The 143,695-nt window shown below is 43.6% G+C and overlaps 4 protein-coding genes, 2 long non-coding RNA genes and 1 pseudogene across 10 annotated transcripts; 5 read left to right on the forward strand and 2 right to left on the reverse strand.

Moving 5' to 3' along the window:
- The first annotated feature begins 4,319 nt into the window (after positions 1 to 4,319).
- On the forward strand, positions 4,320 to 56,835 carry BCO2 (beta-carotene oxygenase 2). Of its 2 annotated transcripts, none has more exons than XM_036324380.1 (11): positions 4,320 to 4,524; positions 16,369 to 16,580; positions 16,756 to 16,871; positions 18,132 to 18,234; positions 33,494 to 33,622; positions 34,796 to 34,956; positions 36,172 to 36,339; positions 53,024 to 53,161; positions 53,750 to 53,932; positions 54,443 to 54,553; positions 55,613 to 56,835. In XM_036324380.1, exons 1-11 carry the CDS (start codon positions 4,334 to 4,336, stop codon positions 55,724 to 55,726), a joined length of 1,626 nt encoding a protein of 541 aa, XP_036180273.1. In that variant the 5' UTR covers positions 4,320 to 4,333; the 3' UTR covers positions 55,727 to 56,835. The 2 variants fall into 2 exon arrangements, with proteins under 2 accessions (XP_036180273.1, XP_036180275.1); XM_036324382.1 differs by having other exon boundaries at positions 4,323 to 4,524; positions 16,369 to 16,613.
- LOC118664359 (60S ribosomal protein L31-like) lies at positions 23,889 to 24,349 on the forward strand. Its single transcript, XM_036324378.1, has one exon. The coding sequence runs from the start codon at positions 23,925 to 23,927 to the stop codon at positions 24,300 to 24,302; it is 378 nt and encodes a 125-aa protein (XP_036180271.1). The 5' UTR covers positions 23,889 to 23,924; the 3' UTR covers positions 24,303 to 24,349.
- A 2,971-nt stretch (positions 56,836 to 59,806) lies between the features above and the next one.
- PTS (6-pyruvoyltetrahydropterin synthase) lies at positions 59,807 to 65,833 on the forward strand. The gene is made up of 6 exons (XM_036324377.1): positions 59,807 to 59,964; positions 62,006 to 62,085; positions 63,085 to 63,107; positions 63,472 to 63,528; positions 64,462 to 64,532; positions 65,460 to 65,833. Exons 1-6 carry the CDS (start codon positions 59,882 to 59,884, stop codon positions 65,581 to 65,583), a joined length of 438 nt encoding a protein of 145 aa, XP_036180270.1. The 5' UTR covers positions 59,807 to 59,881; the 3' UTR covers positions 65,584 to 65,833.
- Positions 65,834 to 72,121: 6,288 nt separating this feature from the next.
- LOC118664363 lies at positions 72,122 to 74,012 on the reverse strand. The gene is made up of 2 exons (XR_004970304.1): positions 73,768 to 74,012; positions 72,122 to 73,028 (listed from the first exon to the last, which is right to left on the reverse strand). It is a non-coding gene; the product is annotated as an uncharacterized LOC118664363 (long non-coding RNA).
- A 545-nt stretch (positions 74,013 to 74,557) lies between these two features.
- Positions 74,558 to 86,161, reverse strand: PLET1 (placenta expressed transcript 1). Its single transcript, XM_036324383.1, has 4 exons — positions 85,945 to 86,161; positions 81,310 to 81,511; positions 77,838 to 77,899; positions 74,558 to 75,504 (listed from the first exon to the last, which is right to left on the reverse strand). Exons 1-4 carry the CDS (start codon positions 86,114 to 86,116, stop codon positions 75,269 to 75,271), a joined length of 672 nt encoding a protein of 223 aa, XP_036180276.1. The 5' UTR covers positions 86,117 to 86,161; the 3' UTR covers positions 74,558 to 75,268.
- LOC118664364 lies at positions 84,064 to 121,337 on the forward strand. 4 transcript variants are annotated; one of them, XR_004970306.1, is made up of 5 exons: positions 84,064 to 84,470; positions 94,427 to 94,699; positions 101,814 to 101,934; positions 109,562 to 109,690; positions 120,540 to 121,337. It is a non-coding gene; the product is annotated as an uncharacterized LOC118664364 (long non-coding RNA). The 4 variants fall into 4 exon arrangements; XR_004970308.1 differs by lacking the exon at positions 120,540 to 121,337 and adding an exon at positions 110,541 to 112,723; XR_004970305.1 differs by lacking the exon at positions 109,562 to 109,690.
- Positions 103,796 to 103,893, forward strand: LOC118665537 (annotated as a pseudogene).
- Positions 121,338 to 143,695: the final 22,358 nt, after the last annotated feature.

The following is a 143,695-nucleotide window of genomic DNA, read 5'->3' on the forward strand; positions in this document are numbered from 1 at the left end:
GACATCATCCAGAACAACAGGAGGGCTGGCTGAGTGTAAATTCTACAACTAGAAGGAAAGAAAAGCACACTGCGAGCGGGAGGAGCTGCGGAGGTGGAGTGCAGAGGTACGGGGGCTCTCGCGCGGAAAGGGTCTGGCACCTGAGGACGCGGCTGTCTTTTTGAATCCGGAGGGAGACACAAGCTCCCGACGGCTCTGAAATCCGGTTCCGGGAAGTCTCTGGGGACCCAGGACTCATACGGGGAGATACTGGACTGTCTGGCAGCGGGCGAGCTTGAGAGCGGCTTTCCCTCAGAGGTGCTTGCAGCCATTGCCGGGACACTGGGACTCGCGACTCCTTAGGGCAGGGCTGAGGCTCCGCCATAGCTGCTTTCTCCGCCCTTTGATTTCTTGAGACCCCGCCCCGCCCAGGCTGCGGCAGAGGCTTTTGCATATGAATGCCCCGGCCATTTGCAACCTGTAATTACCTAACCACAGCCGGGCCAGATAGACCCAGAGCTTCCAAGAGCGGCTTGCATTGCTACACAGCTGAGCATCATCAGGGCACTTCCAATCTCCAAAAAAAGGAAGGGGAATCTGCAGTTCTCTTCCTAGTTCCTGCTGTGTACCCTCAGGCAGAGGCTAAATTAGCACCTCCTTAGATCCAAGAGCCACTGTACCCAGTGGTCAGAGGGGAACCATCCAGATTACAACTCCTCAGATCCATAAGGGACACACTCAGGGTGCAGTCTCAGTGAGCACCAAAGCCCCACTGAAGCAAGTCTTGCCCCAGAAGGGTGTCTCCAGCACAGAAGTTCTCCCACTGCAGACACAGCTGATTCTCGCTGCCAATTGCCCTGGAGGTCAATTCCTTCCAGTGATCCTACAACAACCAAGGCATAGCTACAACAAGACTGTGCACAAAGCCCACGAGGGGGTGCACCAAGAGTGTCCACCTCAGGTAACTGGGGAGGCTGAGCCACTGGGCCCTAGCACACAAAGCCACTCTATCAACACAGGGAAGCAGCCAAAATGCGGAGTCAAAGAAACAGGTCACAAATGGCAGAAATGGAGGAAAGCAAACGACTGGATATAGAGTTCAAGGCCACGTTTATAAGGTTTTTCAAGAATTTTATGGAAACCGCCGATAAATTTAATGAGTCCCTCGATAAGTATAGTGAGACCATGGAGGACATGAAAAAGGACCAACTAGAAATTCAGCATACACTGACTGAAATAAAGAATAATCTACGGAGATCCAACAGCAGACAAGAGGATCCCAAAAATCAAGTCAAAGATTTGAAATACAAAGAAACAAAAAATACCCAACTGAAAAAGAAAAAAGAAAAGAGATTCCAAAAATATGAAGATAGTGTAAGGAGCCTCTGGGACAACTTCAAGCGTACCAACATCAGAATTATAGGGGTACCAGAAGAAGAGAGAGGGCAAGATATTGAAAACCTATTTGAAGAAATAATGACAGAAAACTTCCCCCACCTGGTGAAAGAAATAGACTTCCAAGTCCAGGAAGCGCAGAGAACCCCAAACAAAAGGAATCCAAAGAGGACCACACCAAGACACATCATAATTAAAATGCCAAGAGCAAAAGACAAAGAGAGAATCTTAAAAGCAGCAAGAGAAAGACAGTCAGTTACCTACAAGGGAGTACCCACACGACTGTCAGCTGATTTCTCAACAGAAACCATGCAGGCCAGAAGGGAGTGGCAAGAAATATTCAAAGTGATGAATAGCATGAACCTGCAACCAAGATTACTTTATCCAGCAAAGCTATCATTCAGAATAGAAGGTCAGATAAAGAGCTTCACGGATAAGAAAAAGCTAAAGGAGTTCATCACCACCAAACCAGCATTATATGAAATGCTGAAAGGTATTCTTTAAGAAGAGGAAGAAGAAAAAGGAACTCTTACCATTTGCCACAGCATGGATGGAACTGGAGAGCGGATAAATACCACATGATCTCACTCATTTGTGGAATATAATGAACAACATAAACTGATGAACAAGGACTGATCCAGAGACGGAGAGGCATTGATTGGACTGTCGGGCTTTGGAGGGAGGGTAGGGCAGGGTGGGGGTAAGGGGGAAAGATCAACCAAAGGACTTACATGCAGGCATATAGGCCTAACCAATGGACACGGACAACGGGGGGGGGGGTGTGTGAGGGCATGAGCGGGGGCGGGGGGTAGAGGGTAACTTGGGGACAAGGACACATATGTAATATCTTAATCAATAAAAATATATTTTTTTTAAAAAAGTTACATGAATAGTCCTGGTCAGGTTGGCTTAGTTGGTTGGAACATTGTCCTGTACACGAAAGATTGTGGGTTTGATTCCCAGTCAGGGCACATACCTGGTTTGTGGGTTCCATCCCTGGTCAGGGCAACTGATGTTTCTCTCTCTCCCTCCCTTCCTTCCTCTCTCTCTAAAAATCAATGAAACATATCTTGGGGTAAGGCTTTAAAAAAGCTACATGAATAATAGCTAACTTTTTTTTTTAATATTTACAATTTCTAAAACTTTACATAACCTAATTCATTTATTATTTGTATCCTTAGGAGCAATAAGAATTATTATTATTCCCATCTTAGAAAGGAGGGAATAGCACAAAGAGGTTAATTATCTAGCTCAGGCTATTTGTTTGGAAAATGATAGGCTAAGATTTGAACCCAAGCATTCTGGAGCCAGGCAGAGACTGGTTCCACACTCAAGTATTACAATATGCTGCCTTTTTTTCCCTTCAAAGTGGTATTTAAAAATAGGCTTTGAGCAATAGATGAAATTTCCTTAGGGATAGATTATCGGGAAGGGCATTCAGGGTAAAAGTAAATTTTATTTTGGAAGTCAGGAACCAGTCGGGTTTAACTGAATTGTTACATATGGTGAAGCAGGTTTCATGTGCTTTAAACTAATTTTTAAAAATTCTTTATTGATTAAAGTATTACATATGCCTCCTTTTCCCCCCACTGACCTTTCCCCAGCCACTCCCACCCCCCCAGCACATGTCCTCACCCCCTAGTGTCTGTGTCCATTGGTTATACTTATATGCATGCATACAAATCCTTTGGCTGATCTCTTACCCACTCCCCTCAGCTTCCCCTGCCTTCCCTCTGAGGTTTGGTGGTCTGTTTGATGCTTCTCTGTCTCTGGATCTATTTTTGTTCATCAGTTTATGTTGAACAAAACTCACATATTCCACAAATGAGCGAGATCATGTGATATTTATCTTTCTTCTACTGGCTTATTTCGCTTAGCATAGTGCTCTCCAGGTCCATCCATGCTGATGCAAATGGTAAGAGCTCCTTCTTTTTTTATAGCAGTGTAGTATTCCATTGTGTAGATGTACCACTGTTTTTAATCCACTCATCTGCTGATGGGCACTTAGGTTGTTTCCAAATCTTAGCTAGTGTAAATTGTGCTGCTATGAACATAGGGGTACATATATCCTTTCTGATAGGTGTTTCTGTAAACTAAATTTTTGAACGATTTGAAAGAAATGGGATAATAGATATACTACTGCAAAAGAATTTGCTAAAAGAATGCAAATCTCACTTCAGAGGAATAGTGTCTCTATGTATATTCTAGTTTAGATTTTTATATCACTATTTCAGTTTCATGAAATAAAATAAAGGACTGTGTTTTAAAGTACATAGTTATATATTTGGCCACCCCTCTGTGTGAAGCAATGCTGCCTTGTGAACACTAAGTAAATATGAAATAATAGGAACAATTTTCAGCTCTTTGTTATATATTAATGATTTTTTCTTGTGGTTTATGAACTTTAGGTAATTTTAGACCAGATATCACTGCATAGTTTGTTTTATGACACCCTTCTCCTAGAAAATGCCATGTACATTTATGTGTATGTTAAAATAGAAGAAATTAAATTGTAGATCCTACTAAATGCTCCATAAATCCCTATGAATTTTTTGGCATCGCATTCTGATGTATATAAAGTACTGAGGTCAATGTAATTATGATAATATTGAATAGTGGTCATTTTTATCATTATAATGAGGTTGCTATTAGTCCATCTTGGGTTAGATTCCACCTTGTGAAAAGATGATCATTGTTCAACTATGACAAATGATAATAATTAAAGCCCTGAGTTAATTCTCAAGCAGATTTGTACTGCAAGAATACAAAAAGGATTGTCAAAAAATGGTGAATCAAAGAATTGAACTGAGAATGAGGAAGGAGAGGGAGGGATTTGGAGACTATATTTGGTGTTGGTTTTACATTTCCCTGACCAGGAGGGAGAAATAGGCATGTTTATAGAAGATTGGTAAATATTTGTTGTGCTTTTGATGTTCTCTTCACAGTTTTAAAGAAGGACATGGACAACAGTCATCAGACAAAAGCTGTTTCCTGTAAGCAGGAGGGTCTTCCCTGTATTGCGCCCCTAATAGCCACAGTGGAGGAGACTCCACAGACCGTCTCTGCCCAAGTCCGAGGACATTTCCCCAAGTGGCTCAATGGCTCTCTACTTCGAATTGGACCTGGGAAGTTTGAGTTTGGGAAGGACAAGTAAGCCTTGATTTTTGGAAGAGTTTGGATTTCTTAGCATGACCTTGTTCTATGGAATATGCATTAATATCTGCTTCCTCTCTGAGGCTAACATTGCCATGCAATCTCTTTGGCTCCAGAAGAGGAAACTAGCCTATAGGGAAAGAAATGGAGACTTACTTCTGTTTAAAATACTGACATTTTTACTCAGTAGGTATAACGAATTTGAAGTTCTCTGAAGGTTTATGCCAAAAGAGAAGTGTCAGAACTGTCTGTGCTGAGCTCTACTTCACCACAAGTTCCTGAAGGAAGGGGCAGTGTCTTCACTTCAGAAGTGCCCTCACCAATGCCTCCCAGACACGTTGGCTCTTTCAGTTCCTCAAATCGGGCATGTCTATTTTCGCTCAGGGTCTTTGCTTTGGCTAGGCCATCTCTCTTCCAAAGTCTGATTCTTTTTTTTTTTTTTTGGTCAGGAAATTTTATTTTAACATTCTAAAGCAGTAATGCTTTAGATGTTACTTAAGTGCCCCAGACAAGATTAACAAAATTAAAGGTTTCTAAATTACAAATTTAGTTCGTGTAGGAGTCTCAGAAAAGAAACAGAAGAAAACAATCCCCCCCTTCCCAAAAGAAGACACACACACATTTTGAAGAAACCCCAATGTTTCATGCAATGGTAGGCAAGATGTAAAAAGCTACCCAAATTCACACATTTCTACACCAATCAGCATCAGAAAAAAGTACTCCGTAATCAATCTGTACAACCAAATGCATTTGGGAATCTACACCTACATTACATTATTTAATGTTATATACATTTATTACCCACCCCCCTTGTTTTTAATAATTTCTTATGCAAAACCTTCATTCAAACCCAAAAAAGATGTAAGACTAACTTGGGGGGTGAGAGGGGGGAGAAAAGATAATCACTTAGGACATTTAGTTAAAATGTAGTTTATCTAAATCTCAAAATGTTTAATAAAACAAATATGTTCTCCATTTAACACTTTGCTTTCTAACTGTACAGTAAATTGCATTGTAGAGAGTACACCTCTATCTTCAGACTGTATCTTCTTTGGATGGAATTAAGATGTAACTGGATGGTTTTGAGATAAATATATGGGAAGCTGGTTCAACTAAGATCCAAAGTCTGATTCTTATCATTCAGATATCAGCTCAGATTTCATGTCCTTTGAGCCTTCCCTGATTTCCCAATCTAAAAAGGCTGTTTTTTATTATATAACCTATAACATAACAGGTATTTTAATTTTTTGCTTAGCACTACCAATGTTGTTTTTGTTTGTTTATTATTGTTTGTTTCTCCACTAGAAAGTAAGTTCCATGAGGGCAGAGACTTTTTCTTGTTCACCCCATATGCCCAATATCTAGGATAGTGCCCTGAACTTAAATAGCTCTCAGTAAATATCCTATATAATAAAGAAGTAATATGCAAATTAACCTTCACGCCCTCACAAGATGGCTGCCTATGACCAGGCTGGCAGGGGGTTAGTGAGGGACAACCAAATGACTGAACAAGCAGGCTGTGTGGGGCGACCAGGCCAGCAGGGGGGTTAGTGAGGGGTGACCAGGCCAGCAGGAGGGGCAGTTGGGGGCAACCAGCTGGCATGGGGGCAGTAAAGGGTGACCAGGCTGGTGGTGGTGGGGCAGTTGGGGGCAACCTGGCTGGCAGCAGGGTGTAGTTAGGGGCGACCAGGCTAGCAGGGGGGCAGTTAGGGGTGATCAGGCCAGCACGCAGAGGCAGTGAGAGGCAATCAGGCCAGAAGGGGCAATCAGGGGCAGTTAGGGTCAACCAGGCAGGCAAACAGGTGAGCAATTAGGAGCCAGTGGTCCAGGATTGTGAGAGGGATCCCGGATTGGAGAGGGTGCAGGCTGGGCTGAGGGGACAGGCCTCTAGTATATATATATATGAGATTATATATATATACACACACATATATATATATAATATATATATCTCCTACATAATAAAGAGGTAATATGCAAATAGACCAAACGGCAGAACAACTGAACAACCAATCAAAGTGTAATATGCTAATGATATGCTAAGGCTGTTCAACTGCTCACTATGACATGCACTGATAACCAGGGGGCAGACAGTCACCTGGTTGACCAGTTGCTATGATGTGCACTGACCACCAGGGGACAGATGCTCCAACCGGTAGGTTAGCTTGCTTGGAATGACTTCAAGATCCAGGATGAAGATAGTCAAGTCCAGTTCCTTGACCATCCCCACAGCAATGATTGTCCCCCTCTGTGACGCTACAACAATGCCACATAGTGAGGCTGTATCCTGGAACTTACTGCACAGAATTGCCCTGCCCTTGAAATCTTGAACTCTGAACATTTACTCTCTGCTTAACACCCCAATCTCCACACACCTCCATTCCCATTAAACTTATGTTGAGGAGCATCAAGTTCTCTACTCTTCTCTGTCCTCTCAGTTTATCAGCTCTCCTTAATTTCTTCTATCTGGTGCAGATTCCACAATCAGTCACTTCAAATGTATTCTCACACCATCCTCACTTCCTGGTGATCACTGTATTTCCTCTGACCAATTCCAGTCCTAAGTTAGCCCATATTGGTTTCCTCCACTCACCCCCGAGGTCTGCTGAGACCGTCTAGAGCAGCGGTTCTCAACCTGTGGGTTGCGACCCCTTTCGGGGTCGAACGACCATTTCACAGGGGTTGCCTAAGACTATCAGAAAACACATATATAATTACATACTGTTTTTGTGATTAATCACTTTGCTTTAATTATGTTCAATTTGTTCAATGAAAATACATCCTGCATATCAGATATTTACATTACAATTCATAACAGTAGTAAAATTACAGTTATGAAGTATCAACAAAAATAACTTTATGGTTGGGGGTAACCACAACATGAGGAACTGTATTAAAGGGTCGTGGCATTAGGAAGGTTGAGAACCACTGTTCTAGAGGAAATCACATAGCCTTGCTGATTGACTCAGTGGCACAATTATGATTTCCAGCCCTATTGAGTCCTTGGTGCCATCATTGTTCTTTCCAGTCTCCCACAGGGTTCCTTTCTAGAAGCCTCCTCCTGTTCCTTTCACTCTCAGCAGATAAACTGCGTACTTCATAATGAATGAAGGGGCATTTATTTAGATTTTGGGCTCCTTCAACTTCCTTCTCCCCCCCCTCCACATTCCCCAGGTCTGTACCTATTTGTAGGTATGTACTCCTGCCTCCTCACAATCAGAGCAGGAAGTGGCCTCTTCCTCTCCCCTGGAACCTTGCTGCATTGTTCACACCCCTCCCTTTGTATCTGTTCCTCCTTACTAACCCCACACCCCAGCCAACAAGTTTCCTGTCATCCTAAAACACCCTCATTCTCTATTCATCTTCCTCTCTAGCTACCTTTTCTCCTCCCCTCACTGCTGGTTATATGCTCTCTGAGGTCTTCTTAGTTCATTGACATCTGACTTTTAACCCCACCATGCTACAGCATCTGTTCTCAAAGGTTATCAAAACCTGTTAATTATTAAATGAAATGGGCTTCTTAGTCCTCAGCTGGACTGTTTACAGCATTTGACCTGACCACCTGTCTTAAAATTCTCTCATCCCTGGATTCCCATATTTCCTCTACCCACTGGTTACCTGTCCTAGAATCATTTTTTTTGTTGCTCAATTCACTTCACTTGTTTCTTTACTGTTGCTATATCCCATCCTCTGCACTGAATATTCACTTCTTTTCTCTCATTGTATGCTTTCTTTGGTATTGTAGAAATACTAAATTATTTGGAGTATGGTGCAGTGGGTTCAAATCCCATTTCACCAGTTATCAGTGCTATGACCTTGAGTAAGGTTTCCCATATGGAAAATGGGGATTAATATCAATTTTAATGGCTGGGTATGAAGAGTAAAGGAGACAGGCATGTATAAAGTCTCTTTTAGTAGCTGACAAAAATTGCCACTTAGTACATTGTTAATCTCTTCTTTCCTTTCCATCTCCTCACTCCCTTTCCTGCCAAATAACTTCTCATAGTTCACTTGTAAGCCCAGGATTTGGAGTCAACATTGAGTTCAGATTCTTGTCCTGACAGTTAGCAGCCTTGTGACTGGGGTTTTTGTTGTTCTGAACCTTGGTTTCCATGTGTGTGACATGAGAAAGATAGTTTCTCACAGGATTAATGTGTGTGTGTGTGTGTGTGTGTGTGTGTGTGTGTGTGTGTGTGTGTGAGAGAGAGAGAGAGAGAGAGAGAGAGAGAGAGAGAGAGAGAGAGAGAGAGAGAGAAAGAGAGAGAGGAGAGAGAGAGAAGTTCTGGTGTGTAGTCAGTGCTCAGTAGATGGTAGTTATTATATCTCACACTTATGGCTATACCTACCACACATACATACTCTCAAACATGTACCTCCCACCTCGCTCCCATCTCTTGTGCTCTAGACATGGATTTTGCCTTTTTTTATGTTTTACAAAGAGCTCAGACTCTTATTCAAAACCAAACTATTTCTTTTTCCCAGTACTTGCTCTTCACATATTCCCTTTCTCAGTTAATGTAGTGTCATCAGCCAGTCATTCAGGCATGACTTTTTGGAGCCTCTCTTTTTGTCATTGCCCACATCCTATCATTCCCCTCTGATTTGTTTCTGGAATTTGTGCTTTTCTAACTATGCTGCTTCAATTCAGGCTCCCATCTTCTCTCACGGGAATTGTTGCCTCGTCTCCTCATTGGTTTCTGCAGATCTGGATGCTCCTCTTTCTACCCCATGTTCTCCTCTGTGTCTGGAGTGACTTTTCTAAGGTGCGAGTCTCACAGTTTCACTCTCCTGTTTCAAAGCTCCAGGCTTTCCTGCTGAAGATCTTAAGCCCTAAGTCTAAGTGCTGGTAGGTCTTGTGCTGACCTATTTCTCTACCCTCATTGCCTGCCACTGATGGCTCTGCCCACACACTAATTTATTAACTGGCTATTCCTCCAAGATACCGCATGCCTTCACAGCTCTTTCCTTCCTTCCTTCCTTCCTTCCTTCCTTCCTTCCTTCCTTCCTTCCTTCCTTCCTTCCTTCCTTCCTTCCTTCCCTCCTTCCTTCTTTCCTTCCTTCCTTCCTTTCTTCCTATCTCCCTCCCTCCCTCCCTCCCTCCCTCCCTCCCTCCCTCCCTCCCTCCCTCCCTCCCTCCTCCCGCTCTCACTCTCGCTCTTGCTCTCGCTCTCCTGTCCCTAGGATGCCCTTCTCTTCTTCATGGCGTTGCAAACATCCTTAACAAACCAACCAAATGTTTTGAGCCTTTTGATCCCTCCTGACCCTGACATCCTTCCATCCTGTTGTTCCTTCTGTGCATGAATAGCATTTTTAACATTTCCCCATTGCTGCAGCAATCACTTTGTGCCATAGTTATTTATGTGCCTGTAAGCGCTGGGTTTGGAACAGTTCCTGCCTGTATTGGTTGATTTGAATAAATGAATGCATGAAAGGACAGGGTTTGCAGGGGCTTTGGGAGATGGAATCTAAAAAGTTGAGCACTTCTAGAGGAAATCATTATTAAATGTAAATATGGACGAGGAAAACAGATTTTACAAGCACAAGGATGAAAGAGATGTGGTTTAACAGCAGAATGTTTAAAAATTACTGAGGGATTTTGGTTGACAGCTCAATGTGGGTCAAAAATATGAGATTGTAACAAAGAAAACTAAGAAGGAAAGAAAAGAATATGAAATATGTTAAATGAGAAAGCTAAGTGTCTGGTTTTATACCCAAAATATTTTGATTCTATATATTGTGGTTTTAGAGGGATTTAGACCAGAATAGCAAGAATTATTGAAACTTTTGTTTTTAATGTTTTTGAAAAATATTGCCAAAATAGAAAAATTACTAGTTCACATGATAAAGAAAAAGGGAGAAAGCACAAATGCACAAAAATAAGAAATGACAATGAGAAAGAAACCGTTGAAACATTAAAAATTACAAAAGACTTTTCAGGCCTCTTTGCAAATACATATGAAAATCTTGATGAAAGAGCTAGTTTCCCAGGGAAATACAGATGATCAAAATTGACAGAGACAGAAAATTCAAACCAGTCAATTTTTGTGGAGGAAAAAGAGAAACTCATTAAGGAACTATTTCTCAAAAAAAGCACCAGGGAAATATTTCACAGGGAAATTCTCCTAAATCTTCAAATATTAGATAATCCCAGTGCTCCAAACATTACTTTAGAGAATTGAAAATGAAGGGAAACTACCCATTTGTTTTTATGAAGTAAGGATAATTTTGATGTCTATATACTATAAAGATGATGCAAAAAAGAAAACCATTGCCTGGTTGGTGTGGCTCAGTGGTTGAGCATCGACCTATGAACCAGGAGGTTATAGTTCGATTTGCATCAGGGCACATATCCAGGTTGTGGACTCAATCCCCAGTGTGGGACGTGCAGGGGGCAGCCAATCAATGATTCTCTCTTATCCTTGATGTTTCTATCTCTCTTTCCTTCTCTGAAATCAATAAAAATACATTAAGAAAGAAAACCATTATTTATTCATATTTTTATGAATATCCTTGAAAACATACAAAATATATAGTGCTACCATAGTACTAATAAATATTTTATTAATAAACAGAATCCAACAATACATTACAAATATAATTCACTAGGTAGGATTAATTCTAAGAATGCAAGGTAGGTACATTATTATCTCTTATTATCATATCCCATATTATTAGAAATCCCTTAATATTATATGCCATATTAATAGGTTTCAGGAAAACTAATCATAGGATTAACTCCATAAATTCTGACAAAATTTTTGTCAAAATTCAACATCCATTCCTTATAACAATACTCAAGAAAATAGAACTGGATGAATACTTTAACATATATCTATACACACATATTTTCATATATACATATGTTTATATAAGTATTGTGTGTATGGATATATATATATATATAGTCATATTATAAGTATTTTTCTAAGGCAGGAACAAGGCAAGGATAGCCACTTTCTTCACTGATATTCTACCAGATGTAACCAATAAAATTAGACTAAAGAAATTGATTATAGGCACAAGGTTTAGTAAAATAAAATTATCTTTCTTTGTGGTTGATATCATGGTAAACCTGGAAAACCATAGAGAATCAATGACTAACTCAAACAATGAATGGTAAGGTAACAGGATGTAAAATTAACATACTGAAATCAATAACTTTCATATACACAAACTATAGCAAGTTAGGGGACATATTGGTAAGAAAAAAAAACCTCAAATACAATAGCAACAAAAAACATTAAATACTTAAAAGTGAACTTAATAAGAAATGTGCAAATTAAAATACTTCTGAAGGACACAATTAAATGTAAAGATATCTTCTTTCCATTTTTATTTATATTTATTTATTTTTTTAAATTAAATCTTTATTGTTCAGATTATTACAGTTGTTCCTCTTTTTTCCCACCCGGTTCCCACCCCACCCTCTGCCCTTACCCCTCCCCCCCCCCAACTGTCCTCATCCATAGGTGTACGATTTTTCTCCAGTCTCTTCCTGCACCCCCACACTCCTTTCCCCTCCAAGAATAGTCAGTCCACTCCATTTCTATGCCCCTGATTCTATTATATTCACCAGTTTATTCTGTTCATCAGATTATTTATTCACTTGATTTTTAGATTCACTTGTTGATAGATGTGTATTTGTTGTTCATAATTTGTATCTTTACCTTTTTCTTCTTCTTCCTCTTCTTAAAGGATATCTTTCAGCATTTCATATAATACTGGTTTGGTGATGATGAACTCCTTTAGCTTTTTCTTATCTATGAAGCTCTTTATCTGACCTTCAATTCTGAATGATAGCTTTGCTGGGTAAAGTAATCTTGGTTGTAGGTTCTTGCTATTCATCACTTTGAATATTTCTTGCCACTCCCTTCTGGCCTGCATAGTTTCTGTTGAGAAATCAGCTGACAGTCGTATGGGTACTCCCTTGTAGGTAACTGACTGTTTTTCTCTTGCTGCTTTTAAGATTCTCTCTTTGTCTTTTGCTCTTGGCATTTTAATTATGATGTGTCTTGGTGTGGTCCTCTTTGGATTCCTTTTGTTTGGGGTTCTCTGCGCTTCCTGGACTTGTAAGTCTATTTCTTTCACCAGGTAGGGGAAATTTTCTGTCATTATTTCTTCAATAGGTTTTCAATATCTTGCTCTCTCTCTTCTTCTGGCACCCCCATAATTCTGATGTTGGTACGCTTGAAGTTGTCCCAGAGGCTCCTTACACTATCTTCATATTTTTGGATTCTTTTTTCTTTTTGTTTTTCTGGTTGGGTGTTTTTTGCTTCTTCGTATTTCAAATCTTTGACTTGATTCTTGCGATCCTCTAGTTTGCTGTTGGGAGTCTGTATAATATTCTTTATTTTAGTCAGTGTATGCTTCATTTCTAGTTGATCTTTTTTCATAACCTTGAGGGTCTCACTAGATTTCTTGAGGGTCTCACTAAATTTATCAGCGGTTTCTAGAAAATTCTCGAAGAACCTTATAAGTGTGGTTTTGAACTCTATATCCAGTAGTTTGCTTTCCTCCATTTCTGTCATTTGTGACCTGTTTCTTTGTCTCCGCATTTTGGCTGCTTCCCTGTGTTGATAGAGTGGCTTTCTGTGCTAGGTGTCCTATAGGGCCCAGTGGCTCAGCCTCCCCAATTACCTGAGGTGAACACTCTTGGTGCACCCCTTTATGGGCTTTGTGCAAAGTCTTGTTGTAGTTAAGCCTTGATTGCTATAGGTATCACTGGGAAGAATTGACCTCCAGGCCAATTGGCTGTGAGAATCAGCTGTGTCTGCAGTGGGAGAACTTCTGTGCTGGAGACACCCTTATGGGGCAAGACTTGCTTCAGTGGGGCTTCGGTACTCACTGAGTCTGCTCCCTGAGTGTGTCCCTTATGGATATGAGGAGTTGTAATCTGGATGGTCCCATTCTGACCTCTGGGTACACTGGCTCTTGGATCTCTAAGGAGGTGCTAATTTAGCCTCTGCCTGAGACTACCCAACAGGAGCTATGGAGAGATCTGCAGATTCCTCTTCTTTGTTTGGGGTTTGGAGGTGCCCAGATGAGGCCTAGCTGTGAAGCAATGCAAGCTGCTGTGGGGCCTTGGGCCTTCTTTTGGAAGTTCTGGGTCTCTCTGACCCAGCTGCAGTTTGTTAGGTAATTTTCAGATTGCAAAGGGCCAGGCCTTTCAGATGCAAAAGACTCTGCGCACAGCTTGGGTGGGGTGGGGTCTCAGGGGATCTACAGGGTGGAGCAAGCAGCTAGTACTGCTCCTCAGTCCTACCCTAAGAGGCCCCACTTCTCAGTGTCCCGTGGTAAGTGCTGCAAGCACCTCTGAGAGAAAGCCGCCCTCGAGTTCTGCCCGCTGCCAGACAGTCCAGTTTCTCCCCGTATGAGTCTGGGTCCCCAGAGACTCACCCGGAACTGGAGTTCAGAGCAGTCAGGAGCTTGAGACTCCCTCCCGATTGAAAAAGACAACCGTGTCCTCAGTTGCCAGCCCTTTCCACGTGCGCCTCCGTACCTCTGCACTTTACTTCTGTACCTCCTCTGAGTCTCAGTGTGCTTTTCTCTTTCCTCCTAGTTGTAGAATTTCCACTCAGCCAGCCTTCCTGTGGTTCTGGATGATGTCCGTTTTGTCTTTTAGTTGTATTTTTGAAGTGGTTGGGCGAGGCAGCAATTTGCGGTGTTTACCTATGCTGCCATCTTGCTTTCTCCAGACATCTTCTGTCCTTGAATAGCATGATTCAACATCATAAAGATATCAGTTCTTCATAAATTAATTTTTAAAATTTGATATAATCTTAATAAAAATTCCAACAGTTTTTTAAGGAAGTAAACAAATTGATACTAAAGTTCATATGGAAAAATAAATATACAAGAACATCAAGAAAACACTAACAAGAGAATTTTCAGTGGTGGAATTATCTCTACCAGACATTAAAATATACTATAAAGCCTCTATAATTAAAACATTGTGATATTGGTGCATGAATAGACAAATAGTGATTTAGACCAGAAAGCCCAGACATAGATCCAAGAACTTATGGAAATCTAGTTTATGATAAATATGGCATGTGAAATCATTGGGTAAAGAGGGCTTTGCTTCCCCCCCTTTCTTTCTTATATCCTATTTTTTTTTATTGTGGTAAACAACTCATAACACAAAATTTTCCACCTTAGCATTTTTAAGTGTGCAGGTTAGTGTTAAATTTATTCACATCGTTGTGAAACCGATCTTCAGAACTTTTACATTTTGTAAAAATGGAAATTCTATACCCATTTAACAATAGCTACCCATTTCCCCCTGCCCCCAGCCCTTGCTACCCACCATTCTACTTTCTTTTTCTATGAATTTGACTACTTTAGATACCTCATATAACTCTTATCTCTCATTATTTGTCATTTTGTGAGTGTGAGTGTCTTGTTGAATTTAGCATAATGTCCTCAAGTTTCATCCATGTTGTAACATGTAAAAGAATTTCCTTCCTTTTACTTTTTTTTTATATTTTTATTTTTTGGAGAATTTCCTTCTTTTTAAAGGCTGAATAGTATTACATTGTATGTAAACATTTTGCTTATCCATTCATTCATTGATGAATACTTGGATTGCTTTCACCTTTAGGTTATTATAAATAATGATACTGTAAACACTTTGAATCTCTTTGAATCCCTGATTTCAGGACCATTGCCATTTAAGACAATGATGTTTGCCTTGCTTATCCATGCTGAAGACATTAAGAATTCAAATGGTCAAGCATATGAAAGAAAAGACTATATGATGTTAAACCTTTTTAAAAGCAAAAACACAAACTTTTCCTTAGAGTTTTTCAATGTTCCCTCTTTAAAATAGATAATTTCTAGTGTTTACTTTTGCATAATTTTGATAAATTTAAAGTACATGGACAATGTAATGCATGTAAGATAAGAAGATAAAGATTTCTAAAAGTTTAGAAACCCATTTGAATTTGAGAGATGTCAAGCATTCCATATCCTCTTATGCTCTTCTCTTGGCTATAGGGTGTAAAACAAAGAACCTCCACTGCTGAAAGCCTTTTTAAACTAAAGGATTCATTGGACCATTGCTAGTGAGAAAGACTAGGTGCTGGGGCATGAAGTCTAAACAACCAGCACAGCTAGTGGGAAAGACAAGTATACCCGCTGTCCTGGAGTTGAAGGGCTTTTTATACATCAGGTAGGGGGAAGAAAGATGTACATTGGAAAGAATTTACATTGGCTACAGACAAGGTGGGTTGGATACGGTGAAGGAGGCTCAGTTCTGGGATAGATGCAGAGTCTGTTTGCTCCTTTGGGTCGGTTGTAGAAAGTTCCTGTGTAACTTGGTGGTGCCCAGATGGGCCCTCCTCCAGTGGGCGATGCCTGGTAGTCTCTTTCAGATAGTGATGGGAATAGCCACCTGGAGGTTAATTCAAAGTTCCCACTTACACTCAGGAATGAAAGCAGTCTTTTGTTGGTTGTGCCCTGAAGTTAGCTGACTAACCCCTTCTCGTCTCTCCCTTCTACACTCTGGCCTGCTATAATTCAACTTAGAACATCTCAGAATTGTCTTCTTGTCAACGGTAAAGATCAGAATTATTTTAGGAGGCACCAGCTTAGGGTTTTTCTTCAGCCTTCTGAAGTGTGAGGTTTTTGACAGAGGGTAAGGGTCAGGAGAAGGTAAGTTGCTCTGTCCTGTTGTACTCCAGGATGTACTCAAGCTATCATCCTTTAATTTCAGGTTCTCTGACTAATCGGGCTGTGCTGGGAACCCATTCCATTTCGTTATCTCTATATTTGAAATCTCTCATTCTGACCCCATGTTTTTCTTATTAACATTTGTTTTTCTATTTTTGCTCCCATTTGAAGGTACAATCACTGGTTTGATGGGATGGCATTGCTTCACCAGTTTAGGATGGAGAAGGGCACCGTCACATATAGGAGCAAGTTTCTACAGAGTGATACATACAAGGCCAACAGTGCTCAGAATCGAATTGTGATCTCAGAATTTGGCACACTGGCTCTCCCTGATCCATGCAGGAATGTTTTTGAACGTTTCATGTCCAAGTTTGAGCTACCTGGTAAGCAGTTATTACTTGGCCCAGAATTTGCCGGTGATAATGGTGATTATTTAGATTGTTATGTGATATGACATTCTATATAGAGTTTGACATAGATTTTTCAGTGTGAGAGGATGTTTACACTGCTTTCTCCCTCCTCTTGTGGTGCTTCAATAACTCTGGGGTTTGGTTTCAGCAATAACTGACAACACCAGTGTCAACTATGTGCGGTACAAGGGTGATTACTACCTGAGCACTGAGACCAACTTTATGAATAAAGTGGACATTGAAACCCTGGAAAAAACAGAAAAGGTAAAATGTAGGTTAAAAAATGAATAAAATGGACCCCCAAATTTCTTTTCATTCAAAATACTTTTCAGCATAGTAGATATCTGAATAAGAAATTGGAACCGTAGTCAAACATAACCAAATACCCACTGTGCACTCTCTGTCCTGATTAGAACGACCTTGGGTTGGTTTTCCATACTTTTAGACTTCTTTCTTAGTCCCTGCAGACTAGGGTAAGGGAGAAACAGAATAACATTTACGCCCTAGCTGCTTTGGCTTAGTGGATAAAGTGTCAGTCTGCGGACTGAAGGGTCCCGGGTTCTATTCCAGTCAAGGGTGCTTGGGTTGCGGGCTCGATCCCCAGTAGGGGACATGCAGGAGGCAGCCTATCAGTGATTATCTCTCATCATTGCTGTTTCTCTCTCTCTCTCTCTCTCTCTCTCTCTCTCTCTCTCTCTCTCTCTCTCTCTCTCTCCCTTCCTCTCTGAAATAAAAAAAATAAAAAAATATAAAGAAAAACAAAACAAAACAAAAACGTTTACTGTGGTCAGCTCATGTTCTTCCTAGCTACAGGTAGAATTGGACTGGAGATTGTCTAGACCCATACTACTTTCACTTAACACATTAATTAAAAGTTAAATAAAAAATTGGACCAGATTTTTAATTTAACTTAATTTTTTAAATAAGAGAAAGCTTATTTAGAAAGTTACAGAGGTAGTAGAAGTGAGCCAATTGGGTGGCGTAGGCTCAGGAAACAAGTTACAGAGGCAGAAGAAGGGTCCTTGGAGCTTAGGAGAGAGAAAGGCAAAGGTAACTGCACCTGGGGGAAGACAAGGGGGAAGGGAAAGGAGTAGGTGTGTGTGAGTGTGTGTATGTGTGTGTGTGTGTGTGTGTGTGTGTGTGTGTGTGTGTGTGAGAAAGAGAGAGAGAGAGAGAGAGAGAGAGAGAGAGAGAGAGAGAGAGGCCAGAATTTTAATTTTAATTCTTACTCTTTGAGCTTTCCTGTGATCTTGGGGGGAAATTTACCCTTATTGGGTAATACTTTTTGTACATTTTTTATTTGTTAGTGGTGGGGGTTTTTCCTTTATTTTGGGGGTGTTTTTGTTTATTTTTCTGTAGGAGGGAAAATGATTTTGATTTCTCAGAGGTGAGATATTAGGACTTAGGGCTGTTGTTTTCATATCTTATTTTAAAAGTATTTGACACATCTCTACTGTTTACGCATCTAAATAGAGATCTGCCCATGTTAACATTTAAAATTTTCTGATGGTCTTCAATTTGCAGGTAGACTGGAGCAAATTCATTGCTGTGAATGGAACAACTGCACATCCTCATTATGACCCAGACGGAACTGCATACAACATGGGGAACTCCTATGGGCCACATGGTAAAGTGGGATGGAAGTCTTTTTAAAAATAATTCGAAGTTAATATCTTCCTGGGGTTCCATTGTGGTTAAGATGTAAACCTATGAAACTTCATTTGAAAAGTTCAGAAAAAATCTCCGAAATGGCATTACTGAACTTAAAGTACATAATTTATCATTGAGTACGTACTCTGTGGTCCTTTTGCACATATGCTTAGCAGCTGATTTTCTATTTGACCTTCTCAGCATCACTCACATTTTTATGTTCCATTGTGCTTTTTGGCTCACAAGCATTGTAGGGATTTTCTGTATGTATTTCTCAAACTTGAATTTTGATAAAGTACCACATTGTAAGTATATGCAATTTAGAATTCTGCAGCAAAGATGTAGACCAGATACACTGTCTATCACATAGGAAGGAATTTATTTTTATAATGGGATTAATACAGTACAAAGTAAGTTAAAGTTACAGTGCAGTTGCATTTACAACCACATACATCACACCTCTTTCCTGGTCACCCACTTCCCCAACTGCCTACCTATCTGCTCCAGAAAGTTCTCATAGCTAATAATGATAGCTAACATTTACTGAATGCTTAGTATGTGCTGGCGTTAAACATTTTTCTAGGTATTTTCTCATTTAATCCTTTAACACTTATCTGAGAAAGGTGTTATTATTTCTTTTTTAAATATGTTTTTATTGACTTTTTAGAGAGAGAGGAGTGGAGAGGTTTAGAGAGATAAAAACATCAATGAGAGAGGAATATCATCGATTGGCTGCCTCCTGCACAGCCCCCACTGGGGATCGAGCCCACAACTGAAATATGTGCCCTTGACCAGATTCGAACCTGAGTCCCTTCAGTCCACAGGCTGATGCTCTATCCACTGAGCCAAACCAGCTAGGGCTTATTACTTCTTTTTATAGATAGTGGGCCTTGACAAGGTTTAAGATACTTGCTTAGGCAAGCTTCTAAGTGTCTAAAACCAGACTTGGCACCAAGTCTGAAACACACACACTCTGTAGACCACCTTAATAATTATTCACCTCTGAGTACAGAAGGGTCTCAGGACATGCAAATTCATGTTCCTGTATCTGAGCACACATATCTGTGTTTGAATGAAACGTGTATTAGATATTTCTGACTAGCTTATCTGTCAATCAGTCTTCTATAACCTATAAAACTTTTGTATAGGTTAATGTGTAACTTTGGTAAACAATTGGCATTGTGAGTTGTTCATCTGTTCCTCTCCATATTTACACATGGGTTTATGTGAAGATGAATACTGCGGGCTTGTTTTTTACTGGCTCAAGTAGAGATGGGGTACCCAGCTCTCTCTCTTCTTTATTATCTGACTTCAGGTAGGAATGTATTCTTCACAGTTGTAATAGGAAGCAGCAAACATCCCTTTTAAGTACTGTTTAACCATTCTGAATTATATATTCTAAAACAGTCGTTAGATCAGTCATTCTCAGCCTGTAGTATGTCTAAGAATCATCTGGAATGCTTCTTAGCAATGTAGGTTACTGAGCTTCATCTTCCGAGATAGTGGTTCAGAAGATCCAAAAAGGGGCCAAGAATTTAACAGCTCCTCATCTCTTGGTGCATTTTAACAAGGTCCCCGATGATTTTGGCTCAAGCAGCCCCTAGATCTTTGAGAAACCCTTCTGGCACTTACGAGACGCTGTGCTTGTTACTTTGCCTCAGTTTGCTGTTTAAAGAGTCCTGAAGCGTTCCCAGGTTAGATGAACTGTATTGGGCAAGTCATTCCTCTGCTGGGTGTTTCCTGGGCGTCTCTGCCTCGCTTATGCATGCCATCATGACTTGCAGATAGAACAGTTCATGACTAGTTGTGTTTAAATGTAGTGAACTGAGTAATCATTAATTATCCGAATGCCGAGACAGGAAATTGTTTTATCTTCCAATCTCAACTGAAACTAAATTTACTTTTTTTTTTCTTAATTATTTGATTCAGTGAGAAGTTTAAGAACTGGCACTCAAGAGAAGGCGCGTGGGTGCGCGTCTGTGTGTGCGCGTCTGTGTGTGCCCCTCGAGCAAAGGTGGAACCAGAGCCTGTCGCTGGCCCCCACCGAGCTGTGGCCGCTTAAAACTCTCAAGGCTCCACTTAGCCCCAGGAAGGTGGCAATGTGTCGCCTCAGCCATACAGATGAAACTTGGCTCATTCAGTTTGTGGAGAGCGTTGACTGGAAGCTGATACAAAATTCTTCAACCAGGCAAGAATCATTAATGGGATCACCACACCCTCTGTCTGAGGAACAGCAGCTGTGTGTGAAGCCTCCCCCCACCAGCCAGAGGAGCCACCACAACTGTGAACCACACCCACCAGAGGAGCTGCTACCACAACTGCCTGAGGAGCAACCACAGCCCGAGGAGCCACTGCCACCCAAGGAGCAGCCACTGAATGACTCAACATCTAGATATGGCAGTACGATCAAACATGGGTAGACAAAGAAACCCCCAAAGGAAAGAAAAGGAGGACTTGCCAGAAAAGCTGCTAAGTGATACAGAGGCATGCAACATGACAGAAAAAGAATTCAGATTAAGGGTCCTAGAGTGCATAAACCAGATGGAGGAAAAAATCAACAACTTATGCAAGAAGCAAGAAGAAACAGATGAAAAAAATCAATGAATTATGTAAGAACCAAGAAGAAATGAAGAATGATATAGCTGCAATAAAAAACACCATTGAAAGTTTCAACAGTAGACTAGGAGAAGTGGAGGACCGAATTAGCGAATTAGAAGACAGGGAAACAAAACACACCCATACTGAACAGCAATTGGAGAAAAAAATTAAAAGACAGGAGGAGAGCCTAAGGGAGCTATGGGGCAACATGAAACAAAACAACATATGAATAATAGGGGTACCAGAACAACAGAAAGAGGAACAAGGGTTAGAAAACCTATTTGAAGAAATAATATCAGAAAACTTCCCAGAGGTGGGGAAGAAAAAAATCACACAAGCACAGAGAGTCCCAAACAAGGTGAACCCGAAAAGACCCACACCAAGACACATCATGATTACCATGGCAAATGTTCAGTACAAAGAGAGAATCTTAAAGGCTGCAAGAGAGAGACGGAAAGTTACATTCAAGGGATCTCCCATTAGATTATCAAATGATTTCTCAACAGAAACACATCAGGCCAGAAAACAATGGATAGAAATTTACAAAGTAATGCAAAGCAAAGGACTGAATCCAAGAATACTCTATCCAGCAAGGCTATTGTTCAAAATTGACGGGGAAATAAGAAGCTTCGCAGACAAAAAAAGGCTAAGGGAGTTTACCACCACCAAGCCAGCAATGCAAGAAATGCTAAAGGGACTGGTGTAAAAAGAAGAAATAAAAAGCTCAGAAAGAAAACGGCCACAAAAGAATAGAAATGGCTACAAACAAGTACCTTTCAATAATAACTTTAAACAGAAATGGACTAAATGCTCCAACCAAAAGACATCGAGTGGCTGAGTGGATAAAAAAACATGACCCATACATTTGCTGTCTACAAGAGACCCACCTCAGAAGAAGGGACTCACACAGACTGAAAGTGAAGGGATGGAAAAATATCTTTCAGGCAAATGGAAATGAAAAGAAAGCTGGGGTAGCAATACTTATATCGGACAAAATAGACCTCAAAGTGAAGGCCATAACAAGAGATAAGGAAGGCCACTTCATAATACTAAAGGGATCAATAAAACAAGAAGATATAACCCTGATAAACATATATGCACCCAATGCAAGAGCACCCAAATACATAAAAAAACTCCTGGAAGATATCAAAGGAGAGATCGACAACAATAAAATCATAGTAGGGGACTTTAATACACCACTGACATCACTGGATAAATCCTCTAAACAAACAATCAGCAAAGAAACAGCAATCCTAAATGACTCACTAGATCAGATGGACTTAATTGACATCTTCAGAACACTTCACCCAAAGCCATGGAATATACATTCTTCGCAAGGGCTCAAGGGACATATTCAAAAATAGACCACATATTGGGTCACAAACAAAGTCTCCCCAAATTCAAGAAGATTGAAATCATACCAAGCATCTTTTCAGACCATGATGGCATAATAGTAGAAATAAACTACAATAAAAACAACCCAAAGTACTCAAACACTTGGAAGCTGAATAGCATGTTATTAAATATTGACTGGGTTACCAATGAGATCAAAGAAGAAATTAAGAACATCCTGGAAACTAATGACAATGAAAACACAACAATCCAAAACCTATGGGACACAATGAAAGCAATCCTGAGAGGGAAGTTTATAGCTCTAAAGGCCTATCTCAAAAAACAAGACAAAATGATAGTAAATCATCTAACTCTACAACTCAAAGAATTAGAAAGAGAGCAACAAGAAAAACCCAGAGTGAGCAGAAGGAAGGAGATAATAAAGATTAGAGCAGAAATAAATGACAGAGACCAAAAAAAACAATACAGAAAATCAATGAAACCTAGAGTTGGTTCTTTGAAAGGATAAACAAGATTGATGAACCTCTAGCCAGGCTCAACAAGAAGCAAAGAGAGAGGACCAAAATAAACAAAATCAGAAATGATAGAGGCTAAATAACAACAGACCCCACAGAAATACAAATGATTGTTAAACAATACTATGGACAACTCTACTCCAACAAATTAGACAACCTGGAGGAAATGGACATATTCCTAGAGAAATACAACATTCCAAAACTCAATCAGGAAGAATCTAAAAATCTCAATAGGCCAATAACTATGGAAGAAATTGAAGCAGCCATCAAAAAGCTTCCAGCAAACAAAAGCCCAGGACCAGACGGCTTCATAGGGGAGTTTTACCAAACATTCAAGGAAGAACTAAAACCTATCCTCCTCAGACTACTACAAAAAATCCAAGAGGAAGGAACACTTCCAAGCTCATTCTATGAAGCCAGCATCACCCTAATACCAAAACCAGGTAAAGACAACACAATGAAAGAGAATTACAGGCCAATATCCCTCATGAACATAGATGCCAAAATCCTCAACAAAATCTTAGCAAATCGGATCCAGTAGTACATCAGAAAGATCATACACCATGACCAAGTAGGATTTATCCCAGGGATGCAAGGATGGTACAATATCTGAAAATCAATAAACGTGATACATCACATAAACAAATTGAAAGAAAAAAACCACATAGTCATATCAATTGATGCAGAAAAAGCATTTGACAAAATACAACACCCATTTTTGATAAAAACTCTCAGCAAAGTGGGAATAGAAGGATCATACCTCAACATAATAAAAGCCATATATGACAGGCCCACAGCCAACATCATACTCAATGGACAAAAATTAACACCATTTCCCCTAAGAACAGGAACAAGACACGGATGCCCACTCTCACCACTCCTGTTCGATATAGTACTGGAAGTATTAGCCATTGCAATTAAACAACAAGAAGAAATAAAAGGCATCCAAATTGGAAAAGAAGAAGTAAAACTGTCCTTATTTGCAGATGACATGATATTATACATAAAAAACCCTAAAGACTACATCAAAAAACTATTAGACTTAATAAATGAATTCGGCAATGTAGCAGGATACAAAATTAATGCAAAGAAATCTATGGCATTTCTATACACCAATAGTGAACTTACAGAAAGAGAGACTAAAAAAACAATCCATTTACCATCGCACCAAAAAAATTAAGCTATCGACTTGCCGGGCGCGATGGCTCCCGCCAAGAAGGGTGGCGAGAAGAAGAAGGGCCGCTCCGCCATCAACGAGGTGGTGACCAGGGAGTACACCATCAACATCCACAAGCGCATCCACGGCATGGGTTTCAAGAAGCGTGCCCCTCGGGCACTCAAGGAGATCCGGAAATTTGCCATGAAGGAGATGGGGACTCCAGACGTGCGCATTGACACCAGGCTCAACAAAGCTGTCTGGGCCAAAGGAATAAGGAATGTTCCATATCGTATCCGGGTACGTTTGTCCAGAAAACGTAATGAGGATGAAGACTCACCAAACAAGCTGTACACATTGGTCACCTACGTGCCTGTCACCACTTTCAAAAGTCTGCAGACTGTGAACGTGGACGAGAACTAATGCTGATGGTCGAATAAAGTTATACAACTGCAAAAAAAAAAAAAAAATTAAGCTATCTAGGAATAAACTTAAACTAAGGAGGTAAAAGACCTCTACTCAGAAAACTACAGGACGTTGAAAAAAGAGGTAGAGGAAGACATAAACAGATGGAAGAACATATCATGTTCTTGGATTGGTAGAATCAACATCATTAAAATGTCCATTAAAATGTCCATCATTAAACTACCCAAAGCAATCTATAAATTCAACGCACTTCCCATTAAAATACCAATGGCATACTTCACAGGCCTAGAATGAACTCTCCAAAAATTCATGGAATAAAAAAAGACCCTGAATAGCTGCAGCAATCCTGAGAAAGAACAAAGTAGGTGGGATCTCAATACCAGATATCAAGCTGTATTACAAAGCCACTGTTCTCAAAACTGCCTGGTATTGGCACAAGAACAGACATATAGATCAATGGAATAGAATAGAGAGCCCAGAAATCGGCCTGAACCAATATGCTCAATTAATATTTGACAAAGGAGGCAAGAACATACAATGGAGTCAAGATAGTCTCTTCAATAAATGGTGTTGGGAAAATTAGACGGATACATGCAAGAAAATGAAACTAGACCACCAACTTACACCATACACAAAAATAAACTCAAAATGGATAAAGGACTTAAATGTATGACGGGAAACCATAAAAATACTAGAAGAATCCAAAGGCAACAAAATCTCAGACATATGCCAATGCAATTTCTTCACTGATACAGCTCCTAGGGCATTAGAAACTAAAGAGAAAATAAACAAATGGGACTACATCAAAATAAAAAGCTTTTGCACAGCAAAAGAAACCATCAACAAAACAACAAGAAAGCCTACTGCGTGGGAAAACATATTTGCCAATGTTATATCTGATAAGGGCCTAATCTCCAAAATTTACAGGGAACTCATACAACTTAACAAAAGGAAGATAAACAGTCCAATCAAAAAATGGGCAAAGGACCTAAATAGACACCTTTCAAAAGAGGACATTCAGAAAGCCAAGAGACATATGAAAACATGCTCAAAGTCACTAATCATCTGAGAGATGCAAATCAAAACAACAATGAGGTACCATCTCACACCTGTCAGAATGGCTATCATCAACAAATCAACAAACGACAAGTGCTGGAGAGGATGTGGAGAAAAAGGAACACTTGTGCACTGCTGGTGGGAATGCAGACTGGTGCAGCCACTATGGAAGACAGTATGGAGTTTCCTCAAAAAACTAAAAATGGAACTCCCATTTGACCCTGTGATCTCACTTCTAGGAATATATCCCAAGAAACCAGAAACACCAATCAGAAAGGATATATGCACCCCTATGTTCATAGCAGCACAATTCACCATAGCTAAGATCTGGAAACAGCCTAAGTGCCCATCAGTAGATGAATGGATTAGAAAACTGTGGTACATCTACATGATGGAATACTATGCTGCTATAAAAAAGAAGGAACTCTTACCATTTGCAACAGCATCGATGGAACTGGAGAGCATTATGCTAAGTGAAATAAGCCAGTCAATGAAGGAAAAAACACCACATGATCTCACTCACTCATCCTATCTAATAAAAGAGAAACATGGTAATTAGCATACAACCGCTACCCTTCCCATTGGCTAATCAGGGCTATATGCAAATTAACTGCCAGCCAAGATGGCGGCCGGCAGCCAGGCAGCTGGAAGCTAACATGAGGCTTGCTTGCTTCAGTGATGGAGGACTCCAACGTTCCCCGCCTGCCTTGCCGGCCTCTGAGCCTGCAGTTTGAAACATTGTAACAAATATAGAAGCTAAACAAAACCCCAGAAACCTGCTTTCAGCGAGCGGGATCTCAGAGCTGGAGTTGATACAGAGTTTCGATTATAGAACCCAAACAAACCAGATACCTGCTTTCAGCAGCAGAGGTCTCAGAGCTGGAGCCAGAGCTAAAGCATGCACAGAATAAAAAAAAAAGGAAGAAAAGGAGCAGTTGGGAGCTTCAGTCACCTCTATCCTATATAGTAAAAGGGTAATATGCCTCCCAGCACCGGGATCAGCGGAGCCGCGAGGCCTCCCGGCACTGGGTTCAGCATGACAGGGGGCAGCGCCCAAACCCCCTGATCGGCCCTGCTCTGTGTGTGATGGGGTAGAGCCATAACCTCCCCATCGGCCCTACCCTGAGTGTGAGAGGGCAGCGCCCCAACCCCGGGATCGGCCCTGCTCTGTGGGTGATAGAGGGCGGTGCCCCAACTCCCCCCCCCACCCCCCGCCATGGGCCCTGCTATGTGTGTGATGGGGTAGAGCCATAACCTCCCCATCGGCCCTGCCCTGAGTGTGACAGTGGCGGCGCCCCAACCCCTTGATCGGCCCTGCTCTGTGGGTGATAGAGGGCAGTGCCCCAACTCCCTGATCCGCCCTGCTCTGTGTTTGACAGGGGGCGGTGCCCCAACTCCCCTATCGGCCCTACTCTGTGAGTGACAGCGGGGAGCTCCTCAACCCCCTGATGGGCCCTGCTCTGTGCATGACAGGGGGAGCTCCCCAACCCCCTGATGGGCCCTGCTCTGTGCATGACAGGGGGCAGCGCCCCAACCCCCTGATTGGCCCTGCTCTGTGCGTGACAGGGGGTGGTGCCACAACCTCCCCATCGACCCTGCCTTGAGTGTGACGGGGCGGTGCCCCAGCCCCCCAATCGGCCCTACCCTGAGCGTGACTGAGGGTGGCATCACAACCTCCTGATCCGCCCTGCTCTGTGCATGACAGGGGGCGGTGCCCCAACTCCCCAATCGGCCCTGCTCTGAGCCCCACCAGGGGCTGCACCTAGGGATTGGGCCTGCCCTCTGCCACCTGGGAGCAGGCCTAAGCCAGCAGGTCATTATCTCCAGAAGGGTCCCAGACTGCGAGAGGGCACAGGCCATGCTGAGGGACCCCCCTCCCTCCCGAGTGCACAAAAATTTGTGCACCGGGCATCTAGTGGATAATAAAGACCATTATAAACTTATGAACAAAAATAGATACAGAGGCAGAGCTGCCTCAAACAGACTGTCAAACTACAGTGGGAAAGCTGGGGAGGGTTGAGGGGTGGGGGGTAAGAGATCAACCGAAGGACTTGTATGCATGTATATAAGCATAACCAATGGACATAAGACACTGGGGGGTAGGGGAAGCTGGGCTTTTTAAGGGCGGGAAAAAAGGAAACATATGTAATACTCTTTGTAATACTTTAAGCAATAAAACAATAAAAAAAAAAGAACTGGCACTCTATTGTACATATGATTGCAGGGAGTTCAACAACCTAAGACAGGGGTGGGCAACATTTTTGTGAGTGCATGCCAAAACCAGAAAAATCTCTGACTCAAAATTCTTCTACGTGCCAACCCTAACTTTTTGAAAACATGTTATGCCTACTTGATATCACTTAAGGTGTACGTATGTGAAGAACCTTGAAGAAATAATAAAATTCATTCGAGCGACAAAAACACAGTATATGATGATGAAAAATACATTTATTTTTTAATGTATACATGTACACTGATAGTCTGACAGAAAACTTTATGACTCCGTTTAATATTATCAGTGGGACTTTTGCTGCTGCATCACTGATGACAGAGATTTTACATCAGGTTTATATTTCGTGACCTTCAGAGATATGCACGAGCTACTACTTTCATCCATCAGGCCACTCCTATTACGAGACTTAACAAAATTCATCACTGAGAACAAAGATTCACAAGCGTATGTGGAAGAAAACATGAAGAGTAACGCTGCTGCAAAGTTTTTTAAACAGAAAAAATTTTCTGGAATGGCATTCCAGTTCCTCAATAGTTCGTTTTCGACACTTCTCTCTGGTACTCCTATCTCTAATCGTTTTTTTTTCAATGTTTTTCAAGTCAACTCTAAGGTCAATAAATTTCTGCTTCCAAATTGAGCTACTCTGAAATTCATTCAATTGCATTTCAAAGTCAGCCATGTCTATGCATGAAAACATTTGTAAGTTTAGTTCCTGCAGTTTCATGCTGTCTGGAAACCTCATGAACTTTGCTGTCTCTTCCAGTTCTCTGAATTTTGCAAATCTTGAGAAGAACTGCTCAATAGTTGACTCGATGATGTTTAAAAACAGCTTTTGAAGGCTTTGATAGTCTGTTCTGTCATCTTTTGGGAGGTCTTTGATGTGCCTCTTGAGGTTTGGGAAATATCTAAATCTCTCACCATCCACATCCCTCTTAAAGACTTCCAGTTTCTTTTCAAAAGACTATATGTAACCAAACATAACATCAAGTGTCTTGCCAGTTCCTTGTAAGTTAAAATTTAAGTCATTCAAATGTTCACAAAAATTGTAAATGGAAGATTATAATAGAGGGTTCGCGTGCCAGCAAAAGTTACTGGCATGCCATGTTTGGCACGCATGCTAGGGGTTGCCCACCCCTGACCTAGGATGTGTTTGGGGGAAATTTAGAGATTCTTGTTATATTAAAGTGCTTGTTTAGTGATTTCTAACTCTAGTAAGTAACAGGCTTTTAACTGTTTTAGCTTTTACAGATATTTCAAAAGATGTTTTAAAAATAACAAAAGTTTTCTAAAACATTAATCAATCCAACTAGTTCTTAATAATATTGTAAAATTATATGACACTAGAGGCCCAGTGCACAAATTCGTGCACAGGTAGGGTCTGGCCGGCCCAACCCGATCAGGCCGTTAGGGCCGGGGTTGTCCAGCTGGCCCTGACCTGTGGTTGAACTCCTGGTCAAACCTGGTCGAACTCCCGGTCTAGGGGTCAATTTGCATATTAGCCTTTTATTATATAGGATTATTATTATTATTACTTTTGTGTGTGAAAACAAAATTACATATTTCTTTTGGAGAGAAGGGTTTATGTAGGATAATTTATGCATCTGAATATAAACCTGTTATTTCTACAAAATAATTTAGAATTATGATATGGTTTATTATTTGAATAGGTTTTGGCCAATAGTCAATAAAAGAGTGCTCTGTGGTTGTGAAGGGCCACAAAAACAAAGAAATAAAGACAACAACACAGAATAAAAAATAAAGTCAATGGAACTCTTGCAAAACATTAAGCAAATTTTAGTGTTCAAATAAAAAACTCTCCCTTTTTAAAAGTATCTATGATAACTGGGTAACTAATCAGGGTGCCTGGGATTAGACCTAATGCTTTGGTGAATCTAGGACAGAGACAAAGAGAGGGTATGGTGTATAATTTTTGTTATTTTGAACAAAAGAGAAAAAAGTGAACCTCTTTACTTGTGAAATTGTTCACTTTGTGTGTGAGGAAAAGCCATAACTATAATCAATCAGAGCCTTTGTCCAAGTAAAAGATTATAGAGAATTATTGTCAGATGCTGAATTTTTCCTTCCAGAGGAATAACAAACCTATATAGACCTTGAAAATTTCAAGAGCAGTCTTCCAAAACCTCTATAAAATATTAAACTAATATACTTGCAATTTTAGTACAAATCAGGAAATGCAGAAATTGCAGTACTCATAATTATTATTAGCTAAGTTCACAGGGCACACATGTAGGACTTTTTATTCCAAAGCAGCCCAGTGTGAGGAGTTAATATTTCTTTGGTGACTAAATATTTGTACTTTCCATTTTTTCTGAACTAAGATTAGAAAATAAAAATAAGAGTTTGCATACTTCACTTAAAGTATAATTTCTTAGAATTGCCAAGATGTTTGGCTGACTTTTGATTTTGTATCAATATTTAAGAGAAAGTATTAAATGAGATATCTTCTTGAGGCAAATTCAAAGACCGTGTCATGTACTAGGGCTTTTAACTTTTTTATATACTTATAATGCAGCAATTTTGTGACTAGTTTCCATAGCATGTTTCCATCAGCTAAAGAGAGAAAAATATTTAATTTCTAAGGGCAAATCTCCAGTTTTTCACTTTTTAAAAAAATTTTGTTTTATTGCTTAAAGTATTATAAAGAGTATTACATATGTCTCCTTAGGATTATTATATGTGATTACTTAGTACTCTTGGAACTATAGAGCTTATCTTAATCCTTTTATAACTCATCACTGTATAAAATCATGATGTTTTATATACAATGAGCTCTCAAAACACATCTATATCCCCAACCTAGACCTCCCCAGTATTTTATATCTAACTAGAGGCCCGGTGCACAAATTTGTGCACAGTTTGGGTCCCAAAGGGGGGGGCGGCTGGGACACGATTGGTCCTCAGGGTGGGCTGTGGGATGCCCTTGTTGGCCTGGGATCTGGATCCGTCCCGCTGACTGGTTGTTGGGAGCTACCTGGCAGCCGCTTTTATATTATTTCTTCCTTGTGGAGTGTCTAGGGAGGGGGAGCAGTCACGGTGCCCAAGGCCAACTTCCAGAAGGCCGGCAGCACTGTCAGGATTGTGCTGGCAGCACTGTTCCGTTGGTACTTGGCCTGTTCTCTGGAGATTGGACCTGTTAGGACTACTGAGGGAGTGAGTGGCTGCCACTGGGCTGGTGGGCCGCCAGGACAGGTCAGACAGCTGAGTGGTGCACCCGCTGTGGGAATGCACTGACCACCAGGGGGTAGCTTCTGCATTGAGCATCATAGTGACCAGTCATTCAGGTCATTCAGTCATTAGGTTGTTTGGTCGCTTAGGCTTTTAAATATATGTAGATTGTTTACTCACTGTTTTTACTAGATGTCTACTAGGCATTACCAAATTAACTTGTCTAAAACCAAACTCCTGATTTTTTCCCCTAAACTTTCTCTGCTTAAAATATTTCCCACCACCCTGGCTGGTATGGCTCATTTGATTGAGTGTTGTCTCATGCACCAAAAGGTTGCTGGTTCCATTCCCCATTAAGGCATATACTATATACCTAGGTTGCAGGCTTGATGCCGGGTAGAGGGCATGAAAGAGGCAGCCAGGGGATTGATACTTAGCTCTTGCATGCATGTTTCTCTCTACCTTTCCCTTCTTCTCTCTCTCTCTCTCTCTCTCTCAAAAAAAAAAAAAAAAAAAAAAGCAATAAAAAAAACTTCGCAACTCAGTTGATGGTAACTCCATCTTTCCAGTTGCTCAAGATGATAACTTTGGAATCATCCTTCACACCTGTGTCTCTCACATCAACAACCAATAGGTCAAAAATTATTTCAGCAATGCCTTCAAAATATATTCCAAACCTGCCCGGCCAGAATGGCTCAATGGTTGAGTGTCAGCCTATGAACCAGGAGGTCATGGCTTGATTCCCGGTCAGGGGCCATGCTTGGGTTGTGGGCTTGATCTCCAGTGTAGGGTGTGGAGGAGGCAGCCCATCAATGATTATCTCTCTCATCATTGATGTTTCCATTTCTGTCTCCTCCTCCCTTCCTCTCTGAAATCTATAAAAATATTTATATATCTAAAATCCAATCACCTTATATCACCTTCACTTGCACAACTCTGGTCCACTTGCGCAACTCTCTCATTTGAATTATTATAATAGTTTCTTAACTAGTCTCCTTGCTTCTGCCCTTACCCCGTTTAAGTTTATTTACTTTTTAAAAAAATTATTTTTAATCCTCACTGTAGAATATGTTTTTATTGATGTTAGAGAGTGAGGAAGGAAGAGGGAGAGAGAGAGAGAAACATTGATCAGCAGCCCTCATCTTTGAACCAACAGGGGATGGTACCCATCACCCTTTGGTGCCTGGGACAATGCTCCAACCAACTGAGCTACCTGGCCAGAGCCAGACAGTCATTTTTTTTTTTTTTTTTAACTCACTCTACCTCATCTAGACTATTCTTGCTCACGATGACAGGCCACACTAGCCTCCTTGCTATTATGTACTTGAACACTGTAAACTAACTCCTGGCTGAGATTCTTTGCATTTGTTCTTCTCTCCTCTTGGAAGGCGTTTCTCCAAGATATCACCAAACTCTCTTCCTCACCTCCTTCATAATTTTATTCAAATGCCATTTTCTTATGAAGCCTTCCCAGACCACCATATTTAAAATTGTAAATAATAGCACCCATCCTTGTACACTTACTCCAGATCCCCATTTTCTGGTTTATTTTCCATTACAGCTCTTATCATCATCTGAAGCATTATATTTTTACTTATTGTATGATTTACTAGAATTTGAGCTTTATAAAAGAAGAGTCTTTTGTCAATTTTGTACACTGGTATATACAAGTGTATAGAATAGGGTATTTATGACACGAAGAAGAGTGCCTGCAATATAATTGGCACTCAACAAGTACTTGTTGAATAAACTAATAGAGAACTGTATGGTTATCTTGTTCCAAAAAAAGTTTAGTGGTTGCAAAATACTACAAGTTACCCAAGTTCTTTAGGACCTACATTGGCAATTCTAATATTACCAGGAAGATCATTTAATATGACCTCAATATTTGTTCACTCATTGAATGATTTAACAAACATGTTGTTAGTCAATCCACTAATAGCTATTTATAGTGTACTCACTAAATGTATGTCTTTGTTTGGTACTGAGGATGCAAAGGTGGAGCGGATAAATCTGCTCTTGAAAAGCTCTAGTTGTTTGTCTGCTCCTCCTAGTAGAAGCAGACAAGCAAGTAGATAATTATAATACAGTGAGATAAGTGCTATGACTATATAAGAGATAATGAGGGCCTAGAGGAGGGGCACCAAATGACTTGGGGTGGGGAAGACTCAGGGAAGGCTTCTTGAGTGGATGGGTACCTGAGTTGATTCTTGAAGTAGTAGTAATAGTCAGATGAATGATTGCATGAATGAATGTTGATGAGACGGGATGAGATGGGGCCTAAAGCAACCCCAAGGACCCAGAGAACTGGAGGGAAGGATTTGGACATGGTTGCAACTAGAGATTATAGTTGCTGGGTTTGGGTAGTGGGGAGAGCGACGAATCGAATTTGAGGGGATTCCTGGCTGCTAAGCTTATTTTTTTCCTATGAAGTAGAAAGTGAGTTCATTTTCAGGGTGTGAGAGGATAACTATTTGAGAATATTACAATATAATAAACTTGGTGGATTACTTTGGGTGTGGTGTTTGAAAATCTTAGCTAATGACTTTCATAAAGTTCATACGTTTTTGATATCTAAGTCTGTTTGAAACATGGGTGTCATGCACATTGCATAAATCTCTTAACTGCTCTTGCCTAGTCCATAAGTGCAAGGGTTATCTTTTATTCTTAGGATATATGTAAAATTGTTAAGACAGAATTTTCCATTTTCCAGGTTCTTGCTATAATATTATTCGGATTCCTCCAGAAAAGGGGGATCTTGGGGATACAATCCATGGAGCCCAAGTGATATGTTCGATTGCTTCTGCACAGAGTTTTAAACCTTCTTATTGCCATAGTTTTGGTGAGTCCAAAGATGAAGCAAATTCCAATGGGGCCTGCTTTAGTGTCACAGTACCTGAGGCAAATACTATGTTAATACAGTTTATCAGAGTATAGTAACATTTTGGATCAAGGTTGCATTTTAATGCCACTTAAATTTATTCTGGTTAGTAATATACTTCTTTCCCTAACCAACTGACTGCTTGAAAAGATAGTTATTTTAGTACAAGCAATCACTAAAAAATTAATTGACAGCATCAAGAGTGAACCATAATGTAAACAATGATTATGAGGTGAGTTTGGGTGATTATGATGAGTCAATGTAGGTTCATTTATAATAATAAAAACATAATATGCTAATTAGACCAGTCATCCTTCTGGATGAAGCCAGGGCTTCGAGGGAAGCCCGAGTCCTGGGTGCCAGAGGGAAGCCAGTGCTGGCAGCCAGGGGATGGAAGGCCTACTCTTGCACGAATTTCGTGCATCGGGTCTCTAGTCAATTATAAGAAATGTACTACTCTGGTGGGGGATGTCGATAATGCAGAGGCTATGCATGTGTGGGGGATAAGAGGTATATGGGAAATCTCTGTACTTTTCCCTCAGTTTTATTCCAAACCTAAAACTGTTCTAAAAAGTTGAAGTCTTAATTTAAAAAAACATTTGACCATAAAAAATTAATTGACAGGATTCAAAATTTTAGATAACTTTAAAGACCACAAATAAAGGTCTTGACTATATTTTTTGGGGAAATTCATATTCTATATAGATTGCTTTAGCTTTTTCTCAGAAGATTTATCTTCTGTATTCTAAACCTTTATAGACAATCTGCTCCTGGGTCCTTACCCCTGGTATAAATAGCAAAAGGATTATGGAATAAAAGTTCAAATCATAAATCACACTTTCATATTATGCTCCTTTACTTGTTCTTAAACCACAACAATTTTTTAAAAAAGAGAAAAAGTAAAAAGGTGAATATAGTGCACTCAACCAAACTATTCTAAGCACTTCCTTTTTTAAAGTAGGAACAGGAAATCTGTGTAACAAAGCTGAGAAACAGGGAAGAATTACTTTTGGCCCGCCTTTGTCTGTGTCAGCAGTCATGTGTGCCAGCATTCAGACATGTTCCCTTAACTGTCATGTTGCATACAACTCTAGTTTACCAAATAACACTTTAATGTTTGCTGGAACCTTTTAGGAATGACGAAGAACTACATAATCTTCATTGAACAACCTCTAAAAATGAATCTGTGGAAAATAGTCACTTCTAAAATTCGGGGAAAGGCCTTCTCAGATGGAATAAGCTGGGAGCCCCAGTATAACACACGGTTTCATGTGGTGAATAAACACACTGGACAGGTGGAGTATTTTGAATATATTTATCATGAAAATGATTGGAAACAAAGGCACATTTCCACTTGCTTGATTTTTACTTCATTGGGCATTACTTGCATGACTCTTAATCAAGGATAGTACCTTCTTTCATAGGTAGGACTAGCTACTTATTAATTAACACAGTGGATTTAGCATATTAGAACATTGTAGGAAATGGCTTTATCCTTTAAATTATCTGATTTAATTAAAATGGCATCTAGAAACCCTCTTAGCATGGACTTTTCCATACCATATTTGCAAAAGAGGATATTGTTCATGCAAAGTTCCTCTGTAACTTTTGCAATGATACTTTAATTAGTTGCTTTTACAGCTTCTTGGTACACAAATATGATAGTCCTACTAAAGTCTAATATCTTTCTATTAATAGCACTATTATATCTGTTTATTTTTCCCCTCTCTAAAGAGATAGTATCCTAAATTTACTGTACTGTCATTTTATTATGAAAATTCCATGTCAATAATGAATGCATTTTTCAAAGAATTAACCACTTAAATTTATCGTGTTACTTAATAGCAGTGTTTTTTTTATTTCCATGTCTTTTAAAAAAATTCTTTATTGTTTAAAGTATTACATATAGTATTACATATGTCTCATTTTTTCCCCATTGACCTCTCCCTGGCCACTCTCACACCCCCACACATGTCCTCACCTAGCAGTGTTTTTTTAAAAAAAAGTTTTTATTGATTTTTAGAGAGAGAGGAAGGGAGAGGAAGAGAGAGAGAAACAACAATGTGAGAGCAGAACATCAATTGACTGCCTCCTGCCCGCTCCCTACCTGGGATTGAGCCTGCAACTTAGGCATGTGTCCTGACTGGGAATCAAACTGGCAACCTTTTGGTGCACGGGACGATGCCCAGACAACTGAGCCACACCAGCCAGGGCAGCAGTGTTTTCTATTTAACCATGTAGAGTTCAGGATCAAAACACTGGAGTTAGTTGTAATAGTCAATTGGTCTGTATTAAACAGCCCGAGTTTGTTGATTAATATGAGGTGAGATGGCTTAAGCAAGCAATGGTTAAATCAAAGCATATTTGCTTCTACATTGCAAATTTTACCTTTTGCACCTATATGTCCTGTCATATAACAGGGAGAAATATTAATTCGAGCTTGGTGCATCTGTTCTCTAAAGAAAAAAGAAAAGAAAAGGTCTCTTTCATTGTTTATATTTTCCCTGCAGCTTCTTCCAGGGATGTACTACAGTAAGCCTTTTGTTACTTTTCATCAAATCAATGCTTTTGAGGACCAGGACTGTGTTGTAATTGATTTGTGCTGTCAAGATAATGGAAGAAACCTAGAAGTTTACCAACTACAGAATCTTAGGAAAGCTGGGGAAGGGCTTGATCAGGTAAACATCTTTGATTTTCAGGTGTCATCAAAATAATTTTGAACTAACCAAGTCCTGGTTTTGGCTATGTAACCTTAGAAATAGCTATTTCTCTTATCTCTATGGCAAATATGGGACGAGAATGGTTTAAAGGACACAGCTTTGTCGCTTATTCATTTAATACTTGTAAATAATTTGAAGTACTTACTTAATACCTAATAGAAAGCATGTAAAAAAACCCCAAGAGATGTTTTGAAGCTGTGATTAGTTGCTGATTACACTTGACCACTAAATGTATTTAAATTTACTGGGAGGGACAGCAAAATGGACCATAACTTTAATTCTCTGATAAAGTGTATCAGTTCATCTACCCGAAGGATTTTTTTTTTTTTTTAATTAAATCTTTATTGTTCAGATTATTACATTTGTTCCTCTTTTTTTTCCCCCCATAACTCCCCTCCTCCCAGTTCCCGCCCCACCCTCCGCCCTCACTCCCCACCCACTGTCCTCATCCATAGGTGCACGATTTTTGTCCAGTCTCTTCCCGCATCTCCCACACCCCTTTCCCCCCCAGGAATAGTCAGTCCATTCCCTTTCTATGTCCCTGATTCTATTATAATCAACAGTTCATTCTGTTCATCAGATTATTTATTCACTTGATTCTTAGATTCACTTGTTGATAGATGCATATTTGTTGTTCATAATTTGTATCTTTACCTTTTTCTTCCTCTTCCCCTTCTTAAAGGATACCTTTCAGCATTTCATATAATCCTGGTTTGGTGGTGATGAACTCCTTTAGCTTTTCCTTATCTGTGAAGCTCTTTATCTGACCTTCAATTCTGAATGATAGCTTTGCTGGATAAAGTAATCTTGGTTGTAGGTTCTTGGTATTCATCACTTTGAATATTTCTTGCCACTCCCTTCTGGCCTGCAAAGTTTCTGTTGAGAAATCAGCTGACAGTCGTATGGGTATTCCCTTGTAGGTAACTGAGTTTCTTTCTCTTGCTGTTTTTAAGATTCTCTCTTTATCTTTTGCTCTTGGCATTTTAATTATGATGTGTGTTGGTGTGGTCCTCTTTGGATTCCTTTTGTTTCGGGTTCTCCGCGCTTCTTGGATCTGTAAGTCCATTTCTTTCACCAGGTGGGGGAAGTTTTCTGTCATTATTTCTTCAAATAGGTTTTCAATATCTTGCTCTCTCTCATCTTCTGGCACCCCTATAATTCTGATGTTGGTACGCTTGAAGCTGTCCCAGAGGCTCCTTACACTATCCTCGCATTTTTGGATTCTTTTTTCATTTTGCTTTTCCGGTTGGGTGTTTTTTGCTTCCTCGCATTTCAAATCATTGACTTGATTCTTGCGCTCCTCTGGTCTGCTGTCGGGAGTCTGTATAATATTCGTTATTTCAGTCCGTGTATGCTTAATTTCTAGTTGGTTCCCCAATATAAGATCGAGGGTCTTATTAGTTTTCTTGTAGATCTCATTAAGTTTATCGACGGCTTCTAAACAGTTCTTGAGAGACCTTAAAAGTGTGGTTCTGAACTCTATATCTTCCATTGACAATTTTGTCCTGTTTCTTTGTCTCCGCATTTTGTTATGCTTCCTTGGTGCACCCCCTAGTGGTCTTTGTTCACAGTCTTATAGTTAAATCTTGATTGTTGTAGCTAATTCCAGGGAGGGTTTGACCTCCAGGCCAAGTGGCTATGAGAATCAGCTGTGTCAGCAGTGAGAGAACTTCTGTCCTCTAGGGAGGTGCTAATCTAGCCTTTGCCTGAGGCTATCCGGCAAATGCCTGTGTGCAGGGCTTGGGCGGGGCGGGTCGCACAGGATCAACAGGGTGGGCCGGAGAGAGCAGTTATGGCGGCTCTCAGTCCTGTCCCCAGGGGCTCTGCCTCTCTGAGTCCCAGCACCCGCTGCAAAGCTCAGAGAGAAAGCTGCACTCGCTCTGACCGAAGCCAGATAGTCCCGCTTCTCCCGTTTGAGTCTGGGTCCCTAAAGACTCGCCCGGATCTGGAGCTCAGAGTCTGCGACTCCCTCCCGATTGAAAACGCCAACCGCGCCCTCCGCCGCCAGCCCGCTCGCGCACTCCGCACCTCAGAATTTGACTTCAGCACTGCGCCTCCTCTGAGTGTCCGTATGCGTTTCTCTTTCCTCCTAGTTGTAGGACTTCCACTCAGGCAGCGTTCCTGTGGTTCTGGGTGATGTCCCTTCCGTTTTTTGGTTTCACTTTTGAAGTAGTTGTTCAAAGCAGCAAACTCCAGTGTTAACCTATGCCGCCATCTTGGTACCCGAAGGATTTAACTTTTTTTTCTGATATTAAATCCAATGTAGGATTTTTCCTGGGGTATGTACTACAAACTATTTTTAGCTAGAGTTTTTTTTTTTTTAATTTTGTTTTATTGCTTAAAGTATTACAAAGAGTATTACATATGTCTCCTTTCCCCCACCCCCTTTGACATTCCCACGGCCTCCCCTACCCCCCAGTGTCTTATGTCCATTGGTTATGCTTATACGCATGCATACAAGCCCTTCGGTTGTTTTCTTACCCCTCCACCCCCCAACCCTCCCCAGCCTTCCCGCTGTAGTTTGACACTTGGTTCGATGCTGCTCTGCCTCTGTATCTATTTTTGTTCATTAGTTTATAATGGTCTTTATTATCCATAAATGAGTGAGATCATGTGGTATTTTTCTTTCATTGACTGGCTTATTTCACTTAGCATAATGCTCTCCAGTTCCATCCATGCCGTTGCAAATGGTAAGAATTCCTTCTTTTTTATAGCAGCATAGTATTCCATTGTGTAGATGTACCACAGTTTTCTAATCCATTCATCTACTGATGGGCACTTAGGCTGTTTCCAGATCTTCGCTATGGTAAATTGTGCTGCTATGAACATAGGGATGCATATATCCTTTCTGATTGGTGTTTCTGGTTTCTTGGGATATATTCCTAGAAGTGGGATCAATGGGTCAAATGGGAGTTCCATTTTTAGTTTTTTGAGGAAACTCCATACTGTCTTCCATAGTGGCTGCACCAGTCCGCATTCCCACCAGCAGCTCATGAGTGTTCCCTTTTCTCAGCATCCTCTCCAGCACTTATTGTTTGTTGATTTGTTGATGATAGCCAGTCTGACAGGTGTGAGATGGTACCTCATTGTTGTTTTGATTTGCATCTCTTAGATGATTAGTGACTTTGAGCATGTTTTCTTTTTTTTTATATATATATATATTTTATTGATTTTTTACAGAGAGGAAGGGAGAGAGATAGAGAGTTAGAAACATCGATGAGAGAGAAACATCGATCAGCCGCCTCCTGAACACCTCCTACTGGGGATGTGCCGGCAACCCAGGTACATGCCCTTGACCGGAATCGAACCTGAGACCTTTCAGTCCGCAGGCCGACGCTCTATCCACTGAGCCAAACCGGTTTCGGCGAGCATGTTTTCATGTGTCTCTTGGCTTTCTGAATGTCCTCTTTTGAAAGGTGTCTATTTAGGCCCTTTGCCCATTTTTTGATTGGATTATTTATCTTCCTTTTGTTAAGTTGTATGAGTTCCCTATAAATGTTGGAGATTAATAGCTAGAGTTTTATTTTGAAATCTTTTAAAAACATTGCTTTTAAAATTTACTTATACTTACTAATCTTATTTATGTTATGATAGCTGTTTGATAGGTCTTGAAAGCTGTAGTATAAGCCTGCTAACTCTTTTCTTTTTAAAAGGGTGCCTAAGTTTTCTTGGCCTTTTGCATTTCCATAAATTCAATATATCAATCTTTTACTTTATGAATAAAACATTGTGTAACCTATTTCAGACATCTTCCTATGCTAAAGTCATAAAAATATTCTTTTATATTACTTTCCAGAGGAAGTTTTAATTCTAAAAATTAAGTATCCATATAGGTATTATTGCTCTGGACTCTATATTCAGTTCCACTGGTGTCTTGTGCCAGTACGACATTGTTCTAATTACTATCCCTGTATTAAAAAATCTTGATGTTTAGTAGATCAAGTCCTCCTAATTTTTTTCTGTAGTGAGTGTTATGGTCATTCCTGGCCCTTTACAATTTTGTGTAAATTTTAGAGTCAACTTCACACACACACACACACACACACACAGACACACACACAGACACACACACACACACCACAAAAACAAAAAACTTGTCAGATTTTAATGTATTTGTTGGTTTTCTTTTTCTTGCCTATTTACTGGACTTCTAGTACAGTGTTGAATGTAAGTGGCATCTTTATCTACTTCCCAGTTTAACAGGAAAACATTTCAACATTTTACCATTAAGAATGCTGTTTGCTGTAGATTAAAAAACACCTAATAGCTCGGCTGGTTTGGCTCAGTGGCTGAGCATCGACCCATGAACCAGGAGGTCACTGCTTCGATTCCAGGTCAGGGCACATGCTTGGGTTTGGACTTGATCATCAGTCAGGGGCATGCAGGAGGCAGCCAATCAATGATGTTTCTCTATCACCAGTGTTTCTCTCTCTCTCTCTCTCTCTCTCTCTCTCTCTCTCTCTCTCTCTCTCTCTCTCTCTAGCTCTCTCTCTCTCTCTCAATAAAATCACATTAAAAACACCCCAACACTAACAGACTTTGCTTTCTAGAGAAGTTTTAGGTTTAAAGGAAAATAAAAAAGAAAATACAGCGAGTTTTCCGTATAATCCCTTCCTTTTATCTCCCCAGTTTCTCCTGTCATTAACATCTGCCTTGGTGTGGTTCGTTTGTTATAACTGATGAACTAATATTGATACTCTATTACTAAAGTCCATAGTTTACATTAGAGTCACTCTGTCTGCTGTGCATTCTATAGGTTTTGACAAATGCATATTGTCATGTATCCACCTTTATAGTATAATTTCAGCACCCTGAAATGACCGTATTCCGCCTATTCTTTTTTTTAAAATTTTAAATTCTTTATTGTTTAAAGTATTACATATAGTATTACAATGTCTCCTTTTCCCCCCATTGAGCTCTTCCCAGCCACCCCCACCCCCAGCACATGCCCTCACCCCGCTAGTGTCTGTGTCCATTGGTTATGCTTATATGCATGCATACAAGTCCTTTGGTTGATCTCTTATCCCCCCACCCCCCAGCACATGACCTCACCCCGCTAGTGTCTGTGTCCATTGGTTATGCTTATATGCATGCATACAAGTCCTTTGGTTGATCTCTTATCCCCCCACCCCCAAACCTATTCTTTTTTAAAAAATTATTATCGACAGTATTGCAGATATCCCCCATTTCCCCTCCTCCCTTTGCCCACCTCCACCCAGCCTTCCCTTTTTCCAGGTATTTAAAAATAATTTTTATTGTTATTCTACCTATTCTTACCTCCTCAGTTCCCTCAACCCTTGGCAACTACTAATCTTTTTACTGTCTCTATAGTTTTTCCTTTTCCAGAATGTCATATAGTTGGATTATACAGTATGTAGCCTTTTCAGACTGGCTTCTTTCACCTAACAGTATGCCTTTAAGGTTTCTCCATGTCTTTTAGTGGCTTCATAGCTAATTTCTTTTCATTGCTAAATAATATTCTAGTGTATGGATGTACCACACCTTGTCCATTTACCTGTGGAAAAAATATCTTGGTTGATTTCAATTTTTGGCACTTATGAATAAAATTGCTATAAACATTTATCTGCAGGTTTCAACTGTGTCTATTCTGCTCTTAAACCTAGCCACCAAGTTCTTCAACTCATTGCATTTTTCAGTTCTAGAATTTTGATTTTGTTTTCTTTGATAATTTCTAGTTCTGTGCAATAATTCTTGATATAAAAGATTTTCCTTAAACATATTTAGAATAAAGTCTGATAAACTCTATTATCTGGATTCCCTGTGATTTTGTTTCTATCATCTGTTGTTTACTCTTTTTTTTCTATCATGCTCTCTTGCTTTCTCATAGGTTGGTTAATTTTTATCATATACAGAATATTGTGTTTAAAAATTGTAGAAATATTTTGAGATCCAGGATTTTGTTATCTTCCTTTAGAGATTTTCATTTGTTTCTGGCAGATGGCTAGGGTACATTATCAATTCCAGATATTCTTATTGTTTTAATTTTATTTTTTGATTATAGTTTACATTCAACACTTTTTTGTATTAGTTTCAGGAGTACAACACAGTGGATAGACATTCATATAGGTTACAAAGTGACCCCTCTGATAATTCAAGTGCCCACCTGGCACCATAGTTATTACAATACTAGAGGCCCAGCGCACGAAATTCCTGCACTGGTACGGTCCCTCATAGCTGCCGGCTGCTGGGCAAGTACTCCCTCCCTTCCCTTGGCTGGCCCCACCCCCTGGTCGAACTTCCAGAGGAACTCCTGGTCGAGGGGACAATTTGCATACTATGCTTTTATTATATAGGATTGTTAACTATATTCCCTGTGCTTTACCTGACATCATATACCTATTTTGTGGCTACCAATTAGTACTTCTTAATCTTATCACCCTTTTTTACCCCATCCCTCAAAATGGCCTCCATTAGTTTGTTTTCTGTAACTATAAATCTGTTTCTGTTTTGTTTTTTAGATTCTACATATAAGTAATATCTTACAGTATTTGTCTCTGTCTGGCTTATTTCACTTAGCATAATACCTAGGTCCATCCATGCTATCACAAATGGTAAGATTTCATTATTTATTTATTTATAAGATTTCATTATTTTTTATGTCTGAGTAATATTTCATTATATATATATATATATATGCCATAACTTAAAAAATATTTTTATTGATTTTTAGAGAGAGAGAGGGGAAGGGAGAGAAAGAGAGAGAAAAACATTGATCGGCTGCCTCCTGCATGCCCCCTACTGGGTCATAAGGAAGTTCCATTTTCAATTTTTTGAGGAGCCGTCACACTTTTTTCCATAGTGGTTGTATCAAACTGCATTCCTATCAACAGTGCACTAGGGTTCTCTTTTCTCCACATCTTCACCAACACTTGTTGTGTGTTGATTTATGGATGATCACCATTCTGACAGGTGTGAGGTGATATCTCGTTATCATTTTAATTTGCATTTCTCTGATGATTAGTGATGTTGAGAGCAACTTTCATATGTTTATTGGCCATCTGTGTGTCCTTTTGGAAGTGTCTATTCAGGTCTTCTGCCCATTTTTTAATTGGGTTGTGTGTTTTTCTGGTTTGAGTTGTCTGAATTCTTTATATATTTTGGATACACTATTAACCCCTTATCAAATGTTTTGTTAGTGAATACCTTCTCCCATTTAGTAGGTTTTCTTTGTTTTGTTGTTAATTCTAGATATTCTTTTTTTAAAAACAGCTTCATTCGAGAATAGGAAGGGGAGAGAGAGAGAGAGAGAGAGAGAGAGAGAGAGAGAGAGAGAGAGACATCTAATGGTTGCCTCCAGTATGCATCTCAATAGGAGTTCAAACCTGAAACCTAGGTATTTGCCCTGACCAGGAATTGAACCCAGAACTTTTTGGTGAAAGGGAAGATGTGCCAACCAACCGAACCACCTGGATAGGGCCCAGACATTCTTCTTCTTTTTTTTAAATCCTCACCTGAGGATATTTTTCCATTGATTTCTAGAGAGTGGAAAGGAGGGAGGGAGAAAGGGTGGGAAGAGAGAGAGAGAGAAACATCAATGTGAGAAAGACAGATCAATTGGTTGCCTCCCGCATGCGCCTCTACTGGGGCTGGGGAACTTGCAACTGAGGTATGTTCCCTTGACGGGAATTGAACCCAGACTCTTCGGTTCACAGGCTGATGCTCTAATCACTGAGCAAACCGACCAGGGCAGGCCCAGATAGTCTTCTTTTTAAAAAATCTTTATTGATGAAAGTATTACGGATGTCCCCCTTACCCCCCCCATTTTCCCCTTCCATCCGGTGCCTGCCCCACCCCAGGCCTTTACCACCCTATTGTCTGTGTCCATAGGTAAGATCTTTGGTTAATCTCTTCCTGTATGCCTGCTCCCCTTCCCTCTGGGATTTGTCAGTCTGTCCCATGCTTCCATGCCTCTAATTCTGTTTTATTCACCAATTTATTTGTTCATTAAGTTTCTTGTTTGTTTATTCTGATTTTTAGATTCTATTGTTGATGGATATGTATTTGTTGCCATTTTATTTTTTATATTTCCCCCCTTTCCTCCTCCTCCTCCTCCTCCTCTTCCTTTTTCTTCAATAATATGCTTCAGCATTTCATGTAATACTGGTTTGGTGGGATGAACTCCTTTAGCCTTTTTGTTTTGTTTGTGAAGCTCTTTATCTGACCCTCCATTCTAAATGAGAGCTTGCTGACTAGTATAATCTTTGTTGTAGGTCCTTGATATTCATCACTTTGAGTATTTCTTCCCATTTCCTTCTGGCCTGCCAAGTTTCTGTTGAGAAATCAGCTGACAGTGATATGGGCGTTTCCTTGTATGCAACTGATTTTCTCCTGCTGCTTTTAAGATTCTCTCTGTCTTTAACCCTTGGAAATTTATTTATTTATCTGTTCGTTTATTTATTTATTTATTTATTTATTTATTATTTATATCTTTATTGATTTCAGATAGGAAGGGAGAGGGAGAGAGAGATAGAAACATCAATGATGAGAGAGAATCATTGATTGGCTGCTTCCCACATTACCCCTACTGGGGATTGAGCCACAACCTAGGCATATGCCCTTGACCAGAATCTACCTGGGACCCATCAGTTTGCAGACTGACACTCTATCCACTGAGCCAAACTGGCTAGGGCTAACTTTGGCATTTTAATTATGATGTGTCTTACTGTGGGCCTCTTTGGGTTCCTCTTGTTTGGGACTCTCTGGGCTTCCTGGACTTGTAAGTCTATTTCTTTTACTAGGTAGGGGAAGTTTTCTGTCATTATTTCTTCAAATAGGTTTTCAATAACTTGCTCTCTTTCTTCCCCTTCTGGCAACCTATAATGTGAATGTTGGTATGATTGAAGTTGTCCCAGGGGCCCCTTACGCTTTCTTCATATTTAAAAAAAGAATCCATTTTTTAAAAAATTCTTTATTGTTCAAAGTACAATACATATGTCTCCTTCACCCTCCCCCCCCCCATTCACCTCTCCCAGCCTGCTCCCACCCCTCAGTACAGGCCCCTGCCCCCACTGTCTGTGTCCATTGGTTACGCTTATATGCATGCATACAAGTCCTTTGGTTGATCTCTCACCCCTTTTGCACCCACCCCCCCCAATCCCCTGCTTTCCCTCTGTAGTTTGATAGTCTGTTCGATGCTTCTATGTCTCTGGATCTATTTTTGTTCATCAATTTATGTTGTTCATTATATTCCACAAATGAGTGAGATCATGTGATACTTATCTTTCTCCAACTGGCTTATTTCGCTTTAGCATAATGCCCTCCAGATCCATCCATGCTGTTGTAAATGGTAAGGGTTCTTTCTTTTTTACAGCAGTGTAGTCTTCCATTCTGTAGATGTACCACCGTTTTTTAATCCATTCATCTACTGATGGGCACTTAGGCTGTTTACAATAATTAAGATTTATTAGAACAAAGTAGGTGGGATCTCAATACCAGATATCAAGATGTATTACAAAGCCACTGTTCTCAAAACTGCCTGGTATTGGCACAAGAACAGGCATATAGATCAATGGAATAGAATAGAGAGCACAGAAATTGGCCCGAACCAATATGCTCAATTAATATTTGACAAAGGAGGCAAGAACATACAATGGAGCCAAGATAGTCTCTTCAATAAACGGTGTTGGGAAAATTGGACAGATATATGCAAGAAAATGAAACTAGACCACCAACTTACACCATACACAAAAATAAACTCAAAATGGATAAAGGACTTAAATGTACGACAGGAAACCATAAAAATTCTAGAAGAATCCAAAGGCAACAAAATCTCAGACATATGCCGAAGCAATTTCTTCACTGATACAGCTCCTAGGGCACTTGAAACTAAAGAGAAAATGAAAAAATGGGACTACATCAAAATAAAAAGCTTCTGCACAGCAAAAGAAACCATCAACAAAAAGACGAGAAAACCCACTGCGTGGGAAAACATATTTGCCAATGTCATATCTGATAAGGGTCTAATCTCCAAAATTTATAGGGAACTCATACAACTTAACAAAAGGAAGATAAACAGTCCAATCAAAAAATGGGCAAAGGACCTAAATAGACACCTTTCAAAAGAGGACATTCAGAAAGCCAAGAGACATATGAAAACATGCTCAAAGTCACTAATCATCTGAGAGATGCAAATCAAAACAACAATGAGGTACCATCTCACACCTGTCAGACTGGCTATCATCAACAAATCAACAAACAATAAGTGCTGGAGAGGATGTGGAGAAAAAGGAACACTTGTGCACTGCTGGTGGGAATGCAGACTGGTGCAGCCACTATGGAAGACAGTATGGAGTTTCCTCAAAAAACTAAAAATGGAACTCCCATTTGACCCAGTGATCCCACTTCTAGGAATATATCCCAAGAAACCAGAAACACCAATCAGAAAGGATATATGCACCCCTATGTTCATAGCAGCACAATTCACCATAGCTAAGATCTGGAAACAGCCTAAGTGCCCATCAGTAGATGAATGGATTAGAAAACTGTGGTACATCTACACAATGGAATACTATGCTGCTGTAAAAAAGAAGGAACTCTTACCATTTGCAACGGCATGGATGGAACTGGAGAGCATTATGCTAAGTGAAATAAGCCAGTCAATGAAGGAAAAATGCCACATGATCTCACTCATTCAGGGATAATAAAGACCATTATAAACTTATGAACAATAATTGAGACAGAGGCAGAGCTGCCTCAAACTGATTGTCAAACTGCAGCGGGAAGGCTGGTGATGGTTGGGGGGCAGGAGGGAGGGGGGTAAGAGATCAACCGAAGGACTTGTATGCATGCATATAAGTATAACCAATGGACATAAGACACTGGGGGGTAGGGGAGGCCAGTGGATTGTCAAGGGCGGGGGGAAAAAAAGGACACATATGTAATACCCTTTGTAATACTTTAAGCAATAAAAAAAAAAAAAAAAAAAAAAAAAAAAAAGATTTATTGTAAATTGTGCTGCTATGAACATAGAAGTGCACATATTCTTCCTGATTGGTGTTTCTGATTTCTTGGGATATATTCCTAGGAGTGGGATTACTGGGTCAAATTGAAGTTCAATTTTAATTTTTTGAGTAAACTCTATACTGTTTTCCACAGTGGCTGCACCAGTCTTTATTCCCACCAGCAGTCCACGAGGGTTCCTTTTTCTCCACATCCTCGCTAGCACTTTTGTTTGTTAATTTGTGATGATAGCCATTCTGACAGGTGTGAGATGATACCTCATTGTTGTTTTGATTTGCATTTCTCGGATAGTGACTTTAAGAATTTTTTCATGTGCCTCTTGGCCTCCTGTATGTCCACTTTTGAAAAGTGTCTATTTAGATCCTTTGTCCATTTTAAAATAGATTTTTATTGATTTCAAAGAGGAAGGGGGAGGGAGAGAGAGATGGGAACATCAATGATGAGAGAGAAGCATTGGTTGGCTGCCTCCTGTTCACTGCACACGGGGGATCGAGCCCATAACCTAGGCCTGTGCCCTGACCAGGAATTTAACCTCCTGGTTCCTAGGTTGATGCTCAACCACTGAGCCACGCAGGCCGGGCTCTTTTGTCCATTTTTTGATTGGATTGTTTATCTTTCTTTTGTTAAGTTGTATGATTCCCTATAAATTTTGGAGATTAAACCCTTATCGGATGTAACATTGGCAAATATGTTCTCCCATGTAGTGGGCTCTCTTGTTTAGTTGATGGTTTCTTTTGCTGTGCATAAGCTTTTTATTTTGTTGTAGTCCCATTTGTTTATTTTCTCCATAATTTCTATTATCCTAGGACCGTGGTTGGCAAACTGTGGCTCGCGAGCCACATGTGGCTCTTTGGCCCCTTGAGTGTGTCTCTTCCTAAGCCTTAGGAGTACCCTAATTAAGTTAATAACAATGTACCTACCTATATAGTTTAAGTTTAAAAAATTTGGCTCTCAAAAGAAATTTCAATCATTGTACTGTTGATATTTGGCTCTGCTGACTAATGAGTTTGCCGACCACTGTCTAGGAGAGTGATGGCGAACCTATGACACGCAAACTGATTTTTTTGGTTGATTTTTCTTTGTTAAATGACATTTAAATATATAAAACAAATATCAAAAATATAAGTCTTTGTTTTACTATGATTGAAAATATCAAAAAATTTCTATATGTGACACGGCACCAGAGTTAAGTTAGGGTTTTTCAAAATGCTGACACACCGAGCTCAAAAGGTTCACCATCACTGGTCTAGGAGATGTATCAGTAAATTGGATTCTTTTTTCTTTTTGCTCTTCTGATTGGGTGCTTTTTGCTTCCTCATATTCCAAATCATTGATTTGATCCTCAGAGTTCTTTAGTCTACAGTTGAATCCCTGTAAATTGTTCTTTATTTCAGTTAGTGTATGCTTAATTTCTCACTGGTCCTTTTTCATGTCTTTAACATTTTCACTAAGAACCTTGGAAGTCTCATCAAGATCTCATCAAGATCCTTGATGAGACTTTCAACTATGGGTTTGAACTCTGTATCCAGTAGTTTGCTTTCTTCTATTTCTTTCATTTGTGACATGTTTTTTGTCTCCCCATTTTGGCTGCTTCCCTGTGTTTGTTTCTATATACTAGGTAGAATTGCTGTGTCTCCTGGAATTGGTAGAGTGGCCTTGTGTAGTCAATGTCCTGTAGGGGCCAGTGGCTCAGCCTTGCCAGTCACCTGAGCTGGGCACTCTAGGTGCGTCCCTGTGTGGGCTGTGTGTACAGTCTTGTAGTTGAGCATTGATTGCTGTTGGTGTCTCTGGGAGGAGTTGACCTCCAGACCAATTATGTGAGGGCCAGCTGCAACTACAGAGGGAGAGCTGCTATGCAGGAGGTGAGGCCCAGCTGTGAAGCAATGCAGGCTGGTGCTAGTGGGGATCTTGGGCCTTTTATTGATAGTTTGGTGCATGCTGACACAAGCTGCAGCTTGTTTGAGAGATTTAGCAAAGTCTGAAGCCTGAGCCAAGACAGGCCAGTCATATGGAAAAGCCACTGCAAACAGCTTGGGTGGGGCTGCAAATTGGATGGAACAGGTCTCAGGGAATCCCCAGGATGGAATAAACAGTGTGGGCCAGGCTGATGGAAACTCAGATATGGCTGCCAGTCAGCCCTGTGACAGGGGACGTCTCAGCACAGGAACAATGACCCTTACTAGCACCCCTGTCTAGGAGAAAGCTGCCACCAAGTTCCTGCCCTGATGCAAGACAGCTCACTTTCTCCCTGTATGTGACTGGGTCCCTCAGAGTCACCTGGTGCTGGAGCTCAGTGGAAGTGAGTCTGAGTACGTTCATGTGTTGGTCCTTTAAAAGGAACATCTGGGTCTCCAGCAGCCTCTGTGTCTCTCAGCCACAATTCCCACTGGTTTTTACAGCCTGTAGTTAATGAGGACTTCTCTTCCCAGGTCTGGAACCCTGGTCTGGGGGTCTGGAGTGGGGCTGGGACCTCTTGTTCCTCATGGGCAGCCTCCATAGAGATGATCTCCCTCCCAATTAAAAAATGATACATGTGGGTGTTGGACCAGCCTGTTCGGCACCTCCGCCCCTCCTACTCGTCTCAGTGTGCTTTCTTCTTTACTTCTCCAGTTGTAAGACTTCCATTCAGCCAGCTTTCAGGCAGTTCTGAATGATGGTGGTTCTGTATTTCAGTTGTAATTTTGATGTGGTTGTGGGAGGTGGCAAGTACAGGCATTTACCTACGCTGCCATCTTGGTTCTCTCTGGGTCTAGATCAGCCGTGGGCAAACTATGGCCCGCGGGCCGGATCCGGCCTGTTCGGCTGTTCTATCCAGCCTGCGGAGCCGAAAGAGTGGAGGGTTCTCTTGCTCACCCCTCTGTTCCTTCACCAGCAGCAGTGTTAACATGGCAACCTCGGGAAACACGACCGCAGCTCCTTCTTCTGAGTCCAGTTTAAGAACCCATTGTGGCCCTTGAGTCAAAAAGTTTGCCCACCCCTGGTCTAGATAGTCTTAATCTTAATTTGAAGCATGATATAATCCCTGCAAGAGCCAGTGCATGGTAACTGGTGAAATCGGAATAAAGTTAGTAGATTATGTCAAAGTAAATTTCCCAGTTGTGATATTGTTCTGTAGTTATGTAAGACATTGTAATTGGTGAAAATGGATGAAGGATGCATTGTTTCTTTTTTCATGTGATAAAATATACATAACATAATATTTACTATTTTAACTATTTTAGGTGTACAATTCAGTGGTATGAAGTACTTTAACAATGTTGTGCAACCATCACCACTATCCATTTCCAGAACTGTTTCATCATTGCAAACAGAAATTCTGTACCCCTTAAATAACAGCTCTCTGTTCCCCCCTCTCCCCTTCTACTTTTTGTTTCTACAAATCTGCCTGTTTTAGTTACCTCATATAAGTGGAATCATACACGAATTATTCTTTTGTGTCTGGCTTATTTCATTTAGCATAACCTTTTCAAGGTCATCCATGTTGTAACATGTATCAGAATCTCATTCCTTTTAAAGGTTGAATAATATATATACACATACCACATTTTATTTAATCTGTTGGTGGACATTTGAGTTGTTTTTACTTTCTGGCTACTGTGAATAATACTGTTAAGAACATTGGAAAATAGTCCAGCTGGTGTGGTTCAGTGGTTGAACATCGACCTATGAACCAGAAGGTCATGGATCGATTCCAGGTCAGGGCACATGTCTGTGTTGTGGGCTTGATCCCCAGTAGGGGGCAGGTGATCAATGATTCTCTTTCATCACTGATGTTTCTCTTTCTCCCTCTCCCTTCCTCTCTGAAATCAATAAAAATATATTTTTAAAAAGGAACATTGGCATACAAGTATCTATTTTAGCCCCTGTTTTCAATTCCCTTTGGTATTTACCTAGAATTGCTGGGTCATATGATAATTCTATGTTTAACTTTTTGAGGAACTGCCAAATGGTTTTCCATAGCAGCTGCACAATTTTACATTCCCACCAGCAACGTACAAGTGTTTCAATTTCTCCACGTTCTCACCAACACTGTTAATTTTTTTTTTACATTTTTATAATAGCCATCCTAATGAGTATGAAGTGTTATCTTATTGTGGCTTTGATACACATTTTCCTAATGACCAATTCTGTTGAGCATCTTTTCATGTATTTATTGTCCATTTGTTTATCTTTGGTGAAAGATATTTCTTTCAGTCCTTTGCCCATTTTAAAACCAATTGTTTTTCTGTATTCTTACAACTGCATGTGAATCTGCAATTATCTCAAAATAAAAAGTATGATAAAGAAATTGCTTCATTTTTCTCAGCCTTTAGCTGTCTTTTCCTAAAAGCATCTTATGCCCTTTGGGGAAAAAGTACCCCCAATATCTAGTTTATCTCCTCCCAAATCTCCACCCCATTTTTCTTCACTGCTTTTTAGCTCAAGAGTGCCTTTAAGCAGCTGTTTTAAACATTTTTTGTCCAGCTTTTCTGTCTCTCCACATGACCTTATCTACCATTATTGGGAGTCTCTTTTTGTTCAGTTATGGTTTTGTAAAAGAAAAAAATATTTAAATAAATTTAAAAGTAATAAAAAAACCCCAAACTCTTCATGTAGTTTAAACATAACACTAAGTCTTTACTCAGTAAAAACATTTCTGCATGAGATGGAGATAATATGGACTAGGTATATGGGAGAAATGGCAGTTCGTTCTCCATCTTACAATATTTTATGGGAGAAAAATTACTTAAAGCATTCTTATTACCAGAAAAAATACACTTTTTTATTAGAGTCTCTTACTTACACATCACCTTTGCAGAGAGGCTATGTTGGGGGTCCCGCTTGATAATTCACTAGGAGGATTCACAGGCCCCCCAAAAATCAGCAAAAGAAAGAGGTGCCGGGGTGAAGTCTGGAGGAAACTGAATCCTTGGAGGCACGCATCTGGTTGTCCAGGGTTTTTTATTGGGGATCTTCACATAGACATATAGCCCCTCCATGGGCAATCTCAGTTACTGAAGCTCCAGACCCCACAGAGAAAGCAGGGGCTCATTATAAATCACATTTCAGCATAAACTATCTGGATAAATAAGTACAGTGTGACCCAAGGCCTCAGGTATGCAACATACTTTTATCAGACAGGTCAGTCCAAGGAAGAGCTTGGCTCCCAGGTGCCAGACAAGGGCCAGGCAGGAAAACGGGCCTTTCTTGAGAGTGTGCAGAGTCTGAGCAACCTATGCCTGCTAAATTAACCCTTTTCCGCCCAGAAGTCTATCCTGACCAAACCTGAAGAAGGAAGCAGCCCTTGTTACTCGCTAGTTCTCCACCCTGCAATATGTTTCTTAATGGCATTTATCACTGTCAGAACCTGGGCTATATAATCGTTTGTTTATTTGACACTAATTAAACAACATATATTATTTACTATCATTCTTTCTCCACTAGACAATAAGTTCCATGAGGCCAGAGGCTTTGTTTTGTTCACTGCGGCATTCCCAGTGTCTAAAACGGTACCTGTAGTAGGTACTCAACAGGTATTTGTTGTATAAATAAATGAGTAAAAATGATCATGTGTGCAATTACTTAGGAATGACAATAATGTTGCCTGGATCTAAATTTTGGGATGTGCTGTCATTGTATGAATGACAAGTTCCTCATCCATTTACTTCTCTCTCCTGAACAGGTCTACAATTCAGTAGCCACATCTTTCCCTCGAAGGTTTGTTTTGCCCTTACATGTCAGTTTGAACGCCCCTGGGGGAGAGAACCTCAGCCCGTTGTCCTACTCCTCGGCCAGTGCTGTGAAACAGGCTGATGGCAAGGTAGGCTCTGAGCAGATATTAGACGAATACATTGGATGCTAGTGTTGTTTTTACTCACTGGCCATTTCCCACAGTGTTTGATGGACAGTAGGTTTCATAACATTCAGCTGAGCAGGCTCAGGTCCAGGTACATCGCTTGCACAAGAACCGCAGAATTCGGTTTGGGAGTGACCACTGTGTTTACTGCTCTCTTCTGTGTTTTGAAACAGATATACGCAACTTTCGAATGGTTGTAAAATGTTTAAATATTTGAGGTTGGTATTGACCACCCCTGCCTTTTAGATAATTTGTGCTTATCACAGGCATCTTATTGGGTAGCTATCAATATCTTAGCTTTAGTAGAATAAAAAGCCCACTTGTACCTCCTATCAGCTTAGTCACAAAACCAGATAATCTTTTTATGCATTTTTACCCATGATGGAAAGGAGAACAATATAAAAAATTACATAGGACCTCCATTTTCAAGCCCTGTCAGAAACTCGTACAGAGTGTTATCTGCACCCCCCCTAGCCCACCCCTCCAGACCTACACGGAAGAAAATAAGTGAGGATTAAGCAATCACTTACAAATCTTTTGGAACCTTTTCAGATTTGGTGCTCTTATGAAAATCTACACCCTGAGAACTTAGAACAGGAAGGAGGTGTTGAATTTCCCCAGATCAACTATGGCCAATTCTGTGGCAAAAAATATCGTTTCTTCTATGGCTGTGGCTTTCGGCATTTGGTAGGGGATTCTCTGATCAAGGTTGATGTGGTGAACAAGACACTAAAGGTAATGAAAATCTCTTTTGTTTTCTAAACCCTGAAAGGACCTGCTCTGCCCTTGGAATGAGTTTCTGTTTAGATGAAGGTAGCTTTTGAGCTTCTCTAATATTTAAGCGGCTCAGCTACTTCCTTTTATTAAGTTTGAGAACCATGGAGTCACCTAGGTAGGGGTATGTTCCCTCCAGGGAATCTAAATGAGCCAAAGCCCAGAAATAGAATCCTGAGCTTGATGTTATTTTGAGAGAAATCATGGGGCTAAGGTTGTTGGCATAACTATATTTCAGGTTGATGGGAAATTATAATTTCACAAATTGTGTTTGATGATGATAGAATGTGCAGCTGCAAAAGCTCCCTCTCTCTCTCATATATTCAACTCAGTAAGTCTGTTTTTGTGTGTGTTTTTTGTTGTTGTTGGAATATACTGACAGCCAAATTCATGCTGGGAGGGGAAAAAAGCTATTGAAAGCTTCCAGCTCATAACTAACCTTCTATCAAATACTTTTTTGGGGAGTTACAGGTTTGGAGAGAAGATGACTTTTATCCTTCAGAACCTGTTTTTGTTCCAGTACCAGAGGCCAGTGAAGAAGATGGTGGGGTTATTCTTTCTGTAGTGATCACCCCCAACCAGGTAAATGTATTTCCCTGTCACCAATCAGAAAGAAAAGTAATTCTGGGCCTTTTGAGGGCTATATGAGGGGCTGTCGATAGTGTATTTTTATTCCAGTGTGGCACCTTCTCTTTTCTTCCCGTCCTTACCATTTATGTACCCTTTTATGATAATCCATACTTTTTATTGGTTTAAATTTCTATTTGTAGAACTATGGTAATTTATATTCGCATAGGAATGCAGTTACAAACTACTTTCAGACATATTACTTTATTTACCCATTAAAACAACTTTGTGGGATACCATTTACACATGTGGCATTTGTAACTTAAGAAAGCTGAGAGAGATTTGTATCAGATCTCATCGTAGTAAAGCCAGTATGTAACCCCAGTCTTCTGACTTCCAGTCTAATATTCATACCATCTGTGCTGCCAGTTTCAATTGAGTGACCCTAAAGTCTAGTGTGGTGAAGCCCGGATCTGGTGTCTCAATCATGTCTAACCTCTCCTCTGGGGCAATCTTGTGGCAAGCAGGCTCCCCTTGAATACCAGTTCTGATGAATCCATAGAGGCTTCCTGGGAGGTAGAACTCTAACCCTTTCAAAGGTCTTGGTGAGGAATGTTCTCTGATCAGTGAGTCAGGCCTGCTGTGGTTTAGGAGGGGTTAGTCCTAATACCATGTACTTGCCACTCCAGTATTCATACCAGGCAAGTCTCAGTCTGCCTTGCAGTGATATGTTTGGTCAGCTCCCAAGTAACACAAGATGGAGGGAGGCAATTCTAATTTGGAAGAAAGAAGTTCTGTGAAACAGGTAAAATGATCCTTAAACAATCACCTATGAAGGTGATTGATATAAACAATGTAATTTTTCCACTCTAGGTATGAGCTTCCCATTCACTCCAGTTCAGCAATTCAGCAAACATTTAGTGACTGGGCAGGCAAGGTGCTCTTCTAGGTACTGAGGGTGGCTATGAGATGAATAATACATGATCTCCCTCTTAGGAATTTTATAGCCTAGTGGAGGAGAGAGATATATTTTTAATAGAAAAAAAGGAATTTTTAATATTGTTTCTTTTCTAGAATAAAAGCAACTTTCTCCTAGTCTTGGATGCCAAGAACTTTGAAGAACTGGGCCGAGCAGAGGTGCCTGTGCAAATGCCTTATGGGTTTCATGGCACCTTTATAGCCACCTGATGGAAGAACCACGAGGTCTGGGGACCAGGTTTAAAATGAATGTGCTCTGTACAAAAGAGAGACCGAAAAGGGCACCTTACTTTCCAAACCATAGACATCTGGTTTCTAAATTTCTATTTAAAAAAAGCATTTAAGAAATAATTATGGTTTTATATTTTCTTAGGACTCTTCCTTGAAAACACTGAGCAAGTGTTGATAACACTTTTTGAAGAGTTTTACATTTGTATTTACTTGATATATCTTCCTCTCGGCAACGAAAATGCATGAAAGGAAAACTAGAAGTGGGTCATTACCACCACCAGATAGGTAGGTGACAGAGACCCTCACACTTGGCAGAAGAAATCTGAATACTCATAGGTAGTGGAATATGAATATAAATCTGAAAAGCACCGGGTTTTTCTATCACGGCCTGCCTGTTACCACTGGCCCCAGGTGCTCAAGCAGACAGGAAGCCAGCGGTGTCACCCTGATGGCTTCCTTTAGACTGGCTGCTTCTCTGCAGTCCACAGCAGATGCCACTGCAGTTGGACCACCCGTGACCACCTCCCACCCTGCTCCTAGTTTGGCCTTGCCAGGGTGTTGTTTTGAAGTGTTACAGGATTCCACGGCAGGAGGAATGGGGGAAGCTGAGAGAGGAAAATTAGGACAAGGCCAAACATTGTGAGTAATTTGCAACTGGCCTGCAAATAACAAACCGGTATTTTCCCCAGGACACTCTGGGAGCAAACAGTTAAAGACCTCCCTGCTGAGAGAATGCAGAAAGGGAGAGGGAAAGGGAAAGGAAAAAATGGCACTTTTACTCCCGAAGCAAAGCCAGCAGTCTCAGGGCTCAGCAAGAGAGACTTGCCAGGATCCTGGGAAGACCACAACAGGAAAACCTTGAGACTTAACCTATACCAAGATACTCAGCAAAAGAATCTTCTGAAACCTACAGACGGGAGGAGGGTATATTACTCCTTGAACTTGCTCCAGACACTCGCTTTTCCCGATTAGCTGGGAAAGCCCATCTGTGCTCCAAGCCGGATGAGATAGAGTTGCTTGCTTTGCTTTGCTTTTTCAATAAAGGTGCATGCTTTAATCACTTTAATAAACTGGCTTTTCACAATGCAGTCAAGATCTCTCCTATAAACTCATTTACATGAGAAGACAAGGATCGAGGTTAGGGACAGCCCTCTCCCACTAGCTCAGGGGGCTGTCCTGTCTGATAACACCTTTCTGGTGTCAGTGAGAGGTGCCTATAACAGGACATTACTAAAATCAGGCATTTATTCTAACCTCCAGGTGTCTAGTTCTTCAGAGATTAATGAAAAACCATTAGTTCTTCATTTATTTGGGCAACAGGTTGTACTAGAGACCATGTAATTTCCACATTTCTAAACCCCACCAGTTTTCACTAATAGCCCAAATTGGCCTAGGTTTGGCACTTAAGCCACACTCTTGCCAACACCCTCAAAATCCCTTTCCCTTCAGTTATACTTCTTCTCTCTGCTGAATTCCAGTCCTGGGCCAGCTCAACCTTCCATGCTCCCTCTGCCTGTTGAGCATCACTGGACTAGACCCCCAAACATGTCTTTTGGGAGCAATTGTGAATTCATGATTAGGCTCACTGCACAGTCCTGGACCAACATAGTCAGTTTCTTCTTAATTTTCTTTCTTTTTTATAAATCCTCACCCAAGGATATTGTTATTGATTTTAGAGGGAGGGGGTGGGGGGAGAGGGAGGGAAGAGATGATAGATAGATAGATAGATAGATAGATAGAGAGAGAGAGAGAGAGAGAGAGAGAGAGAGAGAGAGAGAACAATCGATGTGTGAGAGAACATTGATTGGTCGCCTTCCGAATGTGCCCTGACCAGGGATCGAACCCACAACCTTTCAGTATATGGATAATGCTCCAACCAACTGAGCCACATGGCAGGGCTGAGTTTTCTTTAAGAGTTATTGTAAACACCACAAACCCTACCTCTTTAGTTCCATACATACAGATGCCACATGTGAGAGTTTACAAAGTAAAAGTTCTAAGTTTTGTGTTTGTATTAGTGAGATACAGAACAACAGTAGCAGGCGCACAATGGCAAGAAGAAACCTAAGCAGAACAGATATATCAGATGTGGGAGCTTAGAGGCTGAGGTAACTGTAAGAACATAAATCTCCTGATACTTCTCCAGACAGGACATGGAGGTTTGATCTTCTCTGGATCTGAAGGCTGAAGGAGCCACTAGTTGACATCCAGGAAATATACAGGTGTGATCATATCTTTCCTCTGTTTATAAACCTTTACTCCGTCCTACTACACAGGGAGGGAAGTTTAAACATATAAATGTTAGTAGCGTAATCATAAGATTTTGACGCATGGACGCCTGGATTCTGGCTTGGCCCTGCCATCTATGAGGTTCTTGAAGAAGAGGACAGAAAGGGGTCAGTGATGTTTTGTAATCTACGTACACATGTCTGGTAATCCAGTGCAGAAAGTTTCGGTAAGACCGAGTGAGCATCTGACTAATGTTGAAAGCCTAGGCAGGGCCTCTTCCTCTCCCTAAGCCCAACTCATCACTGGCCAGTGTCCAGAGACTCAAGGAAAGGGCTGTGTGATCCACAAGTGAGGGGAAAAGGAAGTAGTGTCCACCCTCGTGACCTTCTCTCAACTAATCATATCTGTAAAGACCTATTTCCAAATAAAGTTATATTGTGAGGTACTGGGGATTAGGACTTCAACCCATTAATTTGGGGGATACAATAACTGGATCACTGAGGGTGAATTTTGTGAGTACCCTTATATTGAACTAGAGGCCCGATGCATGAAATTCATGCAAGGGGCTCAGCCCTTGCAGCCCTGGCTGGCCCTGGCTTGTCTGGAAGGTCATCCGGACAGTTGTTCTGCTGTTCAGTTTAATTAGCATATTAGCTCTTTATTATATAGGATTAGCTTTAATAAAAAAATTTTAGAGCAAGAATTCAAATTCAATGACATACTTTACTAAAGCAAATAGATAAAATGATTTCCCAGAAATGTCTTACCTTTTATTAGATTCTTCAAACTATTTTTGGAATAAGTGTCTGTGTTAAACACTGTCTGTTTGAGTATCACTGATACATAGTCAGTGTCTGGGAAATATTGTTTGTATTATATGTGATCTTGGTTAAGTACTTAACTATTCTGGGCCTGTGTTTTCTTACCTGTCAAGTGGGAGGACTGAACTAGATAATCTATAAAAAAAAAAAAATCTCTGAAGCTTATAATTCTTTGAAGTTTTTTTTCTTTGCAGCACAAGGGGGAGATGAGAAACATTTTTGGAAAAATGTGTGAAGAATGTTTGGTACATAGCATGTTAATAATTTAATGCAGAACCAACAATATATAGCTGGAGACCTGAGGCACTTGAGAGAAGTCACCATTGGGGCTTATATAGCAGCCACACCCATGATTTTATCTGTCTTTCCCAGGGCGGAGGGGGGGGGGGGGGGCGGGGGGGGAGGGGGGAATGCCTCCTAGTAGATATTCAATAACTATTTGAGGAAAGCATGAATGCAAGCAAGACCTGGTACGGTACTGGGCATGTAAGTTGTTTGCATGAGGAAACGAGAGGTGATGCCTTCGACATAGAATCGCTGGTGTGGGTGCTCATGGGTGCGTGTACTCGCACGGTGCCAGCCCAGGGTGACACACGGTTTCACAGTCCAAAGGTAGTCTACTCTCCGAAAGCCGCGTGGTCTTGCACGTGCCCTCGAATTCCTGCCTCCTTTACCATAGGAGACGGGCCCTGCGGTAAACCAGACACTGGAAGTTTCTATTGTAATCCAGGGCATGTAGAAGCGACTGGGAGGGGCGGCTCAAAGAAGTCCCTTCGGGGCCCGAAGTGTGCCCAGACTGACCCTGACTGCGTGGCATGGCCTCAGGCTGAGCAGACATAAAAATCGGCATTGAACCCATTCATTTGACCAGTGCTAGGCATGCCCAGCTACCTGAATTCCGGCTATCCCGAGATCCAATCAGCAAGGGACAGTGCTGCAGCCTCCAGGCCGGCAGAGGGAGCCCAGCCCCAGGGTGCAGCGCAGAAACTTCCGGGCGCAGCGCGCATGCGCAGCCCTGGCGGGAGGCTCCGCCCACCCCAGCCACCGTCACCAAGGGAGGTGCCCGGCGCGGAACTGCCAGGCGATGAGCGAGGCGGCTCCCCGTCAGCGCCGCTGGGCGCGAGTATCCCGTCTCGTCTCCTTCAGCGCCACCCACCGGCTCCACTGGTGGGTTGTGCCCCCAGCGCGGGTGGTGGGGCGGGCCCGGCGCGGGGCGCGGGGCGCGGGGCGCGGGTGTGCGCTCGGAGGTGGGGGCGGCGCGCCCGCTCCTCCCTTGGGAGTCAGGCCCTTTCGGCGACACCGTTAGGAGCCTAGTCCAGAGACCGGGCTCCGGAGGAGGCGGTGCACGTGGTGGGCAGTGGAGCCGACTGCGAGGGAGAAGGCGCTGGCTCCTGACCTCGTGATCTCGAGCGGGGCGGTAACGGCCAGAGGGGCTCACCTCGCCCGGATCACACCGTGCCCCGCGCGTAGTATACGCTCTATAGGTGTCAGCTACCGTAACTCATCTAAATACAGCGCGTGTTATCCTCTCGGCACCTAAGAGAAAATGAACCAGGATGTTCACTTTCCTAAGGCAGCTCTGAGAGCAAGCAGCACAGTTGCAATTCGATCCCACAGTTTGATGGCACTAGAGTTGGTTTTTTTAATTGATTTCAGAGAGGAAGGGAGAGGGTGAGAGAGAGAGAGAAACATCAGTGATGAGAGAGAATCATCCATCGGCTGCCTCCTGCAGGCCTCCTACTGGGGATCCAGCCCACAACCCGGGCACGTGCCCCCACCAGGCGTGGAACCAGGATCGGGCCCACAGGTTGGCGCCTAAGACTGAGCCAGGCCTGCGGGGCTAAAGTTGATTTTAAGAGTTTTGTCCCTCATGAGCAAGCCCCACTCTGAGCACCCACTCCCCCATCTGTGAAATGAGGCTAATTTCTACCTAGCAAGGTCCAAACGTCGTTTACTGGAGAGGTATCTTGCGTGCTTGTCAGGCCTTGTGCCAGGTAACGGTGCAGCCCTGAGCAGTGCGCACCCGTCCCTGCCTTCTGGGTGGAGTGTGCCATCTGGTCACTACTGTGGAAGGTACAGTGAGATAATTGTGCAAAAGCTTTGTGAACTGTAGCATTTTAAGCGTAAGAAGTGCAGGAGCAGGAGAAGGTGGGGGAACTAATAAAGAGGGTCTCAACCAGAAAGGGATGTATAATGGAAAGCTTGAACATATGAGGGTAGTAAGGACTCATTAAAGATGCAATGACTGGACAGGTATAGGCATACAACTCCATTAAGCAAGGTGCTCTCTGCCTGGAGCAACAGTTGAGTATTGTAAAGTGTCCCCTGATTTGAATGCCCCTCAATGGACTGGTGAAGTTATCAGAGGAGGCATGATAAAGCATGATTGTTATAGAAGAGACTAATAGGTCATGTAATTATTTTTCAGGATTAATGAGAATTTATTTTTTAAAAATTTTTATTGATTTCAGAGAGAGGAAGGGAGCGGGAGAGAGAGATAGAAACATCAATTATGAGAGAGAATCATTGATTGGCTGCCTCCTGAATGCCCCCACTGGGGATCGAACCCCCAACCTGGACATATGCCTTGACGGGAATCGAACCCGGGACCCTTCAGTCTGCAGGCCGACGCTCTATCCACTGAGCCAAACCACCTAGGGCAGCAATGAGAATTTAAAATATATTTTATTTATTTTTCTTTACAGAGAGGAAGGGAGAGGGATAGAGAGTTAGAAACATCAATGAAAGAGAAACATTCATCAGTTGCCTCCTGCACACCCCCTACTGGGAATGTGTCCTCAACCAAGGTACATGCCCTTGACCAGAATCGAACCTGGGACCCTTCAGTCCGCAGGCTGACACTCTATCCACTGAGCCAAACCGGTCAGGGCAAGCAATGAGAATTTAAACCACTTGACGACAGGCATCTTTTATCATTCAGCTGTGTCTAATACGTAGTAGGTACTCAGTAAATGTTGAGAAATGGAAGGGCCTTGAGCAGATCAGGTTTTGGAGTCTTGCTGTGGAACAAGGGGGTTGAATTTGCTTATGCTAATTTGTATGGTGTGATAGTCTAATTGGGGGGCATACAGTGGTTCCTGACATAAAGCTGAATAATGAAACCCAGTTGATTTATGATTCTCCATTTGATGAGCTAAAGTATTAATAAATTGTGAAGCTTATATTGACTTTTGTTTTTCCTGGTCAGCAAATCTCTGAGTAATGAAGAAAACTTGAAACTGTTTGGAAAATGCAACAATCCAAATGGTCATGGGCACAATTACAAAGGTGAGAGGAAAACTGATGAAATTTTAGCCCTTTCAATAAGAGTGGAAAAATCTTTAGCAGATACAATCTTAACGAGTAAAAAAAACTTACAGGAAGAGCAGTAGTGCTTTGAGACGTGAATGAGAAGTTAAGTGGAAGTTCAGAATGAAAAGAGCTGTTGCCTTGGTGGGATGTATTTAGCTTTTACCTTGCAGTTAATCGTCTGCTATGATAGATAGTCCAATGAATGGTTTAAATACATTTTTTTTGGCTTTAGTGCACATATTGAGATTTTTTGGGCACGTTTCATTCTAATTAGGTGTTGCTGAGGCTAATGTTAAAATTAGATTGTACATTTGAATAAGTAATGACTGACAAAAGGGGGATGTTGGTTGGGAGTATGCTATACCTCTCATTCTTAGTTTGTTCATTTATCATATAATATCACATGGTGTTTGTATGGAGCTGAAAAAAATATAAAAGTTCTTAATTTGTAAAGTATTCTATTATCATGATTTTTCAAGTGCTTCATACAAGCACTTGTTAATTTATAAAGCATTACTGCAAACTGTATACATTCATCTAAGTAAAGGGATAAGAGTTTTAGTTAGTAGTTTTGCTTGCTTAGAAAGGTACTGCCCAAAAGGTACTGGCAGGTGTGCAGCCGGACTTCTTCCTGTGCATTTCCTACTTTTACAGGTAGCGATTGGGCAGCACCTTGATCCTTTCTCGTGGAGATTTCTAACTAGTGCCATCAGCATCATCAGCAGAATTTACACCTTCTTGGCTTTGGCTGAGCTCTTCTGCTTAGCTAAAGCTCCTACTAAGCTCTTCTGTCTTGGTTGACTCTTGCTTTGGTTGATAAACAACCTTAACTAAGAGGACAGATATTTTTGGGGGAAATAGAAATATAGCTTTGTGGGGGCAGAGATCTAATAATTTATGTTGCTAACTTGTGCTTGGATGTTAATCTGTTGAAAGTCATGTTGGTCTTTTGGTATTTTTTTTTCTTTCCCGTAGTTGTGGTGACAGTACATGGAGAGGTATGTGCTGAATATATCTGTGTGGATCCTCTTTCTGCCAATGTGACAGATTCAGTGTGAAAAATTCTGTTCAAATCATTATTGCTTCACTGTTGTTCTTTGTGTCTGGTGAGCTGCTGCCATTCCAGGCCTTTCCTCTCCCTAAGTGTCACCTTTAATGTGCTGTATGTGGGCAGGTAGAAGAGCAATACAATGAAAGGATGCCGGGAGCACTTGGTGTTCCCATGCCAAGACTGATGATTGTGCTGGGGTTGAAGGCATATGTGGGCACAATTTCTGCACGTTGTACAGCCTTTAATAATTTACCAGAGGTTTAAATCTGAAGAGCATGTTATAGTAATATTCTTCTCTATTTATTCTCTAGATCGATCCTGTTACAGGCATGGTTATGAATTTGACTGACCTCAAAGGGTATATGGAGGTAATGGCATGTTTGGTGCTTATTATGTGCTGTCCCCTAAGTAACTCCCATCAGTTACTTGCGTTTCACTTTCCCAACCAAGTAACTCCAGAGTTCCATGATGGGGTGAGTGGAATTGGGTGTGGGAGTAGGGGAGTAGTTGGAAGAACTGCTTTCATGTTCTTCTAATGGTGTTCAGGTGACTTAATGGATATTAGTCACCATTGTATTACAGTGATGGAGATAAATGTAGCGTGCTCATCTTGTGTTCCTTGCTGCCATTCCTGATTTCCTACATTTAACAATTTCTACTGTTCTTTCAAGATACAGATTTCTTTTTGAAGTTTTCTTTTTTTCCTCTGAATTTTCCTTATGCCTTTGATCATATATTTTAACAATTATAATTCTTGACATTGATAAGGGAAACCATGTTAATATATAAGCATTAGGAAGAAATGCATTTATGTTTTATATTTTTTCTTCTAATGGCTCAAGATCATTTTTAAATTACTCCTTATAGCAGAAATTTAGGACTCTTAATGTAATATGAGTTTTAGTCTGCCTTGTAAAATGTAGTACTCTCTGAATCTTTCTCCTAGTGACACTGTGGGTGAGACTCTATGGAGTAGTATTTTTGGTAACTTTTTGGACAGAATGCAAGAATGTTAAACCAAATTCTGGATCACAGTGGCTGTTATGAGAAAACTCCAGTGAATCCTCTACTTATTGGTTTCTTAACCTCTTTGCACTCAGTAAGGAGGATAAACAGTCATTATGGAGAGCTTATGTTATTTCATAATTTTAAACTTTCTGAAATGGCTTTGTAAGACAGATAAAGTATACAATAAAAGTATCAAGTTAGTGGCTGAATGATAAGTTTTAGAGGAAAAGGTGGAACACTTTGGAATCTGAGTCATAAATGGAATTGATATTTTTCCTCTCTTTTGTCTGTAGGAGGCAATCATGAAACCCCTTGATCATAAGAATCTGGATTTAGATGTACCATACTTTGCAGATGTTGTAAGGTGAGTGTGATTATCTTACCTAATCCTATATAATAAAGAAGTGATATGCAAATTGACTGTCATGCCCTCGCACAAGATGGCCACCACAAGATGGTTGGCAGGGAAGGGCAGTTAGGGGCGACCAGGCTGGCAGGGGAGGGCAGTTGGGGTGACCAGGCCTGCAGGGGAGGGCAGTTAGGGGTGACTGGGCCTGCAGAGGAGGGCAGTTGGGGCGACCAGGTCTGTAGGGCATGGCAGTTAGGGGAAGCCAGGCCAGCAGGGGAGGGTAGTTAGGGGTGATCAGGCCAGCAGGGGAGGGCAGTTAAGGGGGGACCACGCCTGCAGGGGAGGGCAGTTAGGGGCAACCAGGCTGGCAGGGAAGGGAGGGCAGTTGGGGGGGACCAGTAAGGGGCGACTGGGCCGGCAGGGGAGGGCAGTTAGGGGGGACCGGGCCTGCAGGGGAGGGCATTTGGGGGAGACCGGGCCAGCAGGGGAGTAGTTAGGTGTCAATTAGGCTGGCAGGGGAGTGGTTAGGGGGCAATCAGGCTGGCAGGCAAAAGTGGTTAGGGGCAATCAGGCAGGTAGGCAGGCGAGCGGTTGGGAGCCAGCAGTCCCGGATTGTGAGAGGGATGTCCGACTGCCGGTTTAGGCCCGATCCCATAAGGATCGGGCCTAAACCGGCAGTCGGACTTCCCCTGAGGGGTCAGATTGGAGAGGGTGCAGGTTGGGCTGAGGAACAACCCTCCCCCCTAGTGCACGAATTTTGTGTACCAGGCCTCTAGTATAGAGAATAAGAAAGAAGAATGTTAACATTTTATTTGATTGCTGTGTGATTTCTAAAGTTTTTGTTTAATGACACCTTTTAAAAATAGAATTTCTGTTCTCTGTAAATATTAAACATGAAATTTTATTTATTTGTCTTTTGATCTTCTCTCCTTTTCTCTACAGCACAACAGAAAATGTAGCTGTGTATATCTGGGATAACCTCCAGAAATTTCTTCCTATGGGAATTCTTTATAAAGTGAAAGTATATGAAACTGATAATAATATTGTAGTCTATAAAGGAGAATAGCCCTCAGGGGTTAATACTATAGAAATACTCAGTTTCTATCCATATTTGAAAAATATCTTTAGCCTCTTGGACTATTAAGATGCCATCACATAATTACTGTACCTCTACATTGTTCTGGAGTGCCTGATTCATTGTAATCATTATAAGACTTGTATTAAGTTCACATCTATTTTAAAACCAAATTTGTAATGTATCATGAGTATCATTTAGAGAGCCTGTTTTGTATAGATTAAAAATCACTTCACTGCAATTGTTACTTTACTTTTTTGACTTTCACCACCCTGGATTCCTTGTGGGCAAAGTCTTTATTCTAAGCAGAGTACCTAGTGATTTTTGTTGATTAAGTCAATGGCATATTGATGGAAACTTAAAATTTATAGTGCCTTAGACATGATGAATACTTAGTGAATATTTTTAGAATTGAATAACATGAAAGTTTTGAGGCTTCAATTCTAGTCCCAGTGTTGTTACTGTTCATTTGTGCCACTTCTATCTCAGAGCCTCAGAGATGACTGTTTGGACCAGAGGCTATCGGAAGGTGCTTCTGCCTGTTCTCAGAGTTTATATCTCCATGATTTTAAATACCAAATGAGTATATATTAATTTAGAGAAGGAAGAAGATTGTTATGGGATTGTGTGGGGGCCCTGACCAGAGTACACTGGAGGTTAAAGGCCCTCTTGCCATACGCATGCGTGCAGGCACTGACACGGCAGCATTTCTATGTTAAAGGCCCCCCTACGCATGTGCCAGGGCAGTGACTCAGCAGTAGCACTATACATACTGCGCAAGCACATCCTTATATGACCTGCTCATGTTAAGGTAGCACGGACGTCACTAATTGGCACGAGGCCTCTTTTGTTTGAGCATATATCTAAGGTAAAGAACTTCCCAGACAAGAAAAAGCTAAAGGAGTCCATCATCCCCAAATCAGCATTAAATGAAATGTTAAAGGGTCTTCTTTTAGAAGAAGATAAAAAATATGAACAATAAAATATAAATACATAGCTATCAACAATTGAATCTAAATACAAGATAAATAGAAAACAACAAAACAAAACAAGATAAGCAGAACAGAAACATTCATAGATACAGAGAACATGTTGATGGTTGCTAGATGGGAGGGTGGTTAGGGAAATGGGAGAAAAGGTGAAGGGGTTAAGAAGTACAAATGGGTTGTTACAGAATAGTCATGGGGATGTAAAGTGCAGAATAGGGAATATAGTAAATAATTATGTTTGGTGTCAGGTGGGTGCAAGATTTCTTGGGATGATCACTTAAGTTATGTAATGTCTAATCACTGGCGCATACACTCAAAGCAATATTGTAGGTCAACTGTAATTGAAAATAAAAATGATAAAATGTTATAAATAAATAAGTGTAAAAAATAAAAAAAGGGCTAGTTTTGTCTGTTACTTTTCAGAGTTTTAGTTGCTCTCAGGTAGAGCAACAGATGGGCAGTGGGGTGTCGCGTGGGCATCTCAAGCTTAACATTTCCAAAGTCAAGTTCTGAATTCTCCTTTAAAATTTATTTTCCCATCAGTCTTCCCTGAAAATGATACTACCATCCATTTATTTTTTTTCAAGCCAGAAACCTGGGAATGGTCTTGATTCCTACCTCTTACTTCTGATCTATCAGTTCTGCAGGCCTTACCTTTAAAATATATAATTATCTTTACGTTTTCAATGCCACCATCCAGTCCAACCGCCATACTTTCTTGCCTGGGTTACTGACATGGCCTCTTCCCTGGTCTGCTTCACTTTGGTTCTCCTCCACACTCCTGTCACCACCTCTCCTCCCTCTATCATGTTACTCCTTGAAAGCTTCCGCTAGCCTGCTGTAATTTAATATGACATGTCGGAATTTTGCTCTTGTCATGCTCCCCTGCCTGGAATGCTGTCCCTATCCCCTGCCCCATCCTTTTCATAAAACCTATTTTTCTTCAGATCTCAGCCTAAATTTCACCCTCTTGATCACCCAGTATATGTAGACGTCCTCTGTTATTTTCTATTATAATACCTCCATACTCCCCTACCTTGCAGTCTTAAAATGTATATGTTTTCTTTGTCTTATTTATTTGCTTATTAGTTTATTGTCCCAACCCCAAGGATGTCAATGTCATGAGGGCCAGAGCCCTGTCTGCCTTATTCACTCTGGTTGCGCCAGGACCTAGACCAGTGCTTGCTACATAGCAGGTGTGAGTAATTAGTTATTGAATGAGTGACAGTGCCTGCCATCGCCAAAGAACTGGCTGAACCCGGTTTGGTAAAAATTTTGAGATTTAACACCACACATTTTAAACATACTTCAGAAAGGGTTATTCTTTATGTGTGTCAGCTTAGAGGACAGCCACCACAACATGGAGTAAATCCCCTGAGCATTTCTCCAAACCGGTGTATCTAGCTAACTTTACCTTCCTGGAAATTTTCCATTTCCATTTTTGGGTAAGATTTGGTTTAGTCCCCAACTACTAATTTAAGTAAAGATGAACTGGAATTCAGAATCAAGGATCTTTCAGTGAACTCCTGCCCCCCAAACTACACTATCATTTGTTAGCAGCCCAGACTCAGGACTCGGGCTCACTGACGGCTCACTGACAAGGTACTCCCTGTATAACAGGATAACAGTAGTTCATAATTACTATTCTGGCTTGTGGGGAGTAGATTTGACGCAGGCAGAGAGGGCTCAGCTGGTCTTGCAGAGAATGCTTTTTGTCATGCCACCTGTTTGGCCTCTGAGAACAGGGTCCACGTAGAACTGGCAGATTTGTGGCAATACTGAGGCAACATGTGTTTTTCAGCAAACAAGGGCCAAATTTGTTGCTGTACTAATCCTCAATAATTCCCAAAGCACTAGGGGGAAAGCCAAGGCTCCATTCCTGAGGGGAGAACTGTATATAGAAGAGGAAAAAAAATGCACCCTAACCAGATTGTGGGGTATAACATTCCACCCACATTTGAGACTGTGTTGATGTCTGTGCAATTAACTAACTTCTGTTTTTTCGGCATTTATTGGCTTGTGAATGAATATCATGCTAGCGACTACATGTCTGGTGTCTTAGTCACCATGTTCTTAAGGCAGGAGTTAGCTCTGGTTCACCAATCAGCAATCTGGGCTTGTATTGTTCAGAGTCACTCAGTAAGTGGAAGAGCTGGGATTTGAACCTATGTCTGTTTGGCTTAAAAAGAAAACCATGTTCACCAATTAAAATAATGATTTCAAAAATTTCCCAAGCTCTTTAAATGTGCTTTGTCTTCATATTTAGTTATTTTAGCCAATGGCTTTTTGAGTTTGTTGGATTCAAGCAGCTGGTCTAAAATTATTGTTAAATATATGTATGCATAGACAAACATGCAGATGTTTTGGCATATGTTAAATTATTTCCCGCATATCAGGTATATATATTTAACTTCATTCTACCTATTTATATGGATGTAACTTACATAAAAGCAGGGTAGGGGCAGTCCATATGTCCTAGAATCCTAGATTCACTGCTGAGCCCATTCAAAGACATACATACAGTCCAGCAATCAGAAGTAAAATAATTCTAATTTTCACTTTCCTGATTCAACTATTTTGTAGAATAATTTAAGACTTTTATCCATTATTTAGATTCTCTAGGAAAAGAGAGCATAGGAGCTGACACTAAAGGCTAGAGTACCTTCTACTTAGAAGCTTGAAGGGTAGAGGGGAAGGCAGGGCTGGAGGGAGATTGTGAAAAGCCAGACATCAGCCATTTATAACAGTTAAAATGCGTAATTTCAGTCCTTGTTATAGACACCATTTTATTTGCACATATTTATATTATTATAATACTTAGCTTTCTTGCTCGGCTGGTGTGGCTCAGTGGTTGAGCATTGATCCATGAAGCAAGAGGTCACTGGTTCGATTCCTGATCAGAACACATACCTGGGTTGCTGGCTAGATCCCCAGTGGGGGGCCATGCAGGAGGCGATGATTCATGTTTCTCTCTCATGGATGTTTCTATCTCTCTACCCCTCTCCCTTCCTCTCTAAAATCATATTTAAAAAGACACACAACTAGACTTAAAAAGATACTTGGATATAATGAAAGTGGTGCACAGCCACTTACGTTATCCCGGTGGCAGCTTGAATCCGGACCTCGGCCAGGGTTTGGAGGCCACGCAGTTCCGTGCAAAGAGGCTCACTTGGCTCTGAGTCATGGCTCACAACAAGATCCCCCCCGCGATGGTGCAACTGTGGCAGGAAGATTCTTACCTCTGAAGACAATGTTAGGACCAAGATATGATAGTCAACTTGCTGAAGAAAATCGGTTCTACCCCAGTATGCTCTCAAATTATCTAAAGAGTTTGAAGTTTCCTAGGGCTGCTGTAACAACTTACCATAAACTGGGTGGCTTATAACAATAGAACTTTAGATTAAAGACAAACAGAGAATCTTAAAAGCAGCCAGAGAAAAGCAGTTAGTTACCTAGCAGGAAGCTCCCATAAGACTGTCAGCTGATTTCTCAGCAGAAACTTTGCAGACCAGAAGGGTGTGGCATGAAATATTCAAAGTGATGAAAATTAAAAACCTACAACCAAGATTACTCTACCCAGCAAAGTTATAGGACATATAAGGAGGTTCCCAGACAAGGAAAATCTAAAAAAGTTCATTACCACCAGAAGTGCTAAAAGGGTCTTCTTTTAGAAGAAGAATAAAAAATAAAAAATATGAATAATAAAATGCCAATAAATACATATTTATCAACAATTTCTTTAAAGGCAAGTGGATTAAATGCTCCAATCAAAAGACATGGTGACTGAATGGATAACAAATTAAGACCCTTATATATGTCTACAAGAGACTCAATTCAGATAAAAAGACACACAAATTGAAAGTAAAGGGATGAAAAAAGGTATTTCATGAAAATGAAAACAAAACAAAATAAAAAGATGGGGTAGTAATACTTATACCAGACAAAACAGATTTTGAAACAAAGGCTATAACAAGAGATAAAGAAGGACCCGGCAACTCCAATTCTGGTTATTTACCCAAAGAAACTCAAAACGCTAAATTGAAAAGACATACACATCCATATATTTATTGCAACATTACTTACTATAACCAAGATATGGAAGCAATGTGAGTGGCCAACAATAAATGAGTGGATAAAGAAGTGGTGCATATATACAATGAAATACGATTCAGCCATAAAAAAGTGAAATCTTGCCAATCTGCAACAACGTGGATAGACCTAGAGCAGCAGTTCTCAACTGTGAGTCGCGACTCTTTGGGGGTCGAACGACCCTTTCATAGGGTTCACCTAAATACATCCTGCATATCAGATATTTACATTACGATTCATAACAGTAGGAAAATTACAGTTATGAAGTAGCAACGAAAATAATTTTATGGTTGGGGGTCACCGCAACATGAGGAACTGTACTTAAGGGTCGTGGCATTAGGAAGGTTGAGAACCACTGACCTAGAGGGTATTATGCTAAGTGAAATAAGTCAGAGAAAGACAAATGCCAGATGATTTCACTTATATGTGGAATCTAAAAAACAAACAAGCAAAAATAAAAATAAAATAAAAATAAAAACCAAACAAGCAGAACAAAAACAGACTCATAGATATGGAAAACATTTTGGGGGTTGGGATCAGTGAAAAAGGTTAAGGAATTGAGAAGTACAAATTGGTAGGTATAGAATAGTCATGGGGATATAAAGTACAGCATAGGAAATATAATCATCCTATATAATAAATAGGTAATATGCAAATTAACCCTCATGCCCTCACAAGATGGCTGCCTACAACCAGGCTGGCAGGGGGGTTAGTGAGGGACGACCCAATGACTGGACAAGCAGGCTGCGTGGGGCGACCTGGCCAGTGGGGGGGCCGTGAGGGGTAGGGAGACAGTTGGGGGTGACCAGGCCAGAGGGGGGGCAGTTGGGGGTGACCAGGCCAGAGGGGGGCCAGTTAGGGGTGACCAGGCTGGCAGAGGGGGGCAGTTGGGGGCAACCTGATTGGCAGGAGGGGCAGTAGGGGGCGACCAGGCCAGCAGGGGTGGTGCAGTTGGGGGCAACCAGGCTGACGGGGGGGGGGGCAGTTGGGGGTGATTAGGCTGTCGGGGGGCAGTGAGGGGCAACTAGGCCCATGGGGGGGCAGTTGAGGGCGACCAGGTCAGTGGGGGGGGGCAGTTGAGGGCAACCAGACCAGCAGGGGGGCAGTAAAGGGTGACCAGGCTGGCGGGGTGGGGGGGGGGAGCAGTTAGGAGCGACCAGGCCGGCAGAGAGGAAGCAGTTGGGGACGACCTGGCTGGCAGTGGGGGGCAGTTAGGGGTGACCAGGCAGGCAGGCAGGTGAGCGATTAGGATCCAGTGGTCCAGGATTGTGAGAGGGATGTCCGACTGCCGGTTTAGGCCAGGGATCGGGCCTAAACCGGCAGTCGGACATCCCCCGAGGGGTCCTGGATTGGAGAGGGTGCAGGCTGGGCTGAGGGGACCCAGCCCCCCTGCCGCCCATGCACAAATTTCATGCACCGGGCCTCTAGTTGATAATATAATAACTATGGTATCAGAATGGGTAGTAGATTTATTGGTGCAATCACTTCATAAGTTATATAAATGTTTAAGCACTGGGTTGTACACCTTAAACTAATATTGTATGTTAACTGCAATTGAAAAATTAAAAATTATTAAAAAAAAAGATACTTGGCTTTCTTATATATCAATGTATCATTTGTGATAGTTTTTTAGTCATTAAGTAGTTATATAGTGTTTACTTTGTGCCAGGTGTTGTTCTAAGTACTTTACATATAGCAACTGATTTAATGTCAACACAATAACATATGAGGCGCCTACTGTCTTTCTCCCTATTTTATAGACAAGGAAACCAAGGTACATGGAAGTTAAGCAACTGGTGTCAGGTCCCACAACCAGTAAGAGACAAAATCAAATGAAATTGAACCCCAGGCAGTCTAACTTGAGTTTATGCTTTAAGACAATTGCCTAACTAATGCTCTTATGAAATGATAAAGCTTTACTTCATTATTAATATTTTCAACATCTACTTTACAGAGTAAAGTGGGTGTTGGCAGACAATATACATACTGTCTAAATTTTCTGCCTCTTCTGAATGGCTGGTGTTACAGTTGGCCATTGACCAGGCTGGGACTCTTTCTGTGAAGGTCTTTGAGGTCATGGGATTCGCAAGGCATCAATTTTCTTTCCTACTTTCTCAAAGTGCGTTATGCGGGGCAGGCAGTCGCTGTTTCTATCACAGAATGAAAATGCACTGAATTTACAGAGCATGATGCTACAAGCAAGAAAAGTAGAAGAACAAGGTTGGGCAAGTGAGTGTGGGAGTGATGAACAGTCCACCTATTGTTCATCTCTTTTTACTGTGCGTGAGGTGAGCCTGTGGGTTTCCTTGCAGTTGCTTGTGTGTATTCTTTTCCCGTTGGTGCATCACAGCTTCCTATCTGGATCGGGAGGTTAATTACAAAGATGAGGATCAGGATTAGCTATTCCCGAGAGTGAGAACGTGTGGACTTCTGGAGCCCTTCCTCTTATTCCTCTATCCCAGCTGCTCAAGGAGAGACCAGGAAGGCCAGCCATCTGTTGGCTGTGCTGCTTTAATTCCTGTCTCCTGAGCCCGCGGAGGAGATCACTTGTTGAGCACAACACTCTATTTCTGAGCCTGGATTTCGCTCCAGAATCCTCCTCAACAGTGCTCCCGGCAGCCTCTGTCAGTCAGTCAGATATGGCGTAAGATCACGCCTTCTTACCGCCTCTGACTACCTTACCAACGGCGTCTGGCTATGACAGAGAAATAAAAACTGAGACCTGTACGTACCTCTCCCTACAGATAAGAAAACCAAGGTGGGAGACTGTGGTGCCACTTGTTAAAGGTTCCCTTTCTACTCGCAGCAGAAGTGGACTTTACAGGTGTCCTGCCTGCTGGGCCAGCCCCCTCGCTCAGCTCCTCTGAATTCACCCAGGTTTCTTTGAGTCTAAAAGTTTCCCAGCTTCAGAGAGTATCTTTCCTGGATATTTGTCACACCTTCCACACTGAAACTGGGATGGGGGCCAGGTTGGGCCGTGAAAGTTAAATATGAAACTTGTTCCTAGCCCGCAGGCTCAGGACTCGCTGCTGTTAATATCTAGAATTTAATTAAAAAAAAAAAAAAACCACACAAACAAACACACCAAAAAACAAACCTCACATCTTCTGGGGAATGCTTACTGAAGAAAGGCTGTCAAATTTGACACTTAAAATCCGCCAGGTCACTGACTGCTGTGACAGCAGGAGAGAGACTGGTGACCCCACGAGAAGGCAGTCTTGGCAGAAGTCGTTTGGAAAAGCCACGGAACAGATAGATGACTCAACAAGCAGCAACCATGGGGAGAAGGGAGAATCTGATTCCAGAGTCACTGCGTTATAATATTCAAAACGTCCAGTTTTCTTTTTTTTTTTTTTTTTTAAAATATATTTTATTGATTTTTTACAGAGAGGAAGGGAGAGAGATAGAGAGTTAGAAACATCGATGAGAGAGAAACATCGATCAGCCGCCTCCTGCACATCTCCCACTGGGGATGTGCCCGCAACCCAGGTACATGCCCTTGACCGGAATCGAACCTGGGACCTTTCAGTCTGCAGGCCGACGCTCTATCCACTGAGCCAAACCGGTCTTGGCCAGTTTTCAAAAATATAAAAGACCGACGAAATAGGAAAGTATGGCCTGTTCACAGGGGAAAAGGAGGAATTGAAAGGAACTGTTCTTGAGAAAGGCCGGTCACTAGATGCTGGCATTCTGGAACTCAACATAATCACTGAAAGAAAACTTTGTTGGCTGTTACTGGAAATCCCATGCTTTCTTTTGGCTTCACATTGTATTGTGAATATTATAAGTATTTTGCCCATTTCTCCTAGTGGACAGCACTGTTAGGGGAAAAATGACCAGTTTGCACTTGAGGAATATTAAAATTGAGAAAATTTTACCCGTAGATCTGGCCTTGAAAACATACATACTCCCATCACTTTATTAATTTTTTAATGCTTGCACAAATGAATAAAATTAGATAACATTTTCTGTATTTCAAGATAATCACTTATTAAAGAATTTGAATTTAACACATTGTTCTTGTTTGGAATATAGTTTTTTTGGTATGACAGAAAATAATGCCTTTATCCCATAATCTGTCCCTATTTTTGGCTGCTCAGACATGGTACATTCCTGTTTCCTTGCCCTTCTAATGCTACTGGTGTTGCCAGCAGAATGAGGGTTGTTTCTCCTTTCCCGTGGAGTCACATGAGTCAACACACTCTGTTATCTGGGTGGGTTTGGTCAGAAATCGAAGATCATCTTGAAAGTGAGGAAAGATTCTTCCCACAGAGACTTGGGGGAATCATTTGGCAATGAACAAAAGTTTAGACTGGCGATGGAGTTGGCTGTCACCATGTTAAACCTACAGCCAGAATTCCATGTTACTCCCAGACCAGCTCTAAGTAGTTACAAAAAGCCTGAAAGATTTAGTTGAACATCTGAGTGCCCCAACTCCACCAGTGAGTGAACTGGCTACTCTCAACCAAGTCTCCTCTTTGGTCCAAAGCAGTGGCAGGAGAGCTGTACATTTGAGAACGAGGCCTTCATTCACACACATGACGGAGCCCTGGCTTGGAACTGAACGCAGGAGGATGTAGCAGAGGCAGGAACAGCTTTTAGAAGAGGAGTTTGCTGGTGAGGAAGACGAGCAGGATCTGGATGGCATCTGCGATGGGGCTGAGGAAGACGCTGTTGGCGAAGCTTTTGGTTGTGGTTACAGCTGAGGTTGCGGTTTTGGCTGTGGTTGGGAATCGGTTTGTCGTTGGGCTTCGGGTTGTGGTCGACCTGGTCATGGAGGTCATGGAGGTCATAGAGGTCATGGAGGTCATGGAGGGTGATGCTGTGATCATTGCTGGGGAAAAAAAGGGCATCAGAACCTACGTTGGAAAATGAGGCTAATCTGATGCGACGCTGGAGCAGAGTTCATGAGCAGAATTCAATCAGCATGTCTCAAGGGCCAAGTGTATATAGCGGAAGGGAAAGCTATGGTGTACAGAATGCACACTATCTACCTCTAAGGTCTACGTAGTCCCCCAGGGCCGTGGTCGGCAAACTGTGGCTCGCGAGCCACATGCGGCTCTTTGGCCCCCTGAGTGTGACTCTTCCACAAAATACCGCGTGTGGGCGTGCACGTACAGTGCGATTGAAACTTCGTGGCCCATGCGCAAAAGTCGGTATTTTGTGGAAGAGCCACACTCAAGGGGCCAAAGAGCCGCATGTGGCTCGCAAGCCACGGTTTGCCGACCACTGCCCCAGGGGATGGAACTTACATAACTGCTGAATTTGTTGTGGGTAGGTTGTTGGTCCTCAAGCGTCCTTAATATTGTATTAGATACATCAGTGCAAATATGACCCAGAATGGCACAATTTTATTTTTTGTTGCTAATTTCAAAGGTTGCATGTAAAGCTTGTAAGAACTAGTTACCATCAGACCTGCGGATGGCTACTCCTGCTTTAAGTAAATGGAAAGAAGTGCTGTCCAAACCCCTGAACTTCTTTCTGTGGTTGCTGAGGCACCGGCCATTCCCTGTGCAGGGATCTGACCACACACTGGTTCTCTGAGGTTGCCTTGCTGAGAAGCAGAAAAAGCCAGGCCTGTAGCCCTGGGGGTGGGGTAGGGATAGGGATAGGGTGGGGTGAACGGGATGTCTGATCTTGGAAAAACTAGAGTTTGGCAATGATACCTGCAAAGGCCTGAGTGGACCACAGAGGGGACTATAGAGAAGAAGGGACAGCCCGACCTGTGCTGCTCAGTCGTAGAGGTCATGGTTTGATTCCTAGTCAGGGCGCATGCTTGGTTGTGGGCTTGATTCCCCAGTGAAGGGCATGCAGGAGTCAGACAATCAATGACTCTCTCTCATCATTGATGTTTCTCTCTCTCTCTCTCCCTCTCCCTTCCTCTCTGAAATCAATAAAAATACATTAAAACAATAAAGAAGAAGACGGGACATGTCCAGTGACTTGCTTAGGCCCATGCATTCTTCTGCTACCTGGAGGGGCCTGTGAGTCTGTGGCCTTGTCTTATCTCACTTAGTATTTACCCAGGGCGCATGTTTCTCTAGCATCTCACTGAGCCAGAAAGTCTGACACAACCACTTTATTTTTATTTTTTTTAACTGGGTTTTATTAGTGTGGAGGTAAGGAGTCCTGACTAGAAACACACTTTTTTCTTTCTCCTTCTTAGCATTTACACTCATACTCATCTCAAAAATGTCCTCGAGGAAGAAAATAACACCCAGTCTTCTCACAGAGGGGAAACCACCAAGGCAACAGGTCAGGCTTTCATATAGTAGTTTGTTAGGCATAATCACATCAAAATTTGTTTTGAAAATGGATATCCCTTTGACCGCATTTGCAGCATATGACGGGTGAGTAACCAGCAGGGGGATCCTGAGGAAGACTAGTTATCTGGACACTAGAGAGGCTGATGGTCCTTGTTTTTAGTTGAACCTTGTATTTAAAAGCTTCATTTAAAAAAGGGATTGTCTTTATAGTTTTGATGTAAGTCTAAGAAAAGTGTAAAAAGTAGGAGGTGGGATTTGAGCCCTGGTTTTTCCATTTACTTTCTGAACCTCAATTTCTTGAATTTATTTTAGCTCCCTAACGGGGAGTGAGAGATCGCAGGGGACAGAGAGGGGGAAGGAGGGCGAAAAGCCTCAGGATGGTTTGAGGTTGAGGATCACACCCTGTGGACGGGCAGTGGAAATTCCTGGTGGTAGTGGTGGTGGCCAAGGCCATTCTGAGAATGAATGAATGTTTGTTATTCTGATGCTGTCAACCTGTTTTTGTGCACATCTGCCCCCTCATTCCTATAAAGCCTGTAGTACTGTGAAGGTTTTATGTGAGTGGGAAGTCTTGGTGGAAACTAAGGAAGGGGCTGACTAAGCAGTGTCTACGTGATGCTGAACAGGAATGGGTCCCGAGGAAGCAGGATTCTGCAGTCACAGGTGACTCTGAGAACATAAGGCCCCTAGGAATTGGCAGAAATCTTGGGGATGGCTTTTGTTTTCTATGGGGCAGAGGAAAAAGGGTTGAGCCAATCTTATGTGGGTATCTAGGTACTAGAAGGCTCAACTGATATCTGGGTAACACACGACTAGAAGACTTTTCCAGGGCCCCACAAAGTAACTTTCATGCTGACTGTGTTCACTGCCAGATATGTAAAGGGGCTGCAAAGGAACTTACCTTGGTTTTCCAGTTTCAGAGAAGAAAGGGTGGCCACTCTGTTGACATTGATAACAAAGGCTCTGTGGAGGGCAAATCAATGAAAGATAATGGTGAGGACCTCAGCCGTGGAGTCCAAAGTTCAGCTCACATTTCTGCCTTCCCAGATGACCCCAACCTCTTAATTCCTTTTGTGCTTACTTTCCCTACAGATCATTGAATACTGGTCTGCTCTGTATTGTCTTTTTTTCTTTTAATTAAAAATTTATTGATTGATTGATTGATTTGAGAGTGATAGAAACATCGACTTCTTGCTCCACCTATCCATGCAGTCATTGGTTGCCTTCTGTATGTGGCCTGACCTTGTCCTATCCGGATGACGTTCTAACTAGCTGAGCTACTTGGCCAGGGCCTCTGTATTGTCTTAACTAAGATCCATGTTCTTGCTTCAGAGAAGATCATGTCTACCCACCCCCCCAACCCAACCAACTTCACCCCCCTAAACTCCCCATAGGCTGGTATAACCTTTAGTCTTTGTTCAAGCCAGTCCTTCTGCCTGTGATGTCCATCCAGACCATGTCTGCCCACAGATGTAGCAGCAACTCTATGAAGCTGTTTTCCCTGTTACCCTTAACCCAGACAGATCTGCATCAGAGGGACGGGCCCTCTGTGCATTGTCCTGCTGTGAGCCTCTCCCCCGACTAGAGGGCCAGCTCTTTGAGAGCAGGTTCTGTCGTCAACAATGATTGATACATAGTAGGTGCTTAATGTTCATGAAATGATCTGTAGAGCTTGGTCTGTTGTTCTTCTATTAGTGGGTCCATTATTATATCAGCCTCTTGTTCACACATTCGACAGTTAATTAACGAGAGTGTACAACATGCCAATCACTGTGCATGGTGCTGAGGGGCAGTAGTGAATCAGTTTTAGGCATGGTCTTACCCTTGTGGTGCTTAAAGTCCCTTCAGAGAGACAGATTTTAAATGAATAATCAACTAACAAATTAAGTAATTGATCACAGTGGTGACATGTGCACTGACAAAGTAGTGGAAGTTGAGAGAGTGGAAACGGCTCTGGAACTTATCCGGGAGCTTAGGGACGCTTTCTTGAGCAAGTGATGTTTAACCTCAGTAATCACTTCTGTACAGGCCTTGCCTCACCAAACCTTACTGTAAGCAAAGCTCCTGGCCAGGGACCTCTTCCCTTCGCTTCTGTGCCCTGCCCAGCACAGGGGACCCCTCACAGAGCTGTGCTGCTCCCCTCTCTTTATCCACTTTGCTGATCGAGGCCGTGTGTGTACCTTGCCAACAAGCAGCAAAGCCAGTGCATCCCAGCCGCCCGAGTCAGGAAGGTCTGGAGACCGCACTGTCGGCGGGAATGTGCTGCTTCTATTGCAGAGTGTCACTGCTTTGTCTTTTATCTGTTGTTGCGTGGAGTGCGGAGGCTTTAACAAGGAGAGATGGAGGGACCATTTTCTTAATTAGCCTGGCCTGGCCTCTAAGGGACAGCACTCAGGCAAGGCTGGATTGTCGGAGCTCCTTCAGGATTCTTCTCCTGCAAGTAGCTCTGTGGGAGCCAGCGAGGTCCAAGGGCAGGTGAGGTGAGGTGGGATGGCGGTGAGGTGGGATGGTGGCAGGTGAGGTGGGATGGCGGTGAGGTGAGGTGGTGGCAGGTGAGGTGGGATGGCGGTGAGGTGGGATGGTGGCAGGTGAGGTGGGATGGCGGTGAGGTGGGATGGCGGTGAGGTGGGATGGCGGTGAGGTGGGATGGCGGTGAGGTGAGGTGGGATGGCGGTGAGGTGAGGTGGGATGGCGGTGAGGTGGGATGGTGGCAGGTGAGGTGGGATGGTGGCACGTGAGGTGGGATGGCGGTGAGGTGAGGTGGGATGGCGGTGAGGTGAGGAGGGATGGCGGTGAGGTGAGGTGGGATGGCGGTGAGGTGAGGAGGGATGGCGGTGAGGTGAGGTGGGATGGCGGTGAGGTGAGGTGGGATGGCGGTGAGGTGAGGTGGGATGGCGGTGAGGTGAGGAGGGATGGCGGTGAGGTGGGATGGCGGTGAGGTGAGGAGGGATGGCGGTGAGGTGGGATGGCGGTGAGGTGAGGAGGGATGGCGGTGAGGTGGGATGGCGGTGAGGTGAGGAGGGATGGCGGTGAGGTGGGATGGCGGTGAGGTGAGGAGGGATGGCGGTGAGGTGGGATGGCGGTGAGGTGAGTTGGGATAGCGGTGAGGTGAGGAGGGATGGCGGTGAGGTGAGGAGGGATGGCGGTGAGGTGAGGAGGGATGGCGGTGAGGTGAGGTGGGATGGCGGTGAGGTGAGTTGGGATGGCGGTGAGGAGGGATGGCGGTGAGGTGAGGAGGGATGGCGGTGAGGTGAGGAGGGATGGCGGTGAGGTGTGGTGGGATGGCGGTGAGGTGAGATGGTGGCAGGTGAGGTGGGATGGCGTGGTAGCGTCCTCACCACCATGCCCATGGAGCCTCGGTGGCTGTTCACACTGGACAGGACCTCCTGGACAGCCTTGTCCTTTCAGCCCAGAACGTGTCCAGGACCGCAAGGACTCTCAGCACTGGGTTTCTGAGGTGAGCTTGGCAGCCATCCCTGGCTGCGAGGAAGGTTTTTGTTAACGCACCTCCGAAGGAGCCTGTGCGCATTCGGTGTGACACTAGGAGGCGAGTTATTACACAAGCAGCACACTTTCTGTTAGAGGCCATTTCTAAAATGAATCTGTGTTTTGAAAAATGACCCTCCAGTTTGAGTATAGAGAATCTGAAGCAAACAGGGTGCCAGTGACAAAGATTCTCGGCTTGCCTTCCTTCACTCAGGCTCCAGCGCCTCCTCCCGGCCCATCTCTGCACTGACTTGTAAAATCCAGCTTTATCAAGAAGGCTGCTAAGTCTGTTTAGCAAGAACCTCTTACCTGGATATCTGATAACCCTCAATGTCTGATTGAGTTCCTCATTTGCTGCCATCCCCACATGATATCTGCTCACCTGGGCTTGCCCTCAGCAACAATCCTGTTAGGCCAGTTTAGCCAGAATCCCCCTATAGGCCTTGATGTTTCCTCTCAGGAACTTTCCATCCACTGACCCCTCTCTGCTATAAATTTCCACTTGCTCATGTTGTATTCAGAATTGAGCCTGGTTCTGTACTGAGGTCTCTTTTCTCCTATTGCAGTAGTCCTGAATAAAATCTTTACTTTATTTATATATGTATTGTGTATTCATTCATTCATTCATTCATTCATTTTGCTTTAACCACTGTCCAGCTCTGGTTTTCTTTACTACCAGGTTTCCATTTATGTTGAGCACTGGCGTGTGTGTGAACTATAGATAAAAGTAGGACAAAGAACGGTAAGGCAGAAAAGGAGTGCAAGTACTGACTTCCCCACATCATCTCTGTATTGTATTTTGTGTCGTTCAAGATCAGTGTAAAACTGCATAAACCTAACATGCAACTGTAAAAGCCCAAGCAAATCATATATAGGTAGGTTCTTACTGTATCACCACTGTAATGTTCGTGAAACGAGGAGATTGCCAGTTGGCCTTGAAGAAACCTTCACGTGTGTCCAGACGCTGATAGAGGACGCTGCTGTTGCAATACCAGTCTGCTCTTTGCCAGAGGCCTATTGAGTTGTTGTTGTTTGTGTCCATCGCTCGAAGGACCACTGAGTTGGTGCTGCTGTCCACAGGCACTGATACTGAGAAGAAATGATAAGGAGACAATCAGCCATCTATGTAGTAAGACAGGGGATGAGGGTCATGAAATCAAAATTAACTGTGAAAAAAGAAAGTTACAACTAGCATGTACATGTATATTTTTGTTAAAGAAGTTGAAAAACATCTGGAAGGAAAGCCATCGAGATATTAACTGTGGTCATTTCTGGGTAGTGGGATTACAGATGATTTTATTTGTGTTTTCTAAATTTTCCATGGCCAAAAGCTAGACAAAAGGAGAGTTTTGCTACCTCCCAGGGGCGAGATTCGAGGCGGGCTCCTAACTTCTGGAGCCTGGTTCTCATCTGTCAGATGAGGGATAAAGATGCTCTGTCCTTCTTTCAGGGGAGTGGGATGTGGGCAGAGCAGGGTTGGTGCATGTGACAGGGTCACGTGGGCCCCCAGGAAGTGTTCCCGGAAAATCGGGAATGTTATTCCAAATCAGAGCAGAGCCCACTTCCTAGTCTTAGACATGCCGAAGCTCTCGGTGTCTGTGGATGAGGGTGGGGGAGGGGCCTCTGAGCCCCTGGGGCTCTAATCCAGGCACCTGTTACACGACCCTTCAGAGTCCCTAACCTCCACTCCAGTGAATCTCTTATGACCTAGCTTAGCATGCATTCACAGGAGACCCCACTGACACTGTTAATTCCAGCATTCTGATGTGTAATGGGAAGCAAATTTTAAGAGAACATTTCGGTGGGTTCATTTCCTCCTTTAGAAGGTCCCTTCTGAATGAATTCCTCAACGCTAAGGTGTTCTTCAGGGCCCTTTCAGACATCAGGAATTCCTTCAAGGACTTCTCCTTCACAAACCAAAGAAAATGGGTCAGGTAGCACAATAGGATGCGACCGTGCTGGTTCTGAATTCCAGCTCTAACAAGTCATTTCACCTCTGAGACTCAGTTCCCTTATTCTTCATTATTCACTCCATAAATAATTGTTGAATTCCAACTTTGCACAAGCCCGGTTCTAGGTCTGGAGATAATGACATTATCCTTATTATATGGAGACCATGACACTTTATTTTGAAAGGTTCCTGGGAGGAGCCCGGCTGGCGTGGCTCAGTGGTTGAGCATCAACCTATGACCAGGAGGTCATGGTTCAATTCCTGATCAGGGCACATGCCTGGGATGCAGGCTCAATTCCCAGTAGGGGGCATGCAGGAGGCAGCCAATCAATGATTCTCTCTTATCATTGATGTTTCTCTCTCTCTCTCTCTCCCTCTCTCTTCCTCTCTAAAATCAATAAAAATATATTTAAAAAAAGAGAAATATTCCTGGGAGGAGTAACAAGAACAGTGCAAAGACTTTAATACACAGTGTGTGTTAAACAATTTTTTAACACAATGCACTTCTCTGTTCTATTTCTTTGCCATTGCCAATTAAGGTGGGTGGAGCCAGACCCTATGGGCCCTTACTTGCTCAGTGAGAACCTGACATTTGTCCTAGATGTGTGCGTGATGGTGACGTGGACTGTGGCAAGCCATGGTGTGTGTCATCCAGGTGGTTGTCAAGTCTGTTGGCTCCCCCTCAGGCATGTTCTTGCCTCTGTCTTCTCTTCTGCTTTCCCTCTCTCACTCTGGCTCATATCCTCCTTTCTTCTCTCCTAGGCATCTGTATTATTTGGATTTCTGGTCTCCACTTTCTCCTCCACATTCAGCCATTTACTCAGGCAGTGGCCAGATCAGACTTCCACACACAACACTCCCATCCGGAGGCACTCTTCTCCAAAACCATCAAAGCACCCTTATTTCTAGAGCACGAAACATTCTGCTTCTGTTCTGTTGGGTACAGTGCCCAGCACGTAGCTTTCATGACCTCATAACCTAGCTCCCCCTGCTATTTGCACACCCCCTCGTGGGGCAGCCAGTCTTCCTCTGGTTCCACAGACACATGTGACTCACGCCTGCTCCTGGTCTCTGTTCATGTCTGTCCGTCTGTGTGGAATCCTTACTTCGTTTTCATCACATATTTCACTCCCATTTACTCTCCAAGATCCTGCTATGTCCCACCTCCGGGCCAATTCACCCTTCTTTCCCTCTCGCACCTGAAACACTTATTTTTTTTTTTAACTTAATTACCTTCTGGCTTAATTACATATGGTGGTTTCCTCTGTGTCAGTATCTGGCCAGCCCAGTGCTGAGCACCTGGAGGGCAGTAAATAACTTCTAACTGATTGATTTAGCAAGCTGTGCATCCCATGTTGTACAGTCAGTGCCCTTAAAGCTGAAGATGCAGGAATAAAGGCAGGCAGGTTACATCCCTCTTGCCCACAGAAGTAAAAAATGGAGGCAGATGCTGACCTGGTCCAGTCTTAACATAAATGTCACTGCTTTATGGGTTTCCTTCAATGACATGGAGACAGACCCAGGGAACTTGTTCTAAGATACTGCCTGAGCTGCCACTGTGTCTTGGAACCTGTCAAGCCATTTGTACATGACTAACCAGTGTTGACACAAACCCTGAAATTTAGAAAATTTCAAATTCAAAATAATAAGAAGTTGGCTTGTGTGGGCATTTACTCAGTCTCACCAGCTGTCTCACAGTGACACTCTACGAGGAAATCCGGAGACTGTGGTGTAACCCAGGTGTGCAATCGGGCACTTCACACCTCTTGAGGGCACAGGGTTTTGACTCAACTTAAATCATTCCTACAGTGAGTCAGTCAGCGTGTCACGGAACTACAGCACATCTGTGGTGAAATAGGTGAGGCAGGGGACGGACACTGCACGTGGTAGGCATTTAACGAACCTGAGACCCCTTTTCCTTTCCCTTTCCCCCTACTCTGCCCACTGCCGCTGTGGATGCTGGGATTTCCCTTTCAGCCAGCATGGTCCCTTCCAAGGGGCCTTTCCTTTGTAAGGCATCTTACTGATCACCTTTTGACTCTTCTTCCTCCTGTCTTCCTACTTTCAGAAGGCCCTCTGCACCCCAACCTTCACAAGGTAGGTTCCTATTTCTTCCATTTTAACAGCAAAATCCTTCACCTTGTGATGTGTTATCTCAAGTTAGTAGTCCCTCTGGCCCCCCAGGTCCTTTCCCACATACAAGGTCAGACACGTGCCCTCCTTATTTTCATCTTGGATTACAAGATGGTCCTCCCTGCCCTGTGGGACAAGATCCACTGCCTGAACGAGTAGGACGCAGTGAGCCTTATCACAACTGAGGCATTTATGGTGACAGTCCCCGTGCAAAAAACAGATAAAAGCACAAGCTGGCATGGGCGTGTGAAGGCAGGCTATAGTCCTTTTCCTGCTGACGCCCGAATCTGTGGACCGTGGTATTCTTTCAAAATGTGGTTAGAGTTCTAAGAGAGGCAGGAGAACACGGTCGATGAGGACAGGCTCTGAAGCTGGATAGCCTGGCTGCACAAAGCTGCGCTGTTATTTAGGTTCAAATATTAGCTATGTTACTAGTGATCTTGGGTAAAACTTTAACTTACCTGCCTCAGTTCTCATCTATAAAATGGGAAGATAACAGTATTGGCCCTTAGAATAGTACCCACTGCATAGCAAGAAGTATCAGTTCTTATTACTATAACTGAAAGGCGTATGTGTAGTGGTTAGGGTAGAGTCTCTGACTGCTCAGGTTCATGTCCCAACTTCACCACTCAAGTAGCTCTGTGACCTGAGCAAGTCACTAGCATTTCTACCTCTGTCTCCTCATCTACAAAACAGGAACAACAGTGGCCTCTACCTAATAGGTTATGGGGGCTACATGAACTAATACATGTAAGCCACTAAATTAAATGTTGCTATGAAAGTAATTAGACAGCACTTGCCTGACTTGTAGGTTTGGCTGATCCCAAAAGGGATATTTGTAAAATATTACTAGGCACCTCTAAGAAAAGCATTGGATTAGGAATGAAAAGAACAAGATTCAACAGCCAGTTCTGCCACTAGCAGTGAGACCCCGAGCAGGTCATTTAACTCTCAGCTTCAGGCTCCTCAGAGAGAAGGTGGGAGAGCAGTACGTTCCCTGTCTAGTGAACTGGGCTTTTCACATGTGGACTAAATGAGAACAGCGCCTCCTGGAGTTGTGCAGTACACAGTCATCCACAGGGCCACTGTTTTATCAAATGGATGTGAAAAGATAACTGTGATGCAATCTGTATCGCTTACCATAATAAACATGCCGACTTTAAGTCAGAACTTGCCATGGGTGTGCTCTTGCCGGGGCCAGTTAACCTGGGCGTTGGAACTTAATGGCTCCTTGCTGCTCAGCTTGGCACAGGGAACAGGCAGAAGCATCCCCACCCAACCCACTCTCTCCCATGTTCTCATTCTTTCTGCCCGCACTTCCCATCCTGGTCAAAAATGCATATTTTGTGTAGTTGAGAGCAGAGATGGAGAGTTATGTTCTGAAATTCTGGTAGACTGCCCTTAGAGAAAAAAGACAGAGAGAAAGGCTCTTACTTACTTGTGTAGATTCTGTTGCTTTCATAGATATTTGAATTGATCTTGATGCCTGGACCGGTGGTGGGGGAGACTGTACTGAAGGACATGCATCTGTCAGGGTAATCTGCAGAGCTGGCAGAAATGAGCAGCATGCCAAAGCACAGGGACAGCAGTGTGGAGCCCAGGACTGCCATGGTCGAGATCTGTCTGGAAACTGCTGGGCCTGGAGCTGCGTAAGATCTCACCTATTTATATGCTTCAGGGCTGGAGTTTCTGGGTGAGGTCATACATGCAAATTCCCCTCTCACCGCTCCCTAAAGTCAACTGGCTTCTAGAATTTGTCACCATGATCCTTTATCAATTCCAGTTTTGCTCAAGAAAGGGAATGTACTGACCATGAATTTACTTTGCATCTCATTCACCTCAGTAGCTTGAAGAAAGCTGCCGAGAAAGGTTTAGTGCTGGCAAAGTGAAATTAGGGATGAGTAATCATCACATATCTCACTTAGAAGTTCCACTCTTCCTCCGGTAGGAAACTCAGTCACAAAAGCCATCTTTTCTGGAATGTTGCACATCCATTTTCAATTCTCCTTAATTGGACATGTCTCCAATCCCAGCTCATTTTGTGACTAGTATACAACTAAAAACATTGTGCTCCTGGATTTATTTATTCATTTGGAAAGACACAGCATTGGCCCATGTTGCTCCTGACACTTTCATCCATAGCACCATAGAACAAGGCAACTACTAAAAAAATAAAATCAGAAAACATGTTTTTTCATATTTCTCTTCTGATGGTTAGAACTGGTTAAAAAAAAAAAGATCAGTAAACTTGAGGATATTAAAATAAATTTAACAAAGACACGCAAGACTTATACACTGAAAACTATAACAAGGGACCCAGGATAGCCAAAATGATCTTGAAAAACACACCAATAAATAAGTTGGAGGACTCACACTTACCAATTTCAAAACTTACTACAAAGCTATAGTAATCAAGACAGCGTGGTATTGGCATAAGGATAGACGTATAGATTAATGTAATAGAGTTTGAGAGCTCAGAAATAAACCCATACATTTATTTATTATTATTATTTTTTGTTTGTTTTCAGATTGGGCTATATTTCACCTAGTGAGTGTTACAATGTCTCTTTTATGTCAAGGGAAAATAATAGTAAGAAATAGTGATCCATTGATTAAAAAACCCAAGAGCCACAGCATTTACCCTGATAGTAACATTAAAAACAGATGCATTTTATTACATGCAAAGAGCAGAGATGGTGCTAAGAATTGAACTTATATCATCTTACTTAATTTTCACATCCCTCTCCCTGCCAGATGGTAGGTACTGTGGTATTATCCACATTTCAACGAGGAAGAAATGAAACTTGGGGAATTTAAATAACTTGTCAAGGTCACAGATCTAGAAAATGGACAGAGAAAGGACTTACACCCCAATTCTTCAGAATCCAGTGGTTATGCCTCCTGGTTAGACCAAATTTTTTCTTGCTTTTTAAAAAAATTCTCTATAGTTGAAAGTATTACATATGTCCCCTTTTCTCCCTACTTCCTCTCCCAGCCCACCCCCACCCCCCAACCCAGGCCTTCACACCCCTATTGTCTGTGTCCATTGGCTATGTCCATCTGCATAGAAGTTCTTCTAAACCCATACAGTTATGATCAATTGAATTTTCACAAGGGTGCCAGGACAATTTGATGGGGGAAAGAACAGTCTTTGCAACAAATGGTGGCAACTGGATATCCACATACAAAAGAATGACATTTGATCTCTACCTCACACCATATGAACTCAACATGGATCAAGGACCCAAATGTAAGAATTTAAACTATAAAGCTCTTAGAAGAAAATATAGGTATATATTTTCATGGCCTTGGATTAGGCAACAGTTTAATAGATATAATGCCTAAAGCAAAAGCACCCAAAGGAAAAAATAGATAAGTTGGATTTCATCAATACTAAAATCTTTTGTTCTTCAAAGGACACTACCAAGAAAGTGCAGACAACCCAAATAATGGGAAAAAATATTTTCAAATCATATATTTGATTAGGACCTAATATCTGGAATATATAAAGAATACTTACAACTCAACAATTAAAAGACAAATATCCCAAGAGAAACAAAGAAAAAATAAGCAAATGTGACTACTTCAAATTGAAAAGTTTTAAAAACAGGCAAATGATTTGAATACTTGTCCAGAGAAGACATATAAATAGCCAATATTACATGAAAAGATGCTCAGCATCATTAGTCATTAGGAAAGTGTAAGTCAAAATTACAGAGATCCCAACCACAGCCTCCCGGGAAGCTATGATAGAAATGACAGGATGTGTTGGCAAGGACATAGTGAAATTGGAATCCTCATGTACTGCTGGTGGGAATGTATAATAAGTAGGCCACTTTGGAAAACAGTTTGGCATTTCTTAAAAAAAATTAAATATAGAGTTACTATTATATGGCAACTCCATTCCTAGGTGTATATACTCAAGAGAATTAAAAACACATGCCCACACAAAAACTTGTACATAAATGTTTTAGGAGCATTATTCATAATAGTCAAGAAGTGGAAACAACCCAAATATCCAACTTCTGCATAGATAAAAAAGTGTGGCATTTCCATTCAATGGAAATTATTCAACTAGAGAAAGGAATGAGGTGCTGATAGCTGCTACAACATGGATGAACCTTGAAAACATGCTAAGCAAAGAAGCCAGACACAAAAGGCTACATGTTATATGATTCACTTATATAAATCTCTAGAATAGGAAAATTTGTAGACAGAAAGTGGTTGCCAGGGTAAAGGGAGAATGGGAAGTGACTGCTACTTGGTTTAAGGGTTTCTCTTTGGTGTGATGGGAATGCTCTGGAATTATTTAGTAGTGATAGTTTCATAATCTTGTGAATATACTGAAAAAACTGAATTGAATCTGATGGTTTGTGAATTATATTTCACGAAAAATGTTTCTTACATAATGTTCTATGTAGGCAAGTTGGGATAGTAGAAAGAATGCAGCAGAACTTGAGAATTACTAGTAGATCTGGCTTAGAATCCAGGCTTTGGGAGAGTTTTAACCTATCTGAACTCTAGTTTCCACTTCTGAAAGTTGGGGCATTAACAGCAATCTTACATCGTTTTATGTATATTAAGTGAGAGATATTTGTTAGCTGGTTTGGGGGTGGGGTGGGATGGACATATAGTAGGTTTATAACACATGTTAATTAATTTTTCCTTCTAGCCTTTCCTCCTTACCACCCTCCCTTCCTCCCTTTCTTAGTTTGTACCAGGTTCTAACAGAATCCCAAGGTCAATGACCACTGGTGGATCCAGGGATCCAGGTGTCAAAGGTGTGAGGGTTGCAACATGGCCTCCACGGGGACAAGTGCATGGGCTTTCGCAGGGAGAAGCCTCTGTCTGAATCCCACCCCTCATGCTGTGACCTGGACTGTGCTTAACTAGCCTGAGCCTCAGTTTTTGTATTCATCTTAAAAAAGTAATAATGCCAGCATTGCGGGATTGTGTCCAGGTTTAAGTGGTAACGCAGGTGACAGTAATTGGTGGTTCCTACCCACCAACGGTGGGACGCAGTGCAACTCCAGGAGGACGGGCCTGGAGAGTGTTCACGTTCATTCGTTTGCCCAGAGTGGATTCTTAAGTCAACATGTGTGGATTTCGGGACTGACTAGGTTGTACCCTTCAGCTCTGTAGTTCAGAGCTGAACCTTAATGTGGATCCTTATGTTTTAGAGAGTAATCTAGTGGTCAGCTTTTTAGAAAATGTGCACCGTCCTTCTCATTCCCTGAGGTCTTATACATTCTCAGAGAGATGACATGCTATTGCACGTGTAAGAGTTTTCAAGTTGAACTGGCTCTAAGAGATCATTTTAATGGAACTGAACACAGAAAGATTAAACTTGCCTAAGGCTATAGACCCACTTAGTGGCATGTGCAGAGCTAGCCCCGGCCTCCTGCCTCCTGCCTCCTGCCTCCTGCCTCCTGCCTCCTGCCTCCTGGATGGGTATGTCCTCCACTGTACAGTTCTACTATTTAGTTAATACACACCAGCTTGATGTAGCATTTTATTTTATTATTTTTTATTATTTTTTTTCAACGTAGTATTTTAGATTCAAGTGAGTCAAAGTCAAGATATGGTACATGTTAATTTTAATAGGCCATATGTATACTTCATAGTACATTTGGGACTCTTGCCCAGTCAATATGCATTTTATAGAATGTGGGGAGAAGTTTACTATCGCAATAGTTATATCTTTGCTCAGGACTTTTTGCTGATCTTGTCTGTGACTGAATTTGATCCTAAATTGTGTCAGGGGCACAGTCAGATGGCACAGTGCTCCTCCCACAGGGCCTTGTTTGTATGCAGTGGTCAGTGGGCTTGGTCTGGGGGCACTGAGTAAGCTGCTCAGGGGGCCACAGCTTTAGGGAAAAATAACCCCTGCTTTATAGGCCATTGTTACCAGACTGCAGCCTGTGAGAGTCGTCATCGACTGCTCACAGGTCTTCATGGAATGAGAACAAATGGAGAGATTTTAAAAAAGAAAGCAAACATTTATCCAGTTTAAAGGACTTCCTTTTACTCTGATAATACAGCTTTTTGAAAATTTATTTGTAACGTATCCTTTCTTTTATGAAATTATGGTCATTGTAGAGTATAGAGTATAGAGTAGATTCTTCCCAGCTGTTAATTTTTTAATGTCATCATTTGGGAAAATGAAACACTGACACCCTCTGGTTTACTTTCTATCCAAACTCCTAGAAATGCCTTGCGTGGTGTGGCAGGAAGCAGGGTTCGCTAGCGGTTAAGTAGAGCTGGAGAGCTGATGTAGGAAGCCCGTTCAAGACCCCTTCATAATTGAGTGGGAGGTTGGATCTCTTAGCTCTCCTTCCAACATTAGCAAATTGGAAATTTATTCCATTCATTTTTAGGCAGAAACAAAAGTGTTGAAGACACTTGGGGCTTTAGCAGAGAGTATTAGTAGGTGAGGAATTGAAATGAGACAAGAAGGGAAGCCAGGATTCAGAGCTTCCCAATCCCCACATAGAAGAGGAACTAAAAAAGGCACCACGAGCAGAGGGAGGAGGGAGGTTTGGACACCCTCTTCATGGGACCAGCCAGCCTGGGTTCCGCCCTGGAGAGGCAAGCGCTCCCTGCCTGAGTGGAAGTGCATTGCAGGTGCCCGAGGAGAGCCTAGCAAGCCTGGTCACTTACCTCTGCAAAGAGTGGCTCTCCTTAGTTCCTGTTAGCTGCACTCTAACATTTCTTTGGAGGACATACTATTTGATCAAGCCATTCAAATGCATTGTCTCTACCATTTAACCAGACAATTCAACAGTGAAAAAATATGGTGCAGTTTAACTAGCTGGGCATGAATGGGAACTCCTAGGATTAGAGGCTATCAGTGTGTGCTCTGACCAGAATGTGATGGAGACATTGCTCCATGGACAAAGCCAAGGAAATTGCCACTCATGGGAACTCCCTTACATCCAATTCTTAAAGTGTATTGGTTTTCTAATGTCCTGCCTTAGTCACATGGGTCTTCAGGTATCTCCCAGAAGTATAGGAGTTGGAAAGTAAGACATTAAGGATATAGGGAAAATAAGGATAGAAAGACTAAGGCAGCTGTTCTCAACCTGTGGTCGCGACCCCTTTGGGGATCGAACGACCCTATCACAGGGTTTGCCTAAGACCATCGGAAAACACATATATAATTACATACTGTTTTTGTGATTAATCACTATGCTTTAATTATGTTCAATTTGTAACAATGAAATTGGGGGTCACCACAACATGAGGAACTGTATTAAAGGGTCGCGGCATTAGGAAGGTTGAGAACCACTGGACTAAGGTAATATGAGGGCGGCAGGTTCATTATTTCAGAAATGTTTGTTGAGTGTCTCTGTGGGTTTGGTACTGCTGTGGGCATGGGGAGAAGGAGACCAACCTCTGATGCCATGGGCCATGAAGTGCTACTGTAGTGAACACTTTCCCGGGGTGATCTAATATGTTACAGCAAGGCTACAAATACAAACTGAATCCAGCCCATGCCTTTCCCTTTTCAGTAACATTCCATTAGTTGAGTCACAGGAACATCCTTTAATTCATGTAATTCCCTTAAATGCTACTCACTTTAGCCTTCAGTTGCAAACTATGATTGTTTTCCTTTGTACTGATCTGATACTATATAGTAGCACTTAAATTCATTACTGTATACTACAGCATCTTATCATCCTTAAAAATAAAACAAATGACAGCACCTACTCTCCTGGTGACAAGTAGGCTTTATTCCTGGCCTTGTGTACAAATTTTGTCACTAATGTAACTTGTTATTGATATGTTAACTTCTGAATTATTTGAGGCCCTGTTTCCTAAATTTGAAAAGCACTGACTTGTGCCTCATTCTATGAACATATCCTTCATTTGAGGATTATCACTTCAAAGATTAAAAAAAGAAAACACCATGAGAAGCCCATTTTTAAATGGTCATTGAAATTAAAACATAAAATCTAAAAATTCCTAATGGGACTTGTGGATCCTAAGAATACAATAGATGCCATTTGGAGATATACTTATTTAGTTATAAGTTATTAATTATTAGTGATTAATATACAATTAGTGTATTTAAAGAACTGGTTCAAATATTACTGTTTTATTTTTGGCATTAATAAAGTTATGGGAAAGATAGTATAGTACTTATGTCATGAATAAGTACTTAAAAAATTTCAATATGTACTTTCAAGCCAGAGATTCTGATCAGTCCTTGTGCAGTGGGGCCCAGACATTGGCATTTTGAAGGCTCTGCAGGTCTTCTCAGAGGCAGCCAGGGGTGAGAACTGCTCTGCTGGACCTGGTGGAGAAAACAAAACCCAGTCAGACATTTACGATGCTCTCAAAGGCCTGGGACAAGTGAGGACAGGAAAAGGGGAGACTACTTCTGAGCCCTGTAAAGCTCAACCTTGCTAGATAGTTGCTTTCTAGCTGTATTTACTTCTCACAACAATCCTGAGCTGGGCACTGTCACCCATTGTACAGAACCTGAGGCCCCGTGACATGAAGTAGAGAAATTGAGATTTATGTCTGCTCCCTGCTATTAACAGCAATGATTTTAGGCCTGTGAGCTGGGATTTGAACCCGGTCCTATCCTGTTTTGGCCATAGGCTACCTCCAGCGTATGACATAGTCCTACAAAAACTCTATAGGCAGGAAGTGATTGGTTCAGGCAGAACAAGAACATTATCTTGATTTCCTGCTATTGGTGCCCTGGGGCTTTGACTTTATAAGTAGTTTCAGGATCTCTCATATTTATTAACTATCTATATATATAAAAGCCCAGTGACCGAATGGTGGAATGACTGGAACAACCAGTCACTATGATACACACTGCAGCGGCCAACAGGCCTAATCAGGCCCCAATCAGCCCTGCCCAACTTCCCGTGGCCCCACTCCCAGGCTGGCCCTGCCCCCAATTGGGCCCCCCACCCCATTGGGGGTGGGCCAATAGGCCGAACTGCCTGCAGCCGCTCCCCCCTTGCCGGCCCCACCCCCAATCGGCTCCCATCGGGGTGTGCCAGCCGGACCCCACGAATTTGTGCACCAGGCTTCTAGTAAGTAGTAAGAGTGCTGTTCTATTGTAAGTAGAAATAAGCTTTCTTGCTGTTTTACTTTCAGGAAATAAGCACTATTAGTTTTACTTGGTTACTCTAGAGCCGTGGTCAGCAAACTGGCTCATGAGCCACATGTGGCTCTTTGGCTTCTTGAGTGTGGCTCTTCCACAAAATACCATGTGCAGGCGCACACATACAGTGCGATTGAAACTTCGTGGCCCATGTGCAGAAGTCAGTTTTCGGCCTGGGTGAGTCTATTTTGTAGAAGTACTGTTGATATTTGGCTCTGTTGACTAAGGAGTTTGCTGACCACTGCTAGAGCAATAGATCCCAAATGAGGGTGATTGGCTACCCAGGGATGTCTGGAGGCATTTTTGACTGTCACACTGGTGGGGGTTCAGTAGTGAGTAGAAACGAGGGGTCAAACACCCTACAAGGCATAGGACTGCCCCTGCAACACAGAATTATCCAGCCCCAAATGTCTATGGGGCCGAGGTTGTCAAACCCTGTTTTAGAGGAAAGGAATTGAATTATCTGGTGTATGGAACATTACTGGTTTTAATAACAACCAATAAATAGCATTTATTAAACATCCATGGTGTTTAGAACCTTCAGTTGGCCAGTCAGCATTTGTGTTGTTGGTGTCACTCCCAAAGTACCATTGAAAATGATTTTGAACCTCAGGAAGCTTACACTCCAGCATAAAAGTTGAGCAGCTGTGAAAAGGGAAAAGTCATACTTGGTGCAGTGAGAAGAAGATAAGCACAGAGGCAAGGAAGCTGGCCCCTTCTGTGGTGCTTGAGAGCAGGATCTCTGACATCAGGAAGAAAGATCTGTGATTGTCCTGCTTCTCTATCTGCTACCCAGGTGCCCTCAGACCAGCATGGAACTGCTCTATTCCCTCGTCCATACAATGGGGATAATGTTAGCACCCACCTCAAAAGTTTGTTGGATGCTTTTAATGAAATAGTACAAATAAGATACGAAGCCCAACATAGAGTAAGCACTCAATAAGTGCTTGTCTTTCTTGTTGTTATCACTGGAGCGATTCCACCGAGGTGCTGCCTGGGAGCTGCCCACACCTCCTCCAGAAGGGAATTGCAAGATGCCCAGGCTTCTCCCATCCTTGAGCAATGCAAGGTGAGTCACGGCTGTAAGTGCCTCACTCCGGCTCCAGGACAGCATGTCCAACTGGTAATGAGCCTCCACTGCAGCTGGGTTGGGGTGGAGCTGGGAGTGGTTGGCTATGGGGAGGTGGGAAAAGAGGAGAGCCAATTTCTTTTTCTTGCGAATCTTTGTAAACTGAAGGCCTTTACTGCAGTCTACAGAGCAGGTGTGTGAGTCCCCATTTGGAAGGTCCAGTGTCCTCTGCCCAGCCCCTTCCCCAGGCAGGAAATATGCTCTCCTGCTCCTACAACCAGTTAGGGGAGGTGAGAGGTTGGCTTGGCCCCCAGAGATTCAGCTGAAGACAGAGGGTGGGGTATTCTTGCCCTGGACACCTACCAGATTCTCTGCGAATGAGGTCATTCTGGTTCTTCATGGTTGTCTGATATGGAGTTTATCAGAAAAGGGCGCCCTATCTTTACCCTTTGTTAACCATACCATAGCTGCCCTTTTCTGTGCTTTGTCAACACTAGATGGTATTTTTAGTTTTCTGTCCCTGGTATTATTCCAACCCTATGTCCTTGTTCCTTTCTTTAGAGCAGTCTTCCAGCCTACGAACCCAGAGGGAGGTGTGCAGGGGAGGCCATATTCGGACGCACGCAGCTATGGGGCCTTTAGCTACCTGTACAGCCCCTCCTGTTTGCTGCTGTCACAGAATGTTCCCTTCGCTCTGTGGGCTCCTGAGCTTTCCCTGGCTGGTCTCATGCCTCTGCCTCTTAACTCCTGTTGGCTGCCTTCTGTATTTCAGGTGGTAAGGGAAGGCTGCTGAAGGGTGGGCGGGAGAAGGTAGGGACCTCCAGGACTTGGCAGCTCTCATTCACACAGGTCCATGTTTACTTCTCCTCTAATATCCTTTGGCTATTCCTTGTTGGTCTCTACTAGGGACTTCCTGGAGGCTTGTTTCTAGGGGAGGAATATGTGCAGGTCTCAGAAAATAGTGAGAAGCAGAGTGTGAGGGTCTGGGGATGTTGGCTGCTTCAGACCCAGCATCTGGATTTAGCTCAGGCCGGGCACTGCCAGCAGGTTTTCATATCAGGGCTCTGCTTAGAACCAACAGTGCCCGGGCTCCAAGCCCACACTCTTCTGCCCCCAGCATCGTCCCCACCTCCATTTCCCTAGATTGCTCACACACACATCACCCTTAGGCTGGTGCCCTGACATGTCATTCTTATCTCCATCTCCACGCCTAGCCTGTTTCCCAGGTTATACTTGAAAGATTACAAGCCTTAGTGCTGGTTTCATGCAGCTGCTTTTCCATCTACTAGTGTAACCTGTTATCTGAGTGAGCTTTTTCATTTAAAATACTTGCCTTGTAGCCCACTGTGACAATCAATTCAGTAATTACTTTTTGAGTACCTAATATGTGTTAGGCACTGTGCTCAGCATGGGGGGAGGGCACGTATGGACGGAGCACAAAGATTCCTGCTTTTGAATTTGGTTAAAGTTTTGGGAGGTTAAATGTAGGTCATTTCAAAATAATGGTAAATGCTAAGATAAAGGTGAACACTGGTGTCTTAGGAATACAAAGGAAGGGCAGGAATGCTTTTTGTAATAAATGGTGGATGAGCTGTTCTGAAGGCTGGGGGAGATGACCCATACCAATGGGGGTGGGGCGAGGACGGGGGGCGGGCGGAGGTTTCCTGGACGAGAGCAGTGTGGAGGTGTGAAACTGCATGATGTGAGCAGGGCATAGCTAAAATGTAATGTTCAAGACAAGGAAAGATGGGCTGATGCTGGAGAGTGACTAGGAAGGCCTTGTAGAGTTTGCCTGCCAAGAATTTAAAACTGTCTTACATGCAACAGGCCTTTCAAGCAGAAGATTGACATGCCAAATCTGGGTTTAGATGAATCACTTTAGTGATTATGTGGGGAGTAGATATGAGAGAGCAAAATTAGGAGTCCAATTAGGAAGCTCTTGCAATAGTCCAGGTGGGTGATGATGAATTATCACAAAATAGTCAGCAGGTGTAGGGCTAGAAGGGAGTGAAAAGATTTTAAAAACGAGGGCAGTCAAAAGAGCCAATCCTAGAGGTAGATTGAAGGAGAGGATGGAGTTAAGGATGACTTCAGGTGTCTGACTTGCCTGGGTGGGTGGATGATGGTGCCGGTGATTAACATGGGGATCACAGGAGGAGCAAGTTTGGGGCAAGGGTGGAGACGACGAGTTCAGTTTTAGACAGGTACAGTGTGAGGTGCCTGGGCAATGTGCTAAAGGAGATGTCTAGCATGCAGTTGTATACACAACTCTGCTGTTCAGGAAGGAGTCCGGGCTAGAGGATAAGCTTGTTAGTTGTCAGAATATAGGTGAAAGTGAGCACTTCAATGGCAGATGCTTTTGTCCAGGAACCCCATGTGGAATGTGAAAAGCAGCAGTTTAAGGACTGATTGATAGGGAACAACTATGAAAAAGTGGTGCGTGGAAGAGGAGTCAAGGTGGAGACCACACTGATCTAAAGAGGGTGGCATTACAGTCACGGGGGAGTAGACAGTTTCAAGAAAGAGAGAGTGAGGAATAGGATCAAATGCAACAGAAAAAAAGGATAGAAAATTATCCACTGAATTTGGCAATGGGAAGGTATTGATGATTCTTGACAGAGGGATGGGAATAGGGGAGTCAGAATGCAGTGGATTGGATTAGGAAGGAGAAGGTGAGGAAGTGGGGAGAGCAGGTATAGGCTTTAGTAGAGAAGAAAAAAGGAAGATAAGGTGGGACTGGGAGGACCAGGAAGGAAGGTTTTTGTGTGTTTTTAAATGTTGCAAAACTTGAGCTTGCATACAACTATAGGCTTAATCGGTAAGGTTATAGGATAAAAAGTGAAAACTGGCGAAGACAAGTTGCAAAGATGGAGAACACAGATGGAGGGGCTTGCCAGGGGTAGGAAGAAATCCTTCATCCTGGGAGACTGGGGAGAAGGAAATAGGAGGAGCCAAAAATTGCCAGGTCATGTAGGGGGCGGGGCCAGAAAGTTAAGGTCATTCTCATTTTATGGGTTCAATTTTCTCATTGAAATAGGAAGAGAAGTTGTCTGCTGAGTTGGAAGGGCTTTGGGTTGGGGGAGAGGGGTGCTGAAGAAGGCTGTGGAGATTGGAAGGCTTTCTGAGGTGATGGGAGCGGTGGCCTACAGGTTCCTTGATGTGCAGCGCTCAGATGCAGAGGAGTCTGGAGACCATGGTGCCAGCATAGAATTACATGCTTTTCTTCAGCAGCACTCAGGGCCTGGGCAGAGGTGGGAGAAAGTGGATCATGGAATTCATTAGGGTTGGATTTTCTCAGAAAATGAGATTGAAGGTAGATGCTTGTAAGAGGATGGTTCAGGCGGTCAACTGTGTGGTCTAGGCTGGGCCGGCTGAAAATGAAGGGCTCGGGGATGGGGTTCCATGATGCCAAGGAGCAGATGTGGCAGGAGTGAGCGCAGGAGAGGAATGCACAAGAGTGGATCGCTGCTTGGGGCTGGGCTGCTGGAGTTTGAGGTTTCTCATGAGGGGCAGTTCTGACAAGGTTCCTGGATGTGAGGGAATCGGAATGGTGTGGAGAGGAAGACCACTGGATTGAGGAGGTTGTGAGCTGTGAGGCTCCAGTGTTGGACAAGTTATGGGCATCCCGGTCACACAGCAGGATGGAGACTGTAGGCGAGAGGAAGGCTATCAGTCTTCAGGGACGAGATTGGAAGTTGGTCTTTGTGAGGGACGTTAGTGGTTCTTACAATCACTTGGCTGAGGCTCAGAACAGTGGCGGCTTTTACAGGAAGGAGAAGAGTAAAGGTTTGGAAATGGCACTGGGAGTGAAGATAGCAACAACCTCTCTTTGACCTGTTGGCAAGGGGAGTGGGAGGTTGAGCAATGTCCATGGAAGGTTACCAGGAAGTGGTCAGGCTGCAATTTGTATAGTTCCTGCACTGTCTGAGGAGGGGAGGGGCTGAAATCTGAGCTTTCCCCACACTTGGGTCCTTAGCGACTGGATTGTTGGGGGCGAGAAGAGGGGGCACTTTTAGCTGATGTGATCTCCCATCCAGAAGAGCCACCTTTCTCTAATTTACAGAAGCACTGTAGAGGCCAGTGATGGCCTGGGAAGTGGTACCCTCTGCAGAGCTGAGTGCAGGAAAAGGGTCAAAGATATTAGGGAAGCCAGGCTGGTGTGGCTTAGTGGTTGAGCGTTGAACCATGAGGTCATGGTTTGATTCTGGGTCGGACATATGCCCGGGTTGCGGGCTTGATCCCCAATCATGCAGGAAGCATCCATCAATGATTCTCTCATCATTGATGTTTCTATCACTCTCTCCCTCTCCCTTCCTCTCTGAAAGACTAGGTACTATGGGCACGTTAGTAAAAGTTTTTTAGAAGTTCTTTTATGGTGTCACCTATTTGGTTCTCTAACCACAGACAGGCAATCAAAACTGTGCACTCAGAAGAATACATTCAATTAGCTCTAATGCAACTTATTAACTAGATATGACTCCATACCTCATATATATAGATATAGATAGATATAGATATAGATATAGATATAGATATAGATATAGATATAGATATAGATATAGATATAGATATAGATATAGATATAGATATAGATATTAGAGGAGTTTATGACACAGTGGGGGCCTCAAGTGACACAGCAGGAAGGTTGGTGAGAGAGAAACAGGGGGAGCAGTACTGAAGTGCATGGAGGAGGAATGACTGGAGGGGAAGTCATTGTCCACAGACACTGTGGATGGTGGGCTCCGAGGCTGATTCTAAAGGTATGACAGGGAGCCTCTGGCTTCCAGGGCCAGGTGGGAGCTGCATAGAGACCCCATTTGGGTGGACTATGGTGGTCCTTGGATATCTGCATCACTCTCACAGGATGCTTATTAAAAATGCCCGTTCCTGGACCCCACTCCAGATCTAAGAAAATGCACTTCTAGGTGACATTAGTCAGATCCATGGTGATTCTTATGTACCCTGAAGTCTGGGAATGTCTTACTGGGAGTCTTGGTGGTCTTGGGCATGTAGTTGGTGATGTCCAATGAGGTGACATAGATACAGAATCCAACATAGGGACTGCCTGGTCGATTATTAGTTGCTATACACACTGCATTCCCTTGATCGTATCAGTGACATATAGGAGGGTGTATAGGTGCAGGCACAGTCTGTTACCAGTGTAAACCAAAATTAATTTTAGACTGTATTAGAGAATAAAAAATATTTGAGCACAAAGGAGCTGCAGGCCTGGAGTCACAGAGTCAGGTAGCAATTTAAATTGCGTTCCACTGAGACAAAGGGGAGGTACCTTTTATAGCAAAAGTTCCCACCAGGTTCTCAATGAGGTCCATTTTATGTAAATGAGGTGTCCAAATTGTGCAGTTCTGATGGCACAGGGCAGGTCTTAGTCCATTAGTAGAAAGACAAAACCAGTGCTGCCCTGCAGTGGTTGACTCAGACAGCGTAAACAGTGGGGCTTAGTGTGGAAAGCAGGGAGTTCAGTCTGAGGTTCTTCCTAGTATACAGAGTATGTCAGGAGCCCCTGTCAGCAAATGGCCACTAGGCTCTTATTATTTATAAAACTTGGGCCCTCAGTTGACCATAGGGCATCATCTCAACAGATAAATTCCTTCTTGGGGTCCACATCAATGAATCTTTCTTCTCGGGATCCACATGCTATCCCAGAAGGTGGGGCAAATATGACATCACTTTTCCCCTTACAATACCTCTCAGTCACGCTTCTGGAAATCCCCTTATTGCTCTTGTCTCTCCTCTCGCCTTTCACAAGCCTTGTAATCTTTCCATCTGCCAGTCTCTCAGGGCCCTGTTGCGTGTTTGAGGGCCAGGTTCATCCTTGCAGCATGTGTAGCACCTGGACAGATAGCACTGACTGCCTCTCCTCACTCCCTTCAGTATTTTGCTAACAATTTACCTCTTTTCTGTGTCTCATTGAAGGCTCTTAAGAAGTGGGTAGGGGGAAAAAGGGAAGAAAGGGGTGGATGAAGGGACAAGGCCCCCTGCCCACCTTGTCCCCTAAATCTTTCTCTTACTTTAGGCTGGTTCATGTCCCACCTTTGGCAGCCAACCCCTCCAACCCACACCAATTGGAAACTGTTTTGAAATTTGAATTAATTCAACTCACATTCAAAATCAGAATTTGAATGAAGCAAATGTGTATTTAGCTGAGTTGGCCCTAGATGCTTTGGACTATACAGATAAAATGTATCAATGAATCGTAAAGGGAAAACTCAGAGCACATTCCTTCCTGGTATCAATCATGGTATCAATCTTCAGCAGACAATCATGGGGTGTGCAGGTCCCGGAGGGCAGGAAGTCCATGCGAATGTCAGTAAGGTATGAGAACGAGTAACAAGCAAATAACCCCAAACTCTTGACCCCCTTTAGGTGTTCAGCCATGTAAATGAAGAAACATGAAATCCTAGGGCTCGGGCAGTTGAAGGGAGTGTGGTGGGGGTTTAAGGAAACCAATGTTAATGTTGTTAATGCTAATTTAATGGAGACCCCTAAAACCTGCATTTGAGTGCCCACCTGTGGTTCTGATGCTCTCAGGCACGCAGTGGGCTAATGTGGGGTGGGGTGGGAGTGGGTAGAGGACATGGCAACCTGCCACCATTTTACAACACTGAGTGACTGTGAAGAAATCATGAAGTCATTGGCCTTTAGATGATGGGACAAGAGTCTGAGTAAGACGCCATCCTGTTCTTTGGGGCTCTCAGGTGACCTGGAAGAGAGGCATGTTTAAGGTTGACTCACAAATCCACAATGGAGATAAGAAAGGCAGGTCCATGAAAGAACAGGGAAGGGAGAAATTAAGTTCAAAACACCTTCTGGGCATTGGTTTTCCCCTCCCCAACTAGATTGCAAGTTTTGGGAGGATAAATATTGTACCTTCTCCCCCCGCCCCCCCGCCTTTTTGTCTGTCATGATACTTAAGATGCCTGCTGTTGAGCATAGAGTAGGTGCATAATACTTGTTCACTCTTACTAATTTAAATTCCTGCAGGGCTTATAACATACTCTGTGTATATTAGGTACGTGGTTTTTGTTAAATGAATAAAATTAATTTTCTCTTTCTTTCATTCCAATACTTTATTTCTCTCATATCTACCAAGGATTTGTATAAGAAATTTTTATTAGAATGAACCATGTGATGATCCATGACATTAGAAAGAAGTTCAACTTTATAGACAAGAAATTTCATTTACAAAATCAGCAAAGATGAATAAAAATAAGGTAATTCCCAATGTTAATGAGGTCACAAGTAAATGTAACGTTTATAAACTGTTAAAGGGTGAAGAAAAGTTCAATTTTGGGTGAGGGCAACCTGATACTATTTGTTAATAGCCTTAAGAATACACATATCCTTTGACCTAGATATTTAACCTCTATGAATTTACCCTAAGGAAACAATTATGACTGAGTGGAAAGAATGACATGGGAGGAAGATAATCATAGCATTGTCCATGACAGTGACAATGGAAAATATCTTCAATGCTAGCAGTAAGTGACTGTGTGTTGAGTATCTTGAAGCAACTTAGATAATGTGGTAGAAAAGTATTTGAAAAATGGGAACATGTTAAAGGTGAATTAAGTGAAAAAGGAATTACACACAAAATAAAGTAGCTCAGAAAGCTAGTCTGGTAGGAATTCTGGAATTTTTGGCCCTTTGCTTTTCTTTTCTGTAAAATGGGGACATTGTTATATGCCCTGCAGGGATTGGTCATATGTAGTCAGAGCACTTGGTTCTGAGCCTGATGTGTAACAGATGCTCCGTTAGTAGTGGATATTATTATCCAATTTCTTTAAAAAGGAAAAGACGTATATATATTTGCACAGTAAAAGAAAGACCAGTAGAAATTACAGCAAAATATTAGCAACTAGTTTCTAACTAGTGATATTGTAATGATTTTTCCCCCTTCTTTGGGATTTTCCCTTTTGACAAATTTTCTACAATGAACACTATAAAAATGATATTAATATTACTCAGAAATGAAGTACTTAGAAAAGAAATGTTCCTAGGCTTGTATTAAAAATAAAAGAATTAAAGAAATGAATTACTAATTCATATGTGTCAGGATTATAAGAAACCTTAAGGATTATTTGTTTAACCTCCTTTTATAGTTCAGGAAACTGAGGCACTGAGAGAGAAAGTGACTTGCCTAAGCTTATACATAAATTACTCACATGTTACACATTTCCAGAGCCAGTGCCTTTTCAACCACACTAGTCTGCCTTTGAGGACATGGGGCTCAAAAAGAGGGGCTCCTTTAGGTCTGGATGTGCCTAAAACCACTGGAGTCACCAGTTGTAGGGAGCGGCTCTAGGATCAAGCCTCGGGCTGACCTGTGTCAGGGCCACAAACAAGACCCAGCCTGGAGGGCAGAGCTCTCCTAGCATAATTAAGCCTGACCTTATAGCCCTCCTTAATTCCTTCCTAAGTAGCTAATGGGCTGTGGGAGGTGCAGCAAGTGTTGCCAAAACAAGAACATTTGTATACATGTTAATCTACCCTTGTTTTAATCTGACTATAAAATAAAGCATCGGCTTATAGGCTGGGTCTTTTGTGTCCTCATCCAGGCATGGGAGATCCACCGAGCCCCAGCTGTATTCTCTTGTCTGTCTTTTCTTCAATCCTTCACCACCCTCCTCAGGTTCACCCTTGGCCATGCTGGTGTGGCGCAACCAGTAGAACCCCAACTCTCCTAAATTTCCCCCAAGCTCCCAGGGGAAGTCTTCTGTTTCCTTTCCTCTCCCCAGGCAGGATAGTGTCAGACAGAATCCACTACTGGAATTTACTCCTTTCTGCCATATAAGTTTGAATAAGTTCTTTCTCCAAATTCTATTTCTTAATTCATTAAATGGAGACAGAAATCCTTTGCATAATTTCCAGCCCAGCTCTGTCTCCTGGGTGCCAGAACCATCTATTCATCTACATGTGGATATCTCACAGGCACCTCCAATCCCACATGTCTAACATGGATTTATTGTTTCCCCCCCCAAGCCCGTTTCTCTTCCTGTATTTTACCTTGGAAAATGGCAGTAGTAGTGGTGAATGTGGGACCTTGGTTCTTGAGTTTGGTTAAGAAATAATTCAGTGTCGCTTCAGCAGCACATATACTAAAATTGGAATGATAGAAAAGACTAGCATGGTCCCTGTGCAAGGATGGCACACAAATTCATGAAGCATTCTGTGCCGAGCCAGCTCAGCCAAGGGTTCGAAAGCCTGAGTGAGGGCGACAAAAGGATGAAGAAATGACAGACAAAGAGAATAAGCTGGGTCTAGGTGAATCTTCCTGTGCCTGGCTGAGGTCACAGAGAGAGATCCAGAGGCAAGCTGAGCCTTTATTTTATAGCAAGAGGTAAACAAGGTAGTGGTCACCATAGTTACAATGTTCTTGTGAGTTTCACTTCTTTTGGCAGCACTTGCTACATCTCCCTCAGCCCATTAGCTACCTAGGAAGGATCTAGGGAGCGTCTTAAGGTCAAGCCTAATTATGCTAAGAGGACTGTGCCCTCTAAGCTGGGACTTGTTTGTGGCTTTGCCAACAGGTCAGTCCGAGGCTTAACCCTATAGCCGTGCCCTACAGCATTCCATATATATATATATATATATATATATATATATATATATATATATATTTTTTAATAATTCAGAGTCAAGAGCGCTAATGCAAGAAGTTTACTTAGGAAGTCACAGAGTAGAAGAAATGAGCCAGCTAGACTGCATGGGCTCAGGAAACAAGTTACAGAGGCAAAAGAAGGGCCCTTAGAGCTTAGGAGAAGGAAAGCAAAAGTATGTGCCTGAGAAAGAAGGTACAGGCATGTGGGAGAGATAAAGGAGGCGGGGGTGGGGGTGGGGGTGGGGGGTGGGGAGAATGGGTCCTATATCTAAAGGGTTTTTATCTGTTTTCTAAAGGTGGGGATTTTAGGGGTGGTCTCAGGGGAGAATCTCAATATAATATTCATCAGCTTTCCAGGTCACTACTGATTGGTCAGCATTAGGATAGGGAGTCACTAGTCATTGCATCTGGTCCTGATGTCAGCCAAGGCCTTGCTTCATCCAGATTTGCTGCCTTTCTGGACCTGGAGCTGAAACACAACTGAGGCCTAGATGTTATTTCTAGTTTCACCAACACTCGGTCTCTATGGTCAACAGACCCAAGGTTTTGTTTCTAAGATTATTTGATGCTGGTCAGGATCTCATGGTCCTGAGGGCTTATTGCTCAAGGGAGTGGTCATGTAAGGGCTTTGTAGGGAGTCCTATGGAGTTATTCTCCGACACCTTGTTTGTCCTCTAGGAGGCTCCAAACCACATGACTAATGACACACTAGGGGAGGAAAGGTCCTAGCCTATAATAGTTGTTTTCTCTAGTTTTTCCCATTGCTAGGCACCTGGCACATTATGTCCTGGTGACGTTCTGTACCTGGCCTATATATAGTTCCTGCTCTGCTCATTCCTGTCTAACTGCCTACTCCATCAGCAGCACCAGAATTCAGGATGTCATTCTCCATTTAACCCCTTACTGATTAGTTGGTAGGCCCTGCTGAATAAGGGATAGATGGGAGGAAACATGAAAATAAACCAGATTGTCTTCAAGGAGCTTATCTTGGGAGAGGGTTTGAGGAACATCAATCAGGTGAGGAGGGAGGGTCACCATAAGCAAAGGACAGCTAGGAGGCTGTGGGAGTTGAGGTGAAGGGGAGATTAGTTTTAGCGGGAGCTTGGCAGAGAAGAGGTGGCATTTGATCTGGATCTGGAGGGCAGTGTAGGATTTGGACATGCTGGGAAAAGGAATTCCAGACATGAAGGCACAGTGGGGGAAAGGCCCAGGGATGTTCAAGGAGGAGTTGAGCCTGTGGGAGAGGGAAGGAGGGTGATAGTGGGAGACAGAAGAGGAAAGAAAGGCTGCCGTGGGCCTGGGGAAGGCTTTGACCTCCTAACTGCAGAGCCCAGGGCCAGAGCGGCCACAGGTCTGAGAAGCAGGGCACAGAGAATTTCAAGGACATCGTTTCCACTCTTTGGGGCTGTTCGTATGGAAAATAATAAATAATAAATAAGTAATTACACAAAAATGAACTCTGTTTCATGTACTCACAGCTGTAAACCTACTTTTGCCCCCACTCTATATGTTTAATTCATTTCATGAGCCTCAGTGAGCACTACTCTGTGACAGCCTCCCAGTCATGTGGTGAGCAAGACAGGCCCTGCCCCCATAGAGACTCTAGTGGTACAGACAGACAATTACACATTTTCTTAAAGGCAGCCTTCCTCGTTGTGTAAGCTTCAGGCTTGGACTTGCCTGGAACTTGGATGTGCCTGGAGCTATGAGATCGAGCAGTGATTTCCAGCTGGTCTGCAGGCAAGAATTTTTAAGACATGTAATACCTGACTTTTTAGTCAGGGGCACTGGCCCCTTTTCCCTTACATTGTCTAATAAAATAAATGACAACAGCCAACACAACAAGAGCTCTCTGGTGTGAAAGAATCAAAACTATGCCTATGTGTTTTTTTTTTTTTTATCAGATCAGCAAAAGATGCAATGTTTTTTGGCATGTAGATAACAGCCCAGTTATTTTTCCCTCATATAGATAACCAACTACATCAACACCATTCACCGGAGAGGCCATTCTCTCTTCCCGGGTATGCAAGGCTGGTGATGTAGGGTGGGGCAGGGTATTTAGACAGAAGGATAGGGAAGCCCTCTCTGAGGAGGGGACATTTGAGCAGAGAGCTGAATGACACGAGGGATGCTCATCTGGGGGATGCTTCCGCTAGGCGGAGGGAGAAAGAAGTGCCAATGCCCGAGGTGGAGTGGCTCAGTGTCCGAGGAGCAGCCGGAGGTCAGTGCAGGGGGCTGGGCGAGGAGGCTGGGATGCGAGGCAGCACTGGCCATTGGTGTGCATGCATCACAGCAACGCAGACTTCTAACTTTTTCAGGTCTAATTTTACAGGCCAGATTATTAAGAAACTTGCAGGACATAGTAAGTAAGGCCTTTGAACTTTGTTCTAAATGGGATTGCAGCCATTGGAGGGCTTTGAGCAGGGGATGACACAAGCAGATTCATGTTCTACCGTGACCCCGCTGGCTGCTGCATGGAGACTGAACTGTAAGGGGCTAGAGGTCAGCTAGAAGGAGAGAGGTTATGGCGTTTGGATCATGGTGATAGGCACAGGGAGGGAAGTTGTCAGATTCAGAGTGCATTTCAAAGGCTGAGTCACAAGAATTTGCTGATGGATTGGATGTGAAAGAAAGAGAGAAATAAACTAAGTTTTCCTCACCATTCCCTTCATTCTCTATTTCTGAAACTCCAACTGGGTGTTTATCAGATCCTCTTAATCCATCTGCCATTTCTCTCTTTTTTTAAATCCTCACCTGAGGATATGTGTCCATTAATTTTTTAGAGAGAGAGGAAGGGGGAGGGTGAGAAAGAGAGAGAGAGGAACATTGATGTGAGAAAGAAACCTTGATTAGTTGCCTCTGGTATACACCCTGAGGCCCTGACCAGGGATCAAAATCCCAACCTAGGTATGCGGCCTGACGGGGAATCAAACCCCACCCTGGCCAGGGCCCCATGTGCCATCTTAAGTAATCTTTCATGCCTTTGATCATTTCGTGCCCTGGCTGCATTCTTTCTAATTCCCTCTCTGCCTGTGACCAGGGTAGAGACTTTTGTGAGTATTGAGTTTTTAAATTTAATGACTATATTTCCAAGATTAAAAAATTTTCTCATGTCTACCTGTTGTTTTGTTTCTTTTGAAAATGTTATTGAGAGGTCACTGTTGACCTCTCTAGGACTGATCCTCTATGGGTGGTCCTCCCAGAAAAGGAGTGGGCTTCCTGCAGGGACCCACAGGAGCGGTGCCCATCAGGCCTGGACCGGGCCGATGCTGCCCCAGCCACAGGTCCCTGCCGCTAGGTTGCTAGGTCATATACTTGCAACCACCCAGCTTGGACCCCAGCCTTGTTCATACCCAGGAGTACTGGTGTACCTCCCACCAAGGACATGGATGCCAGGTTCTGCCACATCCTTCTGCCGTGACACACATCGCAGCCTCTGGTTGTCCCAGAAAGAAGCTGGTGTATACCTAGTCAATAGCTTCAAGGCCCCTCGGTCTGAGAGTCACTGTCCCTCTGATGTCTGATGTCTGGCTGCTGTACCTCTGGGTGCTTCCCTAGGAGAAAAGGGTCATGGGGGCCTTCACATGCCCCCTTGTTCCTCTCTGAGAGCTCCCAGTGGGTGCTGATCTTTGGGCCTCTGCATGTGCTGCTTGGCCATTGCCCTAGTTTGCATGGCAGACGTTATGCCTTCATTTCTCTCTGGAACATCCTCACTGTACTTCTGTATATCTATTATGCTGCTTCCTAGAATTAATGTCATCTGGATTGCTTCATGTTCAGATTGCGAATGTTTTTGTCTGTTATGCTTTGCCCTTGATTTCTTCATGTGTTTTGTAATTTTAAATATGCAGGTTCATTTTGAATGGGATGATTTTGGATTTTTTTTTTTCTTCCCGTATGTCCAACTCCACCTGCCTAGGGTTGCTCCTCTTGGCCCCCTGAACCCTTTGCTTGGAAACAGTCCTTATGCTGTTGGTTGGTGGCTGGTGATTGGAGATAATGTATCTCTCGGTTTCCCCTTTTTATATTTTTCCTGCCGTTGCAATGTGTTTGGAGCAGCGGGGTGCAACAAAACCAGACCCATTGTGCTATCCTGACCTAACAGATAGTCTTTTAATCCAGGGTGGGCACTTAACTCTCAAGCTGTGGCTCTGAAAACCTCATTGATAAGGCTTCTTCCAGAGCAACCACGATCTCTGGTGGCAGGTAGGGGTATGGCTGGCAAAGAGCCACCCAGAGGGCCAGGGGCATGACCACTTGTCTCCTTCTGTGGACTCAGGGCTGGAAGCAATCTGAGACCACGAGACCAACCTCCCACACAGTACGGTGTCTCATTTCCAACACACCCAGGAGATGGTCAAGGTCAGTTCCCTGTCCAGCAACCCACTCCATGTCTGGACAGCTGTTTTTAAGGGGCCTTTCTTGTATTGAGCAATTAAGTTTCTCCCTGTAGTTCTCACCCACGGCCCCCCTCCCTGTTTCTCTCAGCTGTTTGAGGGCAGCATTAGACTTCTCTTCTTCTGGCTCCCTTCTTCCACCTCCCCATCCAGTCGGCTGCTTTGTTCTGCATGAACTCTGGGATATCACGAGAACTTTGTAAACACGGCTTTATTTTGATCAGGGTGGAGAAGGACTCCATTTGGTTCCTGAGAGGGTGCTGCCTCCTCAGGTCTCTAAGCGGAAGAAGAGGAACAGGTCCCTTCACATCTTCTGGTCTCAGCTTAAGAATTCTCCCTGGTAGGTTACCGGGTGCTGCAAGTTTCACACGGAAGCATCTCCCTCTAGTGGCAACAAGGGTATATTTCAAGATGTTTTTCTCCCTTCCCGAGCTCTTTGCTCCAGAATTTCATTACAGCTCAAGAAGGTCACCCCAATAAATTAAGAAAGAAAAAAAGAAAAAAGAAGCTCCACTGAGAAGTAGGTGGGAGAGCTGTAAATTGCAAAGCTCCCCATCTGGCTTTCTGATTAAAATGAATTGGTTTTGCAGTGGTGAATGGTGAGAGAGAGAGAGAGAGAGAGAGAGAGCGAGAGTGCGAGCGAGCGAGCTTGGCTTCAATTTCCATGTTTCTCATAAGTTTTCCAAGCTAAAATGTGCAAATGGTTATACACATGTCAATTCGTCTTGTTCCCAGAAACGCCAGGATAGTTGTTCTTTTAGGTGGTTCCCTTATTAATTGGCTCCTTTTATTATTTTCTCTGTCCGTCTCTACTTGCTAACCGATTGAGTGGCGTTCTTTCAGTTGCAGTAAACAGACTTTTTCAGACCAGTGGAGGGAAGTTAGGAGGAAGTGGCACAACCGGGAGAAAGAACGCCCACAGAGGTCACACTGGAGCAGGAGCCCAGATCTTGTCTGGTTGTCCCCAACAAGGTACCCGCCTTCTCCCTGCAGGTCCCCATTCTCTGCTTGCTGCTGACCAGCTCCCTTGCCTGGAATTCCCATTTGCCTTTTCTCTCTGTCACAGCTTCTGCTGATTCATAATTTAGATTTATCCTTAGCTCATTGTGGTCCCTCTGGCACCTCTCGACTCTCTTCACCTCAAGACATATCAGCGTTGGCGCCTGCCACCAACTGCCTTATTTGTTGTGAGTGGCATTTCCCAGTTCTGTTTCCTGAGACAGAAATCGAACACCACCCCCACCTCCTTTTTAAAAAAATGTTAGGCCACATTAACAGTCTCTGGCCAGCCAGTGAATTGGCCCTTTGGGGTCTGCTTCCTGTTGCAGTCATCTGGGCAGGGGAGAGAGCACAGGCCCAGGGCAGGCAGCTCCCATTGGAAGGGCAGGGGAGTGTGGCTCACCATAGGGCTGTCCCACTGGAAGCTCCTGGGTAGTGGCTGTGAGTGGAGCCTTGCGGGGAGCTGGGTGCTTTGGTCTGCAGTGCAGGGGGCTGGCAGCTCCCACAGAATGGAAGCTTCAGGACATCTCTTGGTGGGATCCATCCTTTCCATCTGTCCTGCTCGTTCCCATTCCCATTGTGTGGCCAGTGTTGAGGGCCGGGGGGCAGGGGGACACAGAGAATGGTGTGTGTGTCCCTGGGGTGGCACCGCTAGGAATTACCTTGTGGGCTGGTTGACTGGTTGCTGATGGGGGACTATGTCACCTTAGGTCAGGGGAGATCGGGGTTGGGGGTGGCACCCTGCTGCTGGTTGATAGAACAAATTTGATCGAATTTAGAAAAAGGTACCATTTTCTCAAGACACTTCATTGGCATTTTCCAGAAAACTGACATAGCAACCGGACAGACCTGTGATGCCTCGGAGGGAGAGGAGCCCTCGGGAGCGGTGCAGCACAGAGCTTGCTGCCTCAGCTGCCTCTCAGCCTGCCAGCTCGAGAGGTGTCCTTGCAAGACTGCATGTGGCCGTGGAATAGTGGCTCTCCCACTCAGGGGACATAAATGCATGGGTTTGGGAATATGGAAAACTTTCGGGGGGAGAGCGGAAGAAGATGAGCATTTGTTGAGAACTTCCCACATGCTAGGTGCTACGTATACTGTTTGACATACAGTATTCGCAATTTTGCATCAAATCTGTGTTGTGACTATCGTTACTTCCATGTTACACCGAAGGACACGGGCTCAGAGGCGCAGCCAGGGCTGCTGCAAGTGCGACGTGTGCATTGCTCCAAGAGGTGCTCTTTGCTTTGTGGTTATAGTGGCCAGAGGTGGGGCCAGTAAGTCCCTTTCCCAGGCCACACAGCAAGAGAAGGCAGAGCTGGGATTGGAGGCCATGCTCTTTCTGCTGCACCAATCTTTGGAGACCCCACAGCAACTGAACTACTTTCCCCCCTCTCCTTAGAGAAAGTTCCATTTGTGTATTCTGAAATCAAATGCAGGTGCATGGAGTTTTATCCAAAATGACAGTGACCTCTCAGAAGGAAAAGTGAGAATCTGCTACGTGTGACACCCGCTGCTGTCCCAGGTGTCGGGCTATTATCAGTGAGACACAGAGTCCACGGAAGTCTGGCCTGGACTGTGACCCGAACCAGGTGGCTTTGGTTGGGATGACGTCAATCTGAAGACTGAGTTCAACGCTCAGTTAGAGATGTCCTACCCACAGAAGTTTGGTTTCAGGTTTGGCATGGGACCTACCGAGCATCTCAATTTTTAAAAGCTCCCTGGTGATGCTAATGACAGCCAGGGCCGAGAAGCCCTCAGCAATCAGCCCTTCCTCCTGGGGAGGGAGGGGAAGCCGGAGGAGGCAGGTGGCTCGCTCAGCACCCAGCTGGTTAGTGTGGCTACTGAGAGCGTGATTCCCATTGGATCCTCTGTTGTGCCTCAGAGGGGCAGGAAAAGGTGAAGCAGGGGAAGGAGAAAGAGGTGGATAACTGTTGGAAGAGAGAGAGATGCCATGCGTGTCTCTTAGGGTAGGTGGTGGGGGCAGTGAGGAGGCAGCTAGTTGTTCCCTGGGCCTGCTCAGCACGCGCTTACCCACCACGCCACAGTGAGCTGATCCCTGGAGGATATCACTGTTGTGAGCAGAAACCAGATATGACTCAGGCCAGGAAATTGCCTGCTCCTGTTACTAGTGCGGGTGAGAGGCAAAGCTGTTGTAAGACAAACACCTAAGAATACAGCGGCTTAAAGAACCTCATGGCGGGCGGGGCCCGGAAGGAGGTTTGTTTCTCTCATTCAGCAGTGTGGTGAGTAGCTGAGCTCATTTGTCCACAAGGGCAAGCGGGTCCCAGCACCGCCCCGGCATCAAACCGCCGACTAAGTGGGGCCCGGAAAGAATATGCGGGCACTTAGGTGACAGAGGCCACTTCTGCTCATTTCCCAGCGATGAAAACGGAGTCCCCTGGAAGCAAGGGGCACTGAGGAATGAGGCCCTTCCTGGCAGCCAGTGCCCAGCCACAGCTGTTCCTCTCGAAGGAGAAGACAGATTTTGGAAGCCCTCAAAGGAACTTGCTCCTGGTGCCTCTCCACCCATTCTTCCAGTCAAGAAGCATTTTGAGCACCGCCTGGAGTTGGCCAGGCCTGGGAGTGGGCACAGAGCAGGGTGCTTTAGGACAGGGAACACTCCCCAGAGGCTGTTTGGACTGAGTTGTGAAGATGAATAGGCATGCGAAGAAGGGAATGCCAGGCAGGAGACAGCTAGCTGTGCAAAGGTTGGGAGGTGGATGGGATGAGGGAAGGGTTGAATGTGACAAAGTGCCTGGTGGTGGCCAGAGAGAACGGTGGGGCCAGACCGTGCAGACTCTCTCATGAAGCTAGAACATCTGCATGTGAAAGGAAACTTTGGGGGGATTGACCCCGAAATTTTAACCTTCATTGAAAAGAAAGTTACATCTCCTAGGACAATGCAAACGAAGGAGAAAATAAACAAATGGGACTATATCAAAATAAAAAAGCTTCTGCACAGCAACAAAACAAAACAAAAACAAACAACAACAAAAAACCCATCAACAAAACAACTAGAGACCGCACTACATGGGAGAACATATTTGCCAATGACACATCCAATAAGGGGTTAATCTCCAAAATATATAAGGAACTCATACAACTTATCAAAAGGAAAACAAACAGTTCAATCAAAAAATGGACAAAGGGCCTAAATAGACACTTCTCTAAAGAGGACATACAGAAGGCCAAGAGACATATGAAAAAATGCTGTCACTGATCATCTGAGAGATGCAAATCAAAACGACAATGAGGTACCATCTCACACCTGTCAGAATGGCTATCATCAACAAATCAACCAACGACAGGTGCTGGCGAGGTTGTGGAGAAAAGGGAACCCACATGCACTGCTGGTGGGAATGCAGACTGGTGCAGCCACTATGGAAGACAGTATGGAGTCTCCTCAAGAAATTAAACATGAAACTTTGCCATGGAGAGCGCCTCCTTTGTTCCTACGTGCTGCTGTTTCCTCATGTCAGTAATTTTTGAGGAAGGCGAGTTGCTGTCGGGAGGCTGGGGTGGCTGCTGCATGTGGAGGTGCTGTCACAGCCAGGAGGGAGCAATCCCGGACCGATGCAGAGCTCAGGGATTCCCGGGCCCCAGGGCAGAGATAGTGAAGCTGAGTCTGAACAGTTTCTTCTAAACAGTCTCGCAGGCTCAGAGCTGAAGAAGTGACAGTAGCCTGTGGGCAAGTCTTTCCCAGGACCGTTCTCTTGCGGGCTGTGATTTTAGCAGGCCACCTGACCAGGGCAGGGCCCTCAGGATGCACATTGGGCTAGGTGACCTCCAAGGTCTTTTTCAGGATCCTCTGGATGCTGACAGCACAGAGACTAGAATTATGGTGACTGTGTCTTCCCAACCAAATGTTAGGACACGTGGCCTGGCAATTCAGGAACTCATTCATCACAAAGATTTAGTAAACTCCTACTATGTGTCAGGCGTGGTGCTGAAGGGACAGCAGTGAAATAAGTCATGGCTCCCACCTCAAAGCAGCTCCCAGTCTGGTTGGGGAGACACCCACACATATAATTATCATGCAGTGTGTGGTGAGAAGCAGAATCCTGTTGTATGTGCACAGAGGAGACGTACCCAGCCCCGACTCTGGGGCTAGGGAGGAGGAACCAAGGGACTTGAGGCTTAGAGAATGAGCAGGGGTTCGCTGGGCCAGGCAAAGGGAGTGCAAAGATGGAGCGAGGACAGGCGGATGGTTTTTCTGCCTGACCCACCAGGTTAAGGTAAGGCCTAAAGGCAAGCCATATGAAGAGGGGACAATGACAAAGCACAGGTCCCTTGACTTCATGGCCCAAATTCAAATGAAGGAGAAGGGCCCTCTCCTTCATATGAGGGTCTCAAACTCAGTGTCCAGCCACCCAAAGTCTGACCTGTGTGACCCCTTCAGAGTTCCTCCCGGGCGTCATGGCAACCTAAAACTCCCTGGGGCTGCAGGTGAGAACCCCTGCTTCATTGGAGGACTGTGAAACGTGGGCCCCTTAATACCCAGTGCAGTGCTGAGAGCAGGAGGTGGTGGGCAGCCTGTGTGTGTGTGATCCTACCCGTTGGGGCGATCAGCAGGGACTTGGCAGTGAGAGGTGTCATTAAGTTTACAGCTGGCACAGGCCAGGCCAGGCCAGAAGACATGTCTCAGGAGGCCCCTCTGTGCCTGGCTGGAGGCGTCCGGGAGGCAGGGCCTTCCCAGGGAGGACACCGCTGCTGGTTCTGCTGGAGGTGGGCCGCGGGGCCTCCAGAAAGTGAATTCCAATCTGGCCATTTCCTCTTCTAAGACTGGGAATCAGCCCGCAGGCTCTGTTTCCTGGTTGCTGCTGGCCTCAGCCTCCTGAGCAGATAATGAAAGTCCGTGGAAGGCACAGAGGTTTTCCGAAAAGCAGCCTTGGGGTCAGCCGGACCGGAATTTAAACCTTAGCCCTGCCATCACCAGGTGTGCAGTCCTGAATGCTTAGCTTCTCTGAATTTTGATTTCCTCACCCATGAAATGAGGTTAATCATATCTATTTTTAAACAGCTGTTGAGAGAAGCAAAGGGACTAACATGTAAAGCTCATTCTTCATACCTTTAGTTCTCTGGTAGCGGCTGCATTCATCCATCCATCAACAGTTATTGATTGCTACTTATTGCTAAGCATTTTCTCAACCTCTGTGCTGAGGGGTCCCGGGCCCGCAGTGAATTCACAGGGCGCCACGGGATGTATTAAATGTTTAAGCCACTCTTGACATCTGTCCGACTCTAAGCAGACTATAACTCGCTGGGGATAGTCCGCATTTTCACCATTAGATTGCCGACCGTGCTTTCTGATGACATCATATCTGTGGGAAGCTGGCTTTGTTCGGTCGCTGTAATAAACATCAGGTACCTGTAATAAACAAGTACCTGTAATAAACATCAGGTACTTGGGAAAATCAATATACAATAGGAAATGAGGGTGGTGGTGTCTACTCTGAGTCCCAGGTTTGAGATGCTGTGCAGTATCCAACCAGCACACACTTCCCATTAGTAAGTAGTTGTGGTTATTTAAGAATAAATTAGAAATATCCCCCTCCCCCATTTATATGTATTATTTTTTTGTAATAGTCACTCAGTTATTAGGACCTAAATGCTTGTTACATTACTTGGGCTTTAATGAACAGAACCGGTAGATATTTCTTTTGGCCCAGGAGGCTGTGACAAGAATTCCGGAGCCCCTAAGGCACTCTGAGAGGAGCAGGCTGGGAACCCTCGGTGGGCTGGGGATGAGCTCCGGGTGAAATCATTCCCGGTGAAATCTTTCATTTCCAAGCGCTGGGCCCACTCTGGGTGTTTGTCTTTACAGACTCAGGAGCGTCTGTGTGCGCGCGGGTAACGCTGCGGATTCTGCAGATTTTCTAACTGGTGGTCCCGCCTGCCTGACCTGAGCGTCACCTGGGGAACTTTGCAAATCAGCTTCCTGTCTCCCCCTGGAGATTCTAATTCAGTGGGTCTGACAAAGGAATCTGAGTTTAAAAATCTCTGCTCTAACTCTCATTCCTTTAGGCGGCCAGGATGGCCCAGATTTGGGGGGCCCGGTTGTTAACCCGGGGATAGCAGGGGAGGGGGGGCGGGACAGGCTGTGGTCCGGGAACTGTGCGTTTCGGGATCTCCAAGTGGGTAAGGGGCGCGGGCACCTGCCGCCGCACTCGTGCCCACGTCCATTCGGGGTGCGCAGCGGGAGTGGCCCGGAAGGAAGCCCCGGCGCGGGGAGGGTCACCCGCACCCCTGCCCGGGCCCTGTGATCGCGTACCTCCCCCGGCCAAAAGCCCACAGACCCCCAGCCGCCTGGGGAGGGCTTGGGGCGGGGCGCGAGGTGGGCGTGGGAGACGACTGAGTGCAGCCGAAGCGGCGGCCGAGAGGTGGCAGCAGCGGCCCGCCGGCAGCCCCGAGCCCGGGCGGGCGGGGGTGCAGGGCGGCTCGGACCGGCTCAGAGGCTGGTGGGGGGCGGGGACCCCGAGGGAGGAGCCGCGGAGCGCGACAGACACCCAGGGGCTCTAGGGACGCTCCGACACCGCCCAGGGATGGGCTGGTCTGGGGGTTGGGCCGTCTCCTTGGCGAGCTACGCCCGGTTTGTTCTCTGCACACGATTTTGGGGGAGCAAGACGCTGAGCTCGGTAACACCCAGCCGAGCCGAGGCCTTCGGTACCCACCGGAACCATGGTCTCAATGTGGTGCGATGTGGAGAGTTAGTTTTTATTTTTTGGTTGGTGGGTGAGGGTGCGGGGATTAAAAATAGCTCCCTTGGTGGTGTCTGAAATTCTATTGAAGATGCGTTCTTTTGTCTTTTTTGGGGGGTGGGTGGTGTTATATTTTTTTAAATTTAATTTAATTTTTTCCATCACCATGTATCCCCTCTATGCCTCTTCCACCCCCACCTGCTTTCATTTGCCTTAAGTACTGTCCCCTCTTCAAGGCCCTGGGAAGGAGCAATGCATTAGGACTTAAACTCTGTAGAGTAAATCAATGACTTAATCTAATCTTCCTTTCTGGCAAGAGAAAGGGTAGGTAGCTCAAGAAACACAGAGCACGGAAAGCACATTAATTGGTGCTTGCTGATGGAGCCTGGGGGACCAGGGCCCTCCTGGGGAATGTCTCAGACGGCCGCCTTAGGGAAAAAGCAGCCAGCCAGCTGTGACTGTTCTAGGGAGGACTACGGAGGGGCTGTTCAGTGCACTGCAGCACTGTTATTATTATACTAGAGGCTCGATGCATGAAATTCATGCAAGGGGCTTGGCCCTCGCAGCCCCTCGCAGCCCCGGATTCATCTGGAAAGTCATCTGGTCATTCTGCTGTTCGGTCTAATTAGCATATTAGCTCTTTATTATATAGGACTAGAGGCCTAGTGCATGGGTGGGGTCCCTTGGCCTGGACTGCCATGTGCCTATGGGGAGGATGGGATGGGTGGGGGGGGGGGGATGGGGCCGGGGGAGGGGGCGGGAAGGGGAGGCAGTCAGCAGCGGTGGGTGGGGGAGGAGGGACCGGGAGGGACTGTGGGAGGCTGGCTGTGGGAGTGCACTGACCACCAGGGGGCAGCTCCTGCATTAAGCCTCTGCTCCCTGGTGGTCAGTGCATTGTCATAGGGACTGGTCCACGGGTCCTAATGGTTGCTTAGGCTTTTATATATGTAGACAAGAGTATTAATACTTAAATAAGTTATAAAATTTACCCCCTTGCCTTCTACGTTCTCTCTTTGAATTAGGGACGTGGTATGGCGTGATAAACTTTTGAGTCAGGCATTCCTGGCATGGAGATCCTCCCTGCCACCCGGGTGGTTACTGGCTGTGTAATTGTGGAAAACACTACTTCGGAGCCTGTTTTCTCATCTGTAAAAATGGGAAAACGGTAGCTACTTGTGTGAATGTTAAACAGTGGATGGAAAACACCTGGTATATGCACTGACTTCGAGTCCAAGTGCTGTGTGATTAATGACAGTTACTGCGGAGAGCGTCCCTGTGATATGAATTTTTGTGTCTTTCTTTCTTGGTGACACCAGGGATGCTGTTGAACAAGGCCAGTCTGTAAACAAGAACTCTGCATCCTTTCCTTCCAGACTGTAGGGATCTTACACCAAGGAATAGAAAATACTCGTATGCAGTAAGGTCCAAACGTAATCTGAAGACTTCTCCCAGGAATTTAACATTTGTTTATTCTTGTAACAAACTAAAAGCTATCCTGTGTGTTGGCTATAGGTCTTCACACTAAATACCTTGAGACAGCTGGAGGGGGTCAGTGGGGGGAAAAGGAGACATATGTAATACTTTCAACAATAAAGAGTTATTAAAAAAATGAATGCCTCGAGACAGGGGTGAAGTTCTGTTTATCTTTTTAAAGTCAGCCCCCCTACTCTCATGTGTAATGGGTTTCTTTACTTTAAAAAATATTTTTTATTGATTTTTAGAGAGAGAGAAAGGGAGAGGGACACACATAGAGAAGCACTGATGTGAGAGCAGAACACTGATCTGCTGCCTCCTGCTCACCAACCACCTGAGGGGATTGAACCCCAGCCTGTGCCCGGACTGGGAATGGGACCGGTATCTTTTTGGTGTATGGGATGATGCTCTACCAACTGAGCCGCACTGGCCAGGGCTGTAATGGATTTCTAAAAAAAATGTTTGTGAACACCTGTCCATATTTCTCTAATTGGTAAAGTCAAGAATAAAATGGTGTTTTTAGGTTCAAAACTGTGTGGAATGAAGACTTTTGTATACTTTTATTTCCCTCTTTTTTCCTTCTTATCTGAAAGTTGTCTAGTATATGGGTTTGGGATCTGGGTTATTATTAAGTTATTTTTTTGATGTTGTATGTCTCCTGGTTCTTTTTTTTTTTTTTTTTTTTAACACATTTTGTCTTTTTAACTATTAAACAATTTAAACAATTATTTTATACCTTTCTCTGTGTCTAATTGGTTTCAGGGCTCACTGCTAGTCCTTTGATATTTTGAGTTTCCCCATTTTGAGATCTAATTTTAAATAATCACTTGGGCAGTTGAATATATTTTTAAATGAAGAATACAAGAGTGGCAGACATTTTGAGCTCTTTTAAAAAAAAATAAAAATAAAAATATTTTTATTGTTTTCAGAGAGGAAGGGAGAGGGAGAGAGAGAGAGAGAGATAGAAACATTAATGATGAGAGAGAATCATTGATTGGCTGCCTCCTGCAGGCCCCACACAGGTCCCACACTGGGGATCGAGCCTGCATCCTGGCAATGTGCTCTGGCCAGGAACCGTGGCCTCCTGGTTCATAGGTCGATGCTCAACCGCTGAGCCACACCAGCCAGCTTGAGCTCCTTCTGCTGTCTCCTCTCAAAAACTAAAACTTACCTGTTAGTAAAATACTTGAGTCTAAATCTTTTCCATGTGAAAAGTCTGCATATATTGCTCTATGGTTGTAGAGGAAAAGACCAAGGTCAGCCTGTTTTTTATCCATTTATAGATAATCCATCTCCTTTATTTCTTTTGGTCTGGATATATACATAAAACACATTATTTATTTATAATCTAAAAACCTGTGAAGATATTTCTGGGTATGTGTCCTTCTTAGTTATGTTTACCTGGAACTCATTAGTGAACCCATTTCATTCACTTCAAATTCCCTTCTGCCCATCCCTTTTTGGAAAGTTTTCTTTAATTTAACTTCAGTGATTGCTTCTCTTTTGATCATTCTGGATTCTTCTTCAGAAACATAATTCTTACACTGGATCTCTAGTCCTTGTCTTTCATAGCTGTCATCTTTTTAAATTACTGTATTTTAGTGAATCTAAGACAGTATTGATTATATGTAAGAAGCACTATTGTTTTATGTGTAACCAAGTAAGAAAAATGCTGCTAATTAAACTATGCTATCGTGCCATGAGTAGAGTCCTGTGAAATTGGTAAGTTGATCACACCAGCTTCTTTCTTGTTTTAAATGTATCTATTTTGAGAGATTTGGCAGTTTCTCCTGCTATCAACTGCATTGTTTGGCATGTGACAAGCAATCCTTTTTGCACACATATCAGTTACAAAACATAACACAACTTCTACTTAAGTATAACTTCTTTTTCCTTTCTTGGGATCTGTAAAGCACTTGTTTTCTTTTTTTCTAAAAAATAAAATAAAAATTCAGTCATTCTCCAATAACAGATATTTGTGTCAATAATAAAAAATTGCATCCCGCTGCTTGAATTCCACGCCTTTCTGCATACACAGAGCTTCTTGTTTCAATGCCAAATCACATGTAATCTTTTAAAAGATGTTTGCAATGGCAATTAAGCTCACATGTAATCGCTTACAACATGAACAGCTGAGCCCAGGTTCCCCATGCTCAGGCTTGACAACCCACCAGGACAGCTCTCTGGTCCACAGTGATTGTGAGATGCCACTGACTGTAAGGCTTATCTTGATTTCCAAAGTGTTAACATGTGGAAAAATGGGTGTCTTACAATAGCTAAAATATGATAGTTTCAATTCTTGTTCTCTTTCTTGGCAGCTTGAAAGTGTTTCTCAAGGTTTCCATCCATAATTACTTGTTTGATTTTTCTGCCACGTCAATTCAACTCATTTATTGCTTCCGATATATGGCTCTTAATTGTTGTTTAATAATTTTATCTTCTTGGAAATTTTAAAAAATCAAAATCAGCTTCCTTTCCATGTTTCCTGGGAGACCAACATTGTTCTTCATAGTCCCGAAGCCCCTTGATATTTACCCAGTAATTGAGTTCTAGTCAGTGGAATGGGAATCTGAGTGATGTCTGTGACTTACAAGACTTCCCCAGAACAGCATTCAATGAGCTCTCCTCCATTCTCTTTGCCCCCATTCTAGCTGAGGGCCAGGAGATGACAACAACAACCTTGGAGGCCACGTGATGAAGATGGCAGAACTTTGCTTTCCCTGGATGCCCAATGGTGAAGAGCTGCTCTTGGGTTATTTTGTCAGTGACAGATCAACTTGTATTCTATTTCTTCCAATATACAAGTGCTGGGTGTATTTGTACAGCAGCTGAAATTACTGTAATAATACAGATTCGGAAACCATCATGTATCTTTTCTAAAATATTCTCACAAAATTCTTGCAAAATGCCTATGAGAACCGCCCTGGATTTTACTTTCTTAGTTGTTTATTGATGCTACAAAAAAAGAGACTAACTTGGATAATGAAATGTAACTTGATCAATGAAATTATCTCAAATGAGATAATAAAGTTATTATTAGATTTTAACATTCCCATAATTTCTGCTAAAAAAATAAAGTTTCAGAATACTATCTTTCCCCATTGGGTGTGTAGTGTTCTTTTGCTCAGACATTTGATAAAGGAAGAACTCTCACAAGCAAGGGGTTGAAACCCGGGTGGATAATAACTGACTATTGTTTAATGTTGTTTCTAAGGAACTATTTTTAAAAACTCCACTTCTTAAATGAACTTCTCTATCTGTGTCCTGAAAGTTCTATCTCACTGTTTATTTTAAAAGAATGACAGTGAGGCTTAGCATAAACAAAGAAGCTCTCCCTATCACGTTTTCGTTGGAAATTAAAATGTCATCCCAAGTAGCAGTCTTTGAAGCTTATCCTGGTATCAGTTTATCTCAGCTTGTTTTCCATATAGTTTTCAGTTTCAACTTCATAGGACCACATAATGTTGTTTTTTTTTATATTATAGATGTCAATTTCCTAAAATTTTCTTCTGGTTTCTATAGCAAATCTTCTTCAGAGGTGTGTTCTTTATTTTAGTCTTCTGGGTAATGCTCCTTTTCCTGTGTGTAACATTGTTTTTCTGTAGATCCCATGAGGGTTCCCTCACCCCCTCACTTTATTTACCTTTAAGCAAGTGGAGCTCTCTGGAGACTTGGTGTGTGCTAACGGAGAGGAAGTATGGATTGCCATTGGTTTTGCTCACTGTCCTATTCTTTAGGTCTGTAGCTGGAGGGCCAGTTGAGGTGCACAGATCTTCAGCAGTTCCCAGAATTGATAGGATTCATCTTGTGTAGCCCTACTGAACGGATGTGGGATCTCCTACCTGTTCTCTGTCACACAGAACTGACGGAGTAGGTGAAATCTTGACTCTCTTGTACCAACTGCCTCTGTCCTGCCTGTGAAGCATCACCTGTGGAAAAAGTATCTTCCAAAATGTGATGTGCCATCGCCAGTTCTCTTCCACTTCCTGCTTCATGGTTTTCCAGGACTAGGAGCTCTGAAGCTGTTAGGAGCCAGACCCTTCATTTACTCTTGTCCTCTGCTCCCCTCTGAAAGAAACATTCATTGTAAACAAAGGCCCGGTCAGGACTTACATGGGACTTTGCTTCTCCATGTGCATGGGGTAAAGGGGATGCCTCACAGCTCCTGAGCCCTCCTCTTCTTCATTTGAGTAAGTCAGCTCAGATGGATGGATGCCTCTCATTGGCTGGGTGTATATATGTATCTGAAGATACAAGCATGTCTGCTGGTTCCATCTAAGGAATGGGAGGCAGTTCTCAGAGAAAGAGGCTCACTGTGACCTGGGCAGACTCCCTAAATGTGTTTACCATCCCCAGCCTTTGGGACAAAGCCCATTAGGTCATGTCCTGAGGGGAGTGGGAGTGCCTGCCAAGATCGTCCTCTGGGCTTATGAGTGACTTGGGTGGAATGGAGACCAGTCTTCCCATTGAGCTGAGGGTCTTGGGGGGCTCTTGTGAGGAGCTGCTGAGTAATTTTTAAGTCGGCACACCTGCATCTCCAGCTGTTTCCCGTTACATTTTCCTTGGTGTTGGTCCCACTTTCCTCTAATCAGAAAGACGCTTTAATATGAAATCCACATTTTGCAAACCTTCTTTTTGGCAGTGACTTTATTTGGAAACTAACTCTCCCGTTGATTCTAAAACAGGCCCAGTCACAACTGGACATGGCACACTTGCCACCATTGCTTTTCTTAATTTGGAGGTAGAAATGGAAACATGTTTCTCATGGACACATTCAGTGGAATTTAGCTGAAGTTGGCAGTGTGGAAGAGATTGGCCTAGGAGCCAGAGGTCCTGGATTTTATTTTTCTTTTTAAAAAATATATCTTTTATTGGTTTCAGAGACTAAGGGAGAGGAAGAGAGAGACAGAAACATCAATGATGAGAGAAAATCACTGACCAGCTGCCTCCTGCACACCCCACACTGGGGATCTAGCCTGCAACCCAGGCATGTGCCCCGACCAGGGATTGAATCGTGACTGCTAGGTTCATAGGTCCACGCCCAACCACTGAACCATGCCAACTGGGCTGGATTTTATTCTTGACACTGCCTTTTACATAAAACTTCAAGACTTTGGGCAATTTTATCAATGCACCCAAATCTCAGTTTTTGAATTTATAAAATGGGGATAATAACACTTAACCATCTATCAAGTGCTTTAAATATAATAAAATCTCTCTAAATATAAGGCATATTTATTGCATGACATTGGATGGACTATTCATAACTTTCCAACAATATTTCAACGGTTAGGAGAGATTTGTAGTGTGACATCGGGAGGAGAGGTAGGAACTTAGAGTGTTAACTCATCTAATGGTAGAGGTAAGTCTGAGGCAGAGCTGGGGCTAAGCATAACATTCTGGACCTGATCCTCACCCACCTGAGGTCTTACACTCAAACACAGATCTCCTCCGCATCCCTTTTCTTTCTAGCAAAACTTCTAGGAAGTTCTGCAGCTGAGTCATCCTGATCTGGGCGCCAGGAAGAGACTGCAAGTTGAGGTTGAAGCAGCGCTCCCCCAGCACATGATGAGCACACGTATGTGTGCATCCTGGACAAGACTTTGGAGCTGTAAGTGCTCACTGGTTGTCAGAGTGTAAGCCTGGGGGTCATATCTGGTTGTCTTTTCTCCTCTTCCTTTATTGAGCCACATGCTTGGGTAGTGAGGGACTCAGTAACACCGAGTGAGGCAAAACCAGTGGACAGTTTTCTCTTTCTGTGCCTTCTAGGGACTTTGTGAGGATGAATCAGGGTAATATGAAGTGACAAAACCAAGAGAAATGAGGCCTCACTTCCTTCGGTTTGAGCTGTGGAGGAAATGTGACATGAAAAGCGGAATGAGTAAGTCCCTCATCATAGCACTTGACAGTTTGCGAGGGCATCATGGTTCCTGAATCACAGGCCCTTGCAAACAGCCTCAGGGACTGGGTGCTGTTATTGCCACTGCTCTACAGTTGAGGACTCTGGAGTTCAGAGACCTGAGGTCCCATGCCCAAGGTTACATGGTCAGTAAATACTGTCAAAATTGGGACCTGATTCTGGATTTCTTCCTCTTGACAACCATACTCTCATGCCCACCTGGGGAGTTTTAAAACGCTGATTCCTGCGTCCTGCCCCCATAGATTCTGAGTTATCTGGCATTGGCCCTGGCTGTGACTTTTAAAAGCTCGATATCCAGTCAAGGTGGCGATCCCCTGCTCTGTGCTTCCCCCAGTGCAGTGATGAACACCAGCTACCTTCCAGTGCTTCTCAAGCTTTCATGTGAATAGGAAACACCTGTGAGTATTGTTTAGCATCAGATTCTGGTTCAGGAGCACTGGGAGGGCCTGCAGTTCTGCATTTACAATGAGCTCCTGAGTGATGGTCTGGTCCCAGAACCACACGTTGAATAGCAAGGTAATCTGACCAGCATACCTCCCTAATCCCAACCAGGCAGGGCTCTGAGTGTCACCGCCCAGTTCCCCACCTTGCTGTTGGCCAGTTGGACTCGTGGTCCCCTGCTCCCCAACCTAGCTGGTAGACTCCGTCAGTTCGTGGGATTGTACTCAGCTGTGTTGCTCCTTCCCTCAGGGTCTGCAGCAATGGATCTTGGATGGGCTTCCTTCCTGCACCTGCTCCTGGTTCTAGGCCAGGGGTGGGCAAACTTTTTGACTCAAGGGCCACAATGGGTTCTTAAACTGGACCGGAGGGCCGGAACAAAAGCATGGATGGTTTGTGTGAACTAATATAAATTCAAAGTAAACATCATTACATAAAAGGGTACGGTCTTTTTTTTTTTTTTTTTTTAGTTTTATTCATTTCAAACGGGCCGGATGCGGCCCGCGGGCCGTAGTTTGCCCACGGCTGTTCTAGGCTCTGGTGCCTCCTAGTTGCTTCATTCATTGACATCAGCCCATTCCTAATGTGTGAAAAAGGAGGAGGGAGTCCATGCTGTGAAGACCAGAAAGCCTGGTGTTTGGGATCAGAAACTGAGAGGTTTACGATGAGATTCCACGAGAAGATGTAGGTAGGGTGCCCACATCTGAGACTGGTTTGTTCAATTAACAATAATTATATTAGTAAGGAGGTTGGCACTAAACATTTACTGACTGTCCGGTGTATGCCATACCCTATGCAAGGTGATTTGTAGATATCATTTTGTGTGAGCCTCAGAACAACCCTGCAAGGTACCTGTTAGGTCGGAGAGAGCCCAGGATCGGATACATGTGATGAGACAATGGACTTCCCCTGGAATTTCTCACAGATCAGCGTGCCAGACACAGACACAGGCTTCTCCCTGAATCCACAACGACCCCCACACAGATACTGACTCATTCCTGAATACCTGACTGACCCCTGCAGCTGAAACTTCTTCAACTGAATACCTCAGCTCATGTCCCTGCCCCTCACCCAACCGCAGTATAAAAAAAGCACCCCCCTCCCTGTTGGTGTGAATCCACGTGCCCTGTCCTTGGGGTATGTGGGTCTCCCGGGGACGCAGAAATAAACCTTTTCCTTTCCTTTCTTTTCTGATTCACTGGACTCTCTATTTCTTGCGCCGCCTCCTGAGCCACCTAACCTAACAGTACCCACCATTTTCTCTACTGTACAGAGGAGGTAACTGAAATCAGAAAGGGTAGTGACTCAAGCAAGGATGCACAGTGAGCTCGAGGGCCAGAGCTGACATCCCACTGTGACTTAGAAGCCTTTTGCAGATCCTCTGGACAGCTGTGGCGTGTGTGACAGACAGCAGGGCCCCGCAAACACTTGTGGGCTTAGCTGTTTGGGAGAGGAAGAGCAGCCCCTGTGGGCTGGGAAGCAGCCTGGTCACTCTCCACTTGCTCTCAGAGGACAGGCTGGCAGAGAGGAGAAGGAGCTAAGAGGTGGAACAGCCAGGTGAGAAGGTGACTTGGAGGGGCAGACAGGAACACATGCTGCCTGCCTGGGCCTGCCCTGTGAACCAGGCAATGCGGGGGCCGGAGGAGCTGTGCTTTCCTCAAGAGTGAGATGCATTTGTGTGTGTGTGTGTGTGCTCTAGGGCAGTGGTTCTCAACCTTCCTAATGCCGCGGCCCTTGAATAGGGCTCCTCATGTTGTGGTGACCCCCAATTTCACTGTTACAAATTGAACATAATTAAAGCATAGTGATTAACCACAAAAACAATATGTAATTATATATGTGTTTTCCGATGGTCTTAGGCGGCCCCTATGAAAGGGTCATTCGACCCCCAAAGAGGTCGCGACCCACAGGTTGAGAATCGCCCCTCTAGGGGCTTGAGAATGAGTGGGTAGCAGCAGGTGTGAGTCCATTGAGTGGGGCGTAACTGAGATCTCTCCGGTGAGGCCCAGGCCCACTAATCTCCTTGTCTCCTGCCAGACCTCACCGCCCACCTATCACTAGACTAGTTTCTGTCTTGGCCAATGTGGACCCGGTTGTTGATGTAAAACGTAAGTTGCACGTCTAGTGGGAGTGTGCTGATGAGCATGGAAGTGGATTGGAGAGGTGGCAGCTAACGTCCCAAATGACATGAGTGTGGTGGAGAGTGTGGGCTTGTTTGTCCCTTGCAGAGGATCCTTGCCCACCCAGGCCTTGCCCAGCAGAGTGAGAAAACACTAGAGGGAGAGTGGAGCCTGAGGCTAGAGACTTTAAATATGACTGTGCCGGAGTCAGACTGGTCCATTGGGCTGTCGCCCCCTCCAGCCAGGCACGTGGCTCAGGGTGGCCCTCAGTGAAGGGGGCTAGCATTGCCAGGCCCTGCTCTGTCCTTTCATCCTTCTAAGCACAGGGGCTGAGATGGATCCATTTTTATGGAGGAGACACAGAGCTAAGAGAAACCCAGCCCATATCCCCTGGCTTCCAGGGGTGGTGTCGGCTGGCTTTCTTTTGCTCTGTGGGAAAACAGAGAGCCATGCCACCTTACTTCATTCACACCAGCTGTTCCAACTTCAAAGCTCATGGAGATGAAAATTTTGCAGATTTTACACAATTATAGGAAAAAAGAAACCCAAGATGTCTGCTTCATTATTTATATAGCTCGTTTCATAAGTTTTTGATAGTATCATTATGCTTTCAACAGTTACCAACATTCCTTCCCTCTGAGCCTGGTAGAACAAGGGTCCCCTTCTTTCATCCTTATAATTGCTAAATTGAGATCCTTTAATTCACTTAAAGTTTTATTTATGTTTAACTTTCATTTTGAATTAATTTTAGATTTAAGAAAAGAGGTACAATGATAGTACGAAGAATTCTCATACACCCTTCACCAGATTCCCCCAAATGGTAACATTCGATGTAGTGGTCGGCAAACTGTGGCTCGGCAAACTGTGGCTCGCGAGCCACATGCGGCTCTTTGGCCCCTTCAGTGTGGCTCTTCCACAAAATACAGACTTCTGCGCATGGGCCACGAATTTTCAATCACACTGTATGTGTGCGGCCGCACGTGGTATTTTGTGGAAGAGCCATACTGATAGGGCCAAAGAGCCGCATATGGCTCGCGAGCCGCGGTTTGCCGACCATGGAGTCCTAGAGTAACATGACTTCAACCAGAAAATAAGCATGGAAACAATGCTATTGTCTAATGTGTAGGCTTAATTAGTTGCCTTTGATTGTCCTGTCTGCTTAGGCCAGTGGTTCCCAACCTTCCTAATGCCGCGACCCTTTAATACAGTTCCTCATGTTGTGGTGATCCCCAAACTCATTGTTACAAATTGAACATAATGAAAGCATAGTGATTAATCACAGAAACAATATGTAATTATGTATGTGTTTTCCGATGGTCTTAGGTGATCCCTGTGAAGGGGTCCTTCGACCCCCAAAGGGGTCGCGACCCACAGGTTGAGAACCGCTGGCTTAGGCTCTTTTCTTCTGGAACAACTCAGTTTCAACTGGCCCATCATGACCTTTACACTTTTGGAAAGTTCTGGCTAGTTATCTTCTGATTTAAAGACAGGCTGTGCATTTTTATTTTTTTCCTCACTGGAGGATATTTTTTCCATTGATTTTTAGAGAGAGTAGAAGGGAGGGGGGGAGTCAGAGAAAGAGAAACATCGATGTAAGAAAGACACATAGATTCGTTGCCTCCCAGACACACTCTGACAAGGGCCGTTGATTGAGCCTGCAACTAAGGTACATCCCCTTGACTGGAATCAAACCTGAGACCCTTCAGTCTGCATGCTGATGCTCTAACCCAACGGTTCTCAACCTGTGGGTCGCGACCCCTTTGGGGGTCGAACGACCCTTTCACAGGGGTCGCCTAAGACCATCGGAAAACACATATATAATTACATATTGTTTTTGTGATGAATCACTATGCTTTCATTATGTTCAATTTGTAACAATGAAATTGGGGGTCACCACAACATGAGGAGCTGTATTAAAGGGTCGCAGCATTAGGAAGGTTGAAAACCACTGCTAACCACTGAACAACCAGCTAGGGCCAGGTTGTGCATTTTTTGGCAAGACTGCAGCAGAAGTGATACTGTGGCCTCCTCAGAGCCTCATGCCGGGCAGCACACAATGTCTCTGTCTTAACAGACATTAACCGTGATCCCTTGTTTAAGTGGGACTGCCAGGCTTCTCTACTGTAAAGTTAATACTTTCACGTTTATAATAAATAAGTATTTTGTAAGGAGATACTTCATAAATATGCTGTTTCCCCACTGATTTTAGGATTCATCAATGATTGTGCCTGAAATAATTATTACTGGGGGGTTTAATTCATGTATAAATATAAAGATAATACAATTATAAAGCAAAAATGAAAGAGCCTTCTAGGCACATGGGCAGGACTGGAGCACTTCTTCTTTTTAAAAATATGTTTTTATTGATTTCAAAGAGAGAAAGGGGGAGGGATAGAGAGTTAGAAACATCAATGAGAGAGAAACATCGTTGATCGGCTGCCTCCTGCATGCCCCCTATTTGGGATCGAGCCTGCAACTGGGCATGTGCCCTGAATGGGAACTGAACCGTGACCTCTTGGTTCACGCTCAACCACTGAGCCACACCGGCCGGGCTCACTTCTTACACCTTGAGCTTTGTTGGCTCGGTTGTCTTCGTAGTTTTGTCTCACTTGGTGTAGCTTAGCCAGTTACGTGCCTGAAATGTTGAAGGTCACATCTGCACCGCTATGCTTACCATCAGGAGTAGTAATATTTCAGCTGGTGCTTCATCCTTTCATCTGATTCATTTTTGTCTTTCAGAGCAAACAGTCCCTTCGGAGCTCAGAACTGCCCTCTAAATTGGATCTGAACTTCAGCTCCGTCTCCCTCTGTTTGGACTGAAGATATGTGGCACGTCTCGTGTGCCCCCGTGATTCTAATTTCTACTCAGGATCAGCCTTTCCTTGGTGAATGATTCCGCATTTTACCATCTGACATTTTAAGAGAACCACTTTGCTATTAAACTGAAGCCGTATATTAAAGTTAAACCCCGAAGCAAGCACGGGTTCAACAGAGGTTAGACAAAGATAAGACCATTTGTCACACCTACCGGCCTGCGAAGTGCACAGCAGAAATGAAATAAGATTCCAGAGCCAGAGCCGGCTGGGCCTTTGCCTACAAATTCTAATGGGCAGACCCTGCCCTCGGAGGCGGCTGTGCCTCTGGCTTCCGTAGACCCGCTCTGGCTGTTCATAGACTATGTGGAGGGACCCGAGGCCTGAGTCAGGACGGCTACTTAAAGGCGGCTTAAGAGTTAAACTTCCAGCCCTAGCTGGTTTGGCTCAGTGGATAGAGCGTCAGCCTGTGGACTTAAGGGTCCCAGGTTCGATTCCGGTCAAGGGCACATGCCTGGGTTGCGGGCTTGATCCCCAGCGGGGGATGTGCAGGAGGCAGCCAATCAATGATTCTCTCTCATCATTGATATTTCTGTCTCTCTTTCCCTCTCCCTTCCTCTCTGAAATCAATAAAGATATATTAAAAAAAAAAGTTAAACTTCCAAATCGGGGAAGCTGTACATTGGAAGCGAGCTGTTATTGATTTCTGTTTTGTACCAAAGGAGAACTGATGAAGTGGAAAAGAAAGCCTTCCTGTCCGAGCATCAGCGGGCGGACTGTCCATCAGGCGGCTGTGCTGCTCTCATCGTTTATTTCCAGTGGCACAGAGGTGCTGGTGCCTCCTCTGCCCACGGGGTGCCTCCCGGGAGGGGTGGCAGATGAAGCAGCCAGGATTTTAGTGTAAACCTTTCTGTCTGTGATCCACCTACACAAAAGGAGTGACCCAGCTGCTTTTCTTGTTAGCCTTGCTAGGGCTTGCTGGTGCTGAGGACTGAGGAGGAAGAGGTACCAGCCCGAGAGAGGGGGAAAGAGAGGGCAGGGGAAGGGAAGGCAGCTCTGTCTGCCTCTATCCCTTTCCAATATCTTACCATCTTAATCCTGAGACTTCCAGGCCTGTAATTCCTCCAGAGAGGCCCAGCACCCCTAGAGATTTGGCCCCACCTCTCTCAAGCCACTTGTTTGCCCCTTACCAAGCAGTCTTAAAGCCAACACCACCAAAAGCTCTTGGGGTCCTCTCTTCCACAGGCTTCCATAGCACTACACTCTGACCTAAAATCTACATCATTCATTCATTCATTCATTCATTCATTCATTCATCAGTCATTTATTCTAAGCCAGGCTAGGGGTTGTGCTAAGTACTGGATACATGGAAATAAATTAAACATACTTCTTACCCTCAAGGAGGTCCTGGTTTAGTGGGGAGGTGAGTTTTTGAGTAGATAGTCATGATGCAATAGTAAGATAGCATTTACTACATGCCATACAGCCTTCTAAATACTTTACATGCTCCATTCATTTAACCCTCACAACTCTACAAAGTAGGTGCTGTGGTATTCAGAGGTGAAACACAGAGAGGTTAATAATTTACCTAAGGTCACACAGCTAATACGTGGCTGACCTAGGATTTGAATCCGGAGGAGCTGGCTCCAGAGGTAGGGCTTATGACTAGTATTTTTTATAGCCTCTCAGTGAATCAAGATGGTAGTGGGCCCCTAGTGTTATGGGCATGCATGGCGGGGCCTGGTGGAGGTGGCAGGGGTGAGGGGGTTGGCAGGGGGCTTGGCTCAGTGACCTGGACTGAGGTTCCTTCCCTCTCTCCTTATTTTCTGCCTTCAATATTTACTGGGCATGTACTGTGTGCTAGGCAAGCTGCTGGGCACTGAGGATACAAGGATGGGCTCAGCCAAACCTGGGAGGTGCTGGCACAGACCTGCTGGCACAGAGCATGGTCAGCATGGACACGAGGCTGCTGTGGGAGCACTGGTGGGAGACTTCACGTGGGCAAGGGGAGGGAGGGTGTATCTGGTGTAAGCTGCCCTATGACATTTAAGTATAAGTATCTAACAACAAAAATCACCTCTATCTCTGAGTCCTTCTAGCCAACATAGATGGGAAGTCTAAAAACCAGTCATTGTTTGGGACAACCCTCCTCTCCCTATGGCCTTCCAGGAACTCCAGAACACATGTGGGTCTTGGTCTGTGGTTTCCGTTCCACAGAGAGCTGACGCTGCTGTCCCAAGCTGGTCTTCCACCATCCTTCAGCATTGTGGTGACTCCTGAACCAGCCTTTCTCAGCTGCCTGTCCAGGCCGGCCTGTCCCCAAGATGATGAGCAGCTTTGCAACCGCACCACGCCACACCGTAGCTACCGAGGCCGGGGCTTAGTGCTTGCATTTTCCCTGGCACTACACTGCCATATGCCTGCAAAAGCAGCCCTCACCTACAGTCTGCATTTGAGCCAACCTCTTCTTTCTCCCTCTTTGAGCTCAAATAGAAAACCATGTTGACCGCCCCCTGGTGATAGCAGAGCCTAGAATTTGGGAACAATGGCTTAGCTCTCACAAAGGAGAGAAATTCTCTCATTTCTTTCCAGTGACTCAGGAGAAGCATGGCTGTTACATTTCCAGTAATGGCAACAAGAGCAGCCCAAGCAGAGCAGACGTGTGAGCAAGGACACAGTGGGGTCCCGGAGTTGGGGTCTATGGAGAGTCTACACCACAGTGTAGGATGTCAATGGGAGATCAGGCAGGAGAGGGAGGTTGGGCCAGTGGTGAAAGGCCTCGAAGGACCAGCTAGTAAGACACATCTAAAATCTAGCTGTCACCTGAAGCAGAGTAGTGACATGACCAGGTCTGGAGTTTAGAAAGATCATGGAAAGTGTGTGTGTGTGCGTGCGTCTGCAACAAAAGGTCACTAAAAAACAGCTTAACCTATTGCACCTTCCTCCCCACCTGGGTGGGCCTGGGCCTGGTGCTACCCTGTTTCCTGGCATGGTGATGTGCCATGTGGGGTGATAGAGCTCATAGGCACATGGCTAGATGCTTGTCTCATTTTATCTTGGCTCCTAATCCAAGTAAGGTAAATGGCAGGGTGGGGAGAGTTTAGCCCATGTCCCATGGGATAGGTGGTAACAAAATCCAGTCAGAGCAGTGACAAAATTAATTTTCTATCCTTGTCCTTGGGAAATAAAAAAGAACAGGTCTTAGAAGATTGTTCTGCCCAGGCTCCTCACCAGAGGCGAGTGGGAGGTTAGACAAAGGCTGTTCATTTCCCCATGATCCCTGCCAGATCCCATCCAAGGACCTGGAGCTTCCTCTCTGAGCCAAGAAGACGCCTGACGCCCCCTGGTCCTCCAATGACTCCAACGCCACAGGGACTGCCAGCAACGCTGGCGTCAGAATACCCAGAGCCAGGTAATGAGCTGAGGGAAAAGTGCCCAGCCGTGGCATTAAGCGGGATTTATTTTCATCCTCTCAGGTTCCCTATTGTACGGCACACTCCTCCGCCCTGCAAATGCTTTGTATTTTAGGCTGCAACTCCAAGGGTGTCAGGGCTGGCTGAGAAATAATGGCTGTCACTGCATCGATGCGCTCTTTCCAAATGCACAAAACAGGAAGGTGACCTGCCGACTCAGTGGAAGGCAATAAACCACACATTCAATTAGAATGACATACATTTAATCACAATTGTCTAATGGTATTTGAGATTTCTTATTTAATCAGCAATGAGATGACCTAGCAATTAATGTTGCTGAAATCGTGGCCCTCCTTACCAGTGCCTTGTTGATTTTAAACAAATCTTCCTATTTTATATCCTCTTTCTATTTCTGGAGTTAATGAAATGCTCTAATGAGCTGTATTAAAACACCATTTTCTTCTTGTGTTTCACCCACAAGTTGATCATGGCTTTTAATCAAAATACTGAGTTTGCAGGAGGAGTTTTGGACATCAGGGTTTGCCTGGATGGAGAAGCCAAGGTGGGAGACAGCTGGCCCGGTTCCCTCCAACTCTCCCAGCAGCTTCGGCTGTCCGGAGAGGTCTGAGGACAGGGGCAGCTTCATAGGGTGTCACCTGTGTGGTTGCACAGGCTCCGTGCTCAGCAGGGCCCTGTGTTTGGTTTGATGCTCTACTCTCACTGTTTTTTTTTTTATTTATTTAAAAATATAGAGAAAGAGAGTAAGATGAAAAGAATCAGAGACAGAGATACAATGACAGAGAAATAACTCTTAAGGGAGTTGGAAATCTAAAGCTTGAGAAGAGGGCATTGAATGAGCTTTGGTCTCTGAAAAATCAAGCATTGTCTCCACAGTCAAGAGTATTTAGTTTGGATAATGGGAAGACAACCGAAAAAGAAATGATAGTATTTTTCTTTTCACATTCTATGTGACTTCCTTTATATGGGGTACGGAGAAAAGCAAATTAGTCAATGATGCTAGATGTCAAGGTAGTTACCTCAAGGGCGGGGCACTGACTGGAACAGACACAGAGGAACACCGCAGTCTGTTTCTTGATTTGTGTGGTGGTCACCTGGAGTGGACCTGGAGTGAACATCAAGCTTACACCTTAATTATTAAACTAGTAAAAAGTAACCTGTAGTCGTGCGATTCAGTGAGCTGGTCTGGGTGAGAAGGAATAGAGCTTTTTGATATGAGCAGTTTCGGGGCATTGGGGTCCTGGTCAAGTTCCCCTTAAAAAAAGTCCGGGCCTCTAAGAATACTTTGTGCCCTTGAGTAAGACCCTGGAACTCTTGGGGCTCAGTTCCCTCTCAGGGGATTAGATCCAGAGATCTCCAGGGCCAGTTCCCTCCATTATGCCTCCTTTGAGAAGGGGTGGCATTTCCCTTCTATCCCAAACAGGGCTACTTAGGCTCATCTCTCACTGTCCTGAAAGTCTTCATACCTTTTGAAAAAGAGACCCCACGTTTTCATTTTGCACTAGGTCCTGCAAATGATGTAGCTGGTGCTGTTTGAGGACCTGTCAGCACTGGCCATTTCTTGAGTTAGTACTGCGGACTCTAGGCTAAGAGGAGCAGTGTGTGGAGTGGGCAAGAAGTGGTTGGGTTGGGAGAAGGTGAGATATAGTCTGTCCTTAGGTTTCCCAATGGTTTTTTATATCCCTAAGCTCCCTTCTTTTTCTGTCCTAAAGCCCGGGCTATAGGAATAGCAAATAAAAACAGACGTCAATAAAAAGGAGCATGAATAGAAATTTTTTTTTGGAGGGGGAAATGTTTCCCACCCCTGAAGTTCATTTAAAAAATTATAATGATGTCTAACATTTATTGAGTACCTACCATGACCCAAGAACTGTTCAAAGAAATGTCCAAAGCACTTTACATATGTTAGGTAATGTAATATTCACAACAACCTTATGAGATGAGTACTATGATTAACCCTAGTTTGGAAACCAAGGTGAGAAGGTTCAGCAAATGCATTGTTCCAAACCTTCCTTTTTTTCACCTCACTATATATCTCGGAGATAACTGCATAGCATCTATAGATCTCTCTCATTGAAAGTTGTAGAAGGATTGAAACTGGTGGCCCATGTGGAATAGAACAAAGAGAATGGAGAAAGCCAAACCAATTGAGTGGCTTGTTCAATAATTCTGATTATTTTTATGCATTCATTCATCAAATATTTATTTAAGTTTTTGCTGGGCTCTGTGATATCAAATCACATAAGAAATGGTCCTTGCCTTCAAAGAGCTCAAGGGAGCTAAGACAAGTAAACAAATAAATAATCATACAATGTACAAAAGTGTTGTAACTGGAGTGAAGTGACAAGTGTCTGGACTGGGAAAGCTCCCTGAGATAAAAAATGAGACGGCGAGAATACTTTTTCTTTGGAAAAGTGTCAGCAGGTATAGTCTGATGAAGGGCAGCTGCAGGTCCTCCTGACAGGGTGACTCACACATTTTTCATTTGTCCGGTACCCTCTCATCTGCCCGGTCTCCCCCGCCCCAGCCCCATGCACACGAGGACAAGGCTGAGAAGGGGCTCATGATGGAATTGTGGCTTCTCACCTTTGCAGCTCTAACTCCTGCCTGGCTGTAGTGCAAACGGTGAGCAAATTCTTGATTATGCACGAAGATGAGCTTCTGATTCATTTTTGATGTTCAATGTTATGAGGCAAACTCCCTGGCCATCTGTTCAAAGGAGGAACATGTTACATATTTGGATTATTTTATTTTTATCTTAATCAAGTGGCAACTTTCCATCTTGATGCATCTTAACCTGAGCAGTTGTGGTTGGAAAGCAATGGGCTTGAAAAGACTGATAAGCGAGGGGGAGAAGGATATGCCACCTGGTGCAAAGCTGGTGTCAGATGCAGGAGCAGAGTCTCCTGTGCACGGCCCTTTCATCTCTCTAATTAGGAGAGAAATTGCAAGCCCTCCAGTGGGTACCAAAATGCGTAGAGCATCAGCCAGTAGGGGCTCGTTACACAAATGGGGACCAAAGACCAAACCGGTCGGGATCTGTTGGTTCCAGCCTGGGGGAATCTGGGCTCGGGGTGAGGGTCATGAACAGCCCCCTGAAATGGTTATAGGCTACTGAGCTGAGGGGAGGTAGCTGCAGCTTTCTTGTTAGAAGCAGCCAAAGCACTTTAGCCTGCTTACTGACAGGAGATTTAAGTTTTTACAGCCATTGGCATTTGATGGAAATGTGCAACTATGTTCTAGGACCTCACAGAATTGGGAGATGGATTAGAGAGAAATTATCTAGCTATTCATCTTAGTTTGGGTTTTCTTGAAAGAGGATCCTGAAACAAAGGATGGAGAGCAGTTAGTTTATCTGCAGGTGATGCAAGGAAAAGGAGACAGGGAAGGAGGAAAAGTCAGTAGGGAGCTGGTTGCCACAGTGGGCAACTGAGCTCCGTCCGGATGAGGCCCTCTCAGAATTGTCCTCTGGCGGGAGGCTGGTGTGTTTATTCACTGACTTATAACCGTGTTGGTTGAGGGTTACCCTCAAGGGTGTTAATCCCTTACCTTCAGACTTCCCTTAACTGAGATCTAGAAAAAAAAGCCCTCAGGTAGACAAGCAGAGAGACAAGGAGGGTGCTCAGTTCAGTACCCTGGACCATGCATGGGAACCGTCTGTCCCAGCCACAGCTGAGACCCAGGTGGGCTGCAGGAAAGAGGTGTGAGGCACAGAGAGCATTCCCATGGCTCCTGGAGGAAGGAAGTGGGGAGGGAAGAAGAAATAGCACACACTTACCAAAAGTGACCAGTGTGTGAGTTTTGTGGGCTGGCAGGCACCAACCTCAGTCCCCAAGCTCAGATGGGTAAGAAACCTTAAATCCATTTTTAACCAATCAAATTGGTAAGGATGTTTAAAAATGGAACTAGTAATTCTGGGGAGCCTATGGTGAGACAGCCACTTACATAAAGTATTGATGAAAGTGCAAATCAGTACAACCCTTTTGGAAAACAATGTACAAAATTATTAAGAGAATTTAAAATGCCTTGTAAACCATTCTATGGATATAATCAAGTATAGGGGTTCAGAACAGGCCTCCCCCAAAAGTGCCATTTTGGCATGTGAATTATTTTGAGCTGAAGATAAGCAAGACCCTGCAGGCTCATGAGAAACTTTTACCTCTCCCTTAAAGAATTTAAACTAGGGGCCTTGCCCATTATAAGAAACTAGAGGCCCGGTGAATGACATTTGTGCACTGGGGGGGGGGGGGGGTGTCCCTCAGCCCGACTTGTGCCCTCTCGCAGTCCAGGACCCCTAGGGAGTGGGTCTAAGCTGGCAGGTGGACATCCCCTGATGGGTCCTTAGTGCTGCCTCGGAGGCAGGAGAGGCTCCCGCTACCGCTGCTGCACTCACCAGCCATGAGCCCAGCTTCTGGCTGAGCAGCACTCCCCCTGTGGGAGCGCACTGACCACCACGGGGAAGCTCCTGCATTGAGTGTCTTTCCCCTGGTGGTCAGTGCGCATCATAGTGAATGGTCGTTCTACCATTCAGTCTATTTGCATATTAGCCTTTTATTATATAGGACTAGAGGCCCGATGCACTAAATTTGTGCAGTCTCTGCCACCGTGGCCAACGGCCTCTGCCGCCTCTGCCATGGTCCCCACCTGCTGCAGCTTTGTCTGGAAGGAAGGACGTCTGGAAGGATATCTGGTCTAATTAGCATATTATGCTTTTATTATTATAGATACCTTTTTTTTAACTTATCTATATGGCAGGAAAAATTACTAATGACTGAAAATCTGCTTTTTTTTATTGTCCTGCAATGACCTTCCTTCCCTCTTAAGGCCCAGGGCACCTTACTTCATTCCTTAGCTCAGAATGTCATATATATTTTATTTTCCCTTTCTGTCTTTCAACCTCTCATATATGTGGGGTCTGTGACTCTCTCATGTATATAGGATTCCCATGCATATGTATGTAATTAAATTTGGTCATTTTCTCTAAAAAAAAATCTTAAATTTATACTTGCTTATAAATTAAAACCAATTTTGGCTCTATGTTCCCACTGTGCTGTGCTGGTGGGACATTTAATCTCATTTTGGGACCCTCCTCCCTGTGTACCAACCTCCTCCCTAGGCCCAAGGCTGGCTTAGGTTTCTGTGAGCCACTGTAGGCCTGGGCAGGAAGCTTTGGCTTGTGCAGGTTCCTATAGAGAACAGACGGAGATACTTATATTGTATGTAGGGTTTGTTGTTGTTGTTGTTGTTTTTCAAATTTTATTTTGTTTGTTTTTGGTGGTGGTAACTTTCCTACTTAACTAGTCAGGTTGAGCCAGTTGAGCATATTCTCTTTCTCTTTTGCAAGCTGCTTTATTTTGCACACTTTGGAGGTCCCCTATGAATTACTGTGCACAGAGAGTGACTCTCCGTAAGAAGATGTAATAGGTTTTGTGAACAGTTACTGTCTCACTGTCCTTCCACCAGTAGCTTAATCTAAGAGCTTATCCCTGCGCCCATTGCCAAGTGACACAGTGGCCTCTGTGTGTGAGGTACAGCATGAGGACGGACCTAGACGCTTAGAAAAGACCTTTTAAAATAAAATAAATTACATTAGAAAGCCATCATCCAGTAAGCTTGAATTTTTCTGATGTATAGTTATATGAGTTTTAACACAGAGGTAAATTTGTGGAACCACCACAAACACATATCAGGACCTGGAGCTGGTCCATCACCCCAAAAAGCTCCCTCGTCTGCTCCTTAGTAATCATATCCTCTCCCTGCCTATAATCCATGGCAACCACTGACCCGTTCGTTACCACTATAGTTTTGTCTTTTTGAGAAAAGATCTTTGTGTTTGAAGCATTGGAATAAAATTCTATATTTAAAGTGGTTCTGGTTTGTTGAAGCAAGGGTGAGACAACACCTGCAGTCACTTGTATCAGGGTGGCTGGCCATGAAGACACCATCAGAAAGACACCCCAGGAGGAGGCGACCAATGTGCCATCCTGTCAGCCTTCCAGTATTTCAGAGCATCCAGCTCCACCTTCTCTCTCTCTCTCTCTCTCTCTCTCTCTCTCTCTCTCTCTCTCTCTCTCTCTCTCGTTTAATGTATTTTAATAGCAAACTTACAGGAACCGCACAGAAGACAGACAACATTGAAAACATGTACTTGCATGTAGGACAACTAAGTTAGAAAAGTCTAGTGAGTGGATGCAATCTACTGTTTGATAAAAATGCTACAAACACCATTTAGTTGCCATCAATAAGAAATTTACTTGTTTTTTTAAAAAAATCCAAATGCTGGCATTGTCCAGAAAAATTTAACAGCTTTATTTATATTGTTGTAAAGTGGGACTGCTGAAACTTGTTCACTGAAACATTTCACTTGCATTAATGCTTTATGTCCCCACATTTATATTAAAAACGTTCAGACACAAACGAAAATGGAAAAACTGCCAATACCTGATTTCTGTCCCCTATTTTCAACTTGCAATCATATACTTAGGTACCTTTTGACCCCATGGGATAAAAATATCTAACATTCAGAACTACCAATAACAAGAAGAGAATTTTTTTTTTAAAGGATGAAATGTTTCCCATCATAAGTGGATTCTTAAGCATGGTCTCCACATATGCGGCGTGCTAGCTGGATGTCTCCTGGCATAATTGTTACACGTTGGCATGGAGAGCACACAGTTCGTGTCTTCAAAAACGCCAACCAGACAGGCCTCCTTTGCCTCTTGCGAAGCGCCAACAGCTGCCCTCTGGAAGCGCAGATCTGTTTTGAAGTCCTGAGCAATTTCTCGCACCAGAGGCTGGAAGGGAAGTTTGCGAACTAGAAGTTCAGGGGGCTTCTGATAACGTCTAATTTCAAGAAGTGGCCCAGTGCCAGGCCTGTAAAGATGAGGTTTCGTCACCCGTCCAGCAGAGGGCGCACTCTTCCGGGCGGCTTGGGTAGCCAGTTGCTTCCTCGTTGCTTTACCACCGGTGGATGTGCGGACAGTCTGTTTTGTAGGAGCCGTGGTACCGAGGCCTCTTTACTTACCCGCTTCTCCTTCGGCTGGAGCTCGGCGAGCTGGAGGCGGCGCAGGCGTCAGCGATGGCGGCTGTGAACACCTCCACCTCCTTTCTCTTACGCTAATTCTTCTCGGGACCATGTAAGATGACACCCTTTTCTCAACACCACTGTGAGGTCTCAGCAGCCAAGCGCTCTCTTTTTGAACGTTGTAATCAGACACTGGTGCATCCGCCTTCTAGCTGCTTTTCCAGCAAAATCTGTCCCTGCTGATTGGAAGGAATCTTGCCTTTCACCGTTTTTATTGTATCCATGGGTTCAACGATGGTCTTTCCCATCAGGCCTTTCATGGAAATCTGCATTTTGACAGCTGTTTGACCTTAGATAGTGAATCTGTAAGGGTCAGTTCTCATTAAAAGGTGCCCAGATTTAGCTTAGGCTGGGTTAAATCTGGGTTATGGGGGGAAAAGGAGTAAGGAGTCCAGTATCTCAATCTTTAGTTCTGACCTAAAGACTGAGAGGAGCACTGGTCGCTACAACTGGACTATTCTGACCTAGTCACTTGGGTTGTTAAAGAAATTAATTGAAGCTGCTCTGAAATGAAGCGGAAGACTCTGAGAGAGCCTCCTTCTTGCCTACTGCCCACAGATTCTGCCAGTGATCCCAGGGACGGGCTGGAGAAAAAGGGAATGGAGTCTCTAGGACACTTGCAGGAATAGAGATTTTTCTATGGAAATAGAGAAGGAGGCACTTAACCCATCACTGGAGCCCTGTATGGTCTTATTCTCCATCTCATGCAGCATGAAAATGCTGAGCTATTTCAGGACCCTGTAAAGATTTCCACAGACACATCTGATAAAGGTCTAGGTCTCTTTTAAGAGAGAAGAACTTAGAAGATTTAAAAAAAATCTCTTTTAGGTAGGCTTAAGCTTGGCTATGAGTGATAGAAAATCCAACACAACAGTAGCTTAAACTAATTGAAGTTTATTTCTCCCATAAATACTGGCTGTCCTGAACTGGTATGGCAGTCCAGAGTCATCAGGTACCCAGACCCCTTACTTGGTGCCATCTATCTTCATTGTGAAGTGTCTACCGGGTAGACTCTACCCAATAGTCCAAAAATGGCTGCTGGAGCTCCAGCCATTGTGTTCACATTCATCCAGCAGGAAAAATGAAGGTGGAGGAGTAGAAATCTTTCTCTTTAAGGGCTCTGCCCAGAAATCACACTTGCCATGGCATTTGCCATATCCTCTTACTTTTCTTTGGCCAGGACTTAGTCAATTGGCCATAATTGGCAAGGGAGGTCGGGAAATGTAGTCTTTATTTCTTATAGCCACCTGCCCAGCCAAGGATCAAGGAGAGAAAGTGGCAGTCTCTGCTACTCCCTGCTAAGGTAACCTCAAAACTTCCACTAGAGAAGAGTTATAAAAAGCAAGTATCCAGATGGGGTGTTACAGAAAGAGCTTGCTGCCCGGGGGTTCTCCTTCTGTTACGAGTTGCCATACTTATTTGGCTTACCCTGCCAGAGGGCACAGAAATTCCCCTTTGAAATTTAGACTCAGGAAACACAACACCCCCTTTCCATTTTTGTCCCTCCTATGAATGGGATCTCCTGGCATTTTCAAAGATCTTTATTGCCTATTCAGGTGTAAAAAGAAGAAATAAACAAAGAGAATGCCCAGTGCTCAGAAAATTACAACTTAATAGGTTTGTATCTTAAGGTAACTGCTCTCCCTCCCGAAAAGGCAGGCATAAATATGCAGTAATCATGCCTGTTTTTGTTCCTTTTAGCTGCTGTCAGGTCTCCATGTAGAGGAGAATAGCTTTCGTTTTTCCTGGAACAAGGAACAAGGATATGCCAATATCATTTCCAAACTCTATCATCCCACAGGGCTCACCCATTTGGCTTTTGCTGAGGGGCAGGCCTTGTTAGATCACTTCTGGTGATTAACTGGTAAGACTCTTCCTCTCTTTTCAGGCTGTATTTGCCCCTGGACTTTCTCCACACTTCTGGAGATCTTTTCATATCAGCCCCCTTGGATCTAATGCACCCTTTTTGACAGTTGCATAGATATTCTATGGTGTGGCTAACTTCAATTTATTTAACCAGATACTGATTGCTGAATGCTTTAAGAATTGATGTTCTCATAGCAGAATTGCTTTTCAATTGATTGTACTTTTTTTTTTGTACAGGGGAACAGCCTGGATTCAGAGGGGCAGGGGTGTAATGGGAAGAGAAAGAGAAGCTATTGGGTTCATGGGCTGGGAAGACCAACTTCCCCCACTTCACAATGTTTTTAAGGGTGGACTCATCTTTTAAGCTTAAACTAGACGGGTTCAATACATTATGGATAAGAAGTGAAGTCTTCTAAATCTGTTGGAGGCTGAGACCAGGTCCTTGGGGTCAGAGAAAAGAACAGAACTATCAACTTGAAGACTGGGTCCGCTGGTACGGCAGGTGGGCTGGCCCATAGACTTCTAAAGTTCATGCCTCAAAGCAAAACCAACTTGGGGGAGAGGAGGAGGGGGAAAATATGCTGGAAGAGAGAATAGATGGAAGCAAAAATGGCAGATTGTTGATAAATGTTGAAGCTGATGGATTTGGGTGGGTTCAAAACCACCTTGGCCCCTAACACTCAAGCTGGTTGACACAAAAAGCAGAGGTGGATGACAGCAAAGATGAATGCTCCAGCAATCAATGGCGGCAAGAACAAATGGCCACTCAGTTTCTCTACTGCACTTCCCAACCCCATTGTGACTGCTCTCAAGTAGCACCAGCCTGGACAGTTTGTAAAGGGAGCACTCTTCCATGTTTTTAGGGACCCCAGCCTCCCAGATATGTTTGCCTTTCCTCTCCCCCCACTCTACTATTGGCCTTTCCTGCCCAATGAGCATTCTTTTACTATCAAAATGTGCTCTCAAAAAAGATACAAAAACAAAAACACATTGACATTACAATTGAAACTGCCAATAACTGTATGAAATAATATTAGGTAAGGAGGGAAATTGGGAAGGTGTGTATGTATTCACACACATGTATTCATTAAAATTTTTATTTCAGAAACACATAGTAGAGAGAAAGGTGTAATGAACCCACCCAAATCCATCAGCTTCAACATTTATCAACAATCTGCCATTCTTGCTTCCATCTATTCTCTCCTCCAGCATATTTTCCCCACCCCGGGTTACTCTACATTATTTCAAATGCTGTCATTTGAATCACACACATGGGAAGGGAAGGTCTATTTAATGGGAAGTTTAGTGGGGCAGTGTGTTGAGTAAGAACGGGGTGCAGAGTCAGGATGCTGCAGGAAAGAAGTCCGGGGTTGCTCAGGATGCCCGCAACAATGCAGACGACTAGCGGTGGGACATACTGTGTCCCTCCCTCCCTCTTGCTGTCTCTGCTTTCAGCCAAAGGAATGAAACTCTTACTCTAAAATTTGAGGCCCTTAACAGCCGGTGGGAGAGAACATTCTAGAGGGAAGAGGCTTTTTCATGCCCCAATCACCTCTGGTAGGCAATTGCCTGTTCTTCCACCTTCCGCTGTGCATCCATGTGCAGCTCCCTGACGTGGTTTGAGCAGATGGGCAGTGAATGTCAGGCAGAACACAGCCAAGCTGCCAGTGATGGTGTCTGTGGAGGGCAGCGAAGCCAGGCGAGGCCTCAGGTGACCGCCTGCACACCGAGGGGCTGGAGGAGCAGCAGAGCTTGTCATTTGGAGGGGCGGTGGGCTTCAGGCTCCTGCTGGAGGATCAGCAGCTCTTGGGGTTACCCAAACTCCACTCTCCGCTCAAAATGAAGGTGTTGTGGAGACAGAAGGATATGCCAGTCATATCTTTTGATTTCCTACTTTTCCCAGCAGCAGTTTTGTCTCCTAAACTTCTCTGCCAAACCAGTAGGTCCCAAGGACAGCTCTTTTTTTTTTTCATGTAGGAGAAGCTAAGAGGTGGCTCCCCGTGTGAGTGGTGTGCAAGGTGGGTGATGGGGAGTGGTGTGTGAGTGGTGTGTGATGAGGGTGGTGTGGAGCAGGGAAGGTGGCTGAGGGTGTGTGGAGCGGGGCTGATCCGGCAGTGCCTTTGGCATGCTGCCAT

The sequence above is a fragment of the Myotis myotis genome, unplaced genomic scaffold (genome assembly GCF_014108235.1).
Source record: "Myotis myotis isolate mMyoMyo1 unplaced genomic scaffold, mMyoMyo1.p scaffold_m19_p_10, whole genome shotgun sequence".
In the NCBI taxonomy this organism is placed as follows: Eukaryota; Metazoa; Chordata; class Mammalia; order Chiroptera; family Vespertilionidae; genus Myotis; species Myotis myotis.

Coding starts and splice junctions, on each gene's coding strand:
- LOC118664359 (XM_036324378.1), top strand. CDS start 23,925: ATGGCTCCCGCCAAGAAGGGTGGCGAGAAGAAGAAGGGCCGCTCCGCC.
- PTS (XM_036324377.1), top strand. CDS start 59,882: ATGAGCGAGGCGGCTCCCCGTCAGCGCCGCTGGGCGCGAGTATCCCGT. Junction 62,086..63,084: donor TCATGGGCACAATTACAAAG/GTGAGAGGAAAA, acceptor TCTTTCCCGTAG/TTGTGGTGACAGTACATGGA. Junction 64,533..65,459: donor TACTTTGCAGATGTTGTAAG/GTGAGTGTGATT, acceptor TTTTCTCTACAG/CACAACAGAAAATGTAGCTG.
- BCO2 (XM_036324382.1), top strand. CDS start 4,334: ATGGACAACAGTCATCAGACAAAAGCTGTTTCCTGTAAGCAGGAGGGT. Junction 16,614..16,755: donor ACTTGGCCCAGAATTTGCCG/GTGATAATGGTG, acceptor GTTTGGTTTCAG/CAATAACTGACAACACCAGT. Junction 33,623..34,795: donor TTCTTATTGCCATAGTTTTG/GTGAGTCCAAAG, acceptor GGAACCTTTTAG/GAATGACGAAGAACTACATA.
- PLET1 (XM_036324383.1), bottom strand. CDS start 86,116: ATGGCAGTCCTGGGCTCCACACTGCTGTCCCTGTGCTTTGGCATGCTG. Junction 81,512..85,944: donor AAGCAACAGAATCTACACAA/GTAAGTAAGAGC, acceptor ATTTCTTCTCAG/TATCAGTGCCTGTGGACAGC. Junction 77,900..81,309: donor AACATTACAGTGGTGATACA/GTAAGAACCTAC, acceptor TGCCCTCCACAG/AGCCTTTGTTATCAATGTCA.